Genomic DNA, 144,179 nt, shown 5'->3' with positions numbered 1-144,179 from the left:
GAAACTACAGAGGGCTGCTAGCGCCTTTTATGCAGGGGTGGTCACTGCCGGTACTGCAGTCTGAGACCAGTTATTCCCTTAAAGGTACATGCACAACAATTCCTCCCCTTTTAGATAAACAGTACATAACATTCATGTAACAACTAAATGATAACTAATTACAATCACAATTACGGTTGCTAGATACATTGGTTGAGGTTAAGCAATTATAAGTTTAGTCTTTGAGGAGGCTTCCTGATTCTGTCTGGATAACGCCTCTTTGGGGTATCAGGTTCTTCTGGCAAGGTTGAGTCGGGATCAATGTCGTTGTTTGGTTCACCTGCTTCCAATATCACCGATTCTGTGGTAGATGCAATTGGTACATCGGTTTCATCGCCAGGTGTATCAGATCGTGGTGTGGAGTTGACGTTTTCCAGTGACTCTAGAATCTGGTCAGCACGGTGTCTTACAATGTTCTCTCCAACGTCCACGGTATACATGAGAGGTCCTTGCCGTGTACAAATCGTTCCTGGCTGCCATTTCTCTGTGCGGTAGTCCCGGGCCAACACTGGTTGACCTATCTTAAAACTCCTGGTCGGTCTTTCATTCATATTCTGAAACTGCCTGTTCTCCACATCTCTTCTGATGTTCAGCTTAACCAGATCCAAGCGGCATCGTAGTCTTCGATTGAAGAACATCATGGCAGGAGTTTGGTTGGTAACCGCATGTGTCGCATTCCGGTAGGCAAACAAGAAGTTGTCCACCTTGTGTTGTAGGGGTATATCTTCATTACACATTGCCTTGATAGCCTTCTTGAATGTTTGAACAAACCTCTCGGCCAATCCATTGGTGGCTGGATGATATGGGGCGGATGTGTAATGCTTAACACCATTGTTCTTTAAGAACCTCCGGAACTCTTCAGACACAAACTGTGGTCCATTGTCAGAGCAAATCTGTTCAGGCAGCCCATTCCTGGCGAATATGGTTCGTAAGACTGTGATAGTTTTTTCTGTGGTGGTTGAGGACATTTTTACTACCTCTGGCCACTTTGAATGTGCATCCACCGCAATTAAAAACATCGAGTCCATAAAGGGACCAGCAAAATCAACGTGCCCCCTTTGCCATGGAGATGAGGGCCACTCCCATGGATGTAGAGGAGCTTGTGGTGGGGCGTTTTGGACCTTCTGGCATCCTGTACAGCTCTTGGTCATCTCTTCGATTTCTCTATCGATTCCCGGCCACCACACAAATGCTCTGGCTAAGTTCTTCATTTTTACCCCACCCAGATGACCCTCATGAAGCTCATTGAGCACTCTATCCGTCAACGTAGGTGGAATTACTACTCTGGATCCACACATCAAGGTTCCTCTACACACTGACAGCTGTTCTCTTCTCGGCGAGAATGCTGGCAGCAGTGGTTCGCCATGTGCTGGCCACCCCTTCACCGTTAAATCATAGGCCCGGGATAGTGTCGGGTCATTCCGTGTTTCCTTTTCTATGCTTGCCTTCGTCACAGGGAGACATTCGACTATGGTCGAGTGGAATATCTCCATTGGATCCACTGCAAGTTCTTCTTCCACCGTCGGCAACAGTAGGCGCGACAATCCATCAGCATTCCCATGCTGTTTAGTTCCTTTGTACTCGATGTCATATTGGTGTGCCCCTAGGAAAAGGGACCACCTCTGTAGCCGTTGTGCTGTCATTATCGGTACGCCCTTCTGAGGGTTGAAAATGGAGACAAGAGGTTGATGATCAGTTAGTAGAGTAAATTTTTGACTGTGCAGGTAGTGATTGAACTTCTTCACCCCCCACACTAGGCTGAGGGCCTCTCGGTCAATCTGGGCGTAGTTACGCTCAGCCGAAGTTAACGAACGTGATGCAAAAGCTATCGGCCTCTCTAACCCATCAAGGAATTTATGTGACAGTACCGCCCCAATGCCGTAGGGAGATGCATCACACGCCAGTCTTATCGGTAGTGATGGGTTGTAGTGAGCCAATACTTCTCTTGAAGTGATTAGGTCCTTACTCTTCTGAAAGGCCCGCTTACAGTCCTTGCTCCATTGCCATGCTACTCCCGTTCGTAGTAGGGCGTTCAGTGGGTGCAGAATTGTGGACAAATTCAGTAAAAACTTATGGTAGTAATTCACCAATCCGAGGAATGACCTCAGTTGCGACACATTTTCAGGTGCTGGGGCCTTAACAACCGCTTCAATTTTGTCAGGGGACTTATGTAACCCCTCTTCATCAATCACGTGGCCACAATACGATATCTGTTTCTTAAAAAACTCGCACTTGGGGCGGTTGGCTCGTCGCCCATGTTTACGTGGTCTAGTGAGCACCTGTTCTAGGTTGTTAAGGTGTTCACTGTCATCTTCACCTGTCACTAGGATGTCGTCTAAGTAACACTGAGTCCCCGGAATCCCTTGCAGGACTTGTTCCACCGCTCTTTGCCATATCGCCGGAGCTGATGCTACTCCGAATACCAATCGATGATACTGGTAAAGACCTTTGTGTGTGTTTATCGTGAGATACTTCCTAGAGGATTCTTCAACCTCCATCTGCAAATATGCTTGTGCTAAATCAATTTTTGTAAAACGCTTCCCTCCAGATAGTGAGGCGAAGATATCTTCTATCCTTGGAAGAGGATATTGTACTGTGTGAAGGACTGGGTTCACCATCACCTTGAAGTCCCCACAGATGCAAACCTTCCTTGGCTCCTCAGACTTATTGTTTAACGTTTTCTTCATGACAGGAACGATGGGTGTCGCCCACTCGCTCCAGTCTACCTTAGATAACACGCCTGCATTCTCCAGATTCTCCAGCTCTGCCTCGACGGCTGGGCGAATTGCATATGGTACCGGTCTTGCTTTGAAAAACTTGGGAATTGCATTCTCCTCTATTTTTATCGAGGCGGTTACGCCTTTAAGAGTGCCCAGTTCTTGTTGAAATACCTCTTTGGCGTCAGCTAAGATTGTTGACAATTGTCCAGGAGTGACGTCGTCATCCTTTTTACCAGCCACCGTCAGTGCCTGAATGGAGTGCCAGTCTAAACTTATTTTTCTGATCCATTCACGTCCCAGTAACAGTGGTCCACCATCTTGCAGAATGTAGAGATACAATTTCCGTATTTTCTTGCCGTTGTATTCGACAGGCACCCTTATTTTTCCTCTGGGGTATACTTTTTGCCCCATATACGTCCTCAAGACAATGGATGTCTCTCTCAAGGGTATGTGTGAGAATAGCCGCTCGTAGTCTCGTTGATTCATGATGGTTAGAGCTGATCCTGTATCCAATTCCATTTTGACTTGGGACCCTGCTATCGTGAGGGTGACCCAAATGGTTCAGTGATCCTCTTTTGCGATTACGTTGTGAAGTTTGAGACAGCTTAGTCTCTTGTTCCCGGATTCACTATCGCTCATCTGGTCTTCGGAACTACTGTCCATCATCTTTTGTACTTTCCTGTACGGTTCCTTAGTAGCCTTTTTGTTGTCGTTGGTCTTCTTCCCAGACCTGCAAACTCGTGCAATGTGTCCCATCTTTCCGCATTGCCTGCATATTTTGTCCTTGGACCAGCAGTCCTTCTGGTCATGGTTAGTTCTGCCGCAGCGATAACGGGGCAGAAATTCCTCCCCAAACGCGTGAGTACGGAAGGGGTACTCACGCGTCTGGCCGGAGGAAATGCCGGTTTTCAGCATGCACAGCGCATGCGCTGAAAACCGGCATTTCCTGTCCTCTCACCCAAGAGTTGAAGAGGCTAGCGCGTGCGCTGTAGGGGGCAGCGCGTGCGTCTTGGATTTCCTCTGTTTTGGGGGATTTGCGCATGTGTAAAGGCCTCCAGTCTTTACGCTTGTAAAAAGCACACGTAAGTATTTATTTTTACAGGTAAGTGGTGTTTTAGTGCAATTTAGAATTTTTTTTCTACAGGTTTATTATTTTAAAGAATCTACAATAAGGTAAGTTTAGTTTTAGACCCTTTTCATTAATCATTTATTTTTTTCAAAAAAAAAAAATTATTGTTTAAATTATTTTTTTAAACTTATTTATACTTAATTTAATGATTGGGATGTTTTTTTAAATTTTATTTAAAGTTTAAGTAGTGTTTTGGGGTGCAGTACTTCTCATGAGTTTGACAGTTCTTACTCTCAAACTTATGAATGAAGTTTCCCCTCCCCTGATTGGCTGAACAGTGCTCACCTGATCCCAGCCGGCACATCGCACTAACTACGCCGCTGGGTCAGATTAGCACAGCGCGCCGACATCAGAACCTGGCCACTGAAAGGAAATCCACTGCGGGCCAGGTTTCAGATGTCGGCGCGCAGGGTGAGCGCACATCGGGGGCTTGCACGCGCGGCAAGCCCCCGACACCAAGTTCTGGGCCATTATTTTGCAAATCCCCATGTCAGTTCGTGGGTGCCGTATTCCCGTGGCTTTTGTTGTATTTCCGCAGCTCCCCTGGCTGCTGCTTCGTACGATACTGCCACGCTGAAAGCCTTATCTAGCGTCAGCTCTTTCTCTGAGAGTAACCTCTTCTGGGTCCCTTCACTCAGGAGTCCACAGACAAATTTGTCCCGTAGGGTATCGGCCAGTCCTGCTCCAAACTGGCAGTGCTTTGATAGCTTGCGTAGTTCCGTAAGGTACTCAGCATTGTTCTCATCTTTATGCTGAGTTCTCCTGTGGAATTTAAATCTTTCTGCTATCAGCAGCGGTGCAGGGTTTAGGTGTTCCTGTAGGATAGCAGCAATTTCGTTAAAACTCTTCGCCTTCGGTTTGGCTGGAGCAATCAGGTCCCGCAATAGGCCGTACATTCTTGCGCCCATTAAGTTTAGCAGTACCGATGCCTTTTTCTCATCAGCTATTTCGTTTGCCTCGCAATATACCTTGACTCTTTCCACATACGTGGTCCAGTCCTCTATTGCATTATCAAAGGCAGTGATACAGCCAGTCTTCGGCATCTTGGAAATCTAAAATGGCGCCTCCCGCACTTTGCCTTCTTCCCCGATTTAACAAAATGGCGCTTCCCGCGCTTTGCCTTCTTCCCCGCTGGATTAAGATGGCACCTCCCGCGCTTTGCCTTCTTCCCCGCTGTTGCTAGCACTGCTTTCCGCGGTTTCCATTGCAACCTGCAGCTCCTCGCGGCTTCCTGCGCGTTTTATATATATTTCCTTTGTTATTTTATTATTTTCCCATCGTGGAACAACACTGTGGGGCTCTTGCCTCCCTCTTCTCGGGTCTGTACGCAGCCCGGCTTCGTAGCACCGGCCACGCCCTGTGTGCTCCACCCTCTCTCTCCTCTTCCCGACAACGCTGCTCGGCCCCGTTGCAAGCCACCCGCTCGAGTTCTAGACCGCCGCAGCCCAGGAAGGATCAGTGTACTACCTGTCACCAGCCCGATTAGCTGAAGCACCGTCGACAGGAACCAAGCCCCGACAGCCTCTCCTGCAATCTTCAACTCCGCTGACTCAGGGGCGGATGCCCACGGTCGACGCCCGTTTCTACTGCTTCTTTCTTCCTTCTGGCCTCGACCTCTGTTCACTTCGCTTCAGGAATGGATCCCAGGAGGTGGTGCAGACTGTAGGTAAGTTTGTATCTGCTCGTCGCCAATACTATGTCCGTGTATAATTGAGACACGGACAGCAGGAGTTGATCATAACAAGTCTTTACTGAAAGGAGTCAATCGGGAAACTGAAACTACAGAGGGCTGCTAGCGCCTTTTATACAGGGGTGGTCACTGCCGGTACTGCAGTCTGAGACCAGTTATTCCCTTAAAGGTACATACACAACAGTTTTCTTATGTCAAGGTCTGCTTACAGGGGAAGGTGATGATACTGAATCTAAGGAAAGCATGTAACATTAAAAACCCCAAAACGTAATATAAAAAATGGCACTTGGCCAGATGAAATGCTTGCTAATAGCTTGCCCTCCTGGTGTGTCGGTAGTTAGCTTTGTCTCTGTAACCATTGTTCTAAAGCAATGCAGCTTCCTGGCCAAAGCGGGCGCCAAGGGCTGTTGATGCCGTCTGATGATACCAACATATTCTAACAGGCTGTTGTTGTTTAATTGGGGCGAGTTAGTTTTCACAGTAGATGATTGAGGCGTCTAAAAGTGTCTTTAAAATCCAGTTAGCTAGGTGACCGTGGATTTTCGGCCAACACAAAAAAAAAGAAAGACTTGCATTTCTATAGCGCCTTTCACGACCTCAGGACATCTCAAAGTGCTTTACATGCTTTACAGTACTTTTTTGAAGTGTAGTCTCTGTTGTAATGTGGGAAATGCGGCAGCCAAATTGTGCACAGCAAGCTCCCACAAACAGCAATGTGATAATGACCAGACAATCTGTTTCAATGATGTTGGTTGAGGGATAAATATTGTCCAGGACACCGGGGATAATTCCCCTGCTCCTCTTTGGAATAGTGCCATGGGATATTTTACATCCACCTGAGAGAGCAGACGGGGCCTCGATTTAACGTCTCATCCAAAAGTGGTACATTCACATACATGTATATAAGATACCCGTAACATTAAACTTGGGTACGGTAGCCTAACAGCCCAAAAAGCATGCGACCAAATCACACCATGGCAAGTTGTAACACTGAATTCAATAAATCTAATAATTTGTGGGCCGGCACCAGATAAAATGATGATGAAAGCTGTCAAATTGTTGTTAAAAACCCAACTTGTTTATTAATGTCCTTCAGGATCAGATGCTGCTAACCCTACCTAGTCAGGTCTACAAGGTGACTACAGCCCCACACTATCTGGTTGACTCTTAATGCCCTTAGAGCAACTAAGGATGGTCAATAAATGTTGCTTTGCCAGTATTGCCCATATCCCAAGTAAAAAAACCAGAACAGATTTCAGATTTGTCATTTTCCCGAGATGTGGTATTGACTCATTTTTGCATCGTATCAAGCCACGGATGAACCCATGGGATAAAATGACCTTGTGAACTCAGACTGGACTGTGACCTTAATGCTCATGTGCTGCCTCCACACAGCCTCCTGCGTAGGGTCAGTGCGCTAAACTTTTACCAGTCCTGATCATCTTGCGCTACCCAGTCTCCCCAGATAACTGCATACCGTGTGACACTGTGCAGGTGACTTGCTGCCACTTCACGAGCCTCTGTTGTGCTCAGAATAAAGGTATTGTGGCGTTGCCTACGGGACCTGAGCTTCCTGTTCATCTATCTGGATGATATCCTCGTGGCCAGCACCAGCAAGGCCGAGCACATCGCGCATTTGCGCTCTCTTTTCCAGCGCCTCAGCCAACACGGGCTAATCGTCAACCCGGCCAAATGCCAGTTCGGAGCAGCCCAAATTGACTTTCTCGGCCACAGAATCTCGCCAAGGGGAGCCATTCCCCTACCTTCCAAGGTGCAGGCGGTGGCGGACTTTCCCCAGCCCACCTCGGTCAAGGCGCTGCAGGAATTTTTGGGGATGGTCAATTTCTATCACCGTTTCGTGCCCAAGGCCGCCTCACTCATGCGCCCCCTCTACGAAGTCACCAGGGGCAAAACGGGCAAAGAGCAACTCACCTGGTCCAGCGAGATGGCGACAGCCTTCCACCAGACCAAAAGCGCCTTGGCCAACGCCACACTACTGGCCCACCCCATCCCGGGCGCCAAGACCGCCCTCACCACGGACGCCTCGGATTACGCCGTCGGCGCTGTCCAGCAACAGTGGGTCGAAGGCGCGTGGCAGCCACTGGCATTTTTCAGCCGACAGCTGCGCAAGTACGAGCAGGCCTACAGCACGTTCGACAGAGAGCTCCTGGCCCTGTTCCTGGCAATCCGGCACTTCCGTTTCCTCCTGGAAGGCCGGCCGTTCACCGCATTCGTGGACCACAAGCCGCTCACTTTCGCCATGGCCAAAGTAACCGAACCCTGGTCCGCACGCCAACAGCGCCAACTCAACTTCATCTCGGAGTTCACCACGGACATCCGCCACGTCGCCGGCAAGGACAATTTGGTGGCCGACTGCCTCTCAAGACCCTCGCTCCACGCAGTGCACCTGGGCATCGACTACGTCAGCATGGCGAGAGACCAGGCCACCGATGCGGAGATCCAGGCCCTCAGGACGTCAACCACCAGCCTCACTCTGGCCGACATCCACTTCCACGCAGCCAGCACAACCCTCCTGTGCGACGTCTCAGTCCCCTCGCCTAGGCCGGTCGTCCCATCCGCCTGGCGCAAGCGAGTTTTCGACATCATCCACGGCCTCTCACATCCAGGGATGCATGCGTCTCAGAAACTCATGTCCGCCAAGTTCGTCTGGCCTGGACTCCACAAGGATGTGAGAGACTGGACCAACACATGCGTGGCGTGTTAGCGCGCTAAGGTCCAGCAGCACACCAAGGCGCCATTGGAGTGTTTCCTGGTGCCCGAGAGGCGTTTCGACCATGTCCACGTCGATCTGGTAGGCCTCTTGCCGCTGTCGCACGGTTTCACACACCTGCTCACGATCGTCGACCGCACCACCAGATGGCCCGAGGCGGTTCCCCTCGCCTCCACCACCACGACCGACGTCGCGCGAGCATTCGTCTCGACATGGGTGGCCCGGTTCGGCGTGCCGACCGACATATCCTCGGACAGAGGCCCCCAGTTCACCTCCCACTTGTGGAATGCCATCACCGCCGGCCTCGGCACCAAGTTGCACAGGACAACAGCCTACCACCCACAGGCCAACGGGCTCTGCGAGCGCTTTCATCGTTCCTTGAAAGCCTCCCTCCGCGCCAGCCTGGCCGACACCAGCTGGATCGACAAACTACCCTGGGTCCTCCTGGGATTGCGCACCACGCCCAAAGAGGACCTCCGCACCTCCGCGGCCGAGATGGTCTACGGCCAACCGCTCAGAGTACCAGGCGACTTCCTCCCCCTGACAACGGAGCTGTGGTCGGCCGCCAGACAGCTTTCCCTGCACCAGGACGCGGCCCAGCAATTCCGTCCAGTGCCCACTTCGCAACACGGCCCGCAGCCGTCCTACGTGCCTCGAGACTTACAACATGCGGAGTTCATCTTCGTGCGCCGGGACGCGCACAGAGGCCCGCTGCAGGCACCATACACCAGCCCCTTCTCAGTATTGGAGACGGGGGACAAAGCTTTTCTTATCGACGTCGGCGGGAAGCCGGACCTTATTTCAGTAGACCGCCTCAAACCGGCGCACCTGGACCTCAGCTTCCTGTTTTGTCCGGCTCGCCCCCCACGGCGTGGCAGACCTCCCGCGTTGGCGGCGGCCCCACAAGAGGACCAAGACACGCCAGAACCTTACTTCCCGGCCGCCGCCCCACCTTCGCCGGCAGCCCGTCCAGCCAGCCCACCGGCAGACCAGCTGCCAGACCAGCCGACGAACCAACCGGCCGACCTCCCAGACAGCCCTCCTCACACGCCAGATGGCTACTACAGCCGCTACGGCCGTTTGGTCAAACCTCCGCAGAGACTGACTTTTACAGTTAACGAGGATTCTGGGGGGGCGTATGTGGCGTTGCCACATTGGGGAAACACTGTGTGTATGTAGATAAACCTGTATAATCCCCTTTTAACTGCTGTATTCCCCTCCCCCCGCAAGACAGTTGCAAGCTGAGAGGAATAAGGCATGTTCAGACTTGCCTGCTGCTGAGAGAAGGAAAACCAATCAGGTTCCAGCAGGTGACCAATCCGTGAGTCATCACAGGTTCGCGGGCTGTACAAATTCAGTACTGTATTGTGAGAGTTGGAGTAAAGACCTATTTCTTGCAGCTCGCTGTGTTGCCTATTTCTTTACGTGGGAGACTGTAGTCTCCCACAGTATCATGTTCACTGCATCCAGACAGTTTGGCTCCCTGACTTTGTTCGCCCCCTTCTTCTGCACAATATGGCCAGTTGGAGCATCACAGTTGGCTGCAGTGATCCTGGTTTGGTTCTGTTTTCCAGACCCAACCTGTCTCCTAAAAACCCACGACCAGCGAGGCCCGAGAGCACTCGGAGCAGCGGGAGCAGAGGAGGAGCAGCCGGGTATAAAAACCCACGACCAGCGAGGCCCGAGAGCACTCGGAGCAGCGGGAGCAGAGGAGGAGCAGCCGGGTATAAAAACCCACGACCAGCGAGGCTTACCAACTCCGCAGCGGGGAGAGAGGTAAAAAATAGTCAGTGTGTGACGTCACCAGGGAGCAGGTAAGTGATTGGTTGGTGAGTATTTCTCTTTTTTAAACTTTAACTCTGTAGTTTATCATTACTAGGGTCTTTTCTGGTGTAGCAGGTACTGTTGGTAGACTATACAAGAGCCTTAGAGATATCTTTAATTGGTGATAGTAAATTAATTTAAATTAATTAAGGGGAAAGTCATGCCAGGGGAGCCCAGCCCCGTGATGTGCTCCTCCTGCTCCATGTGGGAATTCAGGGACACTGCCCCTGGTGACTACGTGTGCAGGAAATGCATCCATCTGCAGCTATTAGCAGACCGCATTGAGGAGCTGGAGCTGCGGGTGGATGGGTTGTGGAGCATTCACGAGGCTGAGAAGTTCGTGGATAGCACGTTTAGTGAGTTGGTCACACCGCAGGGAAGGGCTGCACAGGAAGAAAGGAAATGGGTGACCACCAGGCGGAGCAATAGAAGTAGGCAGGTAGTGCAGAAACCCCCTGTGACCATTCCCCTCTCAAACAAGTATACCGTTTTGGATACTGTTGGGGGGAATGACTCACCAGGGGAAGGCAGCAGCAGCCAGCTTCCTGGCACTGGGGGCGCTCCTGCTGCCCAGGAGGGGAGGAAAAAGAGTGGGAGAGCAATAGTCGTAGGGGATTCTATAGTAAGGGGAACAGATAGGCATTTCTGTGGCCATAGACGTGAATCCAGGATGGTTTGTTGCCTCCCTGGTGCCAGGGTTAAGGATGTCACTGAGCGGCTGCAGGGCATTCTGGAGGGGGAGGGTGAACAGCCAGAGGTCGTGGTCCACATTGGTACCAACGACATAGGTAAAAAGAGGGATGAGGTCCTGCAGCAAGAATTTAGGGAGCTAGGGGCAAGATTAAGGAGCAGGACCTCAAAGGTTGTAATCTCTGGATTACTCCCGGTGCCACGTGCTAGTGAGTATAGGAATAGGAGGATAGAACAGATGAATGCGTGGCTGAAGGGATGGTGCAGGAGGGAGGGCTTTAGTTTCCTGGATCACTGGGTCTGCTTCTGGGACAGGTGGGACTTGTACAAGTCGGACGGTTTACACCTGAACCAGAGGGGAACCAATATCCTTGCGGGGAGGTTTGCTAGCACTGCTGGGGGAGGTTTAAACTAATTCAGCAGGGGGATGGGATACAGAGTGGAGCTATAGTAGGGGGTGATGTACAGCCAAATAAGGTGGAAAAAACAAGTCAGCAGGGAAGGCAGAGCAAAGATGTGAAGGCAAAAGGGAATATGGCAGGGCTGGAAGGCATTTATTTTAATGCAAGGAGTCTTGCAAATAAGGTGGATGAACTGAAGTTGTTGTTGAACACATGGGAGTACGATATTGTTGCTATCACGGAGACATGGTTGAGGGAGGGTCAGGACTGGCAGCTAAATATTCCGGGGTATAGAATCTTCAGGCGAGACAGAGGGGGGTGTAAAAGGGGAGGGGGTGTTGCAATATTAATTAAGGAGTCTATTACTGCTGTAAGGAGGGATGATATATTAGCGGGTTCCTCTAATGAGGCCATATGGGTAGAACTTAAAAACAAAAAGGGGTCAAGCACCTTGCTGGGAGTGTACTATAGGCCCCCAAACAGTCAGGGGGAGATAGAGGAACAGATATGCAGGCAGATATCAGAAAAGTGTGAAAATAATAGGGTAGTAATAGTGGGGGATTTCAACTTCCCCAATATAAATTGGGATAGTCAGAGTGTGAAAGGCTGGGAGGGAGCAGAATTCTTAAAGTGCATCCAGGAAAGCTTTTTGAGCCAACATGTAGAAAGTCCTACAAGAGAGGGGGCGGTACTGGACCTAATTCTAGGGAATGTAGCCGGGCAGGTGGTGGAAGTGTCTGTAGGAGAGCATTTTGGCGATAGTGACCATAATTCGGTGAGATTTAAGGTGGTCATGGAAAAAGACAAAGACGGCCCGGAAATCAGGGTTCTAAATTGGGGGAAGGCCGATTTTAATAAGATAAGACAGGATCTGGCAAAAGTGGACTGGGAGCAGCTACTTATAGGAAAATCCACATCAAAGCAGTGGGAGGCTTTCAGAAGGGAAATAGAGAGAGTACAACACCAACATGTTCCTGTAAAGGTCAAGGGTGGGACCAACAAGCAAAGGGAACCTTGGATGACAAAGGATATACAAAAATGCATTAGGAAAAAAAGGGGGGCTTTTGGCAGTTACAAAAGACAAAAGACGGTGGAAGCCCTAGAGGAGTATAAGAGGTGCAGGGGCATACTTAAAAAGGAAATTAGGAGGGCGAGGAGGGGCCATGAAATAACACTGGCGAGCAAAATAAAGGAAAATCCTAAGATGTTTTGTAAGTATATTAAGGGCAAGAGGATAACCAGGGAAAGGGTAGGGCCCATTAGGGACCAAAGTGGCAAGCTGTGTGTAGAGCCAGATGAAGTAGGTGGGGTTTTAAATAATTTTTTTCCCTCAGTGTTCACTGATGTAAGAAAAAGGAGACTTACCATCAAGTAACTTTAAAGTAAGCTTTAAGTAACTTATAAACACACTATATACAAGAGAGGTCTTTACCATGCCTCTGGTAGAAGCCTCTTACAATACTGAACAGACCAGTATTTATACCAGTCCAACAGGAAGTGAGGTATGTACACAGTTCATAGTTCACAGTTCATAGTTCACAGGAAGTGATGACATAACTTCCCGGAAGTTAGCATTTTTATCACATTCTTCCCTCCTGCAGGATTAGGAGGCTGTGGTCTACCTTTTGGTCCGCAGCCGCCGAACAAGGAAGAGTCGCACCCGTTTGGATTCCCGTCGTAGAGGGTCGCTGGTCCGCTTACATGCGGTTGGCCATTGGTCAGAGTCTGTGTGGCCTGGATTGCCCTGTGAAGGGTCGGGGAGATCATGGCTTCGAGTACGAGCCCCAATAGGTTCAAAGTCAGACTGCCTCTGTTCAGAGGGAGGTGCAGAGCTGGTCTGTGGCGGATCAGTACTTTCATGCGCGGTACTGGGAGGGTCGCAACCTTGAGCACGGGGTTCTACCGGCACCAAGCTAGTTGGTGTCCGATCAGGATCCTGGAGAGGGGTACCCGATAGGTCCCAAGAGTTTCCTGGTGAAATGCCATCACCCGATGTCCCACTAGGTCCTGGTGGGCAGGGAGCCAGATCCCGTAATGATACGGTAGATTCTCGGCCGTCGGAATATCGTATGTTTGCATAGGTGGGGTTGGCATCGGTTAGTTCAACCTCGTCTACGAGAGGGTCATTTTTAGACGTCCGAACGTATCTTCGGAGTAATACAGGTCCAGGAGTAGTTAGCCATGACGGGAGTGATGTCCCATGAGATGAGCGACGCTGGAATCCAAAGAACCGCTCATGAGGTGTAGTATTTGTGGCTGTAGAAAGCAGAGACCGTATAGAGTGCAATGCATCCGGAAGCACTGTTTCCCATTGCTGGTCTGGTAGGCCCCGAGATCTTAAAGCGAGACGTACGGAATTCCAGATGATACCGTTATACCTCTCTACCTGCCCATTTCCGATGGGATGGTATGGTGTTGTTTTGCTTGTAGCAATTCCCCGTTCTGAGAGGTAGTCCTTGAGTTCCCTTGACATAAAGGATGGACCCCGATCTGAGTGAATATAAGCCGGCATGCCACAGAGAGAAAATACCTGCTCAAGGCAGCAGATTACTGTGGACGCCAGCATATTGGAGCAGGGGAAGGCAAACGGAAAACGTGAATATTCGTCGATCATGGTGAGCAAATATGTGTTCCGAGTTGAAGAGGGCACTGGGCCCTTAAAATCGATGCTAAGTCGTTGCATCGGTTGGGTTGCATGTATGAGTATACCAGCTGAGGGGCGGAAGAACTGAGGTTTTAATTCCGCACAAAGCCGGCATTCTGAGCATATTTTCTTTACATCTCCAGTGGAAAAAGGGAGATTCCGTGATCGTACGAAATGTAGCATGCGCGTAACGCCAGGATGACACAAACCATTGTGGACATCCATGAGAGTGGAGGATGACATAGTGGAGCAGAATGCCCGTGTGAGGGTGTCCGGGGCCACATTCTCCTTGCCAGGCCGATAGAGAATGGTATAACCAAAAGAGGCCAGTTCCATCCTCCAAAGTTGTATTTTATTATTCTTAATTTTGGTTCGTTTGCGATTATCGAGCATGAAGGCGACTGATCGTTGGTCCGTGATCAATGTAAAGTGCTGGCGAGCTAGAAAATGGTTCCACTTCCGTACTGCCTCTATGATGGCTGTGGCTTCTTTCTCAACCGGAGGATAATATAGCTCGGCACCTTGTAAGGTCCTGGACATAAATGCTACAGGACGACCTTCCTGATTCAGAGTAGCCGAGATCGCCACCTCCGAGGCATCACATTCAACCACGAAAGGGAGATTCTCATCGATGGAGTGAAGAGCCGCTTTCTCCAACTGTTTTTTGAGAAGGTTAAAGGCTGCAACAGCCGCTGTTCCCAGTGGAAATGATCTAGCATGCAGCAAGGGTTGGATTTCGTCCGAAAAATGAGGAATCCATTTAGCGTAGTATGCAAACAGACCGAGAGCCCGACGTAAAGAAGCCGGATTCTTAGGTGACGGGAGCTCTTGGAGCGGGCGAAGTCTTTCTGGGTCTGGCTTAATGATACCATTGCCTACGCAGTAGCCAAGGATGTTGATGGTCGGTTGCGACTCAACAGATTTGGATTCATTCAGGGTCAAATTACGGCGATGGAGGGCATCCCGAAATTTTTGGAGGTTGGAGTCGTGTTCCTGTTGATCGTGACCTGCAATGGTAATGTTATCAAGATAGGGAAAAGTGTCCCTTAGGTTTTCCTGCTTAACCAGGCCATCCATTGCCCGTTGAAAGACAGCCACTCCATTAGTAACCCCGAATGGGAGGCGACGAAATTGGTACAGCCGTCCATTAGCCTCAAAGGCTGTGTACTGCTTATCTGAGACCTTCAAGGGTAACTGATGATAGGCACTTTTTAAATCGTAAGTTGAGAACACTTTGTATTCGGCCAGTTTATTAACCATATCATCAATGCGTGGCAATGGGTAGGCGTCCAAGTCGGTATATTGATTGATGGTTTGCGAATAATCGATGCATAGTCGCTGTTTGTGAGGTTTTAGAGGGTTCTTGACAATGACGACTTGAGCCCGCCAGGGCGACGAACATGGTTCAATGATATCCTCTGCTAGAAGTCGAGAGATTTCAGCCGCAATAAAAGATTGGTCTTCCTGATTAAAGCGCCGCGATTTCGTTATTATCGGTTGGCATTGAGGCGGAATACTGGCAAATAATGAGGGTTCATCAAGTGAAGCTGCTGATAATGCACAAAAAGGTAATTTAGATGGTATATTAGAAATAGTAAGTCCGGGTTTGGATCCACCAAACTCAATGGTGAGTTTCTTATGCTGTTTTTGGAAGTCCAGCCCTAAGAGGAGATCACTACATAAGTCTTTGAGCACCGAAAGTCGGGTGGAGGGATACATACGACCATGAAGTGTCATATCAACAACACAAAAGCCGGAGATTCTGGTATTAAGTGATGACTGGGCCATCGCAATTGCCTGGTCCGATGGGAAGACATGTAGTTTCAATTTCGCAACAATCTGTTCCTTAATGAAACTATCAGTACTTCCTGAGTCAATTAAGGCATCTAAGGTATGCCCTTTAATTGAAATTTTTGTGGCTGCCTGAGACAGGTTCTGTGGGCAAGCAGCTGTAATTGGTGTCGTTGCACAGAGAGTGGCTAAAACTCTCGGTGTGCTTCTTCGGGAGAGAGCTCGAGAGGAAGCTTGATAGGTCCTAGCTGGAGCATCTTGATAGGCCCTAATTGGGGCAGTTCGGTAGGTCTTAGCTGGATTGGCCCTCGTAGAGGCCCTTGATAGGCAAACTTTAGCAAAGTGTCCTTTTTTCCCGCAATAACTGCAGATTGCATTGCGAGCAGGGCAGGTTTTCCTAGGGTGAAAAGCATCTCCACAAAAGAAGCATTCCTTCCTAGATTGCCAAGAGGCTGCTAAAGTGGGGTCGTCCTCCTCTTCTTCATCAGAATTATCAGAATTAGATTCCCCCATGATAGGGTTCACCTGAGACCGCTTGAATTGTCTGGTTGCAGCTACAGCAGCAGATCGAGATCTGGGCAGCTGATAGAGGTCTGCATTTCTCTTTGCCAAATCCAGTGAACAAGCTAGGTCAAAAGCTTTTTGTAGCTCAAGTGTTTTACTTTCTAGTAGACGCTGGCGTATAAATGGAGAGGCAATCCCGCAGATGAAAGCATCACGAATCATTTCTTGGCGGTACAGCTCAGCTGAGGCTGCCTGAAAGTTACAATCTACGCTGAGCCTGCGAAGTTCTTGCAGGAATTCGTCAATTGATTCCCCTGGCCCTTGTCGGGCTGTGGCCAGTAGATGTCTAGCATAGACCTCATTTGGGGTCTTCGCATACAGTTTCTTAAGTGCCCGAATCACCTCTTCGTAATTATCCCAGTCATCAACATATTCGAACACTTTTGGGGTCACATAATTGACAAGTATCTTCAATTTAGCAGGAGCATCCACTTTACATTCATCCAGAAAATTCTCAAAAGTACGATACCAATGCTTCCATACCCTGCCAGCTGCTGGTGTATTCGGGTCCAAGTCCAGACGAATAGGTCTAAGGATTTTCTCCATGATGGGTGGTTCCCTGGATCCTTAACTTCCGAGTTTGTCTGAAGGTCTAGTATTTGTCAGTGTAAATACTAAGTTACTTAAATTGATGTAAGAAAAAGGAGACTTACCATCAAGTAACTTTAAAGTAAGCTTTAAGTAACTTATAAACACACTATATACAAGAGAGGTCTTTACCATGCCTCTGGTAGAAGCCTCTTACAATACTGAACAGACCAGTATTTATACCAGTCCAACAGGAAGTGAGGTATGTACACAGTTCATAGTTCACAGTTCATAGTTCACAGGAAGTGATGACATAACTTCCCGGAAGTTAGCATTTTTATCACATTCACTATGGAGAAAGACGATGTAGACATAGAAATCGGGCAAGGGGACTGTGACATACTTGAACATATTAGCATCGAGAGGGAGGAGGTACTAGCGGTTTTAGCAGGCCAAAAAGTGGATAAATCCCCAGGCCCAGACGAGATGTATCCCAGGCTGTTGTGTGAGGCAAAGGAGGAGATTGCAGGGGCTCTGACACAAATTTTCAGAACCTCTCTGGCCACAGGGGATGTACCAGAGGACTGGAGAACAGCTAATGTAGTACCATTATTCAAGAAGGGTAGCAGGGATAAACCAGGGAATTACAGGCCAGTGAGCCTAACATCTGTGGTAGGGAAATTATTGGAAAAAATTCTGAGGGACAAAATTAGTCTCCACTTGGAGAGGCAAGGATTAATCGGGGATAGTCAGCATGGCTTTGTCAAGGGTAAATCATGTCTGACCAATCTGATTGAATTTTTCGAGGGGGTGACTAGGTGTGTGGATGAGGGAAATGCTGTGGATGTGGTTTACATGGACTTCAGTAAAGCTTTTGACAAGGTCCCGCATAGGAGACTGGTCAAGAAGGTAAGAGCCCATGGGATCCAGGGGGCCTTGGCGCGTTGGATCCTAAACTGGCTGAGTGGCAGGAGGCAGAGGGTGATGGTCGAAGGTTGCTTTTGTGACTGGAAGCCTGTGTCCAGTGGGATACCTCAGGGATCGGTGCTGGGTCCCTTGCTGTTTGTGATCTACATTAATGATTTGGATGAGAATGTAAAGGGTATGATCAGTAAGTTCACGGATGACACGAAAATTGGTGGGGTGGTAAATTGCGAGGAGGAAAGCCTCAGGCTACAGGACAATATTAACGGGTTGGTCAGATGGGCGGAAAAGTGGCAAATGGAATTTAACCCAGAAAAGTGCGAGGTGATGCATTTTGGACGGACAAATAAGGCAAGGGAATACACAATGAGTGGTAGGACCCTAGGAAGTACAGAGGGTCAGAGGGACCTTGGTGTACATGTACATAGATCCCTGAAGGCAGCGGAACAGGTAGATAAGGTGGTTAAAAAGGCTTATGGGATACTTGCCTTCATTAGCAGAGGCATAGAATATAAGAGCAGGGAGGTTATGATGGAGCTGTACAAAACGCTGGTGAGGCCACAGCTGGAGTACTGTGTGCAGTTCTGGTCGCCTCACTATAGGAAGGATGTGATTGCTTTGGAGAGGGTGCAGAGAAGATTCACCAGGATGTTACCTGGGATGGAACGCCTCAGCTATGAAGAGAGGCTGGACAGGCTGGGATTGTTTTCCTTGGAGCAAAGAAGGCTGAGGGGGGACCTGATTGAGGTGTACAAAATGATGAGGGGCATAGATAGGGTAGATAAAGAGGAACTTTTCCCCTTAGTAGGGGGGTCAATAACAAGGGGGCACAGATTCAGGGTAAGGGGCAGGAGATTTAGGGGGGATTTGAGGAGGAACTTTTTCACCCAGAGGGTGGTTGGAAGCTGGAACTCACTGCCTGAAAGGGTGGTAGAGGCAGGAACCCTCACAACATTCAAGAAGCATTTGGATGAGCACTTGAAATGCCATTGCATACAAGGCTATGGACCAAATGCTGGAAAATGGGAATAGACTGGACAGGGAGGGATGGGCGGCGCAGACACGATGGGCCGAAGGGCCTCTTTCTGTGCTGTAAAACTCTATGACTCTATGACTCTATGACTCTAACTGCATAAGCTATAAGCAGATTGATGTAATAAAACTCACTACGCACTTGGTTTGAATATAAAACAAGACTTTAATCAACTTGTTTCAGAACATGGAGGTCTAGTTGTACTTCACTAGTTCCTGTCTTACAAAATGCCCCTGGGCAAGCTGGGCCCACGCCCGAGTATTTATACTCCTTGGACAGCACCACCAGCTGGCCGCCCAGTGTTATTTCATGAGTCATTTCTTCATGATGCTGAGATTCATAACACAGATCAACATTAAATCAATCCTCAAAACTGCATCAAACCTCAATGAAACTAAAACTCCTACTTCTTCTTCACCCATCCAAAAAAACAAATACATTTTGGCCAAGGGCACTGTATTTGCCAATGAATGAAGGGGTCTGCTAGCCGCTAGAGACTTAATACCCCACATCAGAGCGCAGGTGTAACAAGCGTCCAGACGACATCCCGTATCATGCAAGCCTTCTATTGGCCACTTTTTCATAGTGATTGGGTGTACGTACCATGCCCACTTCCATGAATTGGGAGCCACCACGCAACTCCCAACAATCTCATTGCCCATGGCAGCACTCGGCCCTTCTTGACTTGGAAATCAATGGAACAAAAATTGGGCGGGTTCCACAATGGGCGGGTGATTACTGCCCAGGTGGTAACGTTGAAAATGACCCCCATTGGGTCCCGGGGCCCCTTGATCAAGCGGCCAAACTCATAAGCCACCTGGAACCCAACCTAGGAAATGATTTCTCAATATCAACTGACGGATTTGATACAGTACAGCAATTTTCTCAATTTGACACATAACGTGATTTGTTTCTATTACAGCTTGGCCCGATAAATATCGAAAAGATGCAATAATTTTAAAAAGGGGGAATCCTAACAGGGATAATGGTTAAATCTGGAGGAACAATGGCCTAGAAATTCAGTAGCGCCCCGTTTGGGGTGCCAGTCTCGCCAGGTCGCTAAAAGTAGCACCACGGAAGTAGTCGCGGCTGCCCGCCGGAAATTCACTTTGCGCGCCCCAGAGGGAAGCGCGGCGCTACTCGAGGTGCCCCGCATCCCTCTTGGGGCGTTGCAGCTGAAGATCGTGGCGCAACGTGCCGCAGCGCCACACGCTGCGGCACGGCGCGCTGCGGTACTGCAGGCCTTCCTCCCCTTCTTAAAGGGGAGGGGCCTTCTGCAGCGCGATCTGGGGCCCAACTGGGCCCCCGAGGATCGCAAGTGCCGGCAAAAGAGCCCGGCACCGAGGAGAAGTGCTGGGCTCTTGGAACGCAGTTGGCACTCCGCGGGGGGCGGGGGGGGGGGGGCTCAGGAGGCCGGGGATGGCAGTGCAGAGAGGTGCTGGCAGGTGGCCAGGAAAAAAAATGGCCGCCCCGCACCTCCTTTAATTAGCACCTCTACCGCCGCAGGTAGGCCCCCCTGAACCGGCCGCAAATAGCATCCGCGTTAAAGCAGGGGCCGCAACTAAATATCACAATCGGGGCAGTAGCGGGGCGCTGTGTACACCGATGACGTCATCGGTAGCGGCGCAGCGCTAATGGCTAGCGCCGCCATTAGCGTTCCGCTAAATTTAGCGGGAGGCGTGGCCAGTGGCTTCCGACCCACTTAGCTCCCTCTTAAGGCGCTAATGGGTGGCACAGCCCACTGAATTTCTAGGCCAATAGATTTTCATTTGCAGCAGCTGCGATTCTTCAATAGCTTTAGAAACTCTCCAGCTGGTGGTATGATGAGGTGCGTCACATAATATTACCTCCCAGCTGATTTATGAATTTCACGAGATTTACATTTTACACGTGTATTGAGGTGAAGGGTACTGTTGATTTGCAATGGATTGCTTATCCACTTGGCATCGAGCGCCTCAAGGTCATTTCTGACATAAGTCAAGTGCAGTACAAGACACCCACGCGTTACAATGTTAATGAACTGAATTAGAGATTCAAGGAATATTCCTTTGGTTCCTTTAGCTTTTATTTATATTGGCTTTGAAAATAATAGAAGGGAACCACATTACTGAGACTGAGGATTGATTCTGATTAGAGTCCTTTTTTTAAAGAAAAAGGGGCTGTGTCACATCGAGCAAATATAAAATGTGTCAAATAGAGAGAGGCAGCTCTTGGTTTTATCACAAGACTTCCTAATGAGAGCACAATCTGAATATAGTTACCATGTTTCATACATAACTTGGTAATGGTTTTATTTCAATTAGCACTAACTTAAACAGCGCTATTAATTGCATGCCAGAGTTAATTGTAATAAAAGCCTAGATAAATGTTAACAGTGCTTTAAAATAGAAATTGGCAGATTCTACAAGGGGAGGGGTACAGACAATGTTCTTTGTAGGCTGCACTTTGTTTTGGGCGGCCTGTTTCTTTCAATGCACGGTCCCTTTCAATTTCCGAGCGTGTGCGGTATTTCCAATGTAAAAGCTTGTGAGCGGCCTGCGCGGGATCTTTCAGGTTACTGTGTGGCCGCACACGTGTGCAGCTTAGAGGGAACATTGGGTACAGGCCGCTGAATAAATGTTTGTTATTCAGAAGTCTCATTTAAATGATTTGTTCAGCTGCAGGTTCAGGTAACTAGTTTCCTATAAACATCTGGGTCCTCCCCAAACTTCCTCAAGCATAGTTTTGATAACAGCATTTGTTGAAGAGCTAATGTAAATTTCTGATTCCATAACTCGTCGTAAATATGTAGTTACATTTTAATACTGGGACTTTATGTTAAACGACAGTAATAAGGAAGTTCATCCACTGGCTGCTTTCTCCAACCTGCGTAGTGAGGATCCCAAGTTGACAGGATAATTTAAGTACTGGCACTTAGTAATATGGGTAATGGGAGCAATGTTAGTTCATAGATTTTGTAATATTTACAGAGATGGGGAGCCATGCAACTAAAATGTTAAACCGGGAACATAATAAATTATGAAAACTTTGACGTTTAGCCCACGTTGACAATGAATGAAGCAAATTGCCCTTGTAATACAATGGGATTCCCCCCAACATCTAACTTTAACTTTATCGTGGAAGTTTTTCAAACAGTTCTGGCACCTCCAATGAAGCTCCAGGAAATGTTAAACTTCCATGCTTTAAAGAAAGAAAGACTTGCATTTATATAACGCCTTTAATGGTCACCGGACATCCCAAAATGCTTACAATAGTCCTGATTAAAATTACATTTCAACAATAAATTCTGAATTATTTTAATACCATGTTTTATGCCACCTTCGTGATATAAACATTTAGTAGAGAATTTATTTGACACATCTATAAATGTAGTCCACACAACTCATTCATATCTGCACGTCAATCGATGCTATATTCAATGATTTACCTCACTATATGCCTGTCATGGTTCAAGATTTTTGCCTAATTGGCCTAGATGGGAATTCAGGTTACAGTAGTTTGTATTCTGATGTTGCTACAAATTTGTGCCACAGGAATTAACTCACATTAAGCACAGCTATCTGGAAATATTGACAATACCCATTCACTGAGCACCAGATAAAGTAATGGATGGAACTTACATTACCATATCAGTTTTGAGACAATGGAAGAGTTCATCAGCACATTCCAGAGAGGAATTGGATGTTAAGTTGGATTTGTTTCACTCACTGAGCACGGCAGGAGTCCTAGCTAAATTGGCAATGTGTCAATTGGCAGTTTAATGGGTCAATCCTCAAGACAAAGATTAAGCTTTTGATGCTCTCTCTCTCTGGGTGAGGAGAAGGTAATAGTAAGTTTGAGTTTGAAATAGTCAGACAGAGAACTCTTTCTTTCCAAGTGAATGCTAGTCAGTTCAACAATATAGGACCTGAAATTCAGGTCGGGGGCTTCCCGCGGGTGCAAGCCTCCGACCTGTACTTACCTAGCGCGCCGGCCCGTTGAGCTGTGGGCCCGCGTGGGATTCCGATCCTGGGCCTGCTCCAACTGCCGGCGCGCAGTGCTTGCGTATCCCAGGGGCGCAGTTAGTTTGATGTGTCCCCTGGGATCACGTGGGCCATGGGGAGCCAATCGGAGCAGGGAATGCTTCATTCATAAGTTTGATAGGAAGGGCTGTCAAACTTATAAATACTATAAGCCCCAAAACATCACTAAATCTTCAAATAAATTTTTAAAAAGTCACATTTTTAAAATAAACTATAAATTACATGAAATAACTATTTTAAACAATAATTTAAATTTTTGAAAAAAATAATTTTATTTTCTAACGGGGCTAAAAATAAACTTACCTTTCTTTAAAGTATTTAAAAATAATAAACCTGTGGAAAAAAGTTTTAATTTTAATTAATTCACCACTTACCTTGTTAAAAGCAGGCCTTGCGACTGCTTTTTACATGTCTAACTTCTGGAGACTTACCCTCCTGGGAAAACCTACAAAAAAAACGTAAGTTCGATGCGCACGCACAGCCTCTCCTGCGCACGCATTCGAACTCTGAACCCCTTCTTTCAGGGGAACGGAAGTTCTGGTTTCCCGCGCATGCGCAGTGCATGCAGGAAACCGGCACTTCCATTGGGCTTACGGGTGAATACCCCGTGCGTACTCACCCGTGGAGACCCGAATTTCTGGGCCATTGACTATGAAAGCAAAGGTAGACCCATATCAAGGGCAGAGTTTGCATAATTTATTATTTTTGATGTTACAACAAAAATACAATCTCTTTTAATTTGTACAAAGAAAGAAAGAAAGATGGGATGGGGCCCAGGGCAGCAGAGCCCAAAGGAGCAATCCTGCTCACCCATAGGAGGCGCAAAGGAGGGGAATTTCTCCCCCAATAATTTGTTTTAGTGATATTGATTGAGGGATAAATATTGGCCAGGACACCAGGGATAACTCCCCTGCTCTTTTTCGAAATAATGCCATGGGATCTTTTACATCCACCTGAGAGAGCAGACGGGGCCTTGGTTTAACAACTCATCCAAAAGACGGCACCACCGACAGTGCAGCGCTCCCTCAGTACTGCACTGGAGTGTCAGTCTAGGTTTTTGTGCTCAAGTCTCTGGAGTGAGCACACTGTTCCATTTAACACAGATCCCCTCTTTTCGTTCCTTGCCCCAGACTAATTACTTTACACTTGTTCCCATTGAGTTGATCGGGTGTGGTAGTGTAGCGGCTATGGTGCTGGACTACCACCTGAAACAGGCAGGCGCTTTGGGCACCCAGCAGTAGGCCCCTTTCAAAATGTTGCTGGCCGCAGCGTTGGTGCTAATGGGACGGTAAGGCCACCGACCCCGCCTTGAGCCCGTTCTGGCCCCGTTAACGGCAGGCACAGCAAGCGACAATTGGTCCCAAGGTGCGCGAGAGTTATGGTGAGAAGATATGTAGATAGGGTTGAACCAGGAAAATGGACTGAATGGTCTTTCCATGTTCCTACAAATCCTTGTTTATAACCAAACGACCTTACATTTAATATAGAAAAAAAAATCCTGATACGGTCAAAGGAGAGATCACGTGACAGCGGGTCAGACCTGTCTCAGATGAATCAATTCTAAAGTTCAGAAGGAGGTCTTTAGAAGGTTACTTGCAATTTCATTTTTATTAAAACTACTTGCATGATCCTTGCCTCAGTTCCAAACAATTACATCAGGTCATCTATTACATCCCAAGTTTATTTCACTCCAATTTGTCACACTATGTGGAGGCACCAGACGGTAATCCAGCCACAAATGGGTAAGATTGCACCATTTGTCTTCAAACAATGCTTAAGTAGACATCTGCTAAGCAATCAAATCTGACAGAAAGCTCTGATCTTTCCACAGCCCAGAGATTAATTTAGCTGCGGACTTGCAGGCCAGAGTAGAGCATCTCCCATCGATCAACGCGAAGCAGCAGACCCAACTTTAACCCTAACGTTGCCAAATTGTTACAAAAGTTTCACTTACAGAACCAAAGAGACTTCAACCGAGCTCAGATGGCCAAGTTCTTTTCCATGCTGGACAACACATTGGATTTTCTCAATGGAGACATGTTGCGAGGCGGGACTGGTGCTTGCCTGGTTTCAGTCCCGCCTCCATCAGCCTCTGGCCAACAAGCGGGATCCCCGGCGGGCTCAGCAGGCCAATTAGGTGGAAGTCAGTGGCAGAGCACGTCAACGTCTGACGTGTCATCTGTCAAGAATTTTTGAAAGAAGAAATGTCATCGTTTGACAGCTCTGTGAAGCTGTCAAACAGTGACATTCTGTGTAGTTTGATGAGTCCTTGTGTTCAGGACTCATCAAACCTTTCTACATTGTAGAGATCAGATGACTGTTGGATCGGAGGATCCAACAGCCAGTCTGTGATCTCTACAATGGAGATGTTGGGACTCTGGCTCCACAGCGGCTGAAGGCTGCAGGCAGAAACAAAGGTAAGTGAACATTTTCTAACACTTAACACTCACCTCACATACTTACCACTCTACACTTTCACCCATCACTCACCTCTGCATTGCACTTTCAGACCCCCGCAGACCTCCTACTTGTCTCCTACACCCTGGTGGGGTTCCTTGAGGTCAGGAAGCCCGCACTTCAGAACAAAAAAATGGGGATAATCCTAATTTCTGCCTGTTAACTACTTGTTAACAGGCAGTTAATAGGCTTTAATCCCTTTCCTGCCTCGAGGAGACGGGATCCGGGGCAGGACAGTTTCCCGCCTCCTGGCAAGCGGGCACGGAGGCGGGTTGGGGGCGGGTTTGCCACCCGCTCCCAAATTCTGCAGCTTTCCCGGCAGTCCCGCCTCCATACCCACCTCCTCGGGGATGAGAAAATCCAGCCTGCTGTGGCTCAGTTGGTAGCACACTCCCCTCTGAGTCAAAAGTTTGTGGGTTCAAGTCCCACTCCATGGGACCTGAACATATAAAGCTAGGCTGACACTCCAGTGCAGTGCTGAGAGAGTGCTGCACTGTCGGAGGTGCCGTCTTTCGTATAAGATGTTAAACCGAGGTTCTCTCGGGTGGGCGTAAATGATCCCATGGCACTATTTTGAAGAAGAGCAGGGGAGTTATCCCTGGTGTCCTGACCAATATTTATCCCTCAACCAACATAACACAAACAGATTATCTGGTCATCACATTGCTGTTTGTGGGAGCTTGCTGTGTTTCCTACATTACAACAGTGACTTCACTTCAAAAAGTACTTAATTGGCTGTAAAGCGCGTTGAGACGTCGTGGTCGTGAAAGGCGCTATATAAATGCAAGTCTTTCTCTTTTTTTATAATGGATGGGAAAGATACCCTTAACTGACTGGCAGGAAAAAGCATATTAATGCGTTTTATAAAGATCGTTATCTTCTCTACGAACAATTAATAGAACAAAGAGGGCTGGAGAGGGAACAATATTTTCAGCGAGTTAAAAATCATGGTACTTTAAAAAAAACAATTGGGGAAGATCTGATTATAACTAAGCGAGATACAATAGAATTACTTGCCTTAAAAAAAAGGTTGGAGAACAATGTGTGCTCTCCAAACCGAGTCCTGTTCTGGATAGAAGCTCAATTGCAACATAAACAATCTCCACGGATGTTGCCTGACTTGCTGAGTTTTTCCAGCATTTTCTGTTGTTATTTCGGATTTCCAACATCTGCAGTATTTTGCTATCATAAACAATCTAATACTGGACAGAACTGAAGAGAAACCATTTGCCACGGTATCAGATGGGCCTTTTGCAAAGCTGCTTTTAAATGTTGCTCAGTTTAAATTGGCCAATAGAATAAAGTGTATTGCCCACAAAGAACGGATAAAAGATCCGGATAAAAGATCTAATGGTGCCGATGGTCACCGTGAGGGGGGACTGGAATCTTGCTCGCCTTTTTTGAGGCCATTCAAAAGTAAAAGGCTTCGGATTGGCAGTTTTGTTGGCTTTTTTCCCCCCCCTGCAATTCTCTCCACCCTTCACTTTGATTTCAACCGAAAATGAAAACCGGGCAGTTTCTACAACAGGCGGCCGATCCACAAATGTTAGTTTTACGCCCAGGCGCTCAGCTGAAACTCTAGTCCAGCAAGTTGTGCGTCTCACAGCTCAAGAATCAGTTGGTGGCTCCAAATTTCATTTTCCCCATTTACTGCTGGTCCATTCTCTAAACTTCAAAAAAGCCCAACACAAGTCGGCCGTGACTCAGTGGGCAGCACCCTCGCTTCTGAGTGAGGAGGTTTGTGGGTTCGAGTCCCATTCCCTGGGGCTTGAGCGCAAAAATCTAGACCGACACTCCAGTGCAGTGCTGAGGGAGTGCCGCACTGTCGGAGGTGCCGTCTTTCCAATGAGATGTTAAACCGAGGCCCCGTCTGCTCTCTCAGGTGACATAGAAAATCCCATGGCACTATTTTGAAGAAGAGCAGGGGAGTTCTCCCCGGTGTCCTGGTCAATATTTAACCCTCAATCAACGTCACTAAAACAGGCTATCTGGTCATTATCACATTGCTGTTTGTGGGAGCTTGCTGTGCACAAATTGGCTGCCGCGTTTCCTACATTACAGCAACAGTGACTACACTTCAAAAGGTACTTCATTGGCTGTAAAGAGCTTTGGGATGTTGTGAAAGGCGCTATATAATTGCAAGCCTTTCTTTTTTATCTATGTGTGACAGAGACAGCAGCAGCCCTTTGAAGAGACTAGGGCCTAGAAATTCAGTGGTGCCCCAGACGGGGCGCCAATCTCGCCTGGGCGCCGGAATTACCGCTGCGATCGGAGCCGTTGCGCACGCCGGAAATTCAGCTTGAGCGCCCCAAGAGGGACGCGGGGCGCTGCTCGAGGCGCCCCGCGTCCCTCTTGGGGTGCTGAAACTGAATATCGCAGCACAACGTGCCGCAGCGCCACACGCTGCGGCACGGCGTGCTGCGGTACTGCAGGCCTTCCTCCCCTTCTTAAGGGGGAGGGGCCTGCACCAGCACGATGACCGATCGCGAGTGCCGGCAAAAGAGCCTGGCACCAAGGAGAAGTGCCGGGCCCTCGGGACACAGCCGGCAATGCCCGGGGTGAGGGTCAGGAGGCCGGGGACGGAGGTGCTGGCAGGCGGCCACTGAAAAAAATGGCCGCCCCGCGCCTCCACCTTAATTTGCGCCACTACTCCCACAGGTAGGCCCCGTGAACCGGGCGCGATTTGCGACTGGCGTTGCAGAGGCGGGCGCGACCAAATATCGCGATCGGGGCGGTAGCGGGGCGCTGCGCACACCGATGACGTCATTGGTGGCGGCGCAGCGCTACAGGCTAACACCGCCATTAGCGCCCCGCTAAATATCGCGGGAGGCGTGGCCAGTGGCGCTAAAGCCACTGAGTGCCCTCTTTAGGCGCTAACTGGTGGTGCAGCCCACCGAATTTCTAGGCCTAGATTCCTGGGCCTAGAAATTCAGTGGGCTTTGCGCCCAGTTACTGCCCAAATAGGGTTTCTGCGCCAGTGTAAGAGGGTGCGCTGATATTCAGCGCTGCGGTAATGGCGGCGGTAGCCGGTAGCGCTGCGCCGACACCGATGACGTCATCGGTGTGCGCAGTGCCCCGGTTCCGCCCCGCTTCCTGCCCAAACCCCATATTTAGTTGCGGCCGCCTCTTCTGCAGCGGCCGCAAACAGCGATTGAAAAACGGGGCCGTACAGCTGCTCTACTGGGGCGCTTTAAGGTGGAGGTGCGGCCGGCTGCTTTTTCGGCGGCCGCCTGCCCACACCTCCTTCCCCGGCCTCCTCCACCCCCCCACCCCCCCGCGGCATTGCCGGCTGCTTTCCGTGAGCCCGGCACTTCTCCGTGGTGCCGGGCTCATTTGCCGGCACAATCCAGCGGCGATCTCGCTGTTGCAGGCACCTCCTCCTTAAGAGAAGGAGGAGGCCTGCAGTACCGCAGCCTGACGCTCCGCAGCGGGTGGCGCAGCGGGGCCTACAGCGCAGAAATTCAGTTTCAGCGCCCCAAGCGGGGGCGGGCACACCCTGGAATAGCGCCCGGTTCCGACTTGGGGCGCAAAAGCCGAATATCTGACGGGCGCACCTGGCTCCGCGCACAGCGCTAACTTTTGGGCGTTAGCCTGCTGGTGGGCCTTAACTGAATTTCTAGGCCCTGGTCTTTTAGATTTGTAATAATTATCTAAATACATCAAGAACATTTTTTTGTATTTTTTCATTTCCGGTAGGCTGCTGCAGCATAAAGAGCTCAGACAAGAAGCGACTTGGACATCTTTTACTTTTGATCTCTGACACAATGACATGAATGAAATTCTTGCTTTACCTCACAAAAATCAATGAATACTTTCTTTCAATTGACAGCATCAAACTTTTTTTTTCAAACTTTCTGGGAAGGGCCCCCTTGTTTCCTTATGTCACTTCCATAATGTAGATGCGACTTCCTTTCAAGCCAGACATAAGAGCTGCCAAAGGGGCGAGCTCATTCTGTTAAACTGGACCTTCTGCGAGCAGGATATCCCCACACGAGTGATGGGTTTTGCACAGGGAAGAGATGTTATTTTCAATTCCGTAAGAATGAGAGGCCTCCTTGTTTTCGGGATAGTTTTCTCTCTTTTGAAAGTTTGCGATGGGGCTCTTGGTGCAAAGTCCCCAGCAGAGTGGACCACAGTTGGGAATACCAAGAATGGAAGCAATTTTAACACAACGGAAAATGGAAGAAAGCTTCTGAATGGGCTTGTGAAGGTGGTGGCTGGGAGTGCGTTATCCAACAGTACAGCCGTTGGTAACAGACCAACAAGGCAGGTGCATTACAGTGCGGAAGGAGGAACGTATCAATCCAGCTCCAGTCAGAAACTTCCTTTCTACAGCAAGACTGGGAACAGCAAACCAAACTTCGAAACAGCCAGAGGAAAGTAAGTGCAACCAACATTTTATATAACGAGGCATCTTGTATTCAGCTCATCTCTCTATTTCACCATCTATCTGTACTTACCAATCTGGAATCGCTATCTCCATATCTTTACCTGTCTGTATCTCTTCATACTGAACAATCTACAAGTATCTCTCTATATATTTGTCTGTGTCTATCTGTACTTACCAATCTATATGTCTATCTCTATCTATTTACAGGAAACTTTGTGCTATCCGGCACCGACGGGACCGAGCTGTTGCCGTTCCCTCAAAACTGCCGGACAAACCAGCGTTAATGTTGAAGCATACGGAGCTTTTCAGCTCCGTATCTGGCAACAAACGCTGTTGCTTAGCAACAGCTTCTAAACAGTCGGCCGTACTCTCTGTAGCGTCTCTGTAGCTTAGCAACAGCTTCAGAGAGATTTTGCAGAGCCTGACTGTTGAAAAAAAAGCCACGAGAAGAAAAAAACCTAACAAAACGGCTCCTGATTTTTGCCGGTGGCTCGAGCTTGCCGAACACTTAAACTCCGGATAACACAAAGTTTCCTGTATCCATCTATAGTTATCTACATTGAGCTGTGTATTACCCACATTTGATCTATCTGTTCATCCATATGAGTGCACATAAATAAGAAACAGTATCAGTGCTTCATCGTACATGTTTCGGAGTTTAGTTCTCAATGTGAGAGTGTATATATAATCCCAGATGACTCCTCAGAAAATGAAGCAGTCCATGCCCACATGCAGCAAGACCTGGACGACATTCAGGCTTGGGCTGATAAGTGGCAGGTAACAATCGCGCCACACAAGTGCCAGGCAATGACTATCTCCAACAAGCGAAAGTCTAACCACCTCCCCTTGACATTCAACGGCATTACCATCGCCGAATCCCCCACCATCAACATCCTGGGGCCTGGGGGTCATCATTGACCAGAAACTTAACTGGACCAGCCACGTAAATACTGTGGCAACAAGAACGGGTCAGAGGCTGGGTATTCTGCGGCGAGTGTCTCACCTCCTGACTTCCCAAAATCTTGCCACCATCTACAAGGCACAAGTCAGGAGTGTGATGGAATACTCTCCACTTGCCTGGATGAGTGCAGCTCCAACAACACTCAAGAAGCTCAACACCATCCAGGACAAAGCAGCCCACTTGATTGTCACCCCATTCACTACCTTAAACATTCACTCCCTCCACCACCGGCGCACCATGGCTGCAGTGTGTACCATCTACAAGATGCACTGCAGCAACTCGCCAAGGCTTCTTTAGCAGCACCTCCCAAACGCGTGACCCCTACCACCTAGAAGGACAAGGGCAGCAGGCACATGGGAACAGCATCCTGACTTGGAAATATATCGCCGTTCCTTCATTGTCACTGGGTCAAAATCCTGGAACTCCCTCCCTAACAGCACTGTGGCAGTACCTTCACCACACGGACTATAGCGGTTCAAGAAGGCGGCTCACCACCACCTTCTCAAGGACAATAAATGCTGGCTTTGCCAGCGATGCCCACATCCCAGAATGAATAATATAAAAAAATAACGAAACGTATCGTGCAGTGTGGCACTGAGCCATAAGGACCAAGAAGGTCTGACGTTCAGTCCTTGGTCCAGTAGCACTGGGACGGCACAATTGACGACACTGGTTCCGGACTGGTGAACGGAAAACTGACAGCATTCCAACTGCTGATTTTTATTTAAATTCGAACACCCCTCCTTTTTTGAAAAACTACATACAGATCTGGCAATAGAGCTCTGAGTAATCACCAGGGATGAGAGATTTGTAGCGACCTCGTTGGTGCAACACTCTAAAAACCACAGTTTGGAATGATGCAAGGCGGTGCATATTAAAGGATGTCACGTCATTGAAAACTGCGTGGTTCCACTGGATGAGCCATGTTCTATTTTATAATTGAGAAGTTAATTAATTTCCTCTTTCTCATGTTCCGGCACATGCCAAGACTGTGGACGGGAGATCAGCTTCCGAACCTCTTCCACTGCAGGACTGTAGTTGTCCACGAGAAGTGCAAAGTCATCCAGGGTGGCTCTCCGTTTTTCCTTTGGGGGTGTGCCCAGCCTCCACTCGGCATCTCCCCCACAATGGCACAGCTGAAATCAGGACCCCGGTAGATGGGGAAGAGGGAGCACAAACGTCTGGTCCTCACGCTCCATGGCATAGCTTGTTGAAGCTCAAATACAGTGTGCCTCTGCACCAACACCCCGTGAGACAATTTTGGGACCATAGGAACAGGAGTAGACCCTCGAGCCTGTTCCACCATTCAATTAGATCATGGCTGATCTGTATCTTTACCCCATTTACCCGCCTTGGTTCCGTAACTCCCGAACCCAACAAAAATCTATCAATCTCAGTTTTGAAAAATTTTCAATTGACCCCCCAGTCTCAGCAGCTTTGTGCGGAGTGGTTTCTAAGGGCTAGATTTTCGGGGAGCCGTCAGGCGGGGTTTCAGTCGTGTGGGGGGGGGGGAAATCCCGAATTCGGGGGTCCCAACACCATCCCGCCCAAAACCCCGCCCCACATAAGTTTCAGGGGTGGCGGGTACCCGCCCCACACTGGGACCCGCCGAAACCAGGCGGGAAGGGATTAGTGCCAATTAACTGCCTGTTAACAGGTAGTTAACAGGCAGTTTTTAGCCTAATCCCTATTTTGAGGGGTTTCGTGTGGGTTTCCCGACGGCTCCAAACCACGCCAGGTTAGAGCAGGTGGGCCATCGGGTTGAAGGAGTTGGAGGGGGTCGCGATGTCGGCGCTCAGGTGAGTGATGGGTGCATGAGTGTAAAGGTAAGTGTGTTTGGTGTGTCTAAAGTGTGTAAAGAACTTTTACTTACCTGTACTTACCTTAACAGCCTTTCTTCCTGTAACCGTCGGGAGCCCATCACTCAGCCGGAACTTAAAGCTGAACGGCTGCGATCTGTCAAAAGTGACAGCCTTCAGCTTTGAGTGCCGGTAAGAGTTCTAACTGAGCCTGTGCAGAATGACTCATATCAGAACTCAGAGTGTCAGTGTTTCACAGCTTCAAACAGCTGTGAGACACTGATATTTCATCTGTCAAGAACTCTTGACAGATGAAATTGCAGTCTGTGACGTCACCTGTTGCCGGGTGGCCCTTAATTGGCCTGCTGAGCCCGCTGGGCGGGCTCAACAAGGTCAATCAAGGGAAAATCGCGTGGATTGGCCGGACGTTGAAGTAGGCGGGTCAAAAACCCGAAAGGGGAAGTCCCGCCTTCTTCCCGACAGGTTCGGCAAAATCTACGCCGAAGTTTCCACTACCCTTTGTCCTGACATCACCCCTGAACAGCCTCGATCTAATTTTAATGTTATACCCTCTTGTTCTGGACTCCCCAGCCAGAGGAAATAGCTTCTCTCAATCTACCTTATCAAATACTTTAATCACCTCATTTAGATCACCCCTTAATCTTCTCGACTCCAGGGAACACAAGCCCAGTCTGTGCAGCCTGTCCTCATAAGTTAACCCTTTTAGCCCCGGTATGAATCTGGTGAATCTGCGCGGCCCCCCCTCCGGGGTCAATATATCCTTCCTGAGGGGCGGTGCCCAGAACTGAACACAGTGCTCTAAATAAACCAGAGCTTTATATAACTGTGACATAACTTCCACCCCTTTGTACTTCATCCCCCTGGAGATAAAAGCCAACATTCCATAAAACTTTAAAATTATTTTTTGTAACCTGTCCACCAACATTTAGTGATTTCTGCACATGGACCTCTAAATCTCTCCGCTCCTCCACAGTTCTTAGCTTTTCGCCATTTAGAAAATACTCTGATCTATCTTTCTTTGGTCCAAAGTAGACGAGCTCACATTACCCCACATTGATCTCCATCTGCCACAGTTTTGTCCACTCACTTAATCTACCAATGTCCCTTTGCAACTTTCTGCTCTCGTCTTCACTACTTACTGTACCACCTAACTTGGTGCCATTGTCAAACTTGGATATCTGGCTCTTTATACCTTCATCTAACTCATTAAGGACTGGAGTGGTTCAAGGAGATGGCCCTTCTCAAGGAAAATAGGGCCGGGCCAATAATTGGGGCCATGCCTGTGTCGCCCATGTCCTGATTTCAAGGCAAATCCCACTGCCTTCTAATTTCTCTGAATTGTGCATTTATCTCACACAGTTTGGGCCTGACAGTGGAGCTCCAGAGGGCATCGAAGAAAGCACAGCAGCCACGCGAGTGCAGAAAGGGGGGATTTTGCTGGGAGTTCAACAGCATAGGTGGTGGATACAGGCAGGCGGAGGAGTGGGAGTGGGTGGTCAAACTGGTCAGAGCATGCCAACATAGCCCACTGATACAACAGGCAGCAGATGTACTGCAAGAGAGGCAGAGTTATCTTGGCGTAAGAGAGGATCAGTATCTGAGCGGGTTGATCCAGCACGAAAGTTGTCAATGAGATTTGGCACCTGATAGGACTAGAGTTGTGGCAAGAGTCCAACGGCAGTACACGGCAATGAAAGTCACCACAGACCTCAACGTCAGTGCCGCTGGGTCCTTCCAGTCACCCACGGGAGACATCGGTGCCATCCGTCAGTTAGTCACGCATTGCTGTGCTAAATAAATACCAACTACCCACATAAAGAAAGTACTTGTGTTTACATTGCACCTTTCATGACTTCAGGACGTATCGAGGCTGTGTCAGCCCTTGGCTCAGCGCCTCCAAACCAGAGGTTGTGGGTTCAAGTCCCACTCCAGAGGCTTGAGCACAAAAATCCAGGCTGACACTCCCAGTGCAGTGCTGAGGGAGTGCTGCACTGTTGGAGGTGCCGGCTTTCAGATGAGACGCTAAACTGAGGCCCTGTCTGCTCTCTCAGGTGGACATAAAAGGTACCATTTTGAAGAAGAGCAGGGGGAGTTATCCCTGGTGTCCTAACCAATATTTATCCCACAATCAACATCACTAAAAACATATTATCCGGTCATTATCACATTGCTGCTTGCTGTGAGCAAATTGGCTGCCACGTTTCCCACATTACAACAGTGACTACACTTCAAAAAGTACCTCATTGGTTGTAAATTGCTTTGGGACGTCCTGAGGTTGTGAAAAGCGCTCTATAAATCCAAGTCTTTCTTCTTTTTCAAAGCGCTTTGCAGCCAATGAAGTACTTTTGATGTGTGGCCACTGTTGTAATGTAGGAAATGCCGCAGCCAATTTGCGCACAGCAAGCTCCCACAGACAGCAATGTGATAATGACCAGATCATCTGTTTTTAGTGATGTTGGTTGAGGGATAAATGTTGGCCAGGACACCGGGGAGAGCTCCCCTTCTCTTCGAATAACGCCATGGGATCTTTTATGTCCACCTGAGTGGGCAGACACCGCCTCGGTTTAACGTCGCTTTGAAAGACGCCACCTCCGACTGTGCAGCGCTTCCTCAGTCCTGCACTCAAGTGAGGGCTAAGCTGAGGTGCTTTGGAACATCCCAAGGTTATGGAAAATGCTCTATAAATGCGAGTTCCTTCTCTCTTTCGTCTTTCTAATGCCATCTCATTTGTGTTGTGAAATTTAAACTACCCCGTGATCAATGGTGCTGTGATTAACTCGCGCACAGTGTCATATATACACAGCGACACTCTTGGAGTTCTGGAGGTACCATCTGATGTGAGGGACTGATTTCATCCGGGATCACATTTTGGACTATAAGTTTCCTGGCTGGGATTGGCGAGTGTTGGATTTGGGTTGTTCAGTTATATATCAATGTTGTGAAGCGTAATGAGCGATGATTTCTGAGGCTCCAGCTGTGATATCACCCAATTAAGTTGGACTTAATGGTAACAGAGCAGTTAAATCATTCTGTCATGTGAATATCCCAGCATAATATGGGCTTTCAGCTGTCATTGACAAGAGATTTTCATTTTCAGCTGCTATTTCAGCCCGTTCACCCATCACCCCCGGTGCTCGCTGACCTACATTGGCTCCCGGTCCGGCAACGCTTTGAATTTTAAAATCTCGTCCTTGTTCTCAAATCCCTCCCTATCTTGGTAACCTCCTCCGGCCCCACAACCCCCCGAGATCTCTGCGCTCCTCCAATTCTGGCCTCTTGCACATCCACAATTTCAATCACTCCACCATTGGTGGCTGTACCTAGGTCCGAAGCTCTGGAATTCCCTGCCTAAACCTCTCCGCCTCTCTTTCCTTGTTTAAGACGCTCCTTAATACCTACTTCTTTGACCAAGCATCTGTCCTAATATCTCCTTATGTGGCTCGGTGTCAAATATGTTTTAATGATGCTCCTATGCAGCGTCTTGGGACGTTGTACCACGTCAAAGGTGCTACGTAAATGCAAGTTGCTGTTGTTGCTCCCAGAGACAATACAAATTTTCTTTTTCATCTCTTTCATTCCTCCTCCAATGTTCTACCCCTCCTTTCCCGAAGACGCTGAACTCGCTCAGGACCAGTTCCCCAGGGTGCCAGCGGCTCTCTGGCCCCTTCTCCAAGTGGCCATTCGTCACGTGTGAGTCGAGCCAGTAAGCATAGGCGGGCTGTTTGGCCTTGGGAGGCATCACACCGAGCCAGCAACGGGGGAGTAAGTTAAAATGGAGCCGCTCCGATTGTCGCTCCGTTCCTGCCATATTAACGCCGCTTCATTTGGTGGCAGATGAGGCCCAGTGGGAGCCTCATTTATAAATGGAAATAAATGCGGCGCATGGGACCCCGATGAAACGTTATCCCATGCCGGGGAGGGGCGGGTGGGGGGTGGAAGAGTGTCCGCCGCAATAAGGCAGTAAGGTCATTGAAAAACTTTCCTAGAGGGGATAGCGGGAGCAGGATTGCTCCTCTGGGCTCTGCTGCCCCAAACTCCTTCGCCTCCCCCCCCACCATCCCTGATACCCTCCTGGACTTACCTCGCTGCCGACTGCCCCCTCTTGGTGCTGGCGGGCAGCCTCTGGGTCGCCCGATCTTCGTCTAACCTGGTCCACCTGGGTACACACCACACGGTGCAGTCTCCTCTCTCAGGTGGACGTAAAAGATCACATGGCCCTATTTGAAGACGAGCAGGGGAGTTGCTCCCCAGTGTCCTGGCCAACATTTATCCCTCAACTAACATCAATAAAAGAGATTATCCAGTTATTATCACATTGCTGTTTGTGGGAGCTTGCTGTGCACAAATTGGTTGCCGCGTTTCCCACATTACAACAGTGACTACACTTCAAAGGTACTTTAGGAGCCTCTCCCTATCTCTGTAATCTCCTCCAGCCCCACAACCCCCCCGAGATATCTGCGCTCCTCTAACTCTGCCCTCTTGAGCATCCCTGATTATAATCGCTCAACCATTGGTGGCCGTGCCTTCTGTTGCCTAGGCCCTAAGCTCTGGAATTCCCTCTCTAAACCTCTCCGCCTCTCTTTCCTCCTTTAAGATGCCCCATAAAACCTACCTCTTTGACCAAGCTTTTGGTCACCTGCCCTAATTTCCCCTTATGTGGCTCGGTGTCAAATTTTTTGTCTTTTAATACTCCTGTGAAGCACCTTGGGACGTTTTACTACATTGAAGGCGCTATATAAATACAAGTTGTTGTTTTCATTGGCTGTAAAGTGCTTTGGGACGCGAAAGGTTCCATATAAATGCAAGTTCTTTCTTAGCTAGTGAGGGCTGCCGAGTATTAAAAACAGTTTTCTAACCCACTGCACTTTGCAGTACTTATAATGGTAAAGGCAATTCTGGCAGTCACCCAGCATTAAGTGCAGCAATTGCTTTCCATTGTCCTGCTACTCTGGCCAAGAGATTGGGATGCAGTCAGAGTGGGGACAAGCACCGACAGCCACTCCCGGACACACTCATTTCAGTCAATGCAAAATGGACCGAATCTGGTTTGTGCTGTAGGATGCTGCCATCTGCTGGTCAGTGGGTGCATGAACACAGCTAAAACTGCGAAAGGAAACAGAACGGGGTTCTGCAAAGATAGTTAACGACAAAACTCACCCCAAGTATACTTCGAATGGCGATTGTGATGTTCTTTAGGAATCCCTGGGGATTGGAAATGCATTTTGGTTTTAGCCAATTTACACACCTCCCCTCCTGAAGGTTGATTCCTTACTGAGGTATAGCTTCAGATACCCTGGTCGCTTGTCCAAGTGGTCACTATTCACGTGCCAGCCTTGACTGTGCTATTTGACTGTGGGGGGCATTTCAGCTGAGACCAGTCTTGTGCTCTGACTCCTACACATGCACACTTCAAGCAAAAGCCACTGGACAGTGATCAGGAGTGGGAGACCTGGATGATTTCCCACCTCCCTTGCCCAGGTTACTGAGGCCAACTGTAGTGCCCCAACTCCCAGCCCAGTTAACAGCACAAGCTGCATGTGAAGTCCAAACCCCGTTTCCCCCTCCCTCTGTGTGGGGCTCAGCCACTCACTGTATAAGAAGAAAGACTTGCATTTCTATAGCACCTTTCACGACCTTAGGACGCCCCAAAGCACTTTGCAGTGTAGTCTCTCTTATAATGTAGGAAATGTCTCTCTTAGGCAGTCCCTCGGAACCGAGGATGACTTGCTTCCACATTAAAAATGAGTTCTCAGGTGACTGATGAGTCCAATGCGGGACCTACAGTCTCTGTCACAGGTGGGCCAGACGGTGGTTGAAGGGGCGGGTGGGTGGGGTGCTTGGGTTGACGTGCGCTCCTTGCGCTGCCTGCGCTTGGCTTCCGCTTGCTCCCGGCGAAGAGACTCGAGGTGTTCGGCGCCTTCCCGGATGCTTCTCCTCCACTTTGTACGGTCTTGGGCCAAGGTTTCCCAGGTGTCGGTGGGGATGTTGCACTTTTTCAAGGAGGCGTTGAGGGTGTCCTTGAAGCGTTTCCTCTGCCCACCTGGGGCTCTCTTGCCGTGCCGGAGCTCCGAGTAGAGCGCTTGTTTTGGGAGTCTCTAAGAGAAGAGTAGGAAATGCGGCAGCCAATTTGCGCACAACAAGCTCCCACAATGCGATAATGACCAGATAATCTGTTTTTGTGATGTTGATTGAGGGATAAATACTGGCCAGGACACCGGGGAGAACTCCCCTGCTCTTCTTTGAAATAGTGCCCATGGGATCTTTTACATCCACCTGAGAGAGCAGACGGGGCCTCCGGTTTAACGTCTCATCCGAAAGATGGCACCTCTGGCAGTGCAGCACTCCCTCAGCACTGCACTGGAGTGTCAGCCTAGATTTCTGTGCTTAAGTCTCTGGAGTGGGGCATGAACCCACAACCTGCTGACCCAGTGATCCACAGCTGACACAAAAACCACTGAGCTATGAGGATAGTCACTAGGACCGGAGATTTATAGGTTGAATTTCCAATGGCGGGGGAGGGGGAATCTCCCGATCATCCACCATAACCTCGGCGGAAATGGCGCTAAAAGCATCTACATGGGTTTTCTGCCGAAGAACCCTCCACAGAAATTCAACCCCTTAAGGCCCTGCACTAATCCTGAGGTACAAATTCCTTGTATTATAAGGGACACTTTCTTCAATGCAATAGAATCCAAGGTAAAATAAAACCTCGGCTAGCATTAAAAATAACTTAATGTGATGGGAGTAGGGTGCCCGCTGTGGGCACAATGCACCCAAAATGCGCTTGAAATCACGCTGGTTAGGTTACAGTTCAAGTTTCCGCTAAACTTCATTTGCATAATCACAAACGTAAAATCTTCCATGAACCAGTATTCCTCGATCTATTTAAGAGTGGTGACCTGGTTAAATTTTATTAATACAGCTGAAAACGGGTTTATTGCCAAAAAAATAAGCATTTTTTAATAAGCCTTCCATCTGTGAGTAACCTGATTTAAAATTGCTGAAAATGACTTTAAAAAGCTACACTGAACCATTTAATAGTTTAATTGGTGTACCATAGTCAGTTTCTTGGTAAATTAAATATTTTTTGATATGAGAAAGCTTTTAAAACTGGTGCCTGTCGCGCCTGAGAAAATGAGCTCCATTTGAAGAGCCTTCCCGAACCAGCACAATCGTCAGAATCTCGCAATTTCATAGAAAAACATAGAAACATAGAAGATAGGAGCAGGAGTAGGCCATTCGGCCCCTCGAGCCTGCTCCGCCATTCAATGCGATCATGGCTGATCATCCAAATTCAGTACCCGGTCCCTGCCTTCTCCCCATACCCCTTGATCCCTTTAGCCTTAAGAAATATGTCCAACTCCTTCTTGAATATATTTAATGAATTGGCCTCTACTGCCTTTGGTAGAGAATTCCACAGGTTCACCACTCTCTGGGTGAAGAAATTCCTCCTCATTTCTGTCCTAAATGGCCTACCCCTTATCCTTAGACTGTGACCCCTGGTTCTGGACTCCCCCGCCATCGGGAACATCCTTCCTGCATCCAGTCTGTCCAGTCCTGTCAGAATTTTATAAGTTTCAATGAGATCCCCTCTCATTCTTCTAAACTCCAGCGAGTATAAGCCCAATCAACCCAATTGGCCTGGGTTTTGTGGACGGGGCCTGATCCGGGCGAGCTGAATCTTGAACCAGCATCAAAGATAGCGGAAAACACGAGCGTAAGTGGTTTTGGGCGTAACTCACTTAACGTTTGAAATTCCCCGATCTTTTGCGGGGGTTTGGCCGATTCCACGCGGATTGTGCTGCTATTACTAGCATAACGCAAGCGGAGACTGTACCCCCAGATCTTGCAGAATTTAATTTCAGCTCTCCGAGTAACGTGTAGAAATCAAAGCCTATAATAACCAGGATTGCAGATGGTGGTGAAATAACGTTAAACGATATAAATATTCTGCATCTTAAATTCAAGTTTTGTTCAGAGATAATTCATGAGATGCATATTTACAAAAGCATAATAAAAGTAATATGAACAGCAAAATAAAATAAACTAAAAAGAATAATGGAAGCATGTAGTTTTGTAACGACAATGCAGGTTATGTGACCTCCTCGTGCTGTAGGTATGGTAGTGTGGTGGTTGTGTTACTGGACTAGTAATCCAGCAGGCCTGAGATAAGGAATCGCAATGAATGTGAGTTCTAATTCCCACCATGGCAGTCGAAGAATTTGTGTTCAGTTTTAAAAAATAATCAACAGTACAATAATAGTAAAAAGCGGTTGGGTTGATGTATATTTTTCTATTCGTTCCTGGGATGTGGGCATCGCTGGCAAGGCCAGCATTTATTGCCCATCCCTAATTGCCCTTGAGAAGGTGGTGGTGAGCCGCCGCCTTGAACCGCTGCAGTCCATGTGGTGAAGATACTCCCACAGTGCTGTTAGGGAGGGAGTTCCAGGATTTTGACCCAGCAACGATGAAGGATCGGCCGATATACTTCCAAGTCAGGATGGTGTGTGACTTGGAGGGGAACTTAGAGTTGGTGGTGTTCCCAGGCGGCTGCTGCCCTTGTCCTTCTAGGTGGAAGAGGTCGTGGTTTTGGGAGGTGCTGCCGAAGAAGCCTTGGCGAGTTGCTGCAGTGCATCTTGTAGATGGTACACACTGCAGCCACGGTACGCCGGTGGTGGAGGGAGTGAATGTTTAAGGTGGTGGATGGAGTGCCAATCAAGCCGGCTGCTTTGTCCTGGATGGTGTCGAGCTTCTTGAGTGTTGTTGGAGCTGCACTCATCCAGGCAAGTGGAGAGTATTCCATCACACTCCTGACTTGTGCCTTGTATAGATGGTATAAAACCCAACTGGTTCACTAATCTCAACACCTAAGAATAGGTGCGATGGGAACATGGTGATTAGGACTATGGCTTGTGTGGAGAATAAATAAACAGTCTGGTTGTTTCCATGTTGTAATGTCTAAGTAATTCTATTTAAACCAGCTGATTTGTCTGACAGCTCGCTGTGTGCTTTGAAACATTACAACAGTGTCAGAGATTGAACCCGTTACATCTGATCCATGATCCATGTCAAGATTGATTGGAGAAAAAAAGCAGGTTTTCAGCAAATGAAAACTCAGCATTTTTGAAATTTCTTCTTCAAAATGAAGCCAGAAGAAAGCAGGATCATCGGAACAGGAGGAGGCCATTCAGCCCCTCGAGCCTGTTCTGCCATTTGATTAGATCATGGCTGATCTGTACCTCAACTTCATTCACTTGCCTTTACTCCATATCCCTTGATACTCGTACCCAACAAAAATCCATCAATCTCGGTCTTGAAAGCTCCAATTGTCCCCCAGTACCCACAGTCTTTTGGCAGATAGAGTCCCGGATCTCCACGACCCTTTGTGGGGAAAAAGTGCTTCTTGATTTCACTCCTGAATGACCTGGCTCTAATATTAAGATTATGCCCCCTCGTTCTGGAATTCACCCCACCAGAGGAAATACTTTCTCTGTATCTACCCTATCAAATCCCATAACGTTTCAGTGAAAACTAACAGGTAAATTGGATTCGGCAGGAAATAGGGCAGGTGTGGTCGAGAGTCCTTTTTTTTAATTCATTGATGGGATGTGGGCGTCGCTGGCTAGGCCTGCATTTAGTGCCCATCCCTAATTGCCCTTGAGAATATGGTGGTGAGCCGCCTTCTTGAACCGCTGCAGTCCATATGGTGTAGGTACACCCACAATGCTGTTCGGAAGGGAGTTCCAGGATTTTGGCCCAGCGACAGTGAAGGAACGGCGATACAGGTCCAAGTCAGGATGATATGTGGCTTGGAGGGGAACTTGTAGGTGGTGATGTTCCCATGCGTCTGCTGCCCTTGTCCTTCTAAGTGGTAGAGGTCGCGGGTTTGGAAGGTGCTGTTGAAGGAGCTTTGGCGAGTTGCTGCAGTGCATCTTGTAGATGGTACACACTGCAGCCACAGTGCGCCGGTAGTGGAGGGAGTGAATGTTGAAGGTGGTGGATGGAGTGCCAATCAATCGGGCTGCTTTATCCTGAATGGTGTCGAGCTTCTTGAGTGTTGTTGGAGCTGCACTCATCCAGGCAAGTGGAGAGTATTCCATCACATTCCTGACTTGTGCCTTGTAGATGGTGGAAAGGCTTTGGGGAGTCAGGAGGTGAGACACTCGCTGCAGAATTCCCAGCCTCTGGCCTGCTCTTGTAGCCACAGTATTTATATGGCTGGTCCAGTTCAGTTTCTGATCAATGATAACCCCCAGGATGTTGAGAGTGGGGGATTCAGTGATGGTAATGTCATTGAATAAGGAAAATCTGACCACAGAAAGAGGAAAATCTTAGCAAAAAGAAAACGGACATTTCAGAAATTCACTGCACTCATTGCAAGAAATGGTGTACTTCAAATCTAAGGGCGAGATGATTCTACAATTGCAACTCTTAGTGCTTGTGACTTTTCGGAGAAAAGTTCCTTCAAAACTACACATTGAATTTAGCTGTGACTGCTGCAAATTAGATTGGTTTGGGGTTTTTGAAATCAGGATGCTCTTCTCTACAATTTTTAAAAATTCATTCACAGGGTGTGGACGTCGCTGGCTAGGCCAGCATTTATTGCCCATCCCTAATTGCCCCTCGAGAAGGTGGTGGTGAGCCGCCTTCTTGAACCGCTGCAGTCCGTGTGGTGAAGGTGCTCCCACAGTGCTGTTAGGGAGGGAGTTCCAGGATTTTGACCCAGCGACGATGAAGGATCAGCGATATATTTCCAAGTCAGGGTGGTGTGTGACTTGGAGGGGAATTAATTTGTTCCTTGACATTTTCTCCAGTGAGCCATTAACCCCTCACAGGTCGTCATGTATTTCTCTGGCGGTCTGGCCTCTGTGGGATGCCCATCTTGTCGAGCGTGCAGGTGGTTCAAAGAGTTCATGAGCACTTTCCAAATTGAAATGAATGTTTCCTGTTTTGTTTTCAAGAAACTGGTGCGCTTATGTCCATACAAGGCTCTCGCCTACCGTGTCAATAGAGAATGTGCAGACATACGTGTTGCTGTCAACAAAGCCGTGCCCATTGAAAGTGGGACACTGCCAGCCGAGGTATGTATCACCACTTGTCTATATTGATTGACATTGATTGATTGACATTGATTAATATTGATTGACATCGCAACATTACTTATTGTGCAAAGCGTTAGACCTGTTTATCAGTGGGATAAATAAACAATAAGCCTAGTTGGGACCAAGTGTGTACCAAAATGACACTTGCCATAGAAGTATTGAAGATTAAGGGGTGATCTAGTTGAGGCATTTAAGATGATTAAAGGAGGTGATCGGGAAGATAGAGAGAAACTATTTCCTGTAGTGGGGGAGTCCAGAACAAGGGGGCAGAACCTGAAAATTAGAGCTAGGCCGTTCGGGGGGTGACGTCAGGAAGCACTTCTTCACACAAAGGGTAGCGGAAATCTAGAAGTCTCACCCCCAAAAAGCTGTTGAAGCTGGGGGTCAAGTGAAAATTTCAAAACACAGATTGATAGATTTTTATTAGGCAAGGCTATTAAGGGCTATGGGACCAAGGCCGGGCAGATGGAGTTAAGATACAGATCAGCCATGATCATTGATGTAAAAAGACTACTGAGTACTTGGTTTGAGTATAAAACAAGGCTTTAATCAACTGTTTCAAAACCATGAGATTTCTAGTTACATCACTAGTTCCTGGTTACAGAAACATCCTGAGCAAGCTGGGCCTATTATGTCCGTGTGTAATTGAGACACGGACTGCAGGAGCTGGTTACAACAGGTGTTTACTGAGTGGAGACAAACTGGAACTAACTATGCAAAGTTACTACACAGGCTTATATACAGGGGTGGTCACTACTGGTACTGCAGTATACAGGGGCTGCAGAATATAGTTCCTTCTGCAAAGTACATACACTACAATTCCTCCCCTTTTAGCTAAACAGTACATAACATTCGATTAATAATTAAGTAACATATTTACAATTACAGTTGTTATATACATTAGCTGAAGTTAAGCAATTATCAGTTCAGTCTTTGAGGAGGCTTCCTGATTCTGTCCGGATAACGCCTCTTTGGGGTATCAGGTTCTTCTGGCAGAGTTGATTCAGAATCAATGTCGTTGTTGGGTTCGTCTGCTTCCAATATTCCCGATTCTGAGGTAGATGCAATTGGTACTTCGGTTTCATCACCAGGTGTATCGTATCGTGGTGTGGAATTGACGTTTTCCAGTGACTCTAGAATCTGGTCAGCATGGCGTCTTACAATGCTCTCTCCAATGTCCACGGTATACATTAGAGGTCCTTGCCGTGTACAGATCGTTCCTGGCTGCCATTTCTCTGTGCGGTAGTCCCGGGCCAAAACTGGTTGACCTATCTTAAAACTCCTGGTCGGCCTTTCATTCATATTCTGAAACTGCCTGTTCTCCACATCTCTTCTGATGTTTGGCTTAACCAAATCCAAGCGGCATCGTAGTCTTCGATTGAAGAACATCATGGCTGGAGTTTGGTTGGTGACCGCATGTGTCGCATTCCGGTAGGCAAACAAGAAGTTATCCACCTTGTGTTGTAGGGGTATGTCTTCATTACACATTGCCTTGATAGCCTTCTTGAATGTTTGAACGAACCTCTCAGCCAATCCATTGGTGGCTGGATGATATGGGGCGGATGTGTAATGCTTAACACCATTGTTCTTTAAGAACCTCCGGAACTCTTCAGACACAAACTGTGGTCCATTGTCGGAGCAAATCTGTTCAGGCAGCCCATTTCTGGCGAATATGGTTCGTAAGACTGTCATAGTTTTTTCTGTGGTGGTTGAGGACATTTTTATTACCTCTGGCCACTTTGAATGTGCATCCACCGCAATTAAAAACATCGAGTCCATAAATGGACCAGCAAAATCAATGTGCACCCTTTGCCATGGAGATGAGGGCCACTCCCATGGATGTAGAGGGGCTTGTGGTGGGGCATTTTGGACCTTCTGGCATCCTGTACAGCTCTTGGTCATCTCTTCGATTTCTCTATCGATTCCCGGCCACCACACAAAAGCTCTGGCTAAGTTCTTAATTTTTACCCCTCCCAGATGACCCTCATGAAGCTCATTGAGCACTCTATCCTTCAATTTGGGTGGAATTACTACTCGGGATCCACACATCAAGGTTCCTCTGCACACTGACAGCTGTTCTCTTCTCGGCGAGAATGCTGGCAACAGTGGTTCGCCATGTGCTGGCCATCCCTTCACCGTTAAATCATAGACCCAGGAGAGTGTCGTGTCATTTCGTGTTTCCTTTTCTATGTTTGCATTCATCACAGGTAGACATTCGACTATGGTCGAGTGGAATATCTCCACTGGATCCACTGCAGGTGCTTCTTCCACCGTCGGCAACAGTAGGCGCGACAATCCATCAGCATTCCCATGCTGTTTAGTTCCTTTGTACTCGATGTCATATTGGTGTGCCCCTAGGAAAAGGGACCACCTCTGTAGCCGTTGTGCTGTCATTATTGGGACGCCCTTCTGAGGGTTGAAAATGGAGACAAGAGGTTGATGATCAGTTAGTAGAGTAAATTTCTGACCGTGCAGGTAGTGATTGAACTTCTTCACCCCCCACACCAGGCTGAGGGCCTCTCTGTCAATCTGGGCGTAGTTACGCTCAGCTGAAGTTAACGAGCGTGACGCAAAAGCTATCGGCCTCTCTGAACCATCAAGGAATTTATGTGACAGTACCGCTCCAATGCCGTAGGGAGACGCATCATACGCCAGTCTTATCGGTAGTGATGGGTTGTAGTGAGCTAATACTTCTCTTGAAGTGATTAGGTCTTTACTCTTCTGAAAGGCCCGCTTACATTCATCGCTCCATTTCCATGCTACTCCAGTTTGTAGTAGGGCGTTCAGTGGGTGCAGAATTGTGGACAAATTCGGCAAAAACTTATGGTAGTAATTCACCAATCCGAGGAATGACCTCAGTTGCGACACATTTTCAGGCGCTGGAGCCTTAACTACTGCTTCAATTTTGTCAGGGGACTTATGTAACCCCTCTTCATCAATCACGTGGCCACAATACGATATCTGTTTCTTAAAAAACTCGCACTTGGGGCGATTGGCTCGTAGCCCATGTTCTCTTAGTCTAGTGAGCACCTGCTCTAGGTTGGCAAGGTGTTCACTGTCATCTTCACCTGTCACTAGGATGTCGTCCAAGTAACACTGAGTCCCCGGAATCCCTTGCAGGACTTGTTCCATCGCTCTTTGCCATATCGCCGGAGCTGATGCTACTCCGAATACCAGTCGATTATACTGGTAAAGACCTTTGTGAGTGTTTATCGTGAGATACTTCCTAGAGGATTCTTCAACCTCCATCTGCAAATATGCTTGTGCTAGGTCAATTTTTGTAAAACGCTTCCCTCCAGATAGTGAGGCGAAAATATCTTCTATCCTCGGGAGAGGATATCGTACTGTGTGAAGGACTGGGTTCACCGTCACCTTGAAGTCCCCACAGATGCAAACCTTCCTTGGCTCCTCAGACTTATTGTTTAACGTTTTCTTCATGACAGGAACGATGGGTGTCGCCCACTCGCTCCAGTCTACCTTAGATAACACGCCTGCATTCTCCAGATTCTCCAGCTCTGCCTCGACGGCTGGGCGAATTGCATATGGTACCGGTCTTGCTTTGAAAAACTTGGGAATTGCATTCTCTTCTATTTTTATTGAGGCGGTTACACCTTTAAGAGTTCCCAGTTCTTGTTGAAATACCTCTTTGGCGTTAGCTAAGATTGTTGACAATCGTCCAGGTGTGACGTCGTCATCCTTTTTACCAGCCACCGTCAGTGCCTGAATGGAGTGCCAGTCTAAACTTATCTTTCTGATCCATTCACGTCCCAATAACGGTGGTCCACCATCTTGCAGTATGTACAGATACAATTTCTGTATTTCCTTGCCGTTGTATTCGACAGGCACCCTTATTTTCCCTCTGGGGTACACTTTTTGCCCCATATACGTCTTCAAGACAATGGATGTCTCTTTCAAGGGTATGTGTGAGAATAGTCGCTCGTAGTCTCGTCGATTCATGACGGTCAGGGCTGATCCTGTATCCAATTCCATTTTGACTTGGGACCCTGCTATCGTGAGGGTGACCCAAATGGTTCGGTGATCCTCTTTTGCAATTACGTTGTGAAATTTGAGACAGCTTAGTCTCTTGTTCCCGAATTCACTATCGCTCATCTGGTCTTTGGAACTACTGTCCGTCATCTTTTGTACTTTCCTGTACTGTTCCTTAGTAGCCTTTTTGTTGTCGTTAGTCTTCTTCCCAGACCGGCAAACTCATGCAATGCGTCCCATCTTTCCGCATTTCCTGCATATTTTGTCCTTGGACCAGCAGTCCTTCTGGTCACGGGTTGTTCTGCCGCAGCGATAACATTTTTCAAATCCCCGTGTCATTTCGTGGGTGCCGTATTCCTGTGGCTTTTGCTGTATTTCCGCAGCTCCCCTGGCTGCTGCTTTGTACGATACTGCCACGCTGAAAGCCTTATCTAGCGTCAGCTCTTTCTCTGAGAGTAACCTCTTCTGGGTTCCTTCACTCAGGAGTCCACAGACAAATTTGTCCCGTAGGGTATCTGCCAGTCCTGCTCCGAACTGGCAGTGCTTTGATAGCTTGCGTAGTTCCGTAAGGTAATCAGCATTGCTCTCATCTTTATGCTGATTTCTCCTGTGGAATTTAAATCTTTCTGCTATCAGCAGCGGTGTAGGATTTAGGTGTTCCTGTAGGATATCAACAATTTCGTTAAAACTCTTCGCCATCGGTTTGGCTGGAGTAATCAGGTTCCGCAATAGGCCGTACGTTCTTGCGCCCATTAAGTTTAGTAGTACCGATGCCTTTTTCTCATCGGCTACTTCGTTTGCTTCGCAATATACTTCGACTCTTTCCACATACGTGGTCCAGTCTTCTATTGCATTATCGAAGGCAGTGATATTGCCAGTCTTCGGCATCTTGGAAATCTAAGATGGCGCCTACCGCGCTTTGCCTTCTTCCCCGATTTAACAAAATGGCGCCTCCTGCGACTTCCATCTTCTCCGCTGCTGCTAGCGCTGTTGCTGGCGTTTTATGCATTGATGGTGACGCCCTATGGTCTTCGCACACTTCCCCCCGCGCTACTGCTAACGCCGCTCTCCGCGGTTCCCGTGGCAAACTGCAGCTCCTCGCGGCTTTCTGCACTTCTAATTTCTTTTATTTCCCCGTCGTCGGAGCAACCCTGCGGGACACTTTCCTCCCTCTTCTCGGGTCTGTACGCTGCCCAGCTTCGTAGCACCGGCCGCGCCCTGTGTGCTCCACCCTCTCTCTCTCTCTCCTCTTCCCGACAATGCTGCTCGGCCCCGTTGAAAAGCCACCCGATCGAGCTCTAGCCCGCTGCAGCCCAGGAAGGATCAGTGTACTACCTGCCACCAGCTCGATTAGCTGGAACACCATCGACAGGATAACCAAGCCCCGCTCTCGACAGCCTCTCCTGCAAATCTTTCACTCCGATGAATCAGAGGCGGTTGCCCACGGTCGACGCCCATTTCTTCTGATTGTTTTTTTTTCTTTCTTCCTTCTGGCCTTGACCTCTGACAACTTCGCTTCAGGGATGGATCCCCATGAGGTGGTGCAGGCTGTAGGTAAGTTCGGATCTGCTCGTCGCCAGTATTATGTCCGTGTATAATTGAGACACGGACTGCAGGAGTTCATGATAACAGGTCTTTACTGAGTGGAGACAAACTGGAACTAACTATGCAAAGTTACTACACAGGCTTATATACAGGGGTGGTCACTACTGGTACTGCAGTATACAGGGGCTGCAGAATATAGTTCCTTCTGCAAAGTACATACACTACAGGGCCCACGCCCGAGTATTTAAACTCCTTGGACAGCGCCACCAGCTGGCCGCCCAGTGTTACTTCATGAGTTGTTTCTTCATGATGATGAGATTTATAACAATCACATTGAATGGTGGAGCAGGCTCGAGGGGCTGAATGGCCTCCTCCTGCTCCTGTGTTCCTTAGTGAGTTTATCACATAACACAAGTTGTTTATTTTCTGTTTGCTCATGTGTTAGGTGTGATTATAGTTTGGGGTTCGCTTGCAGTTTGAAGTACACTTCACCTGTGGAGTGAAGCAGCTGGTGAGATCATGCCCCTTGACATGATTGACATAAGTATCTTTATTACTGCATCTACGCAGCCAAGTGCATGCGCATTCTTAAAATAGAAAGGTAAAATTGAAATGTGCCGAGGGTTTACTACTCTCCAGGATTGTCTGGAGTCTCCAGAAATAAAGATTAATCTCCAGGACTTTGCTGCGAGCAACCCGGGAGAAAAATCATTGGAGGTATTAAATAAATTGTGCTTTATTCATTTTCTTTGAACACATTCATTTAATAGTTATATAATTATAATAATGGGGCGGGGCAGTTGCAGACATGGGCCTGAAGCTGCCGTTCGGTTGGGCCAGTTTGTTCGGCCTAACCGGCGCAATAGCTCGAGGAATTTTAAGCACAGATTGCGTTCGCCGTTACTCGAGTTTCCCCGATCTTTTGCGCTAGTTTTTAAAAACACTGTGTTAGAAGCAGGCCCCGCCCACAAAACTAGCCATGCCCCCCCCCCGCCGGGTGAATTAATCACCATTGGGAGTTTCCGCTAATTGCGCTCGTTTGCGGGCCTTCGAGGAGGCTCCAAAAATTAAGCTGGCTCTTTTGGCCGCAAGGACACTAATAGGCAGGTTTTGAATGATTTTTTTTTTTAATTTGCTAAGGAACTGACTACTGTGCCCCGAATCTGACTAGTTTTGTATGTTTTTTTAACGTCGTTTTCAATCATTTATAATCGGGTTACTCACAGGTGGTGGATTGACACTGTGACGCTTATTGTTTTGCGATAAACCCATTTTCGGCTGTATTAATCAAACTGCACCAAGTTACCACTCGTAAGTACACCAAGGAATTAATGCAACATATTTTTTGTTAAATTACGTTTTCAGACCCCGCCCGCTCGTGCTGGTTCATGGCAGATTTTGTGTTTGGCAATATGCAAATGAATTTGAGAGGAAACATGGGGGGGAAAGATACTTTTCAAAAACAGGCGCAATCTGCGCCAGAATCGCCGATTGCGCCCAAAGCGGAAACTCCACCCCAGGCTGTCACGTGAGGGAGAACAAAAGCAGGGCGAGAGGAAGGGGAGGCGGCGACAGTGAGAGAGGGAACTGCACGAATGCTCTCAATCTTAGAGCTGGAGAAATGAGCTCTTCACACTAGTTAATGGAGGTGAGGGTGGAGGTGGCAGTCATTCACAGGTGAAGGGAGTCTCGGGTTCCTTATGACATCAGGGTGCTGCTGGAGTAGTGGGCGGTTGTGGCTGGGGTGTGCGGTTGGGGCTAATCCTGACAACGAATGACTAGATCGGTTGTGCCAGGTCCATTTGAGCGTACAACTTGAATGCGGAGACGATGGTAGTGTACCAGGGGAATAGTGCAACAGGAGAGGTGTTGTGATGGGTAGGGGGCCAGAGGAGAGTTGAGAGTTAGAATTTTGAAAAAGCTAAAGGGATCAAGGGATATGGGGAGAAGGCAGGGACAGGGTACTGAATTTGGATGATCAGCCATGATCTCATTGAATGGCGGAACAGGCTCGAGGGGCCGAATGGCCTACTCCTGCTCCTATCTTCGATGTTTCTATGTTTTTGAGTGTGAATTACTGAGGGAGTGCGGGGAGAGACTTTCTTCAATGGCAGATGGTGAGGGTGGTGGAGTTGGGCGAAAGTAGGGAGATGAGGGTGGCAAGGGAGACAGGGAAGTGGTTAGAGATGGGCTAGCTGGTGATCAAGGCCTCGATGGGGAGGTTAAGAGGGTAGCCATGGGTATGGTTGTAAGTAAGAATGCAAGTAAGAGAGCTGAGAAGAGGGGTCGGCTGAAACTTCACATCTGACCTTCACGTCACACTCAGCTGGATTCCACTCTCCATTTTGGAATGTGGTCAGGAAGAACACATTCCATTTAACTCAGGGTATATTTAAAGTACGTTTACCCTTCCCTTCTATGGTTGCATAAAAGTATATATAGAAATCTCTTAATTTTGTCACAGAAAGAAAAGAAAGACTTGCATTTATATACCGCCTTTCAGGATCTCAGGACGTCCCAAAGCTCTTTACAGCTAATGAAATACTTTTGGAGTGTAGTCACTGTTGTAATGTAGGAAACGCAGCAGCCATTTTGCGCACAGCAAGGCCCCACAAACAGCAATGTGATAATGACCAGATAATCTGTTTTCTGTGATGTTGATTGAGGGATAAATATCGGCCAGGACACCGGGGATAACCCCCCTGCTCTTCTTCGAAATAGTGCCATGGGATCGTTGAGAGCAGACGCGGCCTCGGTTTAACGTCTCATCTGAAAGACGGCACCTCCGACAGCTCAGCGCTCCCTCCGCACTGCACTGGGAGTGTCAGCCTGGATTTTTGTGCTCAAGTCTCTGGAGTGGGACTGTGAACCCACAGGAACTCTGCACTAACACAGCTTCATGAGCTTACACGAAAACAACTGGCTCCTGTGACTATAAATCACTTGAGCTGTGGGTGGCCTCGGTTGATTCAATGGACGGGGAGTTATTTAGCTCCTTTTATGTCACTTTAGCCAAAAAGTCCATGAGAAAACGGAAAGAGACGTAGGCAAATGAGATTCACACCAATTTGCACACAGCAAGCTCCCACAAACAGCAATGTGATAATGACCAGATAATCTGTTTTTAGTGATGTTGATTGAGGGATAAATATGCACAGCCTCTGACCCACTCTGGGTACTTTGCCCTACATTTTGTTTACTTCAGTATAATAGGGCAAGTTTACTTTCTTCGTTGATTTAAAAGAGTACTTTCTCTTTGTGAACACTAGGTACAAATAACTAAATCACAGGTCGAGGAAAGTGGAATAAATTTAGCAGTCAATCTGTTAGACGTCATGGAATCACAATGCATCTTCATTCATGGATGAAGTAAAAAAAAAATCTTCACCGTGTTACTCGCATGATTTTGTTAAACCATTTCCTCAGTCTTCACTGATTTTAATCTAATTGCAAAATGGTTTTATTTTTATGAAGTGGCTATTTGCTTTTTATTGTAGATTATTGCTGATTTTATTTTTTAAACTGTTAGAGTGCGCTGACACAAAATGGCTGGCTGGCAACTCCTTTCGGAGAAAGAATACTCCGGGTCCTGGGTTCGAATCCTGTCCTGCCCAGACAACACATGTCCTATGACCAAGGAGGCAAGTGGCCATTGTGTTCCAGCGCTCCACCAATTCTGCTTCTTCCACTAGATGGTGTGCATTACCAGCCCCAGACACAACTCTTCCTCTGTGCTGCATTCCTTCTCCTCTGTGTGACTCTGCCTCCTCACAACTGCAGGGGATGCGATTAGGAGCCCAGTACTGCGGAGACGGGGGGGGGGGATTGAAGCCTACCTCCCCGACCATTGCCTTGGTGCCATGGTCTGGTGGCCCAACTGCTGCGCCGAATGGAACAATCTTCAACTTCAATTTCAAAATGAGGGGTCGCAGCGGAGAATCCCGAAACCAGGAAAACAAGGGGGGACGATCTTCGACTGCCGCCCGCAACGGACGCGAAGTCAAGGGGAGCAGTCGCGCCGCCCGCCCGCTCTCGCTGCCGGGAGGCCGCGGCCATTTTGAGGCCTGGTCCTCACTTATATGCTGCCCGTGAGCTACGGGCATCAAAACATAGAAACATAGAAGATAGGAGCAGGAGTAGGCCATTCGGCCCCTCGCGCCTGCTCCGACATTCAATGAGATCATGGCTGATCATCCAAATTCAGTACCCTATCCCTGCCTTCTCCCCATATCCCTTGATCCCTTTAGCCTTAAGAAATATATCTAACTCCTTCTTGAATATATTTAATGGCCCAGAAATTCGGGTCCCAACGCGTGAGTATGGACGGAGTACTCACGCGTGGACCCGATGGAAGTGCCGGAATCTTGCATGCACTACGCATGCGCGGGAAACCGGCACTTCCGATCCTCTGAGCCAAGGGGTTCAGAGGTCGAACGTGTGCGCGCGGGAGTCTGCGCCTGCGCGTTGAACTTCCTTTTTTTTCAGGTTTTAACGTGCGGGTAAGTCTGTACATTTTAGAAATGTAAAAAGCAGCTGTAAGGACTTCATTTTCAAAGGTAAGTGGTCAATTATTTAAAATTAAAACATTTTTTCCACAGGTTTTTTACTTTTAAATACTTTAAAGCAAGGTAAGTTTATTTTTAGCCCCGTTTTTTTATAAAATTATTTTTTTCAAAAATTTAAATTTTTGTTTAAAATAGTTATTTAATGTCATTTATAGTTTATTTACAAAGTGTGATGTTTTTGAAAAATTTATTTGGAGGTAAAGTACAGTTTTACAGCCTCAGCATTTATACGTTTTGACAGGTCCATCTGTCAAGACTTATGAATGGAGCATTCCCTGTTCCGATTGGCTGCCTGTTGCTCACGTGATCCCAGGGGACGCTTCGCACTAACTACGCCCCTGGGACACGCCAGCATAGCGCGCCGGCCTCTGGGACAGGCCTCGGAGAGGAATTCCACGCAGGCCAAGGGGTCAACTGCTGGCGTGCTAGGTAAGTGTAGGTCGGGGGCTTGCACCCGCGGGAAGCCCCTGACCTGAATTTCAGGGCCAATAAGTTGGCCTCAACTGCCTTCTGTGGTAGAGAATTCCACAGGTTCACCGCTCTCTGGGTGAAGAAATTCCTCCTCATCTCTGTCCTAAATGGCTTACCCCTTATCCTTAGACTGTGACCCCTGGTTCTGGACTCCCCGGCCATCGGGAACATCCTTCCTGCATCTAGTCTGTCTTGTCCTGTTAGAATTTTATAAGTTTCAATGAGATCCCCTCTCATTCTTCCAAACTCCAGCGAGTATAAGCCCAATCGACCCAATCTCTCCTCATATGTCATTCCTGCCATCCCAGGTATCAGTCTGAGGGCAGCTCGCTAGTTCTGGAAGGGCGGGAAATCGACCGGCTCGCATGTTGAGCCGGCTGGTAGGTCGGGGTCAGGTCGGGGTCGGGTCTGGGTGGGAGGCGATCCTGGAATGGTGGGGGGGACCTCACACGGGCCTGTGGCGGGACGGATTTTGCATTTTAACAGACCCAGGAGGAGCACTGGCTGGAGGAAGATTGCACGGCTCCGGGGTGGGCAGGGAGTGTTTGCAAAGGTATCTCGACTGTAATGGCTTAGATGGACCAAATTGCTATTTTGCTGTCCTCCATTTCTGTATGGAACCCCCATGGAAATTCAGGGCCCGTGTATGCAAGGGCTGGATCGGCTAGTCAAGAATAAGAAGGTGCTTGCTGTCTTCAGCAAGGAGGGTGTGAGTATTGCCTGGTGGAATATGTGAAACTGCATCAGGGCTGGGTGAACTTTCCCCTTTATTTCTCTTATAAGACTAGGTGGTAGCTATCCTGATTTCTAAAAACCTACTCCGTCGCCTCCAGTCCCAATCCAAGGTCATCCCATCCTCTGTTGTCGAATTACAGTATGCAGACGATGCTTGCGTCTGCGCTCACTCGGAGGCCGAACTCCAAACCATCGTAAACACCTTTACCGAAGCGTACGAGAGCATGGGCCTTACACTAAACATCCGTAAGACAAAGGTCCTCTACCAACCTGCCCCTGCCACACAGTGCTGCCCCCCGATTATCAAAATCCACGACAAGGCCTTGGACAACGTGGACCACTTTCCATACCTCGGGAGCCTACTGTCAACAAGGGCAGACGTCGACGACGAAGTCCAACACCGCCTTCAGTGTGTCAGTGCAGCCTTCGGTCGCCTGAGGAAGAGAGTGTTTGAAGACCAGGACCTCAAACCCGGCACTAAGCTCATGGTCTACAGGGCAGCAGTGATACCTGCCCTGCTGTATGCCTCAGAGATTGGCACCTCAAAGCACTGGAGAGGTACCACCAACGCTGCCTCCGCAAGATCCTGCAAATCCATTGGCAGGATAGGCGCACCAACGTCAGTGTTCTTGCTCAGGCCAACATCCCCAGCATCGAAGCTCTGACCACGCTCAATCAGCTCCGATGGACGGGTCACATTGTCCGCATGCCCGATACGAGACTCCCAAAACAAGCGCTCTACTCGGAGCTCCGGCACAGCAAGAGAGCCCCAGGTGGGCAGAGGAGACGCTTCAAGGACACCCTCAAAGCCTCCTTGAAAAAGTGCAACATCCCCACCGACACCTGGGAATCCCTGGCCCAAGACCACACAAAGTGGAGGAGAAGCATCCGGGAAGGCGCCGAACACCTCGAGTCTCTTCGCCGGGAGCAAGCGGAAGCCAAGCGCAGGCAGCGCAAGGAGCGCACGTCAACCCAAGCACCCCACCCACCCCTTCAACCACCGTCTGCCCCACCTGTGACCGAGACTGTAGGTCCTGCATTGGACTAATCAGCCACCTGCGAACTCATTTTTAATGTGGAAGCAAGTCATCCTCGGTTCCGCGGGACTGCCTAAGAAGAGGAAGATACAAGGCCTTTAATGCCACTCTGGATGAGCAGGGTCAATATGAAGAGTTTTGATGAGTAAATAAGGAGAAACGGTTTCCACTGGCAGGAGGTTACAGATTTAAGGTAATTGGCAAAATTATGAAAGGGGAGATAAGAAAACATTTCTTTTACGCAGCGAGTCGTTACGACCTGGAATGCACTGCCTGAAAGTGTGGTGGAAGAAGGTTTAATAGTAATATCCAAAAGGGAATTGGAAAAATACGTGGAAAAGAAATATTTGCAGGGCAATGAGCAAAGAGCGGGGGAGCGGGACTAATTGGAGAGTTCTTTCAAAGAGCCGGCACAGGCACGATGGGCCGAATGGCCTCCTACTCTTCAGTATGATTCTATGATATTTCCTCGTGTGTTCTCCCGATCGGCGGAAGATTGGTGTAAACCTCCGCGTAGAGGAGCAAACGGGGTTTTCGATGATCTGTCACGGCAGCTGACCGGGAGAATCCCCGAGGAAATTCCCAGCGCATATCCTGCTCTGCTCTACTGACTCTACTGAGTGCTACAGGTGACCTGGGTTCGGGAGGGGAAAGGTCGGCCAGGGTCCCTGCGCCTGATTCCGAAGGTGGCGCCTGCTGCGAGTGTGCGAACGTTCAGCTGCAGAGCGGACTGGGCTCTGCTGTGACCAATCCCCCACCACCTCCTTCGACATCATAGGTGTCAGCCGTGGCTCTGCGGGTAGCACCCTCGCCTTTGAACCACAGGGTCGTGGGTTCAAACCCCACTCCAGGACACTTGAGAGCAAATATACTAGGCTGACACTCCCAGTGCAGTACTGAGGGAATGCTGCACTGTCGGAGGTGCCGTTTTTCGGATGAGATGTTAAATTGAGGCCTCGTCTGCTCTCTCAGGCTGTCGTAAAAGATCCCACGGCACTATTTTGAAGAAGAGCGGGGGGAGTTCTCCCCTCGGTGTCCTGGCCAATATTTATCACTAAAACAGATTACCTGATCATTCATCTCATTGCTGTTTATGGGACTCAATTTTCCACTGGGGGCCGCAAACAAATTGACGTTTCCTACATTACAACAGTGACTACGTTTCAAACGCACTTTATTTTCTATAAAGCGTTTTGGGACATCCTAAGTGCCTGAAAAGAGCTGCATAAATGCAAGTTCTTTCTTTCAACCTTGCCAGGACTATGGTGAAGGATCAAGCGTGAATAACAGCCATTTGGATGAGGAGGTGTGGGAGGGTGCCCGCTGCCAGTGGGACTGTGCCCCAGTAGGGCGTTGCTGTCAGAGGAGAAATCATCCAGAAAGCCTTGAAACGGGGCTTGTGCTTGTTACCACTATTCAAAATACAATGCATCATCAGCGACACTGACATATTTGCCTGACCGAAATTACGCATTCAGTTTTTCCTCTCACAATGCAATCAAATCCATTCACCTTGAAACAATAAAAATCATCAAATCTATTCTCCGAGACAGGGAAATGAAAAGCAGCTATTATTGAATCAAACGTTCTTCCTGCAGGAAATGAGTAAAGAGATAACAATTAAATATCAAGTGGACAGATGCATCATTTACCCCCCATCACCCACATCTGTCAAATGTTGCTGCATCTGTATCCGCTGATCCTTAAACTGAACAGAACCTCGTCCAATGTTTATGATCCAAATCTTACCGTAAGTATATATTGGTACATTCGGAACTCTCATTATAATGTTAGTAAGGTCATTTCGTTAAATCATGTAAAACACCTTAATCAATACATTCAGAGATCTGCACTATATTAAAAATATTGTGCAATGTAGCGACGTCATTCTTGCCGTCCATAACCCTTTATGTGACTATCTTTCGGTTTGCTCTCTCCTCCCTTCAAAACTGATAAGCATTTCTACACATAAAAAAAAATATATGGATGGAGGATTAACTGCCCCTCCCAGAAAATTCAATGTTCTTCTTAAAATTATGAGAATTGTGGATGACTTTTCATGTCTACAATAAGTAAAAATATTTTTTGAATATAGCGACCACATGTCGGTGAAGGAAAAGCAATGGGCTGCCGTCTAGATTTTTAAAAAATTCATTCACAGGATGTGGGCGTCGCTGGCAAGGCCAGCATTTATTGCCCATCCCTAACTGCCCTTGAGAAGGTGGTGGTGAGCCGCCTTCTTGAACCGCTGCAGTCCGTGTGGTGAAGGTGCTCCCACAGTGCTGTTAGGGAGGGAGTTCCAGGATTTTGACCCAGCGACGATGAAGGAACGGCCGATATATTTCCAAGTCAGGATGGTGTTTTACTTGGAGGGGAACTTGGAGGTGGTGGTGTTCCCATGCGCCTGCTGCCCTTGTCCTTCTAGGTGGAAGTGGTCGAGGGTTTGGGAGGTGCTGCCGAAGAAGCCTTGATGAGTTGCTGCAATGCATCTTGTAGATGGTACACACTGCAGCCATGGTACGCCGGTGGTGCAGGGAAGGAATGTTTAAGGTGGTGGATGGGGTGCCAATCAAGTGGACTGCTTTGTCCTGGATGGTGTCGAGCTTCTTGAGTGTTGTTGGAGTTGCACTCATCCAAGATTATTGAATCACACTCCTTACTTGTGCCTTGTAGATGGTGGAAGGGCTTTGGGGAGTCAGAAGTGGAGTCTCTCGCTGCAGATCCTCATCTGACCTTCCCCCCCCCCCCCCCAATGACTCACTGGATAAATTGCACCATTTGATGTGGCATTCACTATACAGACCAGGAAGATCTCTGGTTGATCCACCAAGTATACAGAGTTAGCTGAACCCAGCTGGAGTGACAGCAGAGACAATAGAGTTGCCATTGGCAGCTAGGGAGGCTCCTTCCTTTACTTGAGTGCAGACATCAACGCTGCACACACAGTGAGGTAGAAACTCGTTCGCGCTGGCCTGCCGGTGTAAACGGGGTGCGGGGATCTATCCCCGTGCCTGAACGAGTAGGCCCGAGGCTCACCTGATATTATGCCTCAGGCCTCTTAAAATACGGCGGCGAGCTTCAGACACCTACTGGGTCTTTAAAGGGGAAAGGAAGGCGACAGGGAAGGGGCCGATTGGTGGGGGGGGCGGTGGGGTGGGGGGAGGGTGAGGAGGGGGGGGTTAGGGACGGGGAGCTGATGGAGTGGCAGCAGCGATCGGAGGGTGGTGTGGTCAAATTGGGAGTTGACAGGGGGTGGTGCAGCGGTGCGGCGATCGGGTGGTGGGAGCGGTGGCCAACGGCAGCCCATACTTTAAATGTAGAATGGGGACGATCACTCCTGCACCTCACGGCTCCACATTCAGCTAGGTATTTTTTGTTACCAACTTAGCTTTCTGGTGGCGGCCTCCAGCAGTCCTTTAAGAAGCAACAGTTAGGCCGCATACAGACCTGGTTGGCCTGAACCCAATTTTCCACAGGGAGCCTCAAACGAGCATTAGGCCCCTATTTTGCCAAGAGTCTAACGCCTGTTTCAGGCGTGGTCCCTGGACACCTAATTTTTTTTTGCCTATACCAATATGGCGGGCGGCGCACTTCTGGTTCATGATGAGCATCCGCTTCCCGCCCATCACATTGAAGGCTCAGGCACCCAGTTAACGCCCGAAACACAGGCGGGACGCCATCGAATTTCTAGGCGCACAGCTTCCTACCCTCCAAATGTTGATGAATGAGCAATGCTCCAAATTCCTTCCTGCCATTGGCGGGATGATGCAACGATAAATTGTTGTGCAACTGCTCACATTGGGCAAGTCTTTGCTCTCTCTCTGATCCTTGCAGTTAAAAGTACCTTTCTATTGCTTTATTAGATTCAATTTTATTTCTATTTGGGGGCAGCATTCCTTCTCTTTCCCCCTCCCCCTTTTAGGCTGACCAAATACCATTCGCTGTTGAGAGGGCAACAACAACAACAACTTGTATTTACATAGCGCCTTTAACGTAGTAAAACTTCCGAAGGCGCTGCACAGGAGTATTTTAAGACAAACAATTTGACACCGAGCCACATAAGGATAAATTAGGGCAGGTGACCAAAAGCTTGGTCAAAGAGGTAGGTTTTAAGGAGCGTCTTAAAGGAGGAAAGAGAGGCAGCGAGGCGGAGAGGTTAAGGCAGGGAATTCCAGAGCTTAGGGCCTAGGCAACAGAAGGCACGGCCACCAATGGTTGAGCGATTATAATCAGGGATCCTCAAGAGGGCAGAATTAGAGGAGCGCAGATATCTCGGGGGGTTGTGGGGCTGATGTGGGTGGGGGGTGTGGGGTGACCTACTGACTGCCCTCCGCAAATGTCTCTCTCGTCAGTTGCTGGGGACGGACTGGAGTGGGCTGAGCAGCTCACCCTCCAATTTGACCTCCATTTACTTCCTCCCCGATGGCAGTGCTGACATCAGGACTTGCCGTGTGGTGAAACCATTTTCTCCTCCCATCACACACCGCTTCCCTATTATTGTTGGCTATTTGTTAAGGATGGCGGTGAAGGTGGTGCTTACTCTGCTTCAGGCAGATGGCTTCCAAACACCTGCTCTGTATTACAACGTCACCCAAGAGGCTGCATTAAGCTTCCATTAGTCTGGCCGTATTTATACAATCTGTTGGCATTTCGAGCCCTTGCACTGTTAGTGGTGTATTAATCTGATATTAAAAGACGAGCCAGCTGTTAGTAATCAAGATCAAGTTAACGGCAACTACCATAACAAGGAGCAATGCGAAGTAATCCTATAAATAGCTTAATTAACATCAAGAACATAACTGCTTCAGTTTGTTAATGCAAAATTAAAGTTTCACTGCAGTTTATGATGAAACTCACAGCTGCAAAATCATCAAGCTTGAAGTCAATCCCAATAGAGATCATCATTCATGGTTTTTCAAGGAAAAATGGTGGAAGCTATTTTTTTTATATTCATTCTCGGGATGTGGGCGTTGACGTAAGAAAACTACTAAGCATTTGGTCTGAGTATAAAACAAAGCTTTAATCAACTGTTTCACAACCATGAGTTCCAGTTACATCACTAGTTCCTGGTTACAAAAACGTCCTGAGCAAGCTGGGCCCACGCCCGAGTATTAATACTTTCCTTGGACGGCGCCACCAGCCCAGTGTTATCTCATGAGTCATTTCTACATGAATGCTAAGATTCATGACAGGCGTCGCTGGCAAAGCCCAGCATTTATTGCCCATCCTGAGTTGCCCTCGAGAAGGTGGTGGTGAGCTTTCTTCTTGAACCGCTCCAGTCCGTGTGGTGAAGGTGCTCCCACAGTGCTGTTAGGGAGGGAGGTCCAGGATTTTGACCCAGCGACGATGAAGGAACGACGATACATTTCCTAGTCAGGATGGTGTGTAACATGGAGGGGAACTTGGAGGTGATGGTTTCAACTATCAGAGAACAGGTCATGTAAAGAACATTATACCACATAAACATTTCACAATGCAACACGGTAAATGCATGTTATTAGTTGAATTCTATGAGGCTTCACTCCAACGTGAAGTCTTGCTCAGCAGGAGAATCTGAAAGAAGAAGAAAGAAGAAAGACTTGCATTTATATAGCACCTTTCACGACCACCAGACATCCCAGAGCACTTTACAGTCAATGAAGTACTTTTTTGAAGTGTAGTTACTGTTGTAATGTAGGAAACGTGGCAGCCAAATTGTACACAGCAACAAGCTCCCACAGATAGCAATGTGATAATGACCAGATAATCTGTTTTAGATGTTGATTGAGGGATAAATATTGGCCAGGACACCGGGGAGAACTTCACTGCTCTTCTTCAAAATTGTGCCATGGGATCTTTTATGTCTCCCTGAGGGAGCAGACGGGGCCTCGGTTTAACGTCTCACCTGAAAGATGAATCTGGCACAGTCCTGTGCTCCTAATTTTCCAGTCAGTAATGGGAGGGCAATAGGAACACTGTGAGTCGCTACACTGACTTTCATGCCCTGTTCTACAACTACACTCCCCTCAGGCCACAAGCCGGGTAGGGACCGAAGTCTCACAAAATTTATCCTCATATCCCTCCATGATACCACAGGTACCAGTTTGAGTCTAGTACTTGCTTGATGACCACTGGATTCTGGTACGACAGGTTGTCAGCCATATGCTTGAGCAGGAAGTGCAGATGGATTATAATGTGGATAAATGTGAAGTTATCCACTTTGGTAGAAAAAACAGAAAGGCAGAGTATTTCCTAAATGGTGAAAGATTGGGGAATGCAGATGCTCAAAGGGACCTGGGTGTCCTTGTACATGAGTCATTGAAAGTGAATGTGCAGGTGCAGCAAGCCATTAGGAAGGCAAATGGCCTTCATTACAAGAGGATTTCAGTACAGGAGTAAAGAAGTCTTACTCCAATTATATAGGGCCTTGGTGAGACCACACCTGGAGTACTGTGTACAATTTTGATCTCCTTGCCTAAGGAAGGATATACTTGCCATAGAGGGAGTGCAACGAAGGTTCACGAGATTGATTCCTGGGATGGCGGGACAGTCGTATGAGAAGAGATTGAGTAAACAAGGCCTGTATTCTCTTGAATTCAGAAGAATGAGAGGGAATCTCATTGAAGCATACAAAATTATTACAGGGCTTGATAGGGTGGATGCTGGGAGAATGTTTCCCTTGGCTGGGGAGTCTAGAACCAGGGGCCACAGCCTCAGGATAAAGGGTAGGCCATTCAGGGCTGAGATGAGAAGAAATTTCTTCACACAGAGGGTGGTGAATCTTTGGAATTCTCCACCCCAGAGGGCTGTGGAGGCTCAGTCATTGGGCATATTCAAAACAGAAGTCGATAGATTTCTGACTAGTAAGGGCATCAAGGGATATGGCGATAGGGCCGGTGAATGGAGTTGAGGCAGAAGATCAGCCATGATCTCATTGAATGGCGGAGCAGGCTTGAGGGACCGAATGGCCTACTCCTGCTCCTATTTCTCATGTTCTTATGTCCTTATCCTTCTTATTGCTAAAAAAATTTTTTAAATTGCTTTGTTAAAGAAAACACAAAATCAAAAGCTGTTGTCCGTACTTAACCTTCTGGATGTTTCTGTTCATAGATATCAGATCCTGAACCGTCCAGCTTACAGAATGAGGCACAAAATAGTAACATCATTGGAATGGAAGTGCTGCCCCGGATATACTGGTGCTAAGTGCCAACCCAAAGGTCAGTGTTAAGCCAACAGTCAGAGTGCCCGACACAGTCAGATTCTGACACATTTAAGCCACATATTCAGCTTTTGTCAGTGACCCCCAATGACTCCTTCTTCTTGTTTTCAAATTCCTCCGCAGTCTTACTCCTGCCAACCGCTGCAATCGTAGCCAATCCTAAGTCGCAGTATACATTTGGTGCTTTACCAGCTCTGATCTTATGTGTTTCCCCCCCTATCCCTCACTCCACTTCACTACATTACAGTGACACAGTGGGTGGCACTCTCACCTCTGAGTCAGAAGTTTGTGGGTTCATAGTCCCACTCCAGAGAATTAGGTACAAAAAAAAACTAGGCTGTAACACTATTGCTGCACTGTCGGAGGTGCCGTCTTTCGGATGAGACGTTAAACCGAGGCCCCATCTGCCCTCTCAGGTGGATGTAAAAGGTCCCATGGCACTATTTCGAAGAAGAGCAGGGGAGTTCTCCCTGTTGTCCTGGCCAATATTTACCCCTCAACCAACATCACTAAAACAGATGATGTGGTCATTATCACATTGCTGTTTGTGGGAGCTTGCTGTGCACCAATTGGCTGCTGCATTTCCCACATTACAACAGTGACTACACTTCAAAAAGTACTTCATTGGCTGTAAAGCACTTCGGGATGTCCTGAGGTCGTGAAAGGTGCTGTAGAAATACAAGTCTTTCTTTTCTTTTTACTCACTGGCACTCACTTCCCAAACCTCATCACCTCCACCCCCATCTTCAGAAGTCTTCTCCAAACCTTCCTCTTTGACCATGCCTTCAATCACTCTCTTCCATGGCTTTAACTTCTTTCCTGCTTCCTGTTTGGTACCTGTAAAGGGACTTGAGACATTTGTGACATGAAAGGCACTATATAACTGTAAATTATCATCGAATATTAACATTTTACAGCACAGAAGGGGCCATTCCATCCCTTGTGCCTGCTCTTCGAAAGAGCTATCCAATTTTTCCCACTCCCTTGCTCTTTCCCCATTAAAACATTTTCCTTTTCAAGTATTCCCTTTTAAAAGTTACTATTGAATCTGCTTCCACCACACTTTCAGACAGTGCATTCCCGATCATAACTCGCTGCCTAAAAACAATTCTCCTCATTTCCCCCTCTGGTTCTTTTGTCAATTATCTTAAGTCTGTGTCCTCTAGTTACCGACCCTCCCACCAGTGGAAACAGTTTCTCCTTATCTGCCCTATCAAAAACTCCTCATAATTTTGAACACCTCTATTAAATCTCCCCTTAACCTTCTCTGTTCTAACGAAGAGCAATCCCAGCTTCTCTGGCTTCTCCAGATAAGTGAAGTCCCTCATCCTTGGTATCATTCTGGTAACTCTCCTCCACACCCTCTCTAAGGCCTTGACATCCTTCCTAAAGTGTGGTGCCCAGAATTGGACACAGTGGGGATGATTTTCATTCAGAAGTCGGGAAGGAGGCGGGACTACAACTTTTGGGGTTGTAGTCCCGCCTCCATCGAGATGCGGCCAATCCACACAATTTTAACTTGATTGACCTTGTTGAGCCCACCCAGCGGGCTCAGCAGGCCAATTAAGGGCCACCCGGCAACAGGTGACGTCACAGACTGAAATTTCATCTGTCAAGACGTGTTGACAGATGAAATATCAGCGTTTCACAGCTGTTTGAAGCTGTCAAACACTGACAGTCTTACTTCTAACCTGAGTCCTTCTACGCAGACTCAGTTAGAAATCTCACCGGCACTGAAAGCTGCAGGCTGTCACTTTTGACAGATCGCAGCCATTTTGCTTTCTGTGCTGGCTGAGTGATGGACTTCCGAAACCTAGAGGAAGGAAGGCTGTAAAGGTAAGTACAGGTAATTTAAACTTCTTTACACACTTTAGACACACCAAACACACTTACCTTTGCACTCATGCACCCATCACTCACCTGAACACCGACATCTCGACCCCTCCAAGTCCTTCAACCAGACGGCCCGACTCCTCTAACTTGGCGTGGTTTGGAGCCGTCGGGAATCCCACACGACAACCTTCAAAATAGGGATTAGGCTAAAAACTGCCTGTTAACTACCTGTTAACAGGCACTTAATTGGCACTAATCCCTTCCCGCCTCGGGTCGGCGGGTCCCAGTGCGGGGCGGGTACCCGCCTCCTTTGAAACTTACATGGAGGTGGGTTTTGTGCGGGATGGTGTCAGGACCCCCGAATTTGGGAATTTAACCCCCCACATGCCTCCAATCCCAACTCCACGGCACACTGAAAATCGACCCCATTACTCTAGTGAGGTCTAACCAATGATTTATAAAGGCTCAGCATAGCTTCCTTGCTTTTGTAACCGATGCCACTATTCATAAAGCCCAGGATCCTGTATACTTTTTAACAGCTTTATCAACTTGTCCTGCCACCTGTGTGAAACACAACACTTCCCCTGGATCTAATTAAAGGGCAGGACAATAAATGCTAAAATCAAAGCAGCTTATTAACACAAACACACAGATCACCTACCAGTAACACCAGTGATTCGGTATCACTCAGCTCAGCAACTTCACTGCCCCGGCATTTCTTATGCAAAGTTATTGTGTGTCAGCCACGGTAGCTCCCTCACCTCTGAGTCAGAAGGTTTTAGGTTTCAGTCCCACTCCAGAGACTTGAGAACAAAAATCTTGGCTGACACTCTAGTGCAATACTGAGGGAGTGCCGCACTGTCGGAGGTGCCGTCTTGCCAATGAGATGTTAAACCGAGGCCCCGTCTGCTCTCTCAGGTGGACGTAAACGATTCCATGGCACTATTTCAAAGAAGAGCAGGGCAGTTATCCCCGGTCTCCTGGGGCCAATATTTATCCCTCAAACAACATCACAGAAAAACAGATTATCACATTGCTGTTTGTGGGGCCTTGCTGTGTGCAAATTGCTGCCACAATTCCTACATTGCAACAGTGACTACACTTCAAAAGTACTCCATTGGCTGTAAAGCACTTTGGGACATCATGAAAGGCTCTATATAAATGCAAGTCTTTCTTTCTCTGCTCCCTCCAAGCTCCATTGGCTCCCCCTGCCCTCGAGTGACTTCAAAATTCCCATCTGTGCTTTCAAATCCCTCCATGGCTTCACCCCCATCGTGCCTCACTGATCCCCTCAAGCCTTACATCTCTGCATGCACCATCTCTAATTTTAGGCTATTCCTCGATTCTCCAATATTTACCATTGGTAGCCATTTGTTTAGCCATGACACTTTTATCCTCTTGAACTCGCTGCCTATTTTCCCGCGCCTTCCTTTCTGAAAATGCTTTGGGCCTTTCTCTCTGACCGGCTTGTTCCCCTTGCACGACATCCGCCATTTTCTTTTTCTCCTTCTTTAATGTGAAACACCCTGAGGCGACTGTCTGAACATGAGGAGGAAGATATTCATCTTGAAATCAATGCAATAAAAATTCAGGCGGGTTCTATAAAGGGCCTGTAATCTGCCCCTCCAGATTAGCAGCCAGGCAGTGAAGACAAAAATCTACCCTGAGAAGTGCTGTATTTATTCAAGTTGCTGTTGAAAAATAGGCCATACATGGAGCAAATTCTTCGACAGCACCTCCCAACCCACAACCTCTACCACCTAGAAGGACAGCACGGTGGCATAGTGGTTAGCACTGTTGCCTCACAGCGCCAGGGACCCGGGTTCGAATCCGGCCTCGGGCGACTGTCTGTGTGGAGTTTGCACATTCTCCCCGTGTTTGCGTGGGTTTCCTCCGGGTGCTCCGGTTTCCTCCCACAGTCCAAAGATGTGCGGGTTAGGTTGATTGGCTATGATAAATTGACCCTTAGTGTTAGGGGGATTTAAATACGTCGGGTTACGGGGATAGGGTGGGATATGTGTTGGTGTAGGGGTTACGGGTATCGGGTGGGATATGTGTCGGTGCAGGCTCGATGGGCCGAAATGGCCTCTATCTGCACTGTGGGGTTTCTGTGGTTTCTGTGGTTTCTGTGGACAAGGGCAGCAGGCATATGGTAACACCACCACCTCCAAGTTCCCCTCCTAGTCACACACCATGCTGACTTGAAAATATATCACCATTCCTTCATCGCCGCTGGGTCAAAGTCCTGGAACTCCCTCCCTAACAGCACTGTGGGAGTACCTTCACCACACGGACTGCAGCGGTTCAAGAAGGCGGCTCACCACCACCTTCTCGAGGGCAATTAGGAATGGGCAATAAATGCCGGCCTTGCCAGTGACGCCCACATCTCATGAACGAATAAAAAAAATTGAACATTCCCTTACACTTAAGGTAGAGCGTAAATGTGTGACCAGATTTAACAGCAATTCATTGATCTCACACAATACATTACACAGTATTTGGCAGGCAAATTGCTTGTCAGGCAAGACATCGTCACGCTATCTCAGGCCACGTGTTAGAGTAAAGATTCAGAACCGACTTGGGTTCAGTCCGTAAGCAATTCGCATAATGATGAGGAAGAAAACTGTGTGTGCGAGAAAGAGAATGGGAGGGAGAACATAGTGCTTGACGTAAGAAAACTACTTGGTCTGAATATTAAACAAGGCTTTAATCAACTGTTTTTCAACATGGAGATCTAGTTGTGTCCTTCACTAGTTCCTGTTAAAGAATGTCCTGAGCAAGCTGGGCCCATGCCCGAGTATTTATACTCTCCCTGGACAGCGCCACCAGCAGGCCGCCCAGTATTATTTCATAAGTCATTTCCACATGAATGACAAGATTCATGTCAGTGCTAACCTTTTATAGCCTTGTATTCCTCCCTGCTGTTTTTGTAATTATTGTCATCCACACTTTAGCTATCACTTGGCATTCCATCTCTAATTACCATGCTAAACCAGCACCGCAGATAATGGCAAGTATTTACCAGCCATCAAGATCAGACTTCAGTCCCTTGCCATAAGATTGTTAATGAGACCAATGCAATTTTGTGTCACGGTAAACAATAGTGCAAACATCTTGAAATTTTACTTATTCTGCTCGTTTATTTGTTATTTATTTTCCCCCGGCACTTTTTCCCCCCTTTTTCCTTCGGGCATTCTTGCTGTGCCACTCACTGACTCCAACCTTTGATCTTGGCCTTCACCCCATCAGTGAACTCCTGCACTGATCCCACGGGGTCAGGGGTATCTCTTCATTTATAAAAATTGGATGGGCTCCCACGTCCTCAGAGATGTATCTCAGACACCCGCCCATGGTGAGTAGACCACAAAATGCAACTTTGCGTACTTGGTCTGCTGAAGGTGGGTTTATCATATGGGGTCCTGCCATGGTCATGCTGCATTGTGGTCATTGGTCCCATTTATAAGGGGAAACAAGAATAGCATTACAAAATCTTGGGATATCCAGGCCATGTTAGAGACCTGGACCCCAAAGGTGGGTCCCACTTCCGTCGATCGGAAGGCTAGCTTGCCTGCCTTCCTTCCCACATTACAACAGTGACTACACTTCAAAAGCTCCTCATTGGCTGTAAAGCGCTTTGAGATGTCCGGTGGTCGTGAAAGGTGCTATAGAAATGCAGGTCTATCATTTTTCAATATACAGGAAACTCTCGATTTACCGGCACCTAAATAACCGGAAATCTCTGTTAACTGGCAAAATTCAGGAGTAGGTTCAGGTAAGTTTTACTTCATATTAGTGGCCGTTCCTGGATCTGTGGCCGTGTAACCGGGGTTCTTGCACCTGTTGCTATGCAACAGGGACGTCTGGATCTGTGGCTGTGTACGGGGCTCTCGTACCTTTAACTATACCTCTCTGTAATCCAGACTTGTTGATAAACCGGCACCACGCCGGTCCCGTCAGTGCCAGATAAAAAAGAGTTTCCTGTAACGGGCCTTGGATGTCCTACCATGCTCGGCACATGGGAACGTCCGGCCTGGGTATCCCTGCCCCTGCTGCTTTTGCTTGGGGTAGGGAGAGGTTCCGTCCCTAAGAGGCCTCTGCAGAAACTGCCAATGGAGGCTAGGACTCGGCCTAATTTGCAGTCCTTCCTTGCAAATGCAAGTTTGTTCTTCCTTTCTCAGGAGTTTTGAATTTTGTGGGGTGATTGATTGTATTCCTTTGGTGAGGGGGAGGGGGAACCTTCAAAATTGAAATTCCTTCCTGCCCACCATAGCAATGCTGGAGGGCGCAGTTTGAATATTCGTATATTTTTCCTACATTACCACAGTGACTACACTTCAGAAGCACGTCATTGGCTGTCGGGCACTTTGGGATGTCCTGAGGTGGTGAAAGGCGCTGTAGAAAACACACGTCTTTCTTTAATATTTGGGTGGATGTATTCAAGGGGGCTCCGTCACTTCCAGTGTCAAATCTAGGGGCCAGCGGAATATTTCCACAGCCGAATTTTCCCATCCTAAATCTGCGCCAGCAGAAACTCAGGGCGCTGAATATTCATGTGGTTTACTGAGCTAATGTGAGCAGCGCTCTGTTTGTTGGGCTACACTCTGCAATCTGTTCCAACAAGCGCCAGCTGTTCATTTCGAGTTCTCGGCTTACTGGTTATAGTGGTTTCTGAAGTCGAGCTTTCCAGCACCAGCTGCAGCTCACGGTGACTTCCTTGTGCTGCTCGACCCTCATTTAGTGTTTCACTCTACCTCGGGTTGCTATCTCTGATGAGACGTACTCCTGGGGCAGGATTTTCATTGGGCCGTGGAGGCGGGATTGGAGGCATGTGGGGGGGTTAAAATCCCGAAATCGGGGGGCATGAACCCATCCCGCCCCCAACCCGCCTCCTTGCCAGTTTCAAAGGAGGCGGGTACCCGACCCGCTCTGGGACCTGCCTCCCCGAGGAGGGAAGGGGATTAATGTCAATTAACTGCCTGTTAACAGGTAGTTAACAGGCAGTTTTTAGCCTAATCCCTATTTTCATTGGTGAAATGTGGGATTCCTGATGGCTCCAAACCACGCCAAGTTAGCGAGGTGGGCCGTCGAGATGAAGGGCTTGGAGGGGTCGAGATGTCTGGTGTTCAGGTGAGTGATGGGTGCATGAGTGCAGAGGTAAGTGTGTTTGGTGTGTTTAAAGTGTTTAAAGAAGTTTTACTTACATGTACTTACCTTTACAGCCTTCCTTCCTTCAGGTCTCGGGAGTACCTCATCTCACCGGCACAGAAAGCAGAATGGCCGCGATCTGTCAAAAATTGCAGCATTCAGCTTTCTGTTCCGGGGAGATCTCTAAATCATCCTGAGAGGAAGGAATTAACCTGGAGTACAGATTGTCAGTGTTTGACAGCTTCAAACAGCTGTGAAACACTGATATTTCATCTGTCAAAAGCTCTTGACAGATCAAATATCAATCTGTGACGTCACCTGTTGCCGGGTGGCCCTTAGGCGGGCTCAACAAGGTCAATCAAGTCAAAATCGTGTGGGTTGGCTAGAACTCGATGGAGGTGGGACTACAACCCCGAAAGTTGTAGTCCCGCCTCCTACCCGCCTCCTCAATGAAAATCCAACCCCTGGAGTTACCACATGACCTCTCACCTCCAACCACCCCTGCCCAGTCAAACAGCCATTTCTTTTGCGCCTTCTGCAATACTTTTAGAACGAATGAACAAAAATGAAAAAAACACACACAATTTTTTTTAACACCCCTGTGATTGTTCTCCCGGGGTTTTGCTGGCACCCCTGTGATTGTTCTCCCGGGGTTTTGCTGGCACCCCTGTGATTGTTCTCCCAGGGTTTTGCTGGCACCTCTGTGATTGTTCTCCTGGGGTTTTGCTGGCACCCCTGTGATTGTTCTCCCGGGGTTTTGCTGGCGCCCCTGTGATTGTTCTCCCAGGGTTTTGCTGGAACCCCTGTGATTGTTCTCCCAGGGTTTTGCTGGCGCCACTGTGATTGTTCTCCCAGGGTTTTGCTGGCACCCCTGTGATTGTTTTCCCGGGGTTTTGCTGGCCAGCAGTGTCCAGGAGGTTCATCTTCAATTCCTGGAGACTCCAGGGCCAATCCTGGAGGCTTGGCAACCCTGACTCTACAGGGGCAACGGTGATGCAGATAGAACCTTGCTCAGTGCCCTGTGTTCATGCAGCATGTGCATATGGTGACAGAAAGATGTTAGTGCTTGCTCCATAAAACAGTGTTATTTTGCGATCTTTAAGACTAGTTAACAAACGTCTGTGTTATGCGTAGACCAACTTTTAAAGAGACAAGCGGAGGAGAATCAAGCTGAGAGTCAGACAGCTGCAGCTGGAATACCCCAGGAACCTCAACCGCACCATGATCCAGGTCAGGAACACACTGCATTATTTTTTTTTATCTTGAGACCGAATAATTAATTGTGGTTATGAAGAAGACTCGTTACAGAGAAAGACCTTTCTGCAGAAGCGGACTGGTTGCTGCACTTATTCAGTTCCAAGGCCTGGGCATGTACGTTAATCGCCTGTGTTCTATGTAGATGGATCTAAGGGGTAATCCAATTGAGGTGTTTAAGATGTTTAAAGGATTTGCTAGGGTAGATAGAGATAAGCTATTTCTATTGTGGGCAAGTCCAGAACAAGGGGGCGTAACCTTAAGATTAGAGCTAGGTCGGTCAGGGGTGATGTCAGGCAGCACTTCTTCACACAAAGGGTAGTGGAAACCTAGAACTCTCTCCTCCAAAAGGTTGTTATGGCTGCTGGGGGGGTGGGGTGGGGGTCAATTGAATATTTCAAAACTAAGATCGCTAGATTTTTTGTTGGGTGAGGGTATTATGAGATATGGAACGAAGGCGGGTAAATGGAGCCGAGATACAGATCAGCCATGATTCAACTGAATGGGCTCATGGTGCTGAGTGACCTTTTCTTGTTCCTATGTAGACAGTCAGCATTAGGAACCAACCACTGCTTTGTTCGATCTTGTTCAAAAATCATTACACAACACCCCCTACTCAAATTTCCTGTGCTACGTGGGGTTGGGGCATCACGACATGTAGCTCCGTTTGAGCTTGATGGCATTCAGGCTCAGCGGAAAAGTCACGGTGCAGAGAGACTTGAGGGGGTTAGGTCACGAAGAAGCCCAACTCTGATATGGTTCTAGAATATATTTAATATGGTCCTGTGACTAATTCCCAGTCCTTTAGCAAAGCAAGTTTTTAACTCTAATGCAAAATGATGAAACGCTAAAATTCATACGGTGTTGAGGGACCCACATATGGCTGTGAAAGCAGTTTTCTTCAAACCTGTTAATTTAATTAGTACCGATACAAAATAAGGACACAAAACAAATCGCATCTAGACACAAAAGGCATCAAGGGGTATGGGGAGAGAGCGGGAATATGGTATTGAGATAGAGGATCAGCCATGATCATACTGAATGGCGGAGCAGGCTCGAAGGGCCGAATGGCCTGCTCCTGCTCCTATTTTTTGTTTCTAAATTGGAAACATCTGATTACAGGACCAAGGAAAGTCCACATAAGACAAACTGGGGAAAAAAAAGCAAAGCACACATGAAACAAACGGGAAATATCTGATCATGTCATGAAGATCAGCTATTCAACATGATTCAAGCCGTAACAAATCTAACTTTTGCACCCAGACTATAGACACAAGTGTCAAAAGTGTCCTTTTTAAACAAATGGATACTATCTTCCGAGTCCCGTTTTAACCCCCGGTTCGATTTGAAGTGAAAGGAGGGGAAAATTGGGCAAGGTTTAAAATGAGCGCCCAACCCGAACCCGCCCTGTTTCTGACAGGTGGTTTAGGTTAAAGGCGGGGCTTATACTCGCTGCTGTCCAGCCCCAATTCCAGTACCTGGTCTGCTTCCGCGGGCTCAGGTTTCTGCTCCTTCACTGGAAAAAACTGTTATTACAGTGGGCCATAATTAACTGTAGCAGGGCACCTTATAGCGTCTGTCGTTAGTTAGACTACCTACCCTGGCACTTTTAGCTTTTTTAATTTTTTGCGTGGCAAGTTGCTGAAAGTGCGAGCGGATAACATCACAGCGAGGGAGACTGGGCATCTGAGACCTGAGTGAACAGGGCAGGCAGCTGTTCATCTCCCTAACCAATCCAATTGAAGGATTGTGAAATTAACAGCGCAAGGACTGAGAAGGAACTGTAAATTAGAATGGGTGAATTTGATGTCAAATTAAGTACAGAAAGAGAAATAAAGAGAGGGAAAGAAGATTGGCTTAAGAGAGAGAGAGAGAAAAAGAGACAGAAAGAAAACGTAAGAAAAAAATATAAAATTTAACGTTATTAAAATCTCCAACAACAATTAAAACCTGAAGGAATGAGACTCTGCACTTGTAATAATTAATTTTCCAGTGCCAGAGAGGTCGTTCGGCAGTGATTAACACTTATCATGTCGTTGAAATGGTACTTAGACTGTAATGGACAAGACTTAACGTTCTGTGGTGAGTTTAGTTTGTATCTGACGTAAGAAAACTACTAGGCACTTGGTCTGAGTATTAAACAAAGCTTTAATCAACTGTTTTTCAACATGGAGATCTAGTTGTGTCCTTCACTAGTTCCTGTTAAAGAATGTCCTGAGCAAGCTGGGCCCATGCCCGAGTATTTATACTCTCCCTGGACAGCGCCACCAGCAGGCCACCCAGTATTATTTCATAAGTCATTTCCACATGAATGACAAGATTCATGTCAGTATCTACCACGCAAATACAGCAACTTCACGCTATTCAATGCATTTCAATAATGAGGCAGACAGGGAGATGTCGGTTTTGCAAAGCTAAGGGCGGAGTGGCGCATCTTAGACAGTAACTTTTGGATATCCCTGTTTAACCACGCCTCTATCCCTTGCCTGAAGTTGTTGTACCATTAGCGCCATTAGCCTCACTGTTATTTTGACAGCAAAATCTGGGCCAATGGATTTGCAGCAACAATTTGCATTTATATCGTGCCTTTAACACAGAAAAACATCCCAAGGCCCCTCGCAGTAGCATAATCAGATTAAAATAGACCCGAGTAGAATAACTCTTTTGTTTCTTTTACTTCTTTTGTCTGATCGCAGCCCTGCCTTCGATCTATTTTCTTTTCTTTCCAGTTTTGAAGAAGGGTTCGACCCGAAACGTCAACTCAAATTTCTCTCCACGGACCTGCTGAGTTTTTCCAGCATTTTCTGTTGTTATTTAGAATAATTACTTTTTGGCTTGAAGACAAATTTATAGTTTTAGCTCCAAACTGCCCGAAACTCCACCAAATCTGGTGTTGGAAATCAAAATCCCCACCATATCTCAGTAAATAAATCTCGATCCTTCAGTGCTTGCATCCCTCTTCAAAAATTCCTAAATCTGCCATTCCCGCGCGCCTTTTGTGGACATTTTTTGAGGTTTTTATTCCCCCTGCAATCCATCCCTATTTTGAAATATTTTAGTCGGGGGAGCCGATAATATATAGAATCATAGAATGGTTACAGCACAGTAGGAGGCCATTCAGCCCATCGAGCCCGTGCCAGCTCTCTGGCAGAGCACTTCAGCTAGTCCCACTCACCCTGCCCTTTCTCCGGAGCCCTGCAAATTATTTTCCTTCAGGTACTTATCCAACTCCCTTTTGAAAGCCACGATTGAATCTGCCTCCACCACCCTTTCAGGCAGTGCATTCCAGATTCTAACCACTCACTGCGTAAAAAAGTTTTTCCTCATGTCGTCTTTGGATCTTCTGCCAATCACCTTGAATCTGTGTCCTCTGGTTCTCGAACCTTCTGCCAATGGGAACAGTTTCTCTCTATTTACTCTGTCCAGACCCCTCATGATTTTGAGAGAGAGAGTGGGGGGGGGGGCGGGCGGAGAGAGAGAGAGAAAGAGAGACTGGTGCGGGGGGGGGGGGAAGAGATATTTTGATAAGTTGCTTTAAAAATCAATAAAAAGAATTAAATTGTATGATAAAGGAGGCCCCTTCAATCCATCACGACGGGGTCCAGGGAGAATGTCACTGAATGAGACAGTTAACCAGCTGCTTCCATGTCTTGTGTCCCTTGCAATGTAATCATGATTGACAGCAAGACCCTTATTCGGTGCACACCAGGGAATATTTCACCTTACAGTATCTTGACATTCAAATCAAATACATTTGCTACGTTCGGGAAGATATCTGCGCTTTATTTGCGGAATATGTTCAAAATGCAAATTTCACATTGCAGGTGTAGCAGCTTTTTATATAAAAAGGCACAAAGTGTAACAAGAGTCCTTGATTGATCCAAAAAAAAACCCGATATATTTTTTAAATAGTAAACACAGTCTCTCACAGGAGGTAATCCCCTTTCTGCCATTGTTGATATAATTACACATTGTGCTCGAAATGTGTGTGTAGACGTAACCCAATCAATCATAACTTTAATGGATCATTTTGATGTTTTAAAGCATTAACAGCGAAATTCAGTGACAAGCTGTATAATCAGGAAATTAAACTGGGCCTACTGCGAAAGAAGGTGGAAAACATTTCTGCCAACATGAATGATGTGCGGAGTGTGCTGTACTCTCTGGAGGGCAAGATAAATGAAGATAATGGGAAAGATCTACAGTCAACCTCAAAAGGTACAGCGAATGCTTCAAACTTGCAACCGGGTTGTATGTTTCGAATTGGGCAAAGAGTCAGATCAGCCTCATTAACACAGATCCCAATGAAATTCAGACCATAAAAAATTGATCTCTTGTCCCTAGCTGTTTGTGAAGAATGGCCGATATACAGTTACTGCAAATTGAGGTTGAGGAGTCAGACCTCAAATTCCGAGAGTGCGGATTGCAAATTTCTTTGAATCCGCAGTTCAGATGGTAAAGAATCATAGGCCTAGAAATTCGGTATAGCCGCGTTTGGGGCGCTAGTTCTGGCGAAGCGCAAAGCCTAGCGCCAGGCGCAATTTAGCGCCACCTAGCGCGATATTGGGTTGCAGCGCCCCTAAAGGTGATTGCGGCGCTAGATCAGGCACTGCATGCTACTCCTAAGGCGCTAACCTGGCGGCGCAACCCAATTTCGCCGCGGCGGGGCGCAGCGAGGGTGCTGTCAATAATCACTTTCCCTGAGACACAGTGGCGCCGGCTAGCTCTTAAAGGGGCAGGTCAATTGGCATCACCAGACACACTCACTGCCTTGTAGGCCTTCAAAGCGGTGGTAGCCTACCTGTGGCGCACCAGCCTAGCAAGACATGGAAAGGGTGAGGCAGAGGGCGGAACGCCTCACTGATGGGGCATTGGATGCTTTGGTTGATGCAGTGGAATCAAGGCCAAGGAAGATGGTCGGAATGTGATTTATGTTTTGGACAGTCTCCCGGGTGTGAGAGTGAGAGGCAGTTATGTGTCAATGTATTAATTTTGCTTTCTGTTGCCATAGCTTTCTCATGTTTGAAGGTACCACATTTTGTGTAATGAAACACTTTCTTCATTTACAATGGCCATGCCTGCTATTTACATGCATCTTACCCTTCACAGGCTTGGGGGTATCAGACCGGTTCCATTCCTGTTCTTGGAATGGCAGCAAGCATTCCGTGAGAGGGGCCTAGAAGCTACTTCTGATCAGCCTCTGACGCGCAGCCTGAGAAGAGCCGCTCGTGTAGAAGTTCAGGCCAGCAGCCATCTTCTCAGCTGCCGACAGAGATGTCCTGCACCTTATCTGAGGCTGCAGATCTGGCTGAAGCAGCTGGCACAGCTCAGTCACCACCTCCTTTCTAAATCGCAGCCTTCTGACACACTGCTCCTCCGGCATGTTCATGTAGGAAAACTGCTGTCGGATAACCCTGCCAGCGTAAGGTCTGCTGTGGCGACGTCTGTTGGCCCTCCTCCGTCTGGCCATGCCCGCCCCCCTCTCCCTGCGTCTCAGTGCCCTTTCCAGATGATTCAGCAGCAGGACGTTCCCCTCCAATGCAGCCCCCATAATAAGTGCCCACAGGAAGGTTCCCCGTTGTCAAGGCTCACCAACAGCAAGGTGATGGTCAGAAGGCTGAAGATCATCTGCCTGCGCTGGCTCAGTGGTCAAATGGCTCTCAGTGTGCAGCTCAGCAACTCTTTGTAGCTCTCGAGGAAGTTGTGATCCAAAAATGGCTGCCGCTTTTAAACCACACCAGTCCCCTTTAAATAACGCTCCTCCAGCCCGAGAGTGACTTGGTAAGGCCCAGGTAAGCTGTCACTATTAGCGCCAGGTGCTACGGAGGGGGGCGCCACTGAATTTCCGGGCCAGGGCACCCAAAAGGCGTTGCACACTCAAATGACGTCATAATCAGCCTGCGCCCATGAGCGGGCGCTAAAAGCGCCGGTGCTAAATGCATGCTCAATATGGGGCGAGGCGCTAGGCGCCTTGCGGCCGCCTGGAAATTGGCTAGCGCCCCACTTCTCGGCCTCTTTAGGCGTTAATCGGTGGCGCTATCAACCGAATTTCTCCCCCATATTACAGCATTGAAGGAGGTCGGCCGAAAAAGAGCTCTCCAGCCTAATCCCACTTTCCAGCTCTTGGTCCAGAGCCTTGTAGGTTACGGCACTTCAAGTGCATATCGAAGTAGTTTTTAAATGCGATGAGGGTTTCTGCCCCTACCACCCTTTCAGGCAGTGAGTTCCAGACCCCCACCACCCTCTGGGAGAAAGAAGTTCTCCTCAACTCCCCTCTAATCCTTCTCCCAATTACTTTAAATTTATGCCCCCTGGTTATTGACCTCTCTGCCAAGGGAAATAGGTCCTTCCTATCCACTCTATCTAGACCCCTCATAATTTTATACAGCTCAATTAAATCTCCCCTCAGCCTCCTCTTAGATTATTAAACAGTTGGTTCGATGTCACGTGCCCTCTCTACACCATCATTATTGACAGCGGCTCCCTATTTATCTCACGCCAGAAGATATTTCATCTCACGCTATCCTGAATATCCAAATCAAACACACTTTGAATTCTGGGGCGGGTGTCTGCATTCTGTTGAAGAATTTCATTCCCGCCCCCTTCCCGCGCATTTCTGCCTCATGTCACTGGGTGTGCTGGCCTCCAGTGTTAGATTGGCTCCCGCATGGTCTGCAAAAGCCAGAGCTCCCAGCCTGGGGTAGTCTCCCAGCCCGCCCCCTGTCCCGGTCTGGTCTGGTCTGGTCTGGAGGAGGATCCACCCCTTACCAAGCCAAGCAGGAAATCCAACTTAAATTGGGACCGGGCGTACCCTGACCTTCTTCCCAGCGGTTCCGCAGGAACCCCGTTGGAGATATGACGGGAGGCTGGCGAAGCGGTTAGGGTATTTCCCCACCCCCAGTTTGCTTCGAGACTAGCCAAGAACTCTCCTGAATGAGCTGGCGAGGTTGGCTTCCTCCCCTCAAGAATGATGTACTTGCCTGTGCCCAGTTCTGACATGCCTACCCTGACAGCAGACAAATGGGCTGTAAATTTTACAGTGAGCTGCCGGTTTGATGTATGCTACTGTCAGTTTTATTAACCTCGCGTGGCACTGTTAACTCATTCTTTTTGTTTTAACGCGGTGCACTTAGCTTGGCTGGCCCACACTGCGAATGTGCTGCACCCGTCCCCACAGATACAAGAGTTCCCGTGCGATCAATAGAAATTGACTGAGCTCTACAGCTACAGAAGGTCAAAGGTCTCCTGTTAAATTATGTATCGGGCTCAGTCTAGTCCCAGTACAATCGAGTCCACAGCACACAGCCTAAATTGCCTCGTTTCCCAGTCAGGTATGTTTGCGACCCGGGGCTCGAAGAGGGCTGGGCTTTCAAACTGGAAATTGTTGACTACGGTTTACATTGTCAGAGAATTCCTAAGATAAGAAGCCGTGCATCTCGTTTGATGTAAGGGATGCTCAGCATTCTGTGGCTCCCTTTTTGCAGAACCTACTCATTTTTTACTCAATTGGTTCGTAAGTGTGGTGCCTGAAATTGGAAAAAAAACGAAATCAAATCTATTTAGTCTCCTTGAAACAGAGTTCCACCCAAAGAGGTCTGAGAAACATTGGAATAGATGATCTAGGAGCATGGTCTGTGAGAAAGGAGAGAAAGAGGAAACTGGAGCCGAGTAATTGGAGCAGGATAAGGGGTCGATCATTTAGGACTGAGTTAAGGAAAATTTCTTCACTCAGAGGATTGTGAATCTTTGGAATTCTCTACCCCGGAGGGCTGTGGATGCTGAGTCGTTGAGTATATTCAAGGCTGAGATAGATAGATTTTTTGGGGAGGAGAAATTGAGTACCTTTGCGCCTCCCGTTAGCGCCTCTGGGGACGCTAACGGGGCGTTACCGGCATAGCGACTGGGCGCGGTGATAGTACCGATGCCCGTGAAATTGAAGTGGAGGTTTGCAGTGGCGGTTCGCACTAGTGCCACGCTCTCCTGCGGCCGGAGATCGTGACGTCATCCGGCTGCGCAGTGCCCCAGTAGCGCCCCGGCTCAGAAATTCACTCGCGCCCCCCTGCCTGAGCGCCTGCCATTAGCAACGACAGGTAGAGGAGGCGGTCTGCAGTCGGAAGAGCGCTGGAGGAGCATTATATAAAGGCGTCAACATCCGGTTTATTTTTAGTCAGCAAAGAATGTGGCCTTGTCAGTTTGACAGGGGTGTTTTGAGCGATTTCAGCGTTTTTCAGTTGGAGGAGTCTTCTGCCTCAGGAAAATTATTCAGTTTCACTTAGGTGAGATTTGAAAGTGCAACATTTCCATACTTCAATGGGGGCTGTACTGGCACTGGACCTCGTGCTCCAGTGTCAACATCAGAGGCAGCAGAGGCAGAGAGAGCGATTGCAAAATGTGGCCGGAGGGTGGAGGGCCAACAGGGCTCTCAACAAGAGGCCTTACCCTCCCAGGGTATTCCGGCAGCATTTCTCCTACATCAATCTCACTGAGGGACAGTGTCTTAGAAGGCTCCGCTTCACCAAGGATGTGGTCACAGAGCTCTGCCGCCTCCTGCAGCCAGACCTCGAGCCTCACATCAGGAGCACCACGGCTCTCTCAGTGGCAGTCAAGGTCACCGTCGCCCTCAATTTCTATGCCAACAGATCCTTCCAGTGTGCAACAGGAGATATAGCGAACATCTCGCAGTTCGCCGTCCATTGCTGCATCTGCGAGGTCACAGAGGCTCTCTACAGAAGGAGAAGGGACTACATTTCCTTCCCCATGACCAGAGAGAAGCAACGTGAGTGTGCATGTGGCTTTGCCAGGATAGCGGACTTCCCCATGGTGCAGGGCACCATTGACTGCACCCATGTCGCTCTGCGGGCACCCCGTAACAATCCTGAGGTATTCTGTAACCGCAAAGGCTACCACTCACTTACTGTGCAGTTGGTGTGCAACCTCACCGTCAATGCCCGCTATCCTGGCAGTAGTCATGATGCCTTCATCCTGCGCCAGCCCGGTGTACCAGCTCTGTTCCAGCCACCACCTCAAGCTCACGGCTGGCTGCTGGGAGACAAGGGCTAGCCGCTCTCCACCTGGCTCATGACTCCCCTCCGCAACCCCAGCAATCGTGCCCAGCACTAATACGATGAGAGCCATGCTGCCACCAGGAACATCATCGAGCAGACCATTGGAGTGCTCAAGCAACAGTTCCACTGCCTTGACCGCTCGGGAGGAGCCCTCCAGTACTTAGCTGAGCGGGTGTCACTTTTCATCGTGGTCTGCTGCATGCTGCACAACTTGGCCATCATGTGGGCCCAGCCATTGCCACCAGGCATAGCCGCACCACCTCAGGAGGAGGAAGAGGGAGAGGAGGAGGATGAGGACAAGGACGAGGATGAGGACGAGGAGGAGAAGGAGGAACAGGAGCACGAGCATCAGCGATGGAGGAGGCCGCCACTCAATCGGCCTTGTGGAAGGGCGGTCCGCGACAGCCTCATCAGACTTCGGTTCCAATGAATTGGAGGCCACTTCCCGGTTGCTCAGCACGTTCCCATCATTCCATCAATTTCTCATTCCACACCACACCCCAAAGCTGAAATGAGACAGGCCCAAATTTGCAACATTCCAATAATAAATTTATCCAAATTCAACAACCACATATATGCAGCAACAATATTAACTAATCATTATTGTGCAAACCCTTACTTCCCCTCTTTACAGTGCCTTTCCCTAATCTACTGCTCCTACGTAGTGTCCCCCCAGTGGCTGCAGCAGGGCTGGTGGAAGGCTACTGAGTGTCCATGTGGGAGACTTCAGATTGCTTTGCATGACACCCTCAACCAGCTCTGGGCTGTAGACTGCATCACCTCAGGATGAGCGGTGGCAGTCTGGGCTGGCTGGATGACAGGCAGCGACAAGTGCAATGGCGGAGTGGCAGTGGTGGAAGCAGGAATGCTGTCATCCTGAGAGAGGACAGCAGCTTCCTGCTCCACTGACCCACTGCCACTCCTCCGGGGCAGCACCTCAGCATTCCTACCAATCTGCTGGAGCACAGATTGGTGAGCTGCTGCGACACCGTGGGATCCCTGATGGACTGTGGTGGACCCAGCGACGATGGCAGCAGTCAGAGCTTGTGTGGCATCAAGCTAAGACTGCATGGGAGCAGTCTGAGACTCAATGGCAGCAACCATTGACTGCATTATAGCACTAAGATGTTGCATGGCTTCCGCCTGTGCTGCAATGGAAGCTACCACATCACCTATGACATGCGTCATGAGGTCTGGATCCCCACGGTCTCTCTGGGAGTCCACCATCCTCTGCAGAGTGGAAATGATGGACTCCATGGTGTGTGCAGAGCTCTGTGCAATGTTGGAGACAGACTCCTCTGCGCTCCTTACCATTACCGAGAGGCTCTCAGGCACCCTTGCCATTGCACCTATCATCTCGGTGTGCATGGCCATCACCCTTCTTGTGAACGCCTCCCCATCGAGGTCCTCATCTGAGTCCTGTGCAGCAAAAGTCATGCGCGAATGCACCCTCCGGGGAACTGGCTCCCGAGCTACCCTTTCCCCCGGCCTTGCTGCAGCCCACTCGTCCCCGGTGCATCACCCAATGCAGACCCCCCTACTAAACTTGCCTCTAAAGATCGCTTAGTGCCAGTATCTGAGGTGGTGCCTGCGGGTGAGAGATGCAGTGACGCGGTGCTTTGCTCCTCCTCCTCCTCTTCTCCTTCCTCACTCTCACTGGGAGGCTCAGGGACAGGCTGGTCACCTGGTTGCTGATTCTGTGAAAGCATAAAGGCACAAGACTCGCGTTAAGGTGAGGGAAGGGGGGCAGGAAGGGAGCAAGGAATGCAGACAGTATCAGGTGCTGGAAATTGGGAAAGGCTTGTGGTGTGAGGGGGAAGTAGGATGAGAGAAGGAGAGGGGATGAACATACCGTTGTTGCCCCCAAGGGGGTCGACATTGTCGAGGGCACGGCGCCCACCACCTGCTGCCCAATGAGTCGCAGCACTCGCTACTCCAGGTCTGAAAGCTGCTGGAGCTGCGCATCACCCCCGCCTGTTCTCTGCTGCTCCCTCCTATTGTGGGCCATCTTGGCCTGCAAGAGAAATGAATATGTGTGAGTCAGAGTCCAGCTATGTGTTTGGGAGATATGCCTGCCGTAGTTGAATAGCTGTGATTGTAGGCAAGGCGTGAGATGTGGATGTGAGTTTGAGTAGGTGAAGATATTTGGTGGGTGAGTGGTGGCGGTGTTGTTGTTTGTGTAGTGTGCACAGACTGAGGTTCAGATGGTTGTATGTAGAACCTGTTGAAGCATGTACTCACCTTGACCACCCGACTGAGGTCATTGAATTTCTTCCGGCACTGTGTCAGGCTGCATTCCACCATACTACTGGCTGAGACCTCCTGGGCCACGTCCCTCCACATTGCCCTGAAGACCTGGAGCAATGGCCTCCTTCCAGTGCCCAGGAACAGCACTGCCCTCCTTCGGTCCACTCCCGCGACCAATGCCTCCAATGCCCCATCCGTGAAACGATGAGCTCTCTCCCTGGGAGTGGGATCAGCCATCACGATCAGGGGATTGAGTTGCTTGCAGGTCGCCTTCACAGCCAGCAATGCTGATAATGAGGATCTGCACAATGATGCAACCTCCCCTTTAAGAGCTGGAAGGGGCCAGTGTGACGGATCATTCCCGATTGCATAGCACCTGAAATTCATTATCGCTCTGCTGGTAGCGCCCCTGTAGCGCTCTACTTAGGTCATCAGCGCTTGATTTAGTGCTCCAGCTTTTCTCAGGAGCGCTAAAAGCCAATTTAGGGAAACTTCAGACTCATTAGCGCCTGGTGCTAATTTTTCACGATTTCAAAATTTAGCGCCCCAAATGGGGTGATAACGAATTTCTCCCCCTTGGACTCTAAGGGAATCAAGTGATATGGTCAGTTCTGATGAAAGGTCATCGACCTGAAATGTTCACTCTGTTTCTCTCTCCACAGGTGCTGCCTGACCTGCTGAGTATTTCCAGCATTTTTCTGTTTCTATACAAGGGATATGGGGATCGGGCGGGAAAGTGGATTTGAGGTCGAAGATCAGCCATGATCTCATTGAATGGCCGAGCAGGCTCGAGGGGCCGTATGGCCTACTCCTGCTCCTATTTCTTACGTTCTTAGTTAAAATGGGAGTAGGAGGAGATGGGAACCCAAACAGAGTCTCAGGCAATAGGACATACACACACACACCCACACAGAACAGACCAAACAGGGTCACAATAGGAACAACTGGGAAGGAAGTGAAAGAGAGGAAGATAAAAGGGTCGCTATGAGACAAAAAAAGAGATAAAGCGGTATATTTTAAGCAAAATAAAAGGCCAAAATCAAGGTTTAGGACAAAGGATTAATAATTGGGAAAGTCCTAAAAAATGGCAGCAGTTGGTAAGTTGGTGACACTTTGATACCGTACATGTATAGATCCAGTCACAGTGCAACACCGTTTAATGAGAATTACTGGCAGAAACAGAGGAGTTTTCAGTCACTGTTAGCGCTCTATTGGCACAAGATGCTGCTCCAGGGTGGGAGGAGTGCTTGTGTTGACAGATTTGTTCTGTATTTGGGGTCAAACCCTACAAAATTTGGGAATTCCAATAAAATATGGAAATTCCAACAATGGAAGGATATACTTGCCTTGGAGGCGGTGCAACGAAGGTTCACTACATTGATTCCTGGGATGAAAGGGCTGTCCTATGAGGAGAGATTGTGTAGAATGGGCCGATACTCTCTGGAGTTTAGAAGAATGAGAGGTGATCTCATTGAAACATATAAAATTCTGAGGGGAATTGACAGGGTAGATGCTGAGAGGCTGTTTCCCTTAGCTGGAATGTCTAGAACTAGGGGGCCTAGTCTCAGGATAAGGAGTCGGCCATTTAGGACTGAGATGAGGAGGAATTACTTCACTCAGCGGGTTGTGAATCTTTGGAATTCTCTACCCCAGAGGGCTGTGAATGCTGAGTCTTTGAGTATATTCAAGGTTGAGATAAATTTTTGGTCTCTAGGGGAATCAAGGGCTATGGGGATCAGGCGGGAAAGTGGAGTTGAGGTCAAAGAACAGGCATGATTTTATTGAATGGCGGAGCAGGCTCGAGGGGCCGTAAGGCCTACTCCTGCTCCTATTTCTTATATTCTTATGAACAGAGAGACCTGGGGGTATATGTGCACAAATCATTGAAGGTGGCAGGGCAGGTTGAGAAAGCAGTTAAAAAAGCATACGGGATCCTGGGCTTCATAAATAGATGCATAGAGTACAAAAGCAAGGAAATTATGATGAATCTTTATAAAACACTGGTTTGGCCTCAACTGGAGTATTCTGGGCACCGCACTTTAGGAAGGATGTGAAGGCCTTAGAGAGGGTGTAGAAAAGATTTACGAGAATGGTTCCAGGGATGAGGTTAGGTGGATAGACTGGAGAAGCTGGGGTTGATCTCCTTGGAGCAGAGAAGGTTGAGAGGAGATTTGATGGAGGTGTTCAAAATAATGAGGGGTCTAGAAAGAGTAGATAGAGAGAAACTGTCCCCATTGGCGGAAGGGTCGAGAACCAGAGGACACAGATTTAAGGTGATTGGCAGAAGAACCAAAGGTGACATGAGGAAAAACTTTTTTACAAAGTGAATGGTTAGGATCTGGAATGCACTGCCTGAAAGGGTGGTGGAGGCAAATTCAATCGTGGCTTTCAAAAGGGAATTGGATAAGTACCTGAAGGAAAGAATTTGCAGGGCTACGGGGAAAGGGCGGGGGAGTGGGACTAGCTGAAGTGCTCTTGCAGAGAGCCGGCACGGGCTCGACGGGCCGAATGGCCTCCTACTGTGCTGTAACCATTCTATGATTCTACGCGATGGGGAAACTGACAACTCATTTTCTCCCAGGCTTATCCAGAACAATAGACCTTCAAAGGTCTGAACTCCCCTTGGTTTTGAGGTTTTTTGAGGTTATTAAACCACTTTTCCACAGAAAGGATTAAGAAAAAGAGTTAATTTTAAATGTTCAGCTTTAAAGTAAGGTGCATTCCCAGAAGTGTTAAAAATAAGCATTGAGATAAAAGGTGATTAAAACCATTAATTTCGCCAAAGACTGTAAACAATAATCCATTTAACAGTTTGTGTCAGTAATTGAGAAACGCTTCACACCCATTGTGTTAGGAAGTCTCTGGTCCTGGGTGCTTGACAGTAGTTGTCTGGGCGGCCTTCCCTTCTGGCTATGAACATCTAGAGTTAAAGACAGCCGCAGAAAGACTTACTGACAGTCAGGTCCAGGAAAGACTGTGAAGTCAGTCAGGTTTTTAAAAACAGAAAGCTTTGACCATCTCAGGAGGAGAATGTAGAAGAGTAGTTAATAGTTCAATAGCAAAATACTGCGGATGCTGGAAATCTGAAATAACAACAGAAAATGCTGGAAAAACTCAGCATCGTGAGCAGCGAATAAATTGCTGCTCACGAGGCGGTCTCCTCTACAGTGGGGAGACCAAACGCAGATTGGGCGGCCGCTTTGCGGAACACCTCCGTTCAGTCCATAAGGGTGACCCTGAGCTTCCGGTCGCCTGTCACTTTAATTCTCCGCTTCACTCCCACTCTGATCTCTCTGTCCTCGGCCTCTTACATTGTTCCAATGAAGCTCAACGTAAGCTCGAGGAACAGCACCTCATCTTTCGATTAGACACTTTACAGCCTTCTGGACTCAACATTGAGTTCAACAATTTCAGACTATAATCCCTGCTCCCATTTTTCATGTTGTATGATTTTGCCATTCCCATTTGCAACATTTTATCTTTCCTGCCTCTTACCTTAGCACAGAATGTTCCTTCGATTCCTTCCTCCCCTCCCACCCTCCCTGTCTCTGCACTTGCTTAATATCTGTTACATCTCCAGCTTTTTCCAGTTCTGATGAAGGGTCCCAGACCTGAAACGTTAACTCTGTTTCTCTCTCCATGGCTGCTGCCTGGCCTGCTGAGTGTTTCCAGCATTTTCTGTTGTTATTTTAGTAGTTAATAGTTATTTTGTTTAACTCAAGCAAGATGACCCACTGACATGGGGAAGTGTAGCACATTCATTAATTTTATATTACTATGCAATGACTGCTGGCCATGGGTCTGAAGTTGCAGCCCTCATAGAACAAGTGGACAGTCTTAGTTGCGCTCATTGAACTAGGTGTGTCCAATCACAACTGTTGTCCTATATGTTCACTTGCTGTGTAATAAAGCAGCTTAATGATTGTATCTCACCTCAACATATCAAATGCTTTTAAGTCTGCCAAGAAAATAGGAGAGACATGCAAGGGCACATGCAAAAGATACGAATATCTAGTTCAGATCACCAAGGGGTGCGTGGTTGCACTGCTGGGTTATAATGAAAGAAATAACTTGCATTTATACATCACCTTTCATGGCCTCAGGACGTCCCAAAGTGTTTTACAGCCAATGAAGTACTTTTCTTCTGAAGTGTAGTCACTGTTGTGATGTAGGAAACGCGGCAGCCAATTTGCGCACAGCAAGGTCCCACAAACAGCAATGATATAATGACCAGATAATCTGTTTTAGTGATGTTGGTTGAGGGATAAATATTGGCCAGAAAACAGGAGCACTCCCCTGCTCTTCTTTGAATAGTGCCATGGGATCTTTCACCTCCACTTGAAAGGACAGGCAAGGCCTTGGTTTAATGTCTCACCCGAAAAACAGCACCTCCAACAGTGCAGCACTCCCTCGGGACTGCACTGAAATGTCAGCCTAGAGTAGGTGCTCAAGTCTCTGATGTGGTGCTCAAACCCAAGACCTTCTAGACTCAGAGGCGAGCGTACTACCACTGAGCCATGGCTGATACCTCTATGCTATCATCATAGTTATATATTGGGTAACCCCTCGACATGAGATGCTCAGTCCAGTTATGGGAGCGACCAGCAGTGAGGTATCCGAGAGGATATCTAAGGCAAGACCCCAAACTTGTAACATCCTCTTTAAGTGAAAAATGGGACAATGTGTGTGTGTCTTTGGAATGAATGACTTACTGATAAGAACATAAGAAATAGGAGCAGGAGTAGGCCATTCGGCCCATTGAGCCTGCTCCACCATTCAATAAGATCATGGCTGATCCTCGACCTCAACTCCACTTTCCCACCCGATCCCCATATCCCCTGATTCCCTTAGTGTCAACATATCTATTGATCTCAGCCTTGAATATACTCAACGACTGAGAATCCCCAGCCCTCTGGGGCAGATAGAATCTGAGGAAGGCACAGCTTTGAAATGGGCAATTCCTGAGAATCCAATTTCATGAGGCAGGTTGTTAATTAAAAGAGGAAAAAAAAACACCTCCGAGGGGAAAGGGTAGGGCCCATTAGGGACCAAAGTGGCAATCTGTGTGTAGAGCCAGAGGATGTAGGCGGGGTTTTAAATGAATTTTTTGCCTCAGTGTTCACTATGGAGAAAGACGATGCAGACATAGAAATCGGGCAAGGGGACTGTGACATACTTGAACATATTAGCATCGAGAGGGAGGAGGTGCTAGCGGTTTTAGCAGGCCAAAAAGTGGATAAATCCCCAGGCCCGGACGAGATGTATCCCAGGCTGCTGTGGGAGGCAAAGGAGGAGATTGCAGGGGCTCTGACACTAATTTTCAGAACCTCTCTGGCCACAGGGGATGTACCAGAAGACTGGAGAACAGCTAACGTAGTACCATTATTCAAGAAGGGTAGCAGGGATAAACCAGGGAATTACAGGCCAGTGAGTCTAACATCTGTGGTGGGGAAATTATTGGAAAAAATTCTGAGGGACAAAATTAATCTCCACTTGGAGAGGCAAGGATTAATCAGGGATAGTCAGCATGGCTTTGTCAAGGGTAAATCATGTCTGACAAATCTGATCGAATTTTTCGAGGGGGTGACTAGTGGGGTGGATGAGGGAAATGCTGTGGATGTGGTTTACATGGACTTCAGTAAAGCTTTTGACAAAGTCCCGCATAGGAGACTGGTTAAGAAGGTAAGAGCCCATGGGATCCAGGGTGCCTTGGCGCGTTGGATCCTAAACTGGCTGAGTGGCAGGAGGCAGAGGGTGATGGTTGAAGGTTGCTTTTGTGACTGGAAGCCTGTGTCCAGTGGGGTACCTCAGGGATCGGTGCTGGGTCCCTTGTTGTTCGTGATCTACATAAATGATTTGGATGAGAATGTAAAAGGTATGATCAGTAAGTTCGCAGATGACACGAAAATTGGTGGGGTGGTAAATTGCGAGGAGGAAAGCCTCCGGCTACAGGACGATATAAACGGGTTGGTCAGATGGGCGGAAAAGTGTCAAATGGAATTTAACCCTGAAAAGTGCGAGGTGATGCATTTTGGATGGACAAATAAGGCAAGGGAATACACAATGAGTGGTAGGACCCTAGGAAGTACAGAGGGTCAGAGGGACCTTGGTGTACATGTACATAGATCCCTGAAGGCAGCGGAGCAGGTAGATAAGGTGGTTAAAAAGGCATATGGGATACTTGCCTTCATTAGCCGAGGCATAGAATATAAGAGCAGGGAGGTTATGATGGAGCTGTACAAAACGCTGGTGAGGCCACAGCTGGAGTACTGTGTGCAGTTCTGGTCGCCTCACTATAGGAAGGATGTGATTGCTTTGGAGAGGGTGCAGAGAAGATTCACCAGGATGTTACCTGGGATGGAACGCCTCAGCTATGAAGAGAGGCTGGACAGGCTGGGGTTGTTTTCCTTGGAGCAGAGAAGGCTGAGGGGGGACCTGATTGAGGTGTACAAAATGATGAGGGGCATAGATAGGGTAGATAAAGAGGAACTTTTCCCCTTAGTGGGGGGGTCAATAACAAGGGGGCATAGATTCAGGGTAAGGGGCAGGAGATTTAGAGGGGATTTGAGGAGGAACTTTTTCACCCAGAGGGTGGTTGGAATGTGGAACTCAATGCCTGAAAGGGTGGTAGAGGCAGGAACCCTCACAACATTCAAGAAGCATTTGGATGAGCACTTGAAATGCCATTGCATACAAGGCTATGGACCAAATGCTGGAAAATGGGATTAGACTGGACAGGGATGGATGGGCGGCGCAGACACGATGGGCCGAAGGGCCTCTTTCTGTGCTGTAAAACTCTATGACTCTATGTCAAAGAGGGATTTCTCCTCCGAAATTGTGTTGTGTTGGTGGGTGAAAGTCAATGTAATGAAATAAAACCCGATTCGTTTTGCTAATGGGCACACGGTCACCATGTTAGTGATTTTTCTGCAAACGACTTGTCAAAGAAGAATCACTCCTTTAAATCGACTTAATTTCTTTGTTTCAGCAACTAAATTGAAAGGGATTCCGGAGCTGGTGAAAGAACTTGTAACACAGCAGCTTCGGTCGTTTGAAGACAACATGCAGGAGACGGTAGCTCAGCTCTACAAAACCATTTCAAGTCTGACCGAGGAACTTGAAAGCACTAAAGAAGCAATCGGTCAGCTCAATGGCACCATTCTGGCACTCTCCAGGAACCCCCACTCCAAAACAGAGGAGCCAAATCCTGCAACTGGTGCTGAACTCCAAGAAATTCGGGAGCAAATGGAGCTGCTCCGAGCTGATGTGTCGGTGGCTTGCAGTAACACATCTCAGGAGCTGGATGAAAAGCACAGGTCTCTCCAAACAGAATTGGAAAAGGAACGCGATAGGTTTGGCGTTTTCTTTGAAAGCATGAACCGCACCTTTTCACAGGCAAGAGAGGCTCAGGAGCTGCTGCTCGCCAATCAGATGTTCCCGTCAGGTGTCACTATCTCTGAGGAAGAAGGGACCCGGGTTGAGGAAAGCTTCCAAAAGTATTTGTTCAACATCACCGAAAATGTCAAAACGCAGGGCCGGCTAATATTGCAGTTGTACACTGAAGTAAATGAGCACGAGTTACAGCTCTTCAACTTGACGCATGCAGTTGGCAGCCAGAAGGACCTGGTGACTGGAACTTGCCAAGAGATGGTTGAAGAATGTCAGAGTAACTTGGACACCCGGCTGCTCCAAATGGAGAGTCAAATGCTCGACTTAAACAAGACATTCTCTGATACGTTCGCTCCATTGGATGACATCCTCAACTCAATGAACGAGAGAATTAGCAATTTGTCGTATGATCTCGAAGTCCTTCAACCGGTCGCTGAAGGGCAGGCGCCGCTGGTTGAAAGCGCCGCTGCTGGCCATGGGTCTGAAGTTGCTGCCCTGGTGGAACGATTGGACAATCTCACTTCCACGGTGGACAGCTTCATTGCATTTGTCAGAGGTGCAGCAGAAAGCCAATCGCCTGGAAACCAAAGCCAAGCTGGAGATGAAATATTCGGCGGGGTTCTGGCTGAGTGCCGTCTTGAAATTGAGGATGGGTTGAATGATACAATGACGGTTATTAACGGTGCTGTAGATTCCATCAGAGATGATTATTATATCTTGAAAAATAATGTCACTGATCTGAGGGGATATGTTTTGGAACTGTATTACAAGAATGTTGAAAAGCAGAGCGGTGTTCTGACTGTGATCCCCCAATTTACTCAGTTGAATGACTCTTTTAATGTGCTGCTGGATGACCTGGTGAGACACCAGAATGCTTTGGAGATGATAGGTGCCCTTCAGGATATAAAAGACAACGAGACTGGTGTGCTTCCGAATCTAATGATTGTGTCTCGGTTGTTGAACAGAACTGTGGCCAGGATTGACGAGCACCAACAGATGTTCCAACATCTGGAGGAAACTGTCCTTCGTTCCCCTCCAGAAACCAAAGACTACGAATCACGTATTCTGGCACTGGAGTCACGGCTGAGCTCCATGGCGGCGAGCTCCAAATCTTTACTGAAAATCAAGAAACCCAAAGCGGCCCAGGAAGGCAAAGTCCAGCTCGCTCCTCCAAAGTACCGGGAACTGAGCCGCAAAGTGTCAGGATTGCAGTCCAAATGGATTGACTTGAACGACAGGGTCTCCCGACTGAAAGAAGCGACAGGGCAAAGCTGGGCGTGTTGTCAGAATGTAACTCTGCTGGTAGCTCAGGTCAATGCCAGTATTCCACAGACCCCGGTGCCAATGGCAAAGCCAAACATCACAGCCCTTCAAGAGGACCTCAGGGACTTCATGCAGTCTACCAGTGAGGCCACTGCGGCGTTCTTTTTCACTAATATTACAGTGTTTATGGATAGGGCCATTTCTAATATTGTCAGGAATATTACAAAGATCCAGAAACAAATGAAACAGTTGTATAAGAGACCCGGAGCCATCAATAAAACCAACGCCACAACCAGTGCAGGGAGAAGCCAACGTTATGCTGACAACAACATCGATCCAGGTACATGCACTATGATTTATTATTTTACTCCTTCCTTTCAAACACGACTGCTGTTTATGCAGTTGCTCAGCCAGTGTAGAGAGGCACAGATCATTCTGTGAGCGAGACCCAGGTTATTTTGTTAACTGACTAGTAAAGGATAGGGTTAGGGTTAGGAAGGAGGCAGGAAGTGTCAGTGCCACAGGACATCTATCAGAGCAGCAATGCAAAGAACTGGTTAATTTCCAGAACCAGGGGGAGGCATAACCTTTAAAATTAGAGCTAGGTCGTTCAGGGGGTGATGTCAGGAAGCACTTCTTCACACCAAGGATAGCGGAAATTGGGCACTCTCGCCCCCAAAAAGCTGTTGAGGCTGGGGGGGGGGTCAGTTGAAAATCTCAAAACTGAGATTGATAGATTTTCGTTAGGCAAGGGTATTAAGATTACAGAACCACAGCGGGTAGAGAAAGAGTTAAGATACAGATCGCCCATGATCTAATTGATTGGCAGAACAGGCTGGAGGGACTGAATGGCCGACTCCTGTTCCTATATGTAGTTGGCCATACGGAACCGTGCAATATTAAATGCTTTATGTATGCAGTATTTGTGCCCCTCCCGATTTTTAATTGATGGGAGCAAGAATTCAACATTGTGCCCGTTTTATGGGCGTAAAATGGGCGTAGCAATGATAAATTTAGCTGCAGGAAGGCGGGCACCTGATTTGCGCGGGTGCCGGCGTCACTGCGAAAGTTGGCAGGGCCTTTCTTTAGGTGGCTATGGCCAGCGCCTGAAATGAGCGCAGGCCTTGTTTCAATATTGAAATGAGGCTCCTGTGCCCATATCCGAACCTGCTGGCGTAATTGGTGAAAGGTAGTCGGATATTGGGTTGCCACAAGCTCCAACTGTATTTTCGGGCACTGCAGTGGCCTAGCCAGTGGTTCTTTGTGGAAGAAGCCTGCAAATAAAACATTTTTTTTTGTTGAAAACCTGCCTTAAGGTGGAGCCAGGGGAGAGCAGGCGAGCTCCTCTTGCCTCCGCTGTGGCCGGTGTCGGCCCGTGCTCAACCCTCTCCCGATCACCTCCCTAGCGGGCTCAGGTGTGGGCCTCAAATCTACCAGGCCCCATCCGGCGAGCTGCATCTGGGCGCCCGATCGACACTTGCAGCTTGCTGGAATTATGGTGACGAGGCCCGAGGACCAATTCAGGATGGTCCTCGGGCCTTCCGGCTTGGGCTGGAATCAGGCCTGGTTTTGGTTGCTAACTGAATGTAGGCCCCATTGTTCCCCCTTTCGTTTAACTTCACTGACTTCCATTCCTTCCTCCAGGAAAGCACTTATCCTCCAATAGACATCCTGCCCAACATAATGGCTGGGAATAAAATAATAATTAACAAGCTATCCTCCTGTAGAAGAATATCCCAGTCTGCCAACACCTTCAGGTGCACCGCCAGTGCTGCTCCCCGATCGTCCCACCGAGTGGAGTGCTTGAGCAATGTCGGAATTGCGGCCCATGGAATTTCAGAGCCCCGGTCTTGACTCACATACGCAATCATGATTCCCTAAAAAGATGAGTTTCAACAAACTTGGCCTGGCTATCTTTTTAGGGAATCATGATTGCAAATGTGAGTCAAGACCGGGGCTCTGAAATTCCATGGGCCGCAATTCCGGCACTTACACTCGGATCAAGCCCAACAGTGCCCTTAAACGCTGACACCATCAGTGCCCACGTCACATTATAGGAACATAGGCACAGGAGGAGGCCAGTCAGCCCCTCAAGCCTGTTCCACCATTTAATTCGATTATGGCTGATCTGTGTCTTAGCTCCATCTGCCTGCCTTGGTTCCATATCCCTCAACGCTCTATCAATCGCAGTTTTGAAATTGTCAATTGACCCCCAGTCTCAACAGCTTTTTTTCAGGGCGAGAGTTCCAGATTTCCACAAAATCTTGTGTGAAGAAGTGCTTCCTGACATCATCCCTGAACGGCCTAGCACTAATTTTAAGCTTATGCCCCCTTGTTCTGGACTGCCCATCCAGAGGAGGTAGCTTCTATCTACCTCATCAAATACTTTAATCATCTTAAGCACCTCAATTATATCACCCCTTAATCTTCTATACTTGAGGGACTACAAGCCTAGTCTATGCAACTGATCCTCATAATTTAGCCCTCTAAACACTGGTATCATTCTGGTGAATCTGCGCTGTACTCTCTCCAAGGCCAATATATCCTTCCTGAGGTGCGGGGCCCAGAAGGGGGACCTGCAGTTATATAAATAAATTCTGGATCCATCAAAGGTCCAGGCCATGATCCCAGCCTAGACCCCCTCCTTCCCTTCCCAATGCGGTCTACTTCCGCCCTTCAAGAGGCTAGTATGTCTCTTCTCGCTTAGCATACTGTTATAAATCTCATCATCAAGAAACTACTTATGAAATAACGCTGGACGGCCAGCTGGTGGCGCCGTCCAAGGAGTATAAATACTTGGGCATGGGCCCTAGCTTGCCAGGGACATTTTGTAAGACAAGGAACTAGTGAAGTACAACTAGACCTCCATGTTCTGAAACAAGTTGATTAAAGCCTTGCTTTATACTCAAACCAAGTGCGTAGTGAGTTTTATTACGTCACATACCAGTAGCCAAAGTTACGTCGGGTCCTTATGAGGCTAGGGGGCAGTGTAGCCCCTACCTCCTTATGTTGATGGCCTTGTAGGGATGGGCAGAGGATCTGCCCCCACAAGACCATCCCAGAAACATTTCCCCCCCGCCTCCCAGAAACATTTCCCCCCCGCCTCCCCTTGGCAAGTCCGGGTCCCGGTGGAGATTGTTGCCATTCCGGAAGAGGTGAATCTTTGGAATTCTCTACCCCAGAGGGCTGTGGATGCTCAGTCGTCGAGTATATTCAGGACTGAAATTGATAGATTACTGGACTCTAGGGGAATCAAGGGATATGGGGATCGGGCAGGAAAGTGGAGTTGAGGTAGAAGATTAGCCATGATCTTATTGAATGGCGGAGCAGGTTTGAGGGGCCAAATGGCCGACTCCTGCTCCCATTTCTTACATTGTTATGTTACCATGGGATTTCACCGGATCAGTCGAGGAATTTCGGCCCCCTGGAATTCTAACTCGTATCGATCAGCTCAGCAATTAACGCACTGTACATTAACGGAGATCTCAATATTTGTTGCATTGAGAGTTCAGAGCTTGGGCCTATCAGAAGCTCTTTTTGCAAACACGAGAAAGTCTCTCTATCCCCAGATGATTTTGGAGTGAGAAAGAAAAAAATGTGCCTGAATTTTGAGCTGAGCTACAAAATCACAAGAGTGACAGAGAAAGCTGCCGCAGCAGTTCACTGGGATGGATCGTTAGAGCGTAGGCCCGCAGCTCCAACTCATCGCCAACTGAGTTTTTAATTGCGGCCATGACATCAGAAGCAAATGATGAGCGGAGGCAAAATGTGTCTCAACAACAACAACTTGTATTTATATAGCGCCTTTAACGTAGTAAAACATCCCAAGGCGCTGCACAGGAGCGTTATCAAACAAAATTTGACACTGAGCTACATAAGGAGATATTAGGGCAGGTTACCAAAAGCTTGGTCAAAGAGGCAGGTTTTAAAGGAGGAAAGAGAGGTAGAGAGGCGGAGAGGTTTAGGCAGGGAGTTCCAGAGCTTAGGGCCTCGGCAACAGAAGGCACAGCCACCAAAGGTTGAGCGATTATAATCAGGGGTCCTCAAGAGGGCAGAGTTAGAGGAGCGTAGATATCTTGGGGGGGGGGGGCGGCGGGGGAGGTTGTGGGGCTGAAGGAGATTACACAGATAGGAAGGGGGGAGGCCATGGAGGGATTTGAAAACAAGATGAGAATTTTGAAATCAAGGAGCTGTTTAACCAGGAGCCCGTCAAAGGCAAAACTGACACTAATTTGCATGGATTCTTGTGACCAAACATGGAATCAATGGAGTGATAATCGGGCAGTTTGTACAAAGAGCGAGCGATCAGCTCCGCCAGATTACCACCCAGGCAGTGAAGACGAAAATCTAGCCCAGTGTGATTTCATTTTTTTCTCTCTGCCTGGCAGTTCTGTTACAAAAATAATTTTCTTGGTGGATGGACAGTGGGGGTGGCGGTGGGGTGGCTGGGGGTGGGGGCGGATGGGTGGGGGGAACTTACCTGCTCTCAGTTCTCCCTGAGGGATAAGTTGCCTGTCATACATCCGCCTTGAAATCACAGCCACAGTGTTAATTGAAGCTGGAATTACAATGTTGCTGTGTGAAGTTTGTAAGGGACTGACCTTGCTTTGAAGCCAGGTGTTAGCGCCCCGATCCATCACAGGAGAGTTACCGAAGAACTTCTGGCTTTTGCAGCTGCCCTGTGGTGACTGATATTAAAGCCTTGTCTGATTTTATTATAATTGTGATAACAAATTGTGTCACCTGCAGCTCTCTCTAAGGGAAAGGCAGCAGTGATATAAATTGTCTCATTGCAATGCACTCAGTATTGATCATATCTTCAGCTAATACAGTGGAATCACAAAGGCTTCATTTATTGAACTGATCCGTAACTTTTGGTCATTGATTGTTCCTGTCACTCTGTTGGGGGAGACACTATTGTCAGTGACTGCTTTCATACTATTTTGATTAGTGTTAATAAATTAATGTCCATGACTAATAATAGTGAAATACTAGCAGTATACGTCCACACTCTGCATACTGTTTATTACACTCATGTGATTTGAATGACTTGAAACTAGGCTGTTGGGTTGTTAAGAAATGACCTGTCCTGTCCTCTGAGCGTGGCAGTGTCTTCAGTGAAGGAAGACATGTTGCCAGAGTAGGTAGCAGTGGATTTGTTAATGGTAGTACGTTAGGTGAGAGCAGTATCATGAGCAAGAGCAGTAGTATTCTCGAGGAGGGCAATTTACATCTCTGTCCCTTGTAAGCAGGAATTTGAATGTAGGGGTGGCCAAGATTTAGTGAAGACTGGTTGTTGGAGTAAGGATTACGTGATGGTGGGAGATGTGGCTATTGAGTTGAGTGGCAGTATTTTGTGGGAAATCTGCGAATTAAATGTTCAACACCAACTTATATATTTATATAGTGGCTTCACAGGAGTGTTACCAAACAAAATTTGACACCGAGCAACTTTAAGAGATATTAGGACAGGTGACCAAAAGCTTGGTCAAAGAGGTAGGTTTTAAGGAGCATCTTAAAGGAGGAAAGAGAGGTAGAGAGGCGGAAAGGTTTAGGCAGGGAATTCCAGAGCTTAGGACCTAGGTGATGAAAACCGGGGATGCACAAGAGGCCAAAATTGGAGGAGTGCAGAGATCTGAGAGAGATGTTACAGTTGGAGGAGGTTACAGAGATAGGGAGGGGGCGAGGGATTTGAAAACAAGGATGATAATTTTAAATGCGAAGGGTTGTCAGACCAGGAGCCAATGTAGGTCAGTGTGCACGGGGTGCTGCTACAGTGTCTGCACGCATGGAAACCACAAGATTCAACTTCATGAAGTAGCCATTTTCACAAGACGTGCCGGTGGCTATTATATCAACTAATGCTTCCCACCTACAGCAGACAAAACCAGCCGAGTATATGGCAACAGTAGTTTTGGGGGGGAGATAACCAGCAGATTCAATTAACCTGATGGCTGCTTCAGATGACAAGGATCATACTGTCAGAGGAGGATGGTACCTATGGAGGAGACTGAGTGTTTTCAAAACTTCTCTGTGCTAATGTAAAGAGAGAACTGTGGAATCCTAATCTACGATATAACGACTGTTACCATCTGTATTCGCAGTGGAGTCTGTCAGCTGCAGCAGTGCCCCATGCCAGAACGGTGGTACGTGTATTAATCAAAGGAAAGGCTTCGTATGTGCCTGCCGCCCCCCATTTGGAGGTCCCAGCTGTGACATAAAGCTGCTGGATGAAAATGCCTTGAAGACAGGTGAGGTTCTTCGATTTTCCATCTATTTAAGCTCTCAGCACAGTAGACAAGTCCCGGCCCCTGGAGCAAGCAACAGGGGTATATTTTTACCTTATGAATTTTCCAATTGAGTGGACCAGAAGGAGCCCCTTTTCTTTTCAGTAGTGCCATGGGCTGTTGCATCAATGGAACAATCCAACGCCCGTTAATAAGATCTCAACTTGTGTGTGGTTTTAAAGCGGACAGCAATCAACTATTCCAGTTCAAAGGCATTGTGGTACAGTCAAACCTATTAGCATATCACTTATTAAATCACATTGGAAGTAGCCCAAATAGGGTCTGATTTGGTTTGTAAAACATGTACTAAATTTTTGCCGTACTATTTATTCAGCATTTTATTCACACCCTAAAGCAAACTAATTAAGATCTTGAATTTGCTCCAAATGCTCAATTAGTGACATTGATATTGCTGGTCCATTTTTTAGCATTTATATTCAAGTTCGGATCCTCTCTCTCCACGTCCTCCCCACCCCCTCCAAAAACATAATTCAGTGACTCGAAATTTAAAATCCCACAAATACACACTAAGGAGGAGTGAGGAAAGGTGATGAACTTTGCTGGACAAACAGACCGAAGGTTGGCTTGGATCTAGTGCAGTCCGTAGGGTAACAATGACTGTCCGCCTTGGCTCAGTGGTAGCACTCCTGCCTCTGACTTGGGAAAGGTCTTGATTTCAAGCCTCGCTCGAGAGAGAATTTTTTTTTTTCATTCCTCCTCGGGATGAGGGCGTCGCTGGCAAGGCCGCATTTATTTCCCATTCCTAGCTGTCCTGAGAAGGTGGTGGTCAACCTTTTTCCTGAACCGCTGCATTCCGTATATTTTTTTTTGTCGGGGTTTGATACAACGGAGTGGCTTGCGCGGCCACTTCAGAAGGCGGTTAAGAGTCAACCATGTTGATGTGGGACTTGGGGTTTCCCACTCTGGTTCGATGGATCCCTGGAGGTTTCATCACATGACCTCCTGTCTCCAGCTTACCCGTCCAGTCAAACAGTTTTTTCCCCTGTCTCCAATTTTTTTAAAACTAATAAAAGCATTTAAAGAAAATGGAAAAAAACCACAATTTTCTTATGACTTTTCTCCTACGTTGTTTCCTCTCTCTGTAATCTCCTCCAGCCCCACAACGCCCCGCCCCCCCCCCCCCACCACCGAGATATCTGCACTCCTCTAATTCTGCCCTCTTGAGCATCCCTGATTATGATCACTCAACCATTGGTGGCCGTGCCTTCTGTTGCCGAGGTCCTAAGCTCTGGAATTCCCTGCCTAAGCCTCTCCACATCTCAACCTCTCTTTCCTCCTTTAAGACGCTCCTTAAAGCCTACCTCTTTGACCAAGCTTTTGGTCACCTGCCCTAATTTCTCCTTGTGTGGCTCGGTGTCAAATTTTGTCTGATAATCGCTCCCGTTTTACTACGTTAAAGGCGCTACATAAATACAGGTTGTTGTTGTTTGCTGCAGTGTCCAGGACATTAATGTTTAATTCCTGGAGACTCCAAGACAATCGTGGAGGGTTGCCGACCCTAGTGGGACTGTAGTCACATATAGGCCAGACTGGTTAAGGACAGCAGTTTTCCTTCCCTAAAGGACATTAGTGAACCAATTGGGTCTTTACAAGAATCCGATAGCTTCATGCTCACATTTACTGAGACCAGATTTTTAAAAAACTGAATTTAACTTCTCAAACCGCCATGTTGGATTTGAATTCGCATTCGCTGATCATTTAACTTGAGCACATAAGCCAGGCCGACACTTCAGTGAAGTACTGAGCGAGCGCCGCACTTTCGGAGGTGCCGTCTTTCAGATGTGTTGTAAAAGATACCATGGTACTAGTTAAAGAAGGGCCGGGGAGTTCTCCCCGGTGTCCTGGACAACATTTATCCCTCAACCAACATCGCTAAAACAGATTATCTGATCATTAGCACATTGCTGTTTGTGGGGCCTTGCTGTGTGCAAATTGGCTGCCACCTTTCCTACATTACAACAGAGATGACACTTCAGAAGTACTTACATGGCTGTGAATCTTTGTCTGAGTGCAAGTTGTTTGGGTGAAGTGCTTTGGAACATCTGTGAAATACGCTATATAAATATATACGTTCCTTCTTCCTATTGTACAAACACGTAGTGCGTCTGTATCATATCTTGCTCTGATGTTTTAATGGTGCCACGAACAAGGTTGAGCCTCCATTAAAATGGCAAAGGGATGACTTGGGTCCGAGTGCATTGAACACTATATGATAACATAACAGACAGTAATTGCTATCTTCATCTCTCCAGCAAAATAGACACTTCGGATGAACAGCCTCTTGCACCACTAGGTAAAGAAACATTTTAAGATACATTGCGCTCCAGATTCAAACTCCAAGGAAATGATGGTCCCATCCCAGTCACCATTATCTGAAAGATAATGAGAGCGACTGCAATATTCCAGGGGCACGTTAATGGCAAAACCCCTCCTAAGAAAATCGGGGAAATGGAACCATAGACCCTAAGCCCGTCAGGAAATTGGGCATTGGAACTTCAGTTGCATCAGGTTCACATAAAGGTACCAACTGCTAGTGACAGGAGCCCACAGAGAAATATGGAGGCACAGTGATCCTTTTGCCACTTAACATTATACGTACAGAGAATGGATATTAAACAACAAGTTATTTTACTGCTTATGCGCAACACTGTGGGGGTGGGGGGCTAAGTTGGTCCTTGTGCGCCTGTTTTCTGGACGGAAAATGTACCAATTTCTGGGGGCAATCCCTTGTGCCCCCAAGACACGTGACCCCCATGCTGGGTTTGGTGATCTTTCGGTGTCCCACCAGCCGCCTAAAACATGCTCCTTACATATGCAAATGACAGGCCTACGCCTCCTCTGCTAAATTTTACGACCTCAGGAATCCTCAGCAGTTGCTGCGGCTAAGCAGCGGGCAGAAACAAAAACGCAAGTATATATATATATATATATATATTTTGTTAAGTTTAATGTGGAGCTGGGAGTGCTCCTTCCCAGCTCTAAAGCAGTCCTGAGGGGCGTTGCCGGCTTGCGATCCGCCCCACCCCACCCGCCTCCCATTGTCCTCCCTCATCCCCCCGCGGATTGACTCATCCAATTTACTGAAATGAGACCTGAAGCCCAATATTGGGTGAGCCTTAAGCCTCCCGGTTGGGGCGTGAGCTGTCTCCACCCTGTTTGTTCTGCGCCCAAAAATGGGCCACAACCAGCTTCTACCCTTAAAATTTCGGGGGCTTTAAATCCAAATCACTCGTTATGGGCCAAAATCTTTCTAAATGTATCCAAATTGTTCCACTGCAAATTTATTTTAAATTAGAATGTCTGCACCTAAAATGACTAAACACGGCCACGTTACAACATAAGCAGCCACCACTCAGATTTGAGAAGATAGGGTCTGACATGAATCAGTCGTTCATGAAAGAAAGACTTATGAAATAATACTGAGCGGCCTACGGGTGGCGCTGTCCAGGGAGAGTAGAAATACTCGGGCACGGGCCCAGCTTGCTCAGGACATTCTTAACAGGAACTAGTGAAGGACACAACTAGACCTCCATGTTGTAAAACAGTTGATTAAAGCTTTGTTTGACGCTTAGACCAAGTGCCTAGTAGTTTTCTTACGTCAGGATCTCCTTGAAAATTTGGGCGGTAGTGATGCTTTGTGATTGCACTCAGTTAAACTATGAAGTGATTCTCGGCCAGCCATTGCTCAGGACCAAACTCCCCAGGTGACACAAAGGCTTCTTCAGATTGTTAGAAGACATTTGTTGGTCGGACTCAGAGCGTTAGCTTGAAGTAGTGACCCACTTACCTCGTGACAGTCAGTGAGCTGCCAAAAACCTCCATATAAGAAAGAAAGACTTGCATTGATAGGTTCACTAGGTTGATTCCTGGGATGAAGGGATTGACGTATGACGAAAGGTTGAGCCTATACTCATTGGAGTTTAGAAGAATGAGAGGTGATCTTATTGAAACATATAAGATTCTAGTGGGGGTATCTAGAACTAGGGGGCATAGTTTCAGAATAAGGGGTCGCCCATTTAAGACAGAGATGAGGAGGAATTTCTTCTCTCAGAGGGTCGTGAATCTTTGGAATTCTCTACCCCAGAGAGCTGTGGAGGCAGAGTCATTGAATATATTCAAGGCACAGCAAGGTCCCACAAACAGCAATGTGATAATGACCAGATAATCTGTATTTGTTATGTTGGTTGAGGGAGAAATATTGGCGAGGACACCAGGGATAACTCCCCTGCTCTTCTTCGAAATAGTGCCATGGGATCTTTTACGCCACCTGAGAGAGCAGACGGGGCCTCGGTTTAACGTCTCATCTGAAAGACGGCACCTCCGACAGTGCAGCACTCCCTCAGCACTGCACTGGGAGTGTCAGCCTAGCTTTATGTGTTCAAGTCCCTGGAGTGGGACTATGAACCCACAACCTTCTGACTCAGAAGCGAGTGTGCTGCCAACTGAGCCACAGCTGACACATTTATGTGCATTTGCAGACAGCCTTTGCAGTCCTCAGCACGTTTCAAAGCAGTTTACCTCTGAAGTGTAGCCACTGTTATTATGCAAGCAAACACTGCTTTGCACACTTAAGTCCCACAAACAGCAAATGAGATAAATGACCGGTTTATCTGTTATTGATGGCATTGATTGAGGGATGAGTGGTGTGACCTGGGAGAACTCCCTGCTTTTCAAATAGTGCCATGGGATCATTTATGTTTCCCTGAGCAGGCACACAGGGCTTTAATTTAACATCTCATCCAAAAGAAGGTGTAACGATCAATAACATGTCATTCTATAGTGGACACTAGGTGGAGCCGCAGAGCTGCATATAGCTGTATGTATAAGACTACACTACCCAGCTGTATGTATATTATGACTACATTACCCATGAGGCACTAGGCTACCCACAAGGCAGCAGTCAAGATGGAAGCCTCTACAGATGCAGTACCTAGTCCACATGTGCTCAATAAAAGTAGCTAGCAAAAGCTAGCTGTGTTCATAATAAGAATGTCTATTTATTAATAAACATAAGAGAAGGCACCTCCAACAATGCAGCAATCCTTCAATACTGTATGTGTCAGCCCAGATTATAGGCTCAAATCCTGGAGCAGCGCTTGAACTCTTAACCTTCTGAGGTGAAAGCCAAAGTCCTATCAAGAGCCAAGCCAAAGAATTTGCCTTCCATTGTTACACTTCTAAACAAATTGAGGCTTATTTGTGGGTAACTTGGCAGCAGTCACAGAACCTGCTGTGTTTTTCTTTTACAATAACAATGCTTCAAAAACATTTGACCATGGAAACAAAGTGCAATTATTTCACTTTAACTCATTCATTAGGGAGGCCACTTTTGACACTGTTTCCTGATCCAGGTGAGGTGACACATGGGCCAGAGTTTTTTGGGGGGCCAGGGGACGCGTTTGGTGGTGGGTTGGCTGGGAAAATGTTTTTTTTTCACAGCGGGAAGGGAACACGCTGTCGATCCGCCACCACACTAGGCTCCCAGATGTTGGATTTGTCATCGCTGAACAGACCCGATACCAAGCGGCGGGGGAGGCAATTTAGATCATTAGCTGGATTGTTAAGAGGCAATTAAGTATTATTTTAAGCTCACCTTTAGATTTTTAGAATTCGCCAATGGCTTCCCCACTGCTCGGGGATCACATCACGCAAGGAGGTCGGGAGTTGTGTCAGCCTGTGATGATTTCTAAACTTGATAGCTGCAAATGGTCTATAAAATCTCCCATTTCATAGCTATTCACTTTTCAAGGTCGGAAGCTGTTGCTTACTGCATTTGGAAGACAGATTGAGCTTTATGCAGCTAGCAAGTGTTTGGAGCTAACTCTCTATCCAATGTCATTGGAGCAACCTCTCTCACCACTGACTGATCGCTTCTGTCATCGCAACCTCATCTATTCCATCAGCATTGGTGCCCTTGAAAAAATCTCACCTTGGTCCTCAGAATCCCACCACGATCAGCCCCAACACCAGCAGCACCAACAACAACACCAACCACCTCGCAATCACCTGATACTGCACAGGACATCAGCACCCGACCACATTGCTGCCCGGGACGCCAGGGATGGCCTCACCATGGCCAGATTTATTTCACTTGACATTGTACACCCTGGCTGTCACATGATGTGCCAGGTTGGCACCACCCCACACCGACACCATAAAGCATCCCTACAATGCCCAAGCCATTCCTTTCACACTCATCACCATTGTGAGGGGTACCGTTATGTCTCACCATTCACTGCAACTCACTAAGCCACTTCCAAAGGTGCACTCAAATCTGTCCAGGAACTCAAAGTGTTGAAACTAAAGGTTTCAATGTTTGACAACACATTAACAGAAACTTTACATGAACATTGGATAAAACACCAAAGTGGCTACCCTTGTGTGTTGTTAGTTGCTATGATTGGACTAGGATGAGGGTGAGTGTGAGGGGTGACTAGTGAGATGGGAGAAGTGATAATGTAGATAGAGAGGGATGGATAGAGGTGCAAGGTTGGTGTAAGGATGTGCAGGAGTAGGGTATGGAAGGCAGTGTGATGGGGATGTGATGGGTGGCACAGCAGGATGAGTGTGGCTTTGTACTAATGTTTCCTGATCTACTGAGATCATTGAAAGGTTTGCGCTGCTGCAGCCTGGTCCTCCTGACCAAATCCCTGGTTGTGACCTCCTCTGCAATGTGCAACGTTGATCTCCTGGTCTCTTCCGCCCATTGAAAGGGAAGAGGACCTCCCTGTGTGCTGTGACTCCCTCCATAAGCATATGGAGGGAGTCATGGGAGAGCCTGGGTGCAGCCATGCACCTCTATGCAGTGCTTGTCAGTGTTGCAGCACCTCAATGCTGTAGAACACTGACAGCAGAACTATCAAAATCAACTTGAACATCGTTCCTTTAAGGAAACCGGCTGATGACGTGTCATCAAGTGACGTCATCAGACCAGCTCCCTTCAGTTGGCTGGCAAATGCACTGGGTGGGCTTAACAAGTCCAATCAGCGTAAAATTCTTTTCACAGAGCGGGATGGAGCCAGCAGCGGGGTCGTGGCCCGCCACCAACACCAGCCGCACCGGACCTGCCTCGGTAGGCAAAATCGCGGCCATGGAGTTTGTGCAGAGCAGGCTGGGGCTGTGCCAAGCAGGAGTGAACATCAGGCCATGTTCCAAAGCTGAGATGTGCATTTGAGTCCAGTCTAAAAAAACACCTGTCCCCTTAAAGCAGGAGTCAGTGCCATTACAAGGAGGAGCAAAACGACCCTCTGCGCATTCGTGTTGCCATTTTACCCATGGAACAAAGTTTCCCTGATGTAATGGTGAGTGCTTGGGGTCAAGATCTGAAATAATTTTGCCTTTTACTTGAAATATGGAATTTATTCCAATGTAGTGGCAGAGATAAGCTGCCTCACAATAATTAAGTCCCCATTTAATCCTGGTACCTCTGCCCTAAGTTTGGACTTTAGATTTAGAAGACCCAAGTTACTTGTCAAAACCTACATAGAATGTACAGCACAGAAACAGGCCATTCGGCCCAACTGGTCTATGCTGGTGATTATCCTCCGCAGGAGCCTCCTCCCACCCTACTTCATCTCAGCCTATCAGCATATCCTCCTATTCCTTTCTCCCTCGTGTGTTTATCTAGCTTTCCCTTAAATGCATCAATCCTATTCGCCTCCACTACTCCTTGTGGTAGCGAGGTCCACATTCTAACCACTCGCTGGGTAAAGAGGTTCCTCCTGAATTCTATATTGGATTTATTGGTAACTATCTTATATTTAAGCAGAATGCTTACTCCTTGCAGCAGCTTAACATTACTATAGCAGTGGGTAGTGAAAGCATTCAGTACCTCAGGCACCATCTCTTTGTTGTCATCAAATTATTCATCTGATTTTCCTTTTGAATTCTTTGGTAGATTTTTCACGAGGATCCTACAGATACGCCCCGATGGTGACATTCTTCGTAGCGCACACCTACGCGATGAATACTGCCGGTCCAATCAAGTTCAACCACCTCTATGTCAATTATGGTGCTTCCTATGCACCGGGAAGTGGAAAGTTTTTGATTCCTTACCTTGGCGTGTATGTCTTCAAATACACCATTGAGTCCTCCAGCCCACACTTGTCTGGCTACCTGGTGGTGGACGGAGTGGATAAGCTGGCTTTTCAGTCTGAAGATACGGACAGTAGCGTCTCCGGCAGCAGAGTGGTGACAGGCGACGCAGTGCTGGAGCTAAACTACGGGCAAAGAGTTTGGTTAAGATTGACGGCGGGCTCAATTCCAGCAAAGTTTCCACCCGTGACAACATTCGGTGGCTATCTATTGTATCGCACCTAAGATAAACTAACAGCACACATATATAATATATAAACTCCATAAAACCAATAAAGCAGAAGCTAGGGACATTTTATGTAACTTTTATTACTGAATTACTAAAAAAAACATGCTTAACATACTTCTCCTGTTAGAGAAGGATTGAAATCAGTTGGTATTGTTAGATGTTCATTTATTCCTGTGTGTTCTCCTGAGCAAGAATCGATGGAGTCAGAACTTAATCAGCGTTAATTAGTACTGAAGTATCACACCAGTGTCCCCAATCTTTAGAAGTGGCGGTGACAACATTATTTTGTTTTATTTCCTGTTGTGCGCAGTTGTATAAACGTTGACTGTTTTTTTAAAGAAAAGCTCAATGAAATCGCCACAACTGAAAGTTTTATTCAGCGCAGGAAGTACCATCATACGACTTCCTGTGCACATCAATGTCAACAGCTCTGATGAAGGAAGGCAAATGTCGTGACCCCAGAATTCCAAAACTGGGCTTGTCCGTTCTGTAGATTCGGCATGGTTCCCAATCTTGGCACATTGCAAAGGTTCAGATTTTATGGGCACAGTGAGCCTGACAGATCAAAAGACCATTCAGATATCCAGAGAGGTGTTTGTTAAAAGTGCTTTTCACTTGTGTTTTTTGCTGAAGGGCGAGAAGATCTGTGAATTACTTTCATCGTGAGAATGTGTCTCAGTGAAATTTGTCATTGCCAACGCCTTCTCAGGAGATCCCTGTAATTAAATCTCTTCATGGCCTCACCCCTCCCTATCTCTGTAACTATCCTCTGGTCCTACCTCACCCCGACCCTCCCCCAAAATCTCCTTATCCTTTGATTCGGCCCTCCTTCCTTTGATGTGCTATTGGCAGCCATGCCTTCAGCCATCTAGTTCCACTCTCTTGAATTCCTTCCCTACACCCCTCTGCCTCTCCACTGCACTCTCCTTCTGTAAGATCCTCTTTAAGACCCACCTCTTTGGCCATCCCACTTAATATCTTCCTTGGCTCAGCATCTGCTTTTTGTTCTGTGAAGTATCTTGGGTCGTTTTACTATGTTAAAGGTGCTATATAAATGCAACCTTTTGTTGTTGTAGTACTATGAATAATAGTAATAGTGCTAGTAGTAGTACTAATCTGCCCTTGCCTCGGCTCATCCGCTGCAGAAACCCTCATCCATGCCTTTGTCACCTCTAGACTTGACTATTCCAACGCACTCCTGGCCGGCCTCCCACATTCTACCCTCGTAAACTTGAGCTCCTCCAAAACTCTGCTGCCCCGTGTCCTAACTCGCCCCAAATCCCGTTCACCCATCACCCGCTGTGCTCGCTGACCTACATTGGTTCCCGCCTCGATTTTAAAATTCTCATCCTTGTTTTCGAATCCCTCGCCCCTCCCTAAACAGCTCCGCCTCTCTACCTCTCTTTCCTCCTTTAAGACGCTCCTTAAAACCTACCTCTTTGACCAAGCCTTTGGCCATCTGCCCTAATATATCTCCTTATGTGGCTCGGTGTCAAATTTTGTCTGATTGCGCTCCTGTGAAGCGTTTTTGGACGTTTTACTACGTTAAAGGCACCATATAAATACAAGTTATTGTTGTAGTCATACTGGCGGTAGTGATAATAGTAGTAGCAGATCCTGTCCATTTAAGAGTGAGAGATAACAAAGCAGGTTACATCTTTTAAACCAATAACTGTGGGCACAACATACAAGATAGAGACTTGCTCGGTCTGGTTTTTGTTGATTTTGCTTTGCTCAGGCGCAAAATAGAAACTAAATATTCGAGTAAAAATACATGAAGTTTCAGCTGACCCAACATTATAATAAGGGCTGAAGTAAGTGTGCAACTATTGGTCACCACTAAGGATTATTGGGAAATGGAATTATTCCGAGAGGGTGGCAAGAACTTGTGATTGAAGTTGTGGCTGGAGGGCATACTGATGGCCAGTTGGTAATTCCTTGCTGTGTTGCAAAGTACATGCGGTATATTTACCGATAATCAGTAATGTAGTCCTGTACATGGATCTCAACCATATGATCTCAAAGAGTACAGTAGCCTTTGTTCTGAAGTTCTTAAGATGTCACTGGATGGATGTTGTGGGCTGCCAATGGACTGATTTCAATTCAAGTCCATGCAAATAAACTTTGTAATATTTAGGATCATAAAATAATCAGGTTTCGAGTTGACATTATGAAAGAAAAAGTGTGAAGAGAATTTGGCCACTGAAGAGATCAGTTACACCACGTGACTGGATTTATGCCAATGACATTCAACATGTATTTTCCCAACTAGTGGGTGACTGAGTGAAGCATTGGCCTTTCACCTATTGGGCTTGGGTTCACATCTAGTCCAGACAGTTTGGGTGATAGGAACCAAAATGACAAGAGCGCAACCGAGTTAAGACAAACACAGAACAGCTGGAGACATTGGGGTATAAATACGTCTTGGGCAGTGTCGCATTATGGGCAATAGCGAATCGGCAGCCCCTTTTGCTCTCCACCCAATAGCTTTTTATAATTTATAACCCTTCGGCATTAAATTGGAAACATCACTTGGAGATGCCAAAAAATGGCTGGTGTGAGAAGTGGAATTTGCGAACACACACAATACAGATCTTGGGTGACAAGTGACAAAAATGTTCCATTCCCCAAGACCGGCACTCTTCACACCGATGAGCGCAAAATATTGACCATAAAGACTTAGAAGAAAAAAGACTAAAGAAAACCTTTCTTCAAGAGGTGTGCGGTGACCACTTTACGAAATACTTTAGAAAATTGGTAGTGGAAGAAGTGGATGTGAAATGTCACACGTATGTACAGGAAATTACAGTGTAAGACTTGCAAGATTGACAATACTGGGACCGCCCAAAGAAAATTTGAACCTGTTCTTTCATGATATTCCTCCCTCTCCCTGACAACTGACATGTATAACCTTTCATAATCCACCAAAATCTGTCCCCACTTTCCTACTCCTCGCCCAACAAAGACTGTCACCCCCTGCTTTATGCCCGAGTCAACAATCCATAAAACCTGTTTCTGCTATCAGATCTATCAGAGACTTTATTCTACCAATATTTGAAGGGACGGTCTTAATTTGAGGGTCCCGGGCCCTCCGGATGATGTGCGTGCTTTTAACGCGCTGACACAAAACAAATCTCATTATATGGTTTAAATCTCTTGTGTCCCAAAACTGTCTCATTGTGGTGCTAATTCTGTGGCAAATTAGCCTCCTTCAAACTGGGCAAAAAAAAAATCAGCTCCTTTGCTTGAGGTGAAATTCCTCTTTTAATGACAAATGGGAGAATGTTTCTTGCTCACCATAATTAGTTAAATCGCAAGAATGCGCAGTTCTGATTTCCCTTCAGATGGTATTAATATTTCGCCTTTCACTAAAGATTTCCGTGGAGTGGAAAATTTTGTGTTTTTTGAGGCTCTGCTTGTTGTTGGGCTTTTTCCAATATTAAATAAGACAACTCCTGTAAGTGCAATTTTCTTAGCTGGCTATTAATTAGGAAGAAAGTCGGGCATCTTGCCATTTTTCGATACGAAGGGGAAAAACTCTTCTTGAAAAAGGAGCAGGAGTAGGCCATTCAGCTCTTCGAGCCTGTTCCACCATTCAACAAGATCATGGTTGATTTTCGACCTCAACTCCACCTTCCCGCACTATCCCCGTATCCCTTGGTTCCCTTACTGCCCAAAGATCAATCGATCTCTGTCATGAATATACTCAACGACTGAGTGTCATGAATCTTGCCATTCATGTAGAAATGACTCATGAGATAACACTGGGTGGCCAGCTGGTGGAGCCGTCCAAGGAAAGTATAAATACTCGGGCGTGGGCCCAGCTTGCTCAGGATGTTTCTGTAACCAGGAACTAGTGATGTAACTAGAAACTCATGGTTGTGAAACAGTTGATTAAAGCCTTGTTTTATACTCAAACCAAGTGCTTAGTAGTTTTCTTACGTCAATACAGAAATCGAAACGACTGCGGCTCTTCGTGGTCTGCTATATCCGCTAGAAGGAAGTCGTCGGACTTCCAAATCTTTCAGGCAGGAAGAATGTCATGAATCTTACCATTCATGTAGAAATGACTCATGAGATAACACTGGGCGGCCAGCTGGTGGCGCCGTCCAAGGAAAGTATAAATACTCAGGCGTGGGCCCAGCTTGCTCAGGACGTTTTTGTAACCAGGAACTAGTGATGTAACTAGCAACTCATGGTTGTGAAACAGTTGATTAAAGCCTTGTTTTACACTCAAACCAAATGCTTAGTAGTTTACTTATGTCACTGAGCATCCACAGCCCTCTGGGGTAGAGAAGTCCAAAGATTCACAACTCTTCGAGTGAAGAAATTTCTCCTCATCTCAGTCCTAAATGGCTGACCCCTTATTCTGAGACTGTTACCCCTACTTCTTAACTCCCCAGCCAGGGGGAAACATCCTTCCAGCATCTACCCTGTCAAGCCCCTTAAGAATTTTATACCTTTCAATGAGATCACCTCTCATTCTTCTAAATACACTACATCCATTGGTTCCCCCTTATCTACCCTGCTAGTTACAACCTCAGAAACTGTGTTGACTCTGCCCAATCATATTATGATTTTCCAGGTGCTCTGTTACCATGTCCCTAATAATAGATTCTAGCATTTTCCCTACTACTGATGTCAGGTTAACTGGTCTAACTGGAGAGAGTTTTCTCTCTCCCTCCTTTCTTGACTAGCTGGGTTACATTTTCTACCTTCCAATCTGCGGTGACCATTCTAGAATCTAGGGAATTCTTGCATTTATATAGCACCTTTCACGACTTCAGGGCATCCCAATGTGCTTTACAGCTAATGAAGTACTTTTGGAGTGTAGTCACTGTTTTAATGTAGGAAACGCAGCAGCTAATTTGCACACAGCAAGCTCCCACAAACAGCAATGTGGTAAGGACCAGATAATCTGTTTTAGTGATGTTGATTGAGGGATAAATAGTGGCCAGGACACACCTGCTCTTCTTCGAAATAGAGACATAGGATCTTTCACATCAACCTGAGAGGGCTGGCGGGGGCCTCGGATTAACATCTTATCAGAAAGGCGGCATTATAAGACAATAGACAGCAGTACAGCTGTGTGTAGGTTGCTTCTTTATGCTGTGCTTATAATGTACACATATATAACTATAATATCCCAATGTAACCTTTTACAGTTCAGTCAGCTCTTTATAAGAATTTAATTCACCTAAATGTAACTTTGAATAGCAACTGAAAGGGCTCGATTTTGTCAATGGGGAGCTTTTGGAGGCGGGACTCCCACTTTTTGGGGTTTAGTCCCGCCTCCATCGACTTGTGGCCAACCCACACTACTTTCTCTTGATTGACCTTGTTAAGCCCGCCCAGCGGGCTCAGCAGGCCAATTAAGGGACACCTGGTTACTGGTGACGTCAGCGATTGACATTTCCTCTGTCAAGAGCTTTTGACAGATGAAAAATCAGCGTTTGACAGTCTCTGTGAAGTTGTCAAACACTGACAATCTGTCTTCGAACTTGAGTCCTTCTACTCAGACTCAGTTAGAGAACTCTCCAGACCAGAGAGCAGAGGCTGCAGCTTTTGACAGTTCAGCGGCCATTCTGCTTTCTGTGCCGGTGAGCTGAGGGACTCCCGAGAACTGAAGGAAGGAAGCCTGCAGGAGAAAGTAAAGGTAAGTAAAACTTATTAAAACACTTTACACTTACCTCACACACTTACCTCTGCACACATGCACCCATCACTCACCTGCACAACGGACATCTCGACCCCTCCAACTCCTGCAGACCCACGGCCTGCCTCGCTAACTTGGCGGGGTTCGGAGCTGTCAGACAGCCCACAATTCAGGGCTAAAAATAGGGATTAGGCAAAAAACTGCCTGTTAAACTATCTGTTAACAGGCAGTTAATTGGCACTAATCCCCTTCCAGCCTCGGGGAGGCGGCTCCCAGCACGGGTCGGGTACCCGCCTCCTGGGACATTGGCACGGAGGCGGGTTGGGGGGTGGGATGGGTTCCTGCCCCCCGATTCTGCAATTTTCCCACCACTCTCACCTTGGGGCTTGGAAAATCGAGCCCAAAATATTTAGCTTGTAAAATAGAAATTATTCAGCATTCTCTTCATCCCCATTTGTAATTATGCTTATTTGCATTGGCGCCAGCTGCACGGCAGGAGAATGATGAACTAGTGAGCTTAAAAAGCTACGGATATCTGAATGTTTTATTTAATGTTATTAGTCATAAATTTTGCATGTAAAGCTCTGGCACACAAATGCTGCATTTTAAAAATTATAACTATAATGTTGTGTCAGTTCGGTACAGATCCCGAGATTTCAACAATATAACAAAGTGTATTTGAATGTGCTATTATGGTGATTAAGCTGTAGTTTATGAAGACTGATATAGTTTTTTCTTTATGTAAACGTTGTATTTTAAAATACGGTTGCATGAGATAATTATAGTAATTTGAACAAGAATCGGCCCTTTGTAATCATTTTATGCTACAGTACACGCCTGTTAAGAACATAAGAAATAGGAGCAGGAGTAGGCCACACGGCCCCTCGAGCCTGCTCCGCTATTCAATGAGATCATGGCTGATCATTGACCTCAACTCCACTTTCCCGCCCGATCTCCATATCCCTTGATTCCCCTAGAGCCCAAAAATCTATCGATCTCCGCCTTGAATATACTCAAAGATTCAGCATCCACAACCCTCTGGGGCAGAGAATTCTAAAGATTCACAACACTCTGAGTGAAGAAATTCCTCCTCATCTCGGCCTTAAATGGTCGACCCCTTAGCCTGAGACTATGCTGGAGTGTTGATTTAAAGGGGCTCTGCTATCATGGTACCTCGGTGGCAAGGGGACGCAACACAGTGGTGCAGACACGATTCTCCGTGAGGTGTCCAATTTCAGCCGTGCATGCTGAGGAGGCCAGGCGTTTCCCCATAAGAAAGGAGGGAAGGAAGGAAAATGCTGTATCGGCACTGCCTATGCATCTCCCAGCAGCCAGTCACAGAAGGGGAGAGATCTGGGTGTAGGCCACTCAGGCAACCTGTCAGATGGGGATGGTGCGCGATACAGAGCGGGAGATTTTCACTGGCGTCTCTGGTGGAAAAGCTTACCGCCCTGCCCCTGCTCCCAATCAGCCGACATCACTTTGGAAAGAGGTCACTAGCATGGTGGATAGGGGAGTGTCTATGGATGTTATCTATATGGACTTCCAGAAGACATTTGATAATATTCCGCACAAGAGATTATTAGGAAAAATGAAAGTGCATGGAATTGGAGGGAATCTTGTGACACGGGTTGGTTGGGAGTTAGGAAACATGGATGACGGGGACATACTCGGATTGGCAGGATGTGACAAGTGGCATCATAGAAACATAGAAGATAGGAGCAGGAGTAGGCCATTCGGCCCTTCGAGCCTGCTCCGCCATTCAACGAGATCATGGCTGATCATCCAAACCCTAGCACCCGGTCCCTACACCGACAGCCATCCCACCCAAGCTCTATCCCCGTAACCCCGCATATTTAATCCCCCCTAACACTAAGGGCCAATTTTTTATCATGGCCAATCAACCTAACCCGCACATCTTTGGACTGTGGGAGGAAACCGGAGCACCCGGAGAAAACCCACGCAAACACGGGGAGAATGTGCAAACTCCACACAGACAGTCACCCGAGGCCGGATTTGAACCCGGGTCCCTGGCGCTGTGAGGCAACAGTGCTAACCACTATGCCACCGTGCTGCCCAGGGATCTGTACTGGGGCCTCTGCTTTTTTACCATATATATTAATGACTTGCATCAAGGAATAAAGAGTTATATATCCACGTTTGCAGATGACACTAGGTTAGGAGGAACAGTAAGTTGTGCTGATGGAAGTAGGCAGTTACAAAGTGACAGAGACAAGCTAAAGTCCCCGCGGGATGCCGATTTTGCACCCACAGACCCTCTGGCCATACGATAATGAGGCTCGGTCCTCAAAATGGACAGGGACTACTGGCTGGCTGGCCACCTGATCGGTACAGTCTACAGAAAAGAAAATCAGGGGGCAGTGAGTATAATAGGGAGGGGCCAAGGGGGTGGGAAGGGGAGAGGAAGAGGAGGGGGAGGGTTAGAATTCCCCCAAAAGAAAGCAAAAAGCATAAATATCCCCCTCCCCCCCCCCATCCCCCTCCACTGGATAACAGGGCAAGTATCTGCCATCAGTTCAAATCATCTGACCTTGAAATTAAAACTGCGACTTTCAGTGGTGCTGTATTTAAACTTCCCAGATCTACCAGTTAGAAATACGGCTGTGAATTACGTTCTGTCATCACCTCAGATGCAGACATTCGCTGCATTTATTTATTTATAACCAGGAATTTCTCTTCAAAAACAGAAATGGGAAAGCAACACCCCTGTACTGCGTACAGTTCCGGTCGCCATATTATAAAAAGGATATAGAGGCACTGGAGAGGGTGCAGAGAAGATTTACAAGGATGATACCAGAAATGCGAGGGTATACCTATCAGGAAAGGATGAACAGGCTGGGTCTCTTTTCTCTTGAAAAAAGAAGGCTGAGGGGTGACCTAATAGAGGTCTTTAAAATTATGAAAAATTTTGATAGAGTGGATACAGAATGTTTCCACTTGTGGGGAAGAGCATAACCAGAAGCCATCAATATAAGATAGTCACCAAGAAATCTAATAGGGAATTCAGAAGAAATCCCTTTACCCAGAGAGTGGTGAGAATGTGGAACTCGCTACCACAGGGAGTGGTTGAAGCGAATAGTATCGATGCATTTAAGGGGAGGCTGGACAAGCATATGAGGGAGAAGGGAATAGAGGGTTATATGATAGGTTTAGATGAGGAAAGACGGGAGGAGGCTCGAGTGGAGCATAAACACCGGCATGGACTGGTTGGGCTGAATGGCCTGTTTCTGTGCTGTATATCCTATGTAATCCTGTGTATCCTTTAAGGGGATTATTTGCGCAAGGCTCTAATTCACACTCCATACATTTAATAGGAATTATTGGATAAAAGGGTACATTCTCCTTATCACGGGTATAGGCGTTCTTTAGTATTATTACTTGTCCTTGGGATGTGGGTGTCGCTGGCAAGGCCGGCATTTATTGCCCATCCCTAGTTGCCCTGAGGTGAATCTTTGGAATTCTCTTCCCCAAGAGAGCTGTGGAGGCTGGGTCATTGAATATATTTAAGGTGGAGATGGACAGATTTTTGAACGATAAGGGAGTCAAGGGTTATGGGGAGCGGGCAGGGAAGTGGAGTTGAGGCCAAGATCAGATCAGCCATGATCTTATTGAATGGCAGAGCAGGCTCGAGGGGCCGAATGGCCGACTCCTGCTCCTACGTCTTATGATCTTATGTTGGTGGGCCTTCGTCTTGAACTGTTGCAATCTTAAAATTTTTTGATGCAACTGGGTGGTTTGCTAGGCCAATTCGCAGGGCATTTCAAAGTCAACCATGTTGGTGTGGGACTGGATTCACGTATAAACCAGACTGGGCAAGGACGGCGGGTTTCCTTTCCTAATGGACGTTAGTGAACCAGTTGGGTTTTTTACAACAATCTGACGGCTTCACGGTCACTTTTACTGAGCCCAGCTTTCGACTTCCAGATTTTTTTTAAACTAAATTCAAAATCTCAAACTGCCAGGGTGAGATTTGAACTCAAGCCATTCAATAAGATCATGGCTAATCTTCTACTTCAACTCCACTTTCCCGCCCGATCCCCATATCCTTTGATTCCCTTAGTTGTTTTCAAATCCCTCCATGGCCTCGCCCCTCCCTATCTCTGTAATCTCCTCCAGCCCCACAACCCCCCGAGATATCTGCGCTCCTCTAATTCTGGCCTCTTGAGCATCCCTGATTATAATCGCTCCACCATTGGTGGCCGTGCCTTCTGTTGCCTGGGCCCTAAGCCCTGGAATTCCCTCCCTAAACCTCTCCGCCTCTCTACCTCTCTTTCCTCCTTTAAGACGCTCCTTAAAACCTACCCCTTTGGCCAAACTTTTGGTCACCTGTCCTAATATCTCCTTTATGTGGCTCGGTGTCAAATTTTGTCTGATAAAGCTCCTGTGAAGCATCTTGGGACGTTTTACTACATTAAAGGTGCTCTGTCAATGCAAGTTGTTGTTGTTGTAGTGTCCAAAGATCTATCGATCTCCGTCTTGAATATACTCATCGACTGAGGAAACCTCCCCAGCAAAGAGGCGCAGAGATTCACGCTGCCTCTCTGGCTGAGAACTGCTGACACGGTATCGGCCAGCGATCAAACCAGGAGCTTGCTGAGGCTATTTGCTTTGTGCCTTGAGTGCATCAGATGCCTTGGTCAGCAGTTGAAGTAATGCTGCAACACTGGGAATTATGCACAAGTTTTCTGACGATCTTCTTGTTCTTCTCAGGTAGTCCCTCGGAACCGAGGATGACTTGCTTCCACATTAAAAATGAGTTCTCAGGTGACTGGTGAGTCTAATGCGGGACCTACAGTCTCTGTCACAGGTGTGGGGCAGATGGTGGTTGAAGGGGGCGGGTGGGTGGGGTGCTTGGGTTGACGCGCGCTCCTTGCACTGCCTGCGCTTGGCTTCCGCTTGCTCCCGGCGAAGTGACTCGAGGTGTTCGGCGCCTAGACAATCTAGAGTCAGTGACTGAGTTGATATGTTACCTACTCTGCCCCTGCACTGTGGAAACTTCAGTGATGCAGGATGCAATGGTAAAATGATTGTCTTCTACGACTAGAAAGTATAGAGTGGTTACACAAAGACCATCTTTGAAGTATAAAACACAATGGGGGGAAAATTCAGTTGTTTGCGCCTCCCATTAGCACTTTAAGAGGGCGCTAATGAGGCGCAAAGCAACTAGCGTCCGAACGCGGCGATGTTTGCGCCGCTCGCGAAATTAACTAGACATTTTGCGATGGCGCTAAACACTACCGCCACGATCTCCTGTGCCGGCAGATCGTGACGTCGTGGAGTGCGCAACGCCCCGGTAGCGCCCTGGACCGGATATTGAGTGGCGCCCCCTGCCTTACCGCCTGCCGCTAGCAACGACAGGTTGAGGGGAGCGTTTTGCTGTCAGAAAGGGACTGGGGGAGCGCTATTTAAAGGTGACCGCTTCCTGCCTTTTTTTGTTGGTGACATTTTTGCACCACGCATTCTGAGAGAGAGAGAGAGAGACTTCTGGAGAGATTCAACGCTGTGTGAAGGAGTTTTGGGTACTGAGCAGCACTTGGCACGTTCATTTTGATTTGCCCTTCCTTGCTTCGCCAGCGCTCTGAGGTAGCGCCTCGCTCCTCGGCCTTTGCGCCTTAAGACAGGTGTGAAGCGCCTGATTTAGCGCTCCAATCACCTCCAGGGGCGATAATAGCCAAGTTTGCTGTTGGAGGCGATAATTAGCGCCAGGCGCTAAACTTTGCGCACGGCCGGTAATCGTGCCCCAAACGGGGCGATACTGAATTTTTCCCCCAGTGGCTCAACACAAGGATGAATAAAGAGACCAGTTGTGCTGTGTATTTATCAGTGTTTATTTAACGATACTGTATTTAAAACTCAGTGCACGTGTCACTTTAATTAGCCTTTTTCTACTGAGATACAAGTGTATTTAAATTGTCAGCCACATACATCCATGGTCCAATATACACAGGCCAATGTTCCGTGACATCTGATCACAAATAGAATCATAAAAGGAGGGAATCTTGGCCCCTTGTGCTTGTGTCATTACCAGCTCCACACCGGAGCTATCTACTTGCTCTTTCTCCATGTCCTTTAAAACATTTGTCTTCAAGTCTTTATCTAACTCCCACGGTACAATTTTAAAGGGGGGTGCGGGAACAGTGAGACCTGGGGTTTCACATACACAAATCTTTGAAGATGCAGCACAAGTTGATGAGGCTGTTAAAAAAGCATTCAGGATCCTTGGATTTATAAATCGAGACATAGGCCGGAATTTTGCCAGCGCTCAGTGGACGGGATGGGTGGCGGGTCAGCTGTTAAATTTTAAATGATTGACAGAGGGTCAGGAACCCGCTGTCAAAACGCACACACTGGACTTTCCCGATGTCGGATCTGCCAGCGCTGTGCAGACCCGACATGCAGCGGCGGGGGAGCCAATTTAAATCATGAGTGACTTGTTTACAGCCATGTTTTTTCCCAGCCTTTTGGATTTGACAGGTCGCCCACCAGTTTCCCACTGTGCCTAGACCTCGTCTGTGAAGCTGAGGCGGGAGGTCAGTGGCCATTGAATCAGCTGATGAGTTGACAGCTTCAAATAGCAAGTCAAAGTTCCCAGCTGATTGAGAAATGTTCCCTTAACCAATAGCTTCTCTAAACTGCATTTCCACTACAGATTCAGGATGCTGCAAGTCTTTACACAAGTCTCCATCCCGTCTGACCTCATTACCTCTCACACCATCGACAGATCGCTTCTGTCATCTCTACTTCACCTGCCATCTATTCCATCAGCATGGGTGCCCTTGAAACTCTCTCAACTTGGTCCTCAGAATCCCACCATGATCAGCTCCAACACCAGCATCACCAGGCACACGAGCAGCACCAACAACATCAACCTTCTCTGCAATCAACTGATGTTGCACAGGACACAGGGCATCAGCACCCGACCACATTGCTGCCCGGGAGGCCAGGGATGGCCTCACCATGGCCACATTTACTTCACTTGATGCTGTACACCCTGGCTGCCACATGATGTGCCAGGTTGGCACCACCCCACACCAACACCATAATTTATCCCTACAATGCCCAAACCATTCCTTTCACACTCATCACCATTGTGGGGGGTACCGTTATGTCTCACCATTCACTGCAACTCACTAAGCCACTTCCAAAGGTGCACATAAATCTGTCCAAGAATGCAAAGTGTTGAAAATAAAGGTTTCAATGTTTGACAACACATTAAGAGAAACTTTACATGAACATTGCTTAAAACACCCAAGTGCCTACCCTTGTGTGTTGTTAGTTGGTATGATTGGACTAGGATGAGGGTGAGTGTGAGGGGTGGCTAGTGAGATGGGGATGTGATAATGTAGACAGAGAGGGATGGGTGGAGGTGCAAGATAAGTTGGTGTGAGTAAGGATGTGCAGGAGTAGGGTAGGGAATGCAGAGTGATGGGAATGTGCTGAGAGGCACAGCAGGATGAGGTTGAGTGTGGCTTTGTACAAACATTTCATGAATTGCGGAGATCATTGAAAGGTTTGCATATATATAAGCATATGGAGGGAGTCGTGGGAGAGCCTGGGTGCAGCGATTGTCAATGTCTGCAGCACCTCAATGCTGTAGAACACTGACAGCACAAATGTCAAACTAAAGTTGGCCATGGTCCCTTTAAGGAAACCGGCTGATGACGTGTCATCAAATGACTTCACCAGACCCGCTTCCTCTAGTTGGCCGGGAAACGCGCTGGGCGGGTGTAACAAGCCCAATCAGGGGAAAGTCAGTTCAGAGGCCGAGCTGGAGCCAGCAGCGAGGTCAGGACCCGCCACCAACGTCGCCCGCCATGGACCCGCCAAGGTTCGAAAAATCATGGCCATAGGCCTCTATATTAACCACCCCCCCCCTCCCCACCCAAAACAGGCAGGAGAGGGTCGGGGGGAATTAAACATTAAAAAAAGAGGGAACGCGATCTCCACCTGCTGCAATGGCCTCTCTCTCCTCTCCCCTCAAGCCCTGGTCTCTGGCCTTCCCCCCCTTCCGTGATGACCGCTCTCTCATCCCCCTCCCCCAAACCCCTGATCTTTGGCCTTCCCTCCTCCAGTGATGACCTCTCTCTGACCCGGCCCCAAGCCCTGATCTCTGGCTTTCTGCCCTCCTGATTGCCGGGGACTGTTGCCATTGGTACCCGGCTACAGCTTCCTGCCGCTATTTCTTCCGCCCGGCAGCCCGCCAGCCTCTCAATTATCCAACTGCCGGGTGGGAAACGGGAGGAAAAATTTAGAATGAGGTCCTGCCGTTAAATTCCGCAGGACCTCCACGTACCCAGCCTCAACGTGTCCCCTGGTTTTTTTCACCCTTTCCCACCCCCTTCCCGCCTCCCCGTAGGTATCGGGGACTTAGAGTACAAAAGCAAGGAAGTTCTGCTAAACCTTTAAAAATCACTGGTTGGGCCTCAGCTGGAGGATTGTGTTCAATTCTGGGCACCACACTTTAGGAAGGATGTCAAGGCCTTAGAGAGGGTGCAGAGGAGATCTACTGTGGCTCAGTGACCACACTCTCGCCTCTGTGCCAGAAGGTTGTGGGTTTAAATCCCATTCCATGATACTTGAGTACAAAATACAGGCTGACACTTCAGTGGAGTGCTGAGTGAGTGCTGCACTGTCGGAGGTGCCGCCTTTCAGAGGAAATGTTAAAATGTCTGCCCTCACAGGTGGATCCGAATCGAAGAGGTGTCCTGGTCACTATTTATCCATCCAACAGCATCACCAAAACAAAATAGATGATCTGGTCATTAACCAAATCACTTTCAATAACACTTAACCATTGATAAATAATGGACTAAGGAATTTCAGACTGACTTTCAAACACATTCATTACGAATATCACGCCACATGACTCGACCACAGTGCCCTGTTTCTAATATCAATGAAAAAAAGTCTCCCTAACTACATATAGTTTCTGTTTATTCAACACGGCAGGTTAATATGAAAGTGGCTGCTCATTTATATGTATGGTTGCAAAAATAAACTATTAAAGAAAGTAGGTTATGTATCTACTGTCTGTTTTAGCTGTTGTATAATTTGCATTGCATTCATCAGATAAAATATGACCAATATATTGAATGAATGCTGCTCGATGAGAATACAAAGAGCCAAGAATAAAATATATTTCAAATACTGTATGTTATCAATTTATTTGCTTCAATTGGGCATTTTATCATCAGTTTATATTATAGTGCATCTGCGTAATATATTATCCATTTGGGTAGTAATTCATTGCACCACACAGTGTTCCAGTGATAGGAAGCGAAAACATAGCCTAGGTTAACTTCTTACAAATTGGTTTCTGCCACATTGAATGGGTTTTCATGTTGCACATCAGCCTTTTAACAATGATGTTGGAAATGAAGATGGGTTCTGACACCAAATAAATTGTTTTTTTTCCGGGATGTTTTCTTTTTCTTTAATAGATGTTTCAGCACTAACATTTTATTCCAAATTCAAATACTAATAATAAATTATTATTTTGGTTATGTGTTGCAAGCATACAATAGTGTCAAAGAAAGCCAGTGTGGGCCTCAGTGTCAACTATTATTCCTGTAGTGGTCACAAACAAAACATGTGTGCGCCAAGTACAAGCCTCTTCCCACCAATGACTACATTTATGAAAATTAATCTCCAGATCTTTCCAAATGATTTTATTGATTTTTGATGTAGGCTCATAAAGGGAAGAGATTGGTAACGAGCAAACGGTTTCTATTGTTTTTTTTTGTATCACTCTTTAGGGTTTTTGCCCTGTTTGGTTTCAAAGCTGAACGAGAAATACGATTGTCAAAGAGGCTGGGACAAAGAGATTTGGTGATGCAGCCTGTTAGCCACAATCCTTTGACTTGTAGGACCTCATCTTAAATTCAGCCCAGACTGACACCCACATGCCTACTGTCTTCTTTCCAAGTGGACCATCAGCCTTTCAACACAAGTGTCAACTTGTCAGTGATTGAGAAGACAAAGAATTTTTCACTGGAGGTTGTCAACCATTCAGATCAGTCGGAGGCCAGTGATTTTAAATGGGTTCATGCCTCCTTTAGAATAGCAGTCAGAGAATGAGTTAAGCAGTCGAACTTATTGCCAACAGTAACATCCAGCCTTGCGTCTTAAGAGTTTTTAAAGAAAAGTGGCGGAGGGGGTTTAGCAAGGGAATTCCAGAGCATGGGGCCTGGGCAGCCAATGGTGAGACGAAGGAAGTGGGGGATGCACAAGGGGCCAGAGGAATGGACAGTTATGGAGAGGGGTTGGAGTGCTGGAGGTTACAGAGAAAGAATTTAAACATGAGTATGAGAATTTTAAACAGCTATTTAATGTATTAAATTAAAGACGTGCAATCAGAAAGAATTTTCAAATCTGCCATAGACTAATTAATGAAACACCACATACAGGTAGGAGAAAAAACAAAGCCATAAAATGGAGTCAAGCAAGAGATTAAGGTGAAAAAGTGGCATGTTTTCGACTGCTGAGTTGATGGATGCTGATGTTAAAAGGGAAGAAGAACCAGGAAAAAGCAATAGGAGATCAGATGATATTTCTAATTCTAACCCTATGTTTCCATCCTGCGAAAGCCATTAGCAAAAATGTTCTCTCATCATTTTATCACCCGTTGCTTATTAAATGGGAATTAACGGCTTGCTAATGGCCCTTAATGCCGAGTGGTGCAATAAATTCTCCGATGGCGCCCAGAACTCCACATCTGAATGGAAGTCATTATTTGTCCAGGAAGATATGACGTTGTTGATCATTACAAGTGCCTCAGGAGACAAGGAGCAGAGCGGGTTTGAAGACTTCAAACCACCCTTGTATGTCAGTAAAGCAGCAGCTACATGTCCCAAAATGAAAGAATGGTGCCCATTGTAAGCAGTTCGATCCTGACACCAGAATATGGTTTGCAAATACTCTTGTTTATTGTATCAGACGAAGTCCAGATACGCACAATGGCCTAGAAATTCATCTCGGGCGGTAGCGCAAAGCGGGCGGTATTGGATCGGCCGCTCGTTATACGCAGCGCCTGGTATTCAGTTCCAATGCAGTCATCTGTGGAGATGAACTATCTGATATCAGCCTGAAATTTACCTTCCATTCGCTTGAACCGGTGTCCCCATATACGACACATATGGAGTACTCGAGATTTACCTTTCATCAGTATCCTTTTTTTTTAACAACTGAACCATGTGCATGGGCCCAGCATCAATAAAAGGAAGATAGTGCTTTTATTTGCAGGGGTGACTCACTTATTGGCTGATCTCGACAACCTCCAGACTTGGGCTGGTAAGTGGCAAGAAATGTTTGCGCCGCACAATTGCCAGGCAATGACAATCTCCAACAAGAAAGAGCCTAACCACCTTCTCACTGGCATTACCATCACCGAGTCTCTCACCATCAACATCCTGGCGGGTCACCATGGGTCAGAAACTCAAATGGACCAGCCACATAAATACTGTGGCTGCTACAGCAGATCAGAGGCTGGGTGTTCTGCAACGAGTGTCTCACCTCCTGAGTCAGGAGTGTGCTCGAATACTCTCCACTTGCCTGGATGAGTGCAGCTGCAACAACACTTAAGAAGCTCAACACCATCCAGGACAAATCAGTTTGCTTAATCGATACTTCATCCACTGGCCTAAACATCTGCCCCCTACACCACCGGTGTACCGTTGCTGCAGTGTGTACAATCTACAGAATGTACTATAGTAACTCACCAAGGTTTCTTTGGCAACACCTCCCAAATCCGCGATCTCCACCACCTAGAGGGACAATGGTAGCAGGCGCATAGGAACCATCACCTCCAAGTTCCCCTTCAAGTCGCACATCACCCTGACTTGGAAATATATCGCCGTTCCTTCATCGTCGCTGGATTCCCTCACCAGCGAAATCATTTTTTCTGTATCTACCCTATCGAATCCCTTAATCATTTTAAACACCTTGATTAGATCACTCCTCACCCTTCTCACTTCAAGGAAATACAGATCAAGTTTATGCAACATGTCCTCATATTTTCATCCTTTAAGCTCTGGCATCATTCTGGTGAATCTGAGCCGTACCTCGTCCAAGGCCCAACATATCTTTCCTGAAATAAAAACAGAAAACGCTGGTTGGGCAGCATCTGTGGAGAGGGAAACAAAGTTAGCATTTCAGGTCGATGACCTTTCGTCAGAACAGTCTTTCCTCTTTTCTGAGGTTTGCTGCCCAGAATTGGACACAGTACTCTCGATGGGATCGGAGCAAGGCTCTGTAGAACTGAAGCATCACTTCCTCACTTTTGCAGCCGAAGCTCCTTGAGATAAAGGGCAACGTTCTATTAGCCTTTTTGATTGCTTTTCCTACCTGTGCGCTAGCTTTTCGTGCCCTACTGTGTTCAATCACACACAGGGCTTCCTAAACAACTGGTACAAGTTCACACACAGGATGTGAATAATAGTGGGTGTGTATACGTGTTCCTCCTATGACACTTCCTCCTCCGTTTCCTAAAAGTCACCTGCCCATGTCGGACATTTGATGCTTGTCCTTACAAACAGAGATTTACAATGACAGGCAGCTTGGGTTGTCCTTGGATATAGAGGGGTTTCCTCTACTTGGAGGTCACTCGCTCATTAATTTCAAATGTTGCATCTGGGTCACATTGCGATGGGAGCAGGATGCTCACATTAAAAGCACCATGCACTTGCTCATAGGGACCACATTTTATTCCCACAAGGTATGGATGGTGCAAGAGAAATGGTGAGGCTGATACAACACAGACAGCAATGTAATGTTTCGAACAACATTCTGGCTGCCATCACAGACCACATGTTCTTGAGGTTTTCTGGCTGTCTATTGGATATGTCGGGGTATGAATTGGTCTTGGGCTGCACTGCAAAACGGAAAATAGTGACTCAGCATGGCACTAATTCGAAGAAGAGCAGGGGAGTTCTCCGCAGTGTCCTGGCCAATATTTATCCCTTAAACAACATCACTAAAACAGATTATCTGGTCATTATCACATTGCTGTTTGTGGGAGCTTGCTGTGTGCAAATTGGCTGCCGTGTTTCCTACATTACAACAGTCATTACACTTCTAAAGTACTTGATTGTCTGTACAGCGCTTTGGAACATCCTGAGGTGGTGAAAAGTGCGATATAGATGCAAGTTCTTTCTTTCTTTCAGCTGCTTTTTGCACTCCGGGCTGCCGATTCTCTGTCACTGCTCTACCTCCCAAGGCCAATCTCTACCCCGCCGTATCACGGAGAGGGGAGCCGTTAGTTTGTGGCCAAAATTCATCCCGAGAAATGACAGAGTAGAGGCCAGCTGAACCAATGTTACTGCAGCTTTTGTCAGCCGATGCATTCTGGCTGGCTGTTGCCGTGGGTGATAACAGAAAAAATGTTGTCACAAGTGGGACATTTCTTGAAATGCTGCAGGACATTGCAGTCCCTCCTTGGCTTCCCCCCTCCCAAAACGTTCAAGCAGAGGGTCATTACATTCCCATTAAACACCGAGTGACATTTCATTCAGTTACCAGTTCACTGACAGCCCTGCTTCTTAAACAGCTCAGATGGCTCATTCAGTTTAAATTGATGAAACTGGTCTGAAATTGACAAGTGAATTGATGAGAAGGGGATATTGCAGCTTTAAGAGGGGCACAGTCATCTCTTTTGGTATTTTTTTCCAGGTGGCCTCAGTTCCTGAATAGGTCAGCAGGAACCCACATTGAAAGTACTTCCACTTTGGATATGGGGAACTGTTTGAAAAAATAAAGGCCTAGAAATTCAGTTGGCGCCGCGCCAGGGCTTTAGCGCCGGAAAGTTAGCGCCGGCGCTAAGTCCCCCTGCGCGCGCCAAAAATTCAGTAGCGCCGCGCCCAAACGGCTGCCGGCGCTACTGAAGGGTGTTTGCGCCTGAAAATGGGCGCTACCTGCCGCATTGCGGCGCTATTCCGGCGCTGCGGCGCCCGATGCGGTGCGGCAGGCTCGGGAAGTGCAGGCCTCCTCCTTCAGTTAAGGAGGAGCTGCCTGCACCCGCCCGCTGGCCGGTAAAATCTTCACAAAAATGAGCCCGGCACCTCGGGGAAGTGCCGGGCTCGCAGCCCAGAAGCATCTGTTCCGCGGGGGGGGGGTGGTGGAGGAGTCCGGGGAGGGAGGTGCGGGCAGGCGGCCGGCGGGAAAGCGGCCGGCCGCCGTGCGACCTTAATGCGCCGGCGCAAACTCCTGTAAGACTCGGTTGCCAGAGTCTTAGTTGCGGCTGCCACGGGCGAGGCGGCCGCAACTCAATTTCAGCGCTGGGGCCCGTCACCACGGCAACCGGGACGCTGCGCACACCGATGACGTCATCGGTGCCGGCGCAGCGCAACCGGTCTACCGCCGATGGTAGGGCCCCAGGGAATTTCTGAACCGGCTGTAAGTCCAGCGCAATGACCTCTAGCGCCGCAAAATGGGCGCAAAGCCCACTCAATTTCTAGGCCAAAGACTTTCATTTATATAACGCCTTTCACGACCTCAGGATGTCCCAAAGCGTTTTACAGCCAATGAAGTACTTATGCAGTGTCATCAATGATGTCATGTAAGAAACACGGCAGACAATTTGCGCACAGCAAGCACCCACAAACAGCAATGTGATAATGGCCAGATAATCTGTTTTATTGTGATGTTGATTGAGGGATAAATATTGGTCAGGACACCGGGGGTAACTCCCCTGCTCTTCTTCAAAATAGTGCCATGGGATCTTTTACGTCCACCTGAGAGAGCAGACGTGGTCTCGGTTTTATGTCTCATCTGAAAGACGGCACCTCCGACAGTGCAGCACTCCCTCAGCACTGCACTGGAGTGTCAGCCTAGATTTTTGTGCTCAAGTCCCTGGAGTGGGACTTGAACCCACGACCTTCTGACTCAGAGGCGAGAGAGTGCTACCCACGGACTGGCATTGGATGCTACATCTTCAAATGGTTCTGCTTTTTTAATGCTTTCTCTTCCTTTGAATTTCACATCTTTCAATGAAAATATTAAAAATGCTGTGAGGCCAGACATGGGATACAATTAAACCGTCACCTACAGCCTTGTTTAAAATTCTGGCCATATGGTTTGCAAGATATCAGCCTTTGTTCAACGGTAGTCAAATAGATTGTCATGAATCTTATCATTCATGAAGAAATGACTCATGAAATAACACTGGCTGGTCAGATTGTGGCGCCGTCCAAGGAGTATAAATACTCCGGTGTGGGCCCAGCTTGCCCAGGATGTTTTTGTAACCAGGAACTAGTGATGTAACTAGAATCTCATGGTTGTGAAACAGTTGATTAAAGCCTTGTTTTATACTCAACCAAGTGCATAGTGAGTTTTCTTACATCATAGATTTTTGTTTTAATCGCATTCCTGTAAAATGTGAGCTATCACTAGGTTCGGAACGCAAACAAATTCTCATTCAAATACAAAGGACCAGTGCAGGGCAGAACCTGAACCTGTCGGTTCTGCACCGTCAGCGTCTCATGGTCTGCTTTGCTTTTGGACTTCAGTCCAAAGCTTCATGCTCCCTACAGAGGTACCCATCACATATTGGCCCAAAAATTGCATACCTCCGGAGTACGCCACAGACCTGCAAAAAGAACACGCACCTACCTGGTGGGGGCCCTCCTTCGTACACTTGGCAGTTGATTTTCGTGGAGCCGTCAGGCGGGGTTTCAGGTGTGTGGGGGGGGAAAATCCCGAATTCAAGGGTCCCGACACCATCCCGCCCAAAACCCCGCTCCACGCAGCTTTCAGAGGCGGCGGGTACCCGCCCCGCACTGGGACCCGCCGAAACCAGGCGGGAAGGGATTAGTGCCAATTAACTGCCTGTTAACGGGTAGTTAACAGGCAGTTTTTAGCCTAATCCCTATTTTGAGGGGTTTCGTGTGGGATTCCCGATGGCTCCAAACCACGCCAGGTTAGAGCAGGCAGGCCGTCGGGTTGAAGGAGTTGACGGGGTCGCGATGTCGGTGTTCAGATGAGTGATGGGTGCATGACTGCAAAGGTAAGTGTGTTTGGTGTGTCTAAAGTGTGTAAAGAACTTTTACTTACCTGTACTTACCTTAACAGCCTTTCTTCCTGTAGCCGTCGGGAGCCCATCACTAAGCCAGAACTTAAAGCTGAACGGCTACGATCTGTGAAAAGTGACAGCCTTCAGCTTTGAGTGCCGGTGTGAGTCCTAACTGAGTCTGTGCAGAAGGACTCATGTTAGAACTCGGACTGTCAGTGTTTCACAGCTTCAAACAAAGAAATTGCAATCTGTGATGTCACCTGTTGCTGGGTGGCCCTTAATTGGCCTGCTGAGCCTGCTGGGCGGGCTCAACAAGGTCAATCAAGGGAAAATCGCGCGGATTGGCTGGATGTTGAAGTAGGCGGGTCTAAAACCTGAAAGTTGTAGTCCCGCCTTCTTCCCGACAGCTTCGGGAAAATCGACCCCTTGCTCTCTGATGCTGCATGCTGGAGGGCAGTACTGGCCCATGGATCCCAGGGGCACAGCCCTTGCGGAAGCATACCTGGGATCACATGGGCCTAGACCTCCTATCAGCAAACAGATTGGGCTAGAAATTGGCCTCCTTAGCGCCTCCTGTTATAAAACATAGAAGATAGGAGCAGGAGTAGGCCATTCGGCCCCTTGAGCCAGCTCCGCCATTTAATGAGATTATGGCTGATCATCCAAATTCAGTACCCTGTCCCTGCTTTCTCCCCATATCCCTTGATTCCTTTAGCCTCAAGAAATATATCTAACTCCTTCTTGAATATATTTAATGAATTGTCCTCAACTGCCTTGTGTGGTAGAGAATTCCACAGGTTCACCACTCTCTGGGCGAAGAAATTCCTCCTCATCTCATTCCTAAATGGCTTACCCCTTATCCTTAATTATTGCCTCTGGGGGGCGATAAAGGGGCGCTAATGAGTTACTGCCCGGGAGCGGCGAGATGAATGACTCCCGCTAACTTGGCTGGGAGGTTTGCGGCGGCGGTAACACTTTGCGCCACGGTCTCCTGCACCCGGAGATCGTGATGTCATTGCCGTGCGCATCGTCCCGGTGGCGCCCCGGACCCGAACTTCGGTTCTGCCCCCGCTGTCGTGTCGCCGGCCGAAAACAGCGACAGCTGCAGAAGGCGTTGTTCGGGAGGCCGGGCGCTTCGGGGGTGCAAGTTAAAGGCGAGGTTGCCGAGATAAGTAGGAAAATTTGTAAAATGGGTTTGACGTGAATCTTGTCATTCATGTGGAAATGACTTATGAAATAATACTGGGCGGCCTGCTGGTGGTGCTGTCCAGGGAGAGTATTACTCGGGCATGGGCCCAGCTTGCTCAGGACATTCTTAACAGGAACTAGTGGAGGACACAACTAGACCTCCATGTTGTAAAACAGTTGATTAAAGCTTTGCTTAACGCTTAGACCAAGTGCCGAGTAGTTATCTTACGTCAGGGTTTTTTCAAATTTTCCAATTCTCCTGGGCTGCGATCGATCAGCCCGGTGCTCTGCTGGAGTGTGCGGGGCTGATCGGGTCGGATCGTGGCCACCGTCGGGGACCAGCTCACTGGTCCCAATGCAGAGTCTGCAGCGACGGCCCTTCCCTTTATGGGAGGGAAGGAGCCTCAGATCGCGACAGAGCTGCACCACTACCGCCCTGCCTGCCTCCTTTAGCGCTCCAGGAAGGAAGCAGAGTGTTTGATTTAGCGCTCCACTTCCTCCCTGGAGCGCAAACCCCAAATTTACAAAAAAGCTGGGAACCATTAGCGCCTGGTGCTTTCAAAAGTTACCGCCCCCAAACAGGGCAATGCCGAATTTCTCCCCCAATGTCTATCATTCATTTAAATTACTACATTCCTACAGCCTTTAAAATACATACAGATTTAGTTTTTGTCGTGGGAATCCAATTCATTGCTCATAATTCCCACGTTTAAACAAATACTGTGCACTGCGCAGCAAGTTATGAAATGTAAACGTTATTTTAAAAAGACCTGTAGCTTTAACATACACTAGGATTGCTTCTCATTAAAGCTTCTAATGTTCCTGGATGTCATTTAATTTTTTAAAAAAGCATTTTTTTTCATTTCGGGTATCCCCTTACTGTTTCCAACAGCTGTAAAATTTCCCTATGTAATTGCTGGACAGTTGGTGGGCAATTAGCCCAACTCTGCGCCAGTAATTAGGTTTTCGGCGGCGGAGCAGATGGCCTGTCAACGCGCCCGCTGACAGACCGCAAGTTCGGGGTTTAACGCTTGCGCAAGCGGAAATCCCAAACTTGCGGTGGATTTCAAAGGCAGTCTGACGGTGTACTCTGAGAGCACGCTGTCATTCCCACCGCAAACTCCGGCCCATTATTTCCCAAGTAAGGAAGTCTGTGATGGTCTCCAGTTTGTTTTGATTTGTGATGTTCTTGGACACTCTTAAATTGATCTACAAATTCAGAGGACTTCTGCAACATGGGATTGGATTGGACGTATTGGTGAGGGGGGGGGGGGCGGGGGAGGATGCTGAGTGGTGGAGAATGATGACAGAATCCATAATTAATGCGGAATTCACCTCGGCCAATGCTCCCTGTTTTTCAGATAGAATTCCCAGCCCAGCAAACGCTGTTGTCTAACAACAAATAATGAACACGGTTTGCCCAGTTTGAAAACAATTGTTAAACTAAACGTAAGTGGATCACTTACAGGCAAATGCAACAGGATCTTCCATTCCAAGATGTTCTACTGCCTTGGAAGAGAACTCGGACGGTAGAATGTTTCTGATTTCTGGACGTTTGCAGTTGGGATTTGATGTTTTTGATAGCGGCGGGAATAATGCATTCTTGATGTCCTGTCATCCACTGTAGAACTGCAAGGTGTTAGTAGCATTACAGCTCAGGGGGGAGAAGGTCAAGTATTTGTAGGGAAATGGTGTTAGAGAAATTGACGGGATTGAAGGCCGATAAATCCCCAGGATCTGATAATCTACATCCTAGGGTATTTAAGGAAGTGGCCCTAGAAATAGTAGATGCATTGCTGATCATCTTCCAACATTCGATAGACTCTGGAACAGTACCCATGGATTGGTGGGTAGCTAATGTTACCCCACTGTTCAAAAAAGGTGGTAGAGAGAAAACGGGGAATTATAGACCGGTAAGCCTGACATCGGTAGTGGGGAAAATGCTAGAGTCCATTATAAAAGATGTAATAGCAGAGCACTTGGAAAACAGTGACAGGATCGGACAAAGTCAACATGGATTTACAAAAGGTAAATCGTGCTTGACTAATCTACTGGAATTTTTTGAGGATGTAACTGGTAAAATAGATAAGGGAGAACCAGTGGATGTGGTGTATTTAGACTTTCAAAAGGCTTTCGATAAGGTCCTGCATAAGAGATTAGCGTGTAAAATTAAGGCACATGGGATTGGGGGCAAGGTATTGACTTGGATAGAGAACTGGTTGGCAGACAGAAAGCAAAGAGTTGGAATAAATGGCTCTTTTTCTGAGTGGCAGGCAGTGACTAGTGGGGTACCGCAGGGATCGGTACTTGGACCCCAGCTATTCACAATATATATTAATGATCTGGACGAGGGAACTAGACATCATATCTCCAAGTGTGCTGTGAGGAGGATGCCGAGAAACTCCAGTATGATTTGGACAGGTTGGGTGATTGGGCAGATGCATGGCAGATGCAATATAACGTGGATAAATGCGAGGTTATCCACTTTGGTGTCAAAAACAAGAAGGCAGATTATTATCTGAACGGCAATAGATTGGGAGAAGGGGAAGTGCAACGAGACCTGGGCGTCCTTGTGCACCAGTTGCTGAAGGTAAGCATGCAGGTGCAGCAGGCGGTTAAGAAGGCAAATGGTATGTTGGCCTTTGTAGCGAGAGGGTTTGAGTACAGGAACAAGGATGTCTTGCTGCAGTTGTACAGGGCCTTGATGAGACCACATCTTGAGTATTGTGTGCAGTTTTGGTCGCCTTATCTGAGGAAGGATGTTCTTGCCATGGAGGGAGTGCAGCGAAGATTCACCAGGCTGATACCTGGGATGGCAGGAATGACGTATGAGGAGAGATTGGGTCGATTGGGCTTGTACTCGCTGGAGTTTAGAAGAATGAGAGAGGATCTCATTGAAACTTATAAAATTCTAACAGGACTAGACAGACTAGACGCAGGAAGGATGTTCCCGATGGTCGGGGAGTCCAGAACCAGGGGTCACAGTCTAAGGATAAGGGGTAAGCCATTTAGGACAGAGATGAGGAGGAATTTCTTTACCCAGAGAGTGGTGGACCTGTGGAATTCTCTACCACAGAAGGCAGTAGAGGCCAATTCATTAAATATATTCAAGAAGGAGTTGGATATATTTCTTAAGGTTAAAGGGATCAAGGGATATGGGGAGAAAGCAGGGACAGGGTGTCACAAATCGCAACTTCTACAAGAAGTAACTCAGGAAGTACTACTGAACGGCCAGCTGAGGGCGCCGCCCGAGGAATATTAGTGCTCGGGCATGGGCCCAGCTTGGCCAGAGACAGTCTGGAAACAGGAAGCTAGTGACTACTAACTAGACCTCCATGTTTTGTTACAAGTTGATTAAAGCCTTGCTTTATGTACAACCAAGTGCGTAGTGAGTCTTTATTACGCCACAGGGTACTGAATTTGGATGATCAGCCATGATCGCATTGAATGGCAGAGCAGGCTTGAGGGGCCGAATGGCCTACTCCTGCTCCTATCTTCTATGTTTCTATGTCAAGGCGTCTACCTTGAGATATGAACCACCGTGCAGTTTGTTGGTTTATGTATCTTACTTTTACGAATTTTATGAGCGTGCCAAGTTTCCTTTATTTTCACCCCAAGTCCCTCGGTCTCCCTGGGCTATAGTTGTTATGCTCTGCACAGCCCAGGTACAACAATGGCAGTAATAGCAACGCACTTATCCAGTGCCTTTAATATGGAAAAATGTCCCAAGGCACTTCACAGAGGCATAAGGAAAATGGACACCAGGCCAAGTTTAGGAGGGATGACTAAAATCTCGGTCAAAGGGATTGATTTTAAGGGGTCTCCTAAAGGGGGAGATGGAGGCAGAACGACTTAGGGGTTCAGGAAGCGTGGGGTCTAAATGGCTGGAGGCACAGCAACCAATGTTGCGGTGAATGGGGTGGTGCATGAGGCTGGAGTCAGCGGAATTGAGAGTCTGGGGTTGCTGGGGGTGGGGGGGGGGTGTGGGGTGTAGGCCTGGAGTTAGCTGCAGAGATAAGGAGGGGGGGGGCGAAGCCATTAAGGGATTTAAACAGAGGATGAGAATTTTACGTTTGAGACATTTTGTCAATGGAGGCGAGTTGGAGGTGGGACTGCTGCTTGTTGTGTCAATGTCCCGCCTCCATCCTCGCCTGACCAACCAGAGGGATTTTCCCCTGATTGACCTTGTTAAGCCCGCCCGGCGGGCTCAGCAGGCTAATTAGGGAAGAAGTCACTGACAGTGCATGTCAACATGAAGCTGTCAAACACTGGCATTCTCTTGAGTTTGATTCGTTTTTGTGGTGAGGACTGAAAAAACATTGCAAAAAAAGTAAATTTCAGATGTTATGGATCGGAGGGTACATCAGCCATTACCTGAAATTGACAAGGTGGATGTCCACTCTCCCGATCCAGCGCGGCTAAAGGCTACAGAAGTAAAAAAAAGGTAAGTGAACACTTTTTAAAACTTATCACTTACCTTGCATACTTACCACTCCACACTTGCACCCATCACTCACCTCTACATCTTACTTCCAGGTGCCTCCGACCGCCGCAGACCTCCTCCGCGTCTCCTCCAACCCGGCGGGGTTCTCCGAGGTCTGGAAGCCTTCACCCGTGAAGGTAAAATGGCACTAATCCCCTTTTCTACCCGCCGCCAATTTCTCCGATTTTTACGGGCTGTCCCGCCTCCATGCCCACCTCCTCGGGGCTTGGAAAATCCAGCCCCTTGAGGGACTAGACGCACACGTAGTTATGTAAGGGTAGGGAGGCTCGGCTGGTGTGACTTAGCATAGGATAGGATACAGGCAGCCAAGGTTTGGATGATGAAGTTTGCGGAGGATGCAGGGCGGGAGGCTGGCCGGCGGAGGGTGGGTGGCAGTGGAGTAATCAAGTCTGGAGGTGACGAAGGCATGAACGAGGGTTTCAGTGGAAGATGGGCTGAGCTGGGGCGGAGGCAATAGGTGGTCTTTACGACAGAGAGGATATGAGGCTGGAATCTCAGCTTGGTTCGGAACAGAACGCTGAGGTCGCAAGCAGCCTTCTTTAGACTGAGAGATTAAAGAAATTACGGTAGCTGAGAAAATTCACAAGATGCTGCGCCTATAGGGGATCTAAATATAAACCAGTGTTAATAACTAGCTGCCCTGTATGAGAAATCCAGTAACAATGTGAACTAGGGATGATATCGCTCTTTACATTCAGAAGAGATGCCACAATTGTCTGTTGAACATTAATAAATAAGTTTTCCGCGCTGAATATTCAAAGTCACAAAATGTGCTCTCGTCTAAGGCTGCATTAACAATACAAATGTAGCACTGATTCTCCTCAACTCCCCTCTAATCCTTCTACCAATTCCTTTAAATCTATGCTCCCTGGGTTATTGACCTCTCTGCTAAGGGAAATAGGTCCTTCCTATCCACTCTATCTAGGCCCCTCATAATTTTAAACACTGTGGCAAAGCCACCAAAGAGACTCTCACAGTAACTTGTACAATTGTCTTTAATCATTATTGTTACCTTTTAATGTTTGCCCTGTTTAAACAGCGCGGGATCGATAAAATCGCGATCTGACGTGATGACGTCATCACGTGGGTCACGTGACATTCCCAATGGCAGGAAACGTGATGACGTCATGACGTCAGGGTTGGAGGGCGTTTCCAGTTAGTCCTCGTGGAGTGAGCTAGTGTACAGGCCTGTTTGGAGTTTCTCCTGCGTTTTTGTTTTGTAATACTTTCAGTGCTTTAAACTACGTTTGTTAACTACCAGTTTAGTTCACAGTGTTTTTGTTAGGAGTGCACAGACTCCTAAATTGGTGACCCCGAATCCTCGCGATCGTTTTTCGCAGTGGACACGGAACGCAGGCCAGTGATGGATGCCAACGCTGTGGCCTTGAAGCTCCCTCAATTCTGGGAACAACAGGCGGCCTCCTGGTTTGTGCAGGCCGAGGCGCAATTTGAACTCCGCAACATCGTGCAGGACCAGGCCTGATATTTGTACGTGGTCTCCGCCCTCGATAGCTCGACGGCGTCGAGGATCATCAGCCTTCTGGAGAACCCCCCGAATGCTGACAAGTACGTAGCCATCAAGACTCGGCTGCTGCAGGTATTTGGCCTTACCAAGGTGGAGCGCGCTCGCCGCTTACTGACAATACCAGGGTTAGGTGACTCCAAACCCTCAGAACTAATGAGCCACATGCTAACGCTCCTGGGGTCCGAACCCCCATGTTTCCTGTTCCGCGAGTTGTTCCTTACGCAGCTGCCCAAACACGTCCAGACAGCCCTCGCCAGGTCGGACACCGGGGACTGCATTGCGCTCGCCGAAGAGGCAGATAAAATTTACGCGGTCCGGCAGCAATACTGCGCCATCGCGCAACGCCCCACCCCGAGGGGCCCGGCCCTGGCCCCCGCGCCTCCGATGGCTGGTTACTGTTACTACCACACTCGTTTCGGCCCGAAGGCCCGCTGCTGCCGACCATTGTGTGGTTTCGTGCCCAGACTGTCGAACAGACCGCCGCGAGTCAAGAACACCGGGTCTGGTGCGTCCCCCGCGGCCACGATGGCGATCGGCGACTCCGGGAATCTCATGTTTTTAACCGACTCCATCTCGGGCCGTCGTTTTTTGTGTGACACGGGGGCACAGTGCAGCATACTTCCCGCCTCGGTCCTCGACCTTCGGTCCGGCGGACGGGGTCCCCCCCTCCAAGCTGCCAACGGGGGTGATGCGCTATCAATTCTAATAAAAGGCTAGGCAGAGTTCAGAACAACAGGCTTTTATTAACTACTGAATTGCACTTCAGACAGATCAGGACTATGCCTCTAGTGGACGACCGAATGCCAGGAGCTGCCATGCGGCCGCTCTTATACTCGGTAGCCCAGGGGCGGAGTCAGCTGAGGCATAGTCAGGCACAACAGTGAAACAAGAGTGAACGACAACAACAACAACAACAGTGAACACGGTGAACTACAGTGGTTTACCACATTCACCCCTCGTTTAAAATTAAGTCCGGCGGGGTGAAGTGTATCAAAAGTTCGAGTAGGCGAGTCTGTCGGGCGGCCTCGTTTGCCGTCGAGATCTTCATGGCGACGGTTGCGATGGTACAGCTTCCCACGACGCGTCTTGAGCGGGGTCCAGCACCGGCGTATCGTCCCCTTTGGTGTTGGGTGGGCGAGTGGGCTCCGGCTGGTCCTGGGGGCGCGGCATGCCGTCTACTGGGGTGGAATGGACAGGGGTGAGAATTGGGTCTACTGAATTTTGGGCCGTGTCGGAGGGGGTCGTGGTGGGGGGCAATGGTGGCGGGTCAGTGGACCCCGAGGGTGCCAGATCTCTAATGGAGACTGTGTCCTCCCGCCCGTCCGGGTATGCCACGTAGGCGTACTGGGGGTTGGCATGGAGGAGGTGAACCTTCTCTACCAGGGGAGCCGTTTTGTGGGACCTTACATGCTTCCTCAGCAGGACGGGCCCTGGGGACGTCAGCCAGTGTGGTAGTGAGTTACCGGATGTGGACCTCCGGGGAAAAACAAACATTCGCTCATGGGGGGTTGCGTTGGTGGCTGTACACAGCAGTGACTGGATGGAGTGGAGCGCATCGGGTAGGACATCCTGCCAACGGGAGGTCGGAAGGCCCCTAGATTTTAAGGCTAGGAGGGCCGCCTTCCAGACCGTCGCGTTCTCTCTTTCAACCTGTCCGTTCCCCCGGGGGTTGTAGCTGGTGGTCCGGCTTGAGGCAATACCTCTCATGAGCAGGTACTGACAGAGTTCGTCGCTCATGAAGGACGAGCCCCGGTCGCTATGAATATAGCTGGGAAAACCGAACAGAGCAAAGAGGTTGTGCAGGCATTTAATGACCGTAGCGGTGGTCGTGTCCGGGCAGGGGATGGCAAAAGGGAAACGGGAGTACTCATCAACTATGTTGAGGAAGTACACATTGCGGTCAGAGGAGGGGAGGGGCCCTTTAAAGTCGATACTCAGGCGCTCAAAAGGGCGGGTGGCCTTGATCAGGTTTGCTCTGTCAGGCCTATAGAAGCGCGGCTTGCACTCTGCACAGACTGGGCAGCTCCTGGTCATGGTCCTGACCTCCTCGATGGAGTAAGGCAGGTTGCGGCCCTTAATGAAATGGAAGAACCTGGTGACCCCCGGGTGGCAGAGGTCGTTGTGGAGGCCCCGTAGTCTATCGATCTGCGCGGTGGCGCATGTGCCTCGCGATAGAGCGTCTGAGGGTTCGTTGAGTTTCCCTGGCCGGTACAAGATGTCGTAATTGTAGGTGGAAAGTTCGATTCTCCACCTCAAAATCTTATCATTTTTGATTTTACCCCTCTGCTTGTTGTTGAACATGAAAGCAACTGAACGCTGGTCAGTAAGCAGGGTAAATCGTTTTCCAGCCAGGTAGTGCCGCCAGTGGCGCACCGCCTCCACAATGGCCTGGGCCTCTTTTTCCACAGAGGAGTGTCTGAGTTCGGAGCCCTGGAGGGTTCGTGAAAAGAAGGCCACGGGTCTTCCCGCCTGGTTAAGGGTAGCGGCCAGGGCGAAGTCGGATGCATCGCTCTCCACCTGGAAGGGGATGGACTCGTCTACCGAGTGCATGGTGGCCTTGGCAATGTCATCTTTTATACGGTGAAAGGCTAAGTGGGCCTCCGCCGTCAGGGGGAAGGAAGTGGACTTGATAAGTGGACGGGCTTTGTCCGCATAATGAGGGACCCACTGGGCGTAATAGGAAAAGAAGCCTAGGCACCTTTTGAGGGCCTTGAGACAGTGGGGCAGGGGAAGTTCCATCAACGGGCGCATCCGGTCAGGGTCAGGACTGATGACTCCGTGTTTCACCACGCAACCAAGGATAGCGAGGCGGGCTGTGCGGAATATGCACTTTTCCTTGTTGTACGTGAGGTTTAGGAGTTGGGCCGTGCGGAGGAACTTATCAAGATTGGCGTCATGGTCCTGCAGGTCATGGCCGCAGATGGTCACGTTGTCTAGGTAGGGAAACGTGGCCTGTAACGCATTCTCGTCGACCATCCGGTCCATCTCCCTCTGGAAGACGGAGACACCGTTGGTGACGCCAAAAGGAACCCTGAGGAAGTGAAAAAGGCGGCCGTTTGCCTCGAAAGCTGTGTACTGGCGGTCCTCAGGGCGGATAGGGATTTGGTGGTATGCTGCCTTGAGGTCAATGGTCGAGAAAACGCGGTATTGCGCTATCTTATTAACCATGTCGGCTATGCGGGGGAGGGGGTATGCGTCCAACTGGGTGTACTTGTTGATAGTCTGGCTGTAGTCGATGACTAGGCGCTGCTTGTTGCCAGTCTTAACGACTACCACCTGGGCTTGCCAGGGGCTGGTACTATCCTCAATAATCCCCTCTTTCAGGAGCCGCGTCACCTCAGATCTTATGAAGGATCTGTCCCCGGTGCTGTATCGCCTGCTCTTTGTGGCGATAGGCTTGCAGTCGCGGGTGAGGTTGGCGAACAGGGGGGGGGGGGTGATTTTGAGGGTGGAGAGACTACAGGTGGGGCGTGGCGGGCAATTTAAAAACTGCTGGTTGCAGACAGTGAGTGGGGGAAAAGGTCCACCGTATGTCAAGGTGACACTCTTAAAGTGACAATGAAAGTCCAACCCCAGTAGAACGGCAGCGCAGAGATGTGGCAGGACGAAGAGCTTTACATTTTTATATACGGAGCCCTTCACCGAGAGGGTCACTACGCAATAGCCGCCGACGTCTGCTGAGTGGGATTTCGAGGCCATGGAGATCCGATGGCGCGTTGGCCGGACCGAGAGAGAATAGCGCCGTACTGTATCAGGGTGTATGAAGCTCTCCGTGCTCCCGGAATCAAAAAGGCAAGTTGTGGCGCGGCCATTTACCTGGATGTCCATCGTGGACCTGGCTAGCTGATGGGGTCTGGATTGATCCAGCGTGATGGAGGCCGCTGTGGAGTCGGTAGCTTCGCTGTAGAACCCCGGTGAGGCGGCGGTGGGTGAGTCGGGGGCCCGTTGGCAGAATGGCAGACAAGATGGCGGCGTCGGAGAGGAAGGACAAAATGGCGGCGCCCATGACGATCCCGATCCCCACGAGACTGGAGGGAGGCAAGATGGCCGCTCCCACGAATCGCACGCGGCGTTGCTGGAGGTAGGGGTCTTCTGGCTTCTGCAGACGCCAGCGTAGTGTCCCTTCTTACCGCAGGCAGAGTAGACCGTGTTTTTCGCCGGGCAGCGCGCCCTGGGGTGTTTCGTTTGGCCACAGAAATAACATTTCTGGCTCGGGCGGGACATCGCTGCAGCAGTTGAGGCCAGGGCCCGTGGCGGCGCCGCGTCCCAAGGTGGCGGCGGCTGCGGCATCCATGAGGCGGCCGCGCGGTCCGGGGAGTAGGCCTCCATGTTCCGGTGGGCTACGTCCAACGAGAGGGTGAGTGAAATCGCCTTCTTCAGGTCGAGCTCGCTACTTTCCAGCAGTCGCTGCCGTGTGTGAGTGGACCTGAGGCCCGCCACGAGGGCGTCCCGGATGAGCTCCTCCGTATGTTCCGTGGCTGTTACTTGCTTGCATTCGCAGGCTCGGCCGAGTTCCTTCAGCGCCCGTATGTATGCTTCTGTGGGTTCCCCGGGCTGTTGTTTGCGAGACCCCAGGAGATGTCTTGCGTAAACATAGTTGACCGGGCGTGCGTATTGCTCCTTCAAGATGTCGATAGCCCCCTGGTAGCTCGTAGCGTCCCGGATAAGGGCAAAAGCTCGGTGGTTTACTTTAGAGTTCAGCACCCTGAGCTTGTCGGCATCGGCGGCGACGGTCTCGCCGGATGCAGTCAGAAAGGACTCAAAACAGTGCAGCCAGTGCGAGAACTTAGCAGTCGAGTCCGGTTCTTGCGGGTCGAGTTCCAGGCACTTGATCTTAAGAATCTGCAGCATCGTTTTTTTTTTTTTCAGTAGTTAATAAAATTGATGCGCTATCAATTCTAATAAAAGGCTAGGCAGAGTTCAGAACAACAGGCTTTTATTAAGTACTGAATTGCACTTCAGACAGATCAGGACTATGCCTCTAGTGGACGACCGAATGCCAGGAGCTGCCATGCGGCCGCTCTTATACTCGGTAGCCCAGGGGCGGAGTCAGCTGAGGCATAGTCAGGCACAACAGTGAAACAAGAGTGAACGACAACAACAACAACAACAACAGTGAACACAGTGAACTACAGTGGTTTACCACAGGGGGTACAATCCGCACTTGCGGGAAACGACGGGTGCAAGTCTGTTTCGGTGGCCAGCGCTTTACCTGGGATTTCGTCACCGCTCAAATTTCGCAGGCCCTTTTGGGCGCCGACTTTTTGGGCGCCAACGGCCTGTTGGTGGATGTGAAAAATCAACGCCTCATTCACGCCGCCATACTCGACAGTATTTCAGATGCGCACAGCACGGCTGCGCCGCACTCGGTCTCCTGCGCACGGCCACCTCCCAACGACTTCTCCCGCCTTCTCGGGGACTTCCCCGAGCTGACAAAGCCCACCTTTTCAGCTTCGACTGCCAAGCATCGGGTGGAGCATTATATTTCAACAACCGGCTCTCCCGTGTACGCCAGGGCGCAGCGTTTGGAGCCCAGCAAGCTCACAGCGGCGAAGGCGGAGTTCGCCGCGATGGAGAAGCTGGGGATTATTCGCCAGTCCAGTAGTCCCTGGTCTTCACCGCTCCACATCGTCCCAAAGCCCGGCGGGGGATGACGGCCCTGTGGCGACTATCGTCGCCTCGATGAGATAACGACGCCCGACCGTTACCCCATCCCCCACATACAAGATTTCTCTGCGCATTTGGCGGGGAAGTCAATATTCTCAAAGGTCGACCTCGTCCGTGGGTACCATCAGGTCCCAGTGCACCCCCAGGATGTTCAAATGACGGCTGTCATCACCCCTTTTGGACTTTTTGAATTCCTCCGCATGCCCTTTGGGCTTAAAAATGTGGCGCAGGCGTTCCAGCGCCTTATGGACTCGGTTCTGCGGGACCTCAATTTTTTGTTCGTCTACTTGGATGACATTCTGATTGCTAGCACCACAAAGGATGAACACCTCAAGCATCTCCGTGTCCTTTTTCGACGGCTTCAGCAGCACGGCCTCATTGTGAACCTGGACAAATGCTGTTTCGGCCTGGCGCCGCTCGATTTTCTCAGCCACCGCATAACTTCCGCAGGGGCAACGCCGCTTCAAGCTAAGGTGGAGGCGATCACGGCGTTCCCGAAGCCGCAATCCGTGAAAGCCTTACAGGAGTTCCTGGGGATGGTTAATTTTTACCACCGGTTCGTCCCCAAGGCCGCACAGCTCATGTGGCCGCTCTACGAGGCCCTCAGGGGCAAGACGGGAAAGGAACCCGTGGTTTGGTCGCAAGAAATGGGTCGCGCCTTCAAGGATACGAAGACAGCGCTTGCGAACGCGATGATGTTGGCACATCCCCTGCCAGGAGCTATCATCGCCCTCACGACGGACACGTCGCATTACGCTGTGGGAGCCGTCCAGGAGCAATGGGTCGACGGCGCATGGCAGCCTCTGGCATTTTTTAGCCGCCAGCTGCAACGGCACGATCGTCGATACAGTACTTTCGACAGGGAGCTGTTAGCTTTGTTTTTGGCCATCCACCACTTCCGATTCCTCCTCGAAGGGCGGTGCTTCACTGCGTTTGTTGACCACAAACCATTGACGTTCGCGATGGCCAAGACAGCTGAACCGTGGTTGGCTCGGCAACAATGGCAGCTGACTTACACCTCCGAGTTCACCACCGGCGTCAGGCACGTGGTCGGCAAGGACAACGTCATCGCTGATTGCCTCTCCCGCGCCGGCGTCCAGGCCGTTCAATTAGGCATTGACTTCGCAAGAATGGCAGCCGACCAGGCTGCCGACCCGGAGACTCAGGCCTTTCGTTCTGTCCCCGCCAGCCTCCAGCCGAGAGATGTACCATTCCATGCGGCAGGTACCACTCTACTCTGCGACGTTTCGTTGGGTGCACCCCGTCCGATTGTGCCGTCCACCTGGCGCCGAGGCGTTTTCGACGCCATACACGGGCTGTCGCATCCTGGAGTGCGGGCGTCGCAGAAGCTGCTAGTCTCCAAATTCATATGGAGAGGAATACGCAAAGACGTCCGCGACTGGGCGAACACTTGTGTGGTTTGTCAACGGGCCAAGGTGCAACGGCACGTCAGGGCCCCTCTGGCCACCTTCGAGGTACCGGAGTGGCGTTTCGACCACATTCACGTTGACCTAGTGGGACCACTTCCACCGTCCCGTGGTTTTACGCACCTTCTGACAATCGTGGATCGCACCACGAGGTGGCCGGAGGCAGTTCCCCTGATGTCCACCACCTCTGCGGATGTCGCGCGAGCTTCTTCACTTCATCATGGGTAGCCTGCGGATATTTCGTCGGATCGCGGGCCACAATTTTCGTCGGAACTATGGAATGAGGTGGCCTCAGTATTGGGCACTAAACTACACCGCACTACGGCTTATCACCCGCAAGCGAACGGCTTGTGCGAGCGGTTCCACCGTTCATTGAAGGCGTCGCTCAGGGCCAGCCTTCTGGATGCAGCATGGGTCGATAAACTGCCGTGGGTGATGTTAGGACTGCGCACGGCGCCGAAGGAGGATCTACAGTCGTCGGCCGCGGAAATGGTTTACGGTCAGCCACTTCGAGTTCCGGGCGAGTTCCTGCCGTCCCCTACGCGGCCGTGGTCTGCAGCCAGTCAGCGAGAGGCCCATCGGGACGCGGCTCAGTGTTTCTGCCCAGTTCCGACCTCGCAGCACGGTTTGCCTTCTTCCAACATCCCTGGGGAGCTGTCAAAGGCCAAGTTCGTCTTTGTGCGCCAAGATGGCCATCGTAGCCCGCTCGCACCTCCTTATGCAGGTCCGTTCCAGGTTCTACAGACCGGGGACAAGAGTTTTGTGATCGACGTCGGGGGCAAGCCTGATCACACCTCCGTTGATCGCCTCAAACCTGCGCACCTGGACCTCGAACAGCCGGTCGCACTGGCGCAGCCTCCGCGCCGGGGCCAGCCGCTGGCCGCCGCTACGCCTAACCGCACCGTGCTACCTGCCAGCTCGCCACCTGCTCAGCGTTTTCCTCTCCGGGAATTTAGGAGTCGGTCAAACGGGCTTGTCCGACCTCCTCGGCGATTGACTTTCCTCATTAAAGACAATTCTGGGGGGGCGTATGTGGCAAACCACCAAAGAGACTCTCACAGTAACTTGTTCAATTGTCTTTAATCATTATTGTTACCTTTTAATGTTTGCCCTGTTTAAACAGCGCGGGATCGATAAAATCGCGATCTGACGCGGTGACGTCATCACGTGGGTCACGTGACATTCCCAACGGCGGGAAACGTGATGACGTCATGACGTCAGGGTTGGAGGGCGTTTCCAGTTAGTCCTCGTGGAGTGAGCTAGTGTACAGACCTGTTTGGAGTTTCTCCTGCGTTTTTGTTTTGTAATACTTTCAGTGCATTAAAGTAAGTTTGTTAGCTACCAGTTTAGTTCACAGTGTTTTTGTTAGGAGTGCACAGGCTCCTACAACACCTCAATTAAATCTCCCCTCAACCTCCTCTGTTCCAAAGAAAATAACCCCAGCCTATCCAAGCTTTCCTCATGAGTATTGCTTTACACAGGATTATTGGAATGATTTGCCACAGAGCGTGGTTGAGGCAGAGAGCATTGCATCTTTTACAGGAAAACTGGATAAATAGCTGAAGCAGAGGGAGATACTGAGCTATGTGGAGTGTAGGGGGGTTTGTTTTGGATTGCTCCAGCAAAGAGCTAGCAGACACACTTTGGGGCCAAATTGCCTCCTTCTGTGCCATAAACTTCTAAAAGATTAAATATTTCACTCTTACTGTCTGTTTTGTTATACGGGTACCATTGTAACTCCTGGCAAACATTTCTTGTTTAAGGAGGAGAACATGCTGCATGAACAGGGCTCGTGTGGAACATAAATGCCAGCATAGACCAGTTGTGTTTGTGCTGCAGGCTCGATATAATTCTCTATGTCTCCGTCTCCTGCTGTAAAGTTGTCTTTATTTTAGTCTCAGAGCTCATTATAACCTTTCCCAGATCTGGACGAACCGCAAGTGTCAGAAACCTGCTTACTGCCCATGGCCAATTCAGCAGCCCATTCTCCCCCTGGCCTGTGCACAGCGTACCACATGGCCTAACAGTTTACTGAGCTATATTCCCATAGCACAGTCTTCCATTTAACAGCCTTCTGGTTTACCCTGGGCTATTCCTTACATCCTGCAAGCAGAGTCTGTCTGCTCAGAATTCTGGCTAATTAAACTCGGGTCACCACTTAAGTACCCCTTTATATCCCAGTAGGCCTTGCATGATGGTAAAGCCTTAATATACTTTGAAGTAATATCCAATTAGGTGTCAAATGGGAATGGGGACGTCTACTTAGGAATTACTGTCTAATCCTTGACAATTTCACACAGATCCAGTGAAATTGTTAAGGATTACACGGTAATGCTTAAGTAGTCATCACTACATTACCTATA

The 144,179-nt window shown here is 48.2% G+C and overlaps 1 protein-coding gene and 1 pseudogene across 1 annotated transcript; both read left to right on the top strand.

Moving 5' to 3' along the window:
- The first annotated feature begins 29,133 nt into the window (after window positions 1-29,133).
- LOC147122552 (multimerin-1-like) lies at window positions 29,134-110,068 on the top strand. The gene is made up of 8 exons (XM_086006607.1): window positions 29,134-29,567; window positions 43,320-43,439; window positions 62,890-62,996; window positions 71,111-71,206; window positions 75,275-75,448; window positions 89,531-91,534; window positions 97,299-97,445; window positions 105,400-110,068. The coding sequence occupies exons 1-8, from the start codon at window positions 29,185-29,187 to the stop codon at window positions 105,819-105,821; spliced, it is 3,453 nt and encodes a 1,150-aa protein (XP_085862733.1). The 5' UTR covers window positions 29,134-29,184; the 3' UTR covers window positions 105,822-110,068.
- LOC147122553 (U5 spliceosomal RNA) lies at window positions 109,158-109,254 on the top strand (annotated as a pseudogene).
- Window positions 110,069-144,179: the final 34,111 nt, after the last annotated feature.

Source organism: Somniosus microcephalus, chromosome 2 (genome assembly GCF_052327205.1).
Source record: "Somniosus microcephalus isolate GS21.2 chromosome 2, FLI_Smic_1.0, whole genome shotgun sequence".
Lineage (NCBI taxonomy): Eukaryota > Metazoa > Chordata > Chondrichthyes > Squaliformes > Somniosidae > Somniosus > Somniosus microcephalus.
This window is presented reverse-complemented; position numbering and strand designations above follow the sequence as displayed.

Bases quoted from the DNA above. Each gene is read 5' to 3' on its own strand.
- LOC147122552 (XM_086006607.1), top strand. From the start codon at position 29,185: ATGGGTTTTGCACAGGGAAGAGATGTTATTTTCAATTCCGTAAGAATG. The intron at 71,207-75,274 runs GTCAGGAACACA...GATGTTTTAAAG, and splicing joins TCAACCGCACCATGATCCAG to CATTAACAGCGAAATTCAGT. The intron at 91,535-97,298 runs GTACATGCACTA...CTGTATTCGCAG, and splicing joins TGACAACAACATCGATCCAG to TGGAGTCTGTCAGCTGCAGC.